Source organism: Bubalus kerabau, chromosome 17 (genome assembly GCF_029407905.1).
Source record: "Bubalus kerabau isolate K-KA32 ecotype Philippines breed swamp buffalo chromosome 17, PCC_UOA_SB_1v2, whole genome shotgun sequence".
Lineage (NCBI taxonomy): Eukaryota > Metazoa > Chordata > Mammalia > Artiodactyla > Bovidae > Bubalus > Bubalus kerabau.
In genome coordinates this window covers 52,787,449-52,903,120 of record NC_073640.1, presented here as the reverse complement: position 1 = coordinate 52,903,120, position 115,672 = coordinate 52,787,449, and the positions used below count along the sequence as shown (strand labels likewise).

The 115,672-nt window shown below is 53.3% G+C and overlaps 4 protein-coding genes and 1 non-coding gene across 13 annotated transcripts; 4 read left to right on the top strand and 1 right to left on the bottom strand.

The window, feature by feature from the left end:
* The first annotated feature begins 902 nt into the window (after nt 1–902).
* On the top strand, nt 903–8,503 carry HIPK4 (homeodomain interacting protein kinase 4). The gene is made up of 4 exons (XM_055554376.1): nt 903–1,367; nt 5,571–5,927; nt 6,800–7,645; nt 8,197–8,503. Exons 1-4 carry the CDS (start codon nt 903–905, stop codon nt 8,374–8,376), a joined length of 1,848 nt encoding a protein of 615 aa, XP_055410351.1. The 3' UTR covers nt 8,377–8,503.
* A 925-nt stretch (nt 8,504–9,428) lies between these two features.
* On the bottom strand, nt 9,429–28,840 carry PLD3 (phospholipase D family member 3). 4 transcript variants are annotated; one of them, XM_055554379.1, is made up of 13 exons: nt 28,589–28,840; nt 18,783–18,999; nt 18,143–18,274; nt 17,968–18,042; nt 17,732–17,874; nt 17,060–17,243; nt 15,330–15,450; nt 15,122–15,249; nt 13,485–13,685; nt 11,810–11,949; nt 11,060–11,225; nt 10,065–10,164; nt 9,429–9,952 (listed from the first exon to the last, which is right to left on the bottom strand). In XM_055554379.1, exons 3-13 carry the CDS (start codon nt 18,167–18,169, stop codon nt 9,765–9,767), a joined length of 1,473 nt encoding a protein of 490 aa, XP_055410354.1. In that variant the 5' UTR covers nt 18,170–18,274; nt 18,783–18,999; nt 28,589–28,840; the 3' UTR covers nt 9,429–9,764. The 4 variants fall into 4 exon arrangements, with proteins under 4 accessions (XP_055410354.1, XP_055410352.1, XP_055410355.1 ...); XM_055554377.1 differs by having other exon boundaries at nt 18,805–18,999; XM_055554380.1 differs by lacking the exon at nt 18,783–18,999.
* Nucleotides 28,841–28,884: 44 nt separating this feature from the next.
* C17H19orf47 (chromosome 17 C19orf47 homolog) lies at nt 28,885–49,695 on the top strand. 4 transcript variants are annotated; one of them, XM_055554385.1, is made up of 11 exons: nt 28,885–28,985; nt 31,235–31,415; nt 34,376–34,427; nt 38,280–38,367; nt 38,469–38,583; nt 40,463–40,544; nt 43,292–43,429; nt 44,971–45,120; nt 46,596–46,666; nt 48,394–48,745; nt 49,414–49,695. In XM_055554385.1, the coding sequence occupies exons 3-11, from the start codon at nt 34,409–34,411 to the stop codon at nt 49,509–49,511; spliced, it is 1,113 nt and encodes a 370-aa protein (XP_055410360.1). In that variant the 5' UTR covers nt 28,885–28,985; nt 31,235–31,415; nt 34,376–34,408; the 3' UTR covers nt 49,512–49,695. The 4 variants fall into 4 exon arrangements, with proteins under 4 accessions (XP_055410360.1, XP_055410357.1, XP_055410359.1 ...); XM_055554382.1 differs by lacking the exon at nt 49,414–49,695 and having other exon boundaries at nt 48,394–49,395; XM_055554384.1 differs by lacking the exons at nt 31,235–31,415; nt 49,414–49,695 and having other exon boundaries at nt 28,892–28,985; nt 48,394–49,396.
* A 14,505-nt stretch (nt 49,696–64,200) lies between these two features.
* On the top strand, nt 64,201–111,047 carry AKT2 (AKT serine/threonine kinase 2). Of its 3 annotated transcripts, none has more exons than XM_055551343.1 (14): nt 64,201–64,375; nt 83,869–83,998; nt 91,763–91,891; nt 93,313–93,424; nt 101,827–101,980; nt 102,436–102,567; nt 103,983–104,048; nt 105,279–105,347; nt 106,143–106,265; nt 107,303–107,431; nt 107,536–107,750; nt 108,252–108,339; nt 108,430–108,532; nt 109,511–111,047. In XM_055551343.1, exons 2-14 carry the CDS (start codon nt 83,953–83,955, stop codon nt 109,588–109,590), a joined length of 1,446 nt encoding a protein of 481 aa, XP_055407318.1. In that variant the 5' UTR covers nt 64,201–64,375; nt 83,869–83,952; the 3' UTR covers nt 109,591–111,047. The 3 variants fall into 3 exon arrangements, with proteins under 3 accessions (XP_055407318.1, XP_055407317.1, XP_055407319.1); XM_055551342.1 differs by having other exon boundaries at nt 93,313–93,428; nt 101,831–101,980; XM_055551344.1 differs by lacking the exon at nt 64,201–64,375 and adding an exon at nt 82,930–83,185.
* TRNAC-ACA (transfer RNA cysteine (anticodon ACA)) lies at nt 69,458–69,529 on the top strand. Its single transcript has one exon. It is a non-coding gene; the product is annotated as a tRNA-Cys (tRNA).
* Nucleotides 111,048–115,672: the final 4,625 nt, after the last annotated feature.

Sequence of the window (115,672 nt, the reverse complement as noted above, 5' to 3'; positions counted from 1 at the left end):
AACCTGCCTTTTTCACTCAAAGTCCTCCTGTGGCTCCCCAGGGCCCTCAGTTGTTGGTGTCTAGTCACCAAGTCGTGTCCGACTCTTTTGTGACCCCATGGACTGTAGCCCGCCAGGCTCCTCTGTCCATGGCATTTCCCAGGCAAGAATGCTAGAGTGGGTTGCCATTCCCTTGTCCAGGGGATTTTTCCAACCCAGGGATCGAACCCACTTCTCTTGCATTGGCAGGTGGATTATTTACCAGAGCCGCCAGGGAAGGCCAGTGCTCTCAGAACAAGGTCCAGACTCCTTAGCCTGGCACTCAAGATCCTTTGCAACCTGGCCTCGCTTTATTCACGCTGCCCCCTCTCCAGGGCAGCCACAGGCAGGGGCAGGGGTTTTCTGAACACAGACACACCCACAAATCCCCCAGCTTGGGAAGCCTGCAGCTCCTTACCTCTGTTTAGGAATGTCCCATTGCTCTCTGCCCAAGGCCCATGTTCAGGGTCCCTTCTCTTTCGACCTTTCACCTCTCCAGCCTCTCCAGGGTTCCGCCCCTGGGCGGGGGAGGGGGGGCCCTACCTGGCACCCCACCCCCCCATTCCAGCCAGGGGCTAAGGTCTCCAACAACAGAACCAGAGCCACTCAGCAACGCTGGAACCCATTCGGGGGGGCCTGGGGCCCCTCATCCCAAGCCAGGAGGGCTTTGGGGGAGGGGTGCGGCCCCTGGCAGACTCACTGTGTGGCCCAGGGGTCTGGGGGTTGCCAGGGAGGTGGGGGCGAACCTTGCAGGGCAAGGCACGAGTGCGGTCCTCTTTACCCCACTGTGGGGGCCTTGGGGCCAGTGTCGGGGCAGGAGGCCTCGGAGGCAGAGCCCGCGGAGCAGGGGTGGCGGCAGGCCGACGTTCAGAGGCAGGGACACCATGGCCACCATCCAGTCGGAGACTGACTGCTACGACATCATCGAGGTGCTGGGCAAGGGCACCTTCGGGGAGGTGGCCAAGGGCTGGCGGCGAAGCACAGGCGAGATGGTGGCCATCAAGATCCTGAAGAATGACGCCTACCGTAACCGGATCATCAAGAACGAGCTGAAGCTGCTGCGCTGCATGCGGGGCCTGGACCCCGAGGAGGCCCACATCATCCGCTTCCTCGAGTTCTTCCACGACGCCCTCAAGTTCTACCTGGTCTTCGAGCTGCTGGAGCAAAACCTTTTCGAATTCCAGAAGGAGAACAACTTCGCACCCCTCCCCGCCCGCCACATCCGCACGGTCACCCTGCAGGTGCTCCGGGCCCTGGCCAGGCTCAAGGAACTAGCCATCATCCATGCTGATCTCAAGCCCGAGAACATCATGCTGGTGGACCAGACCCGCTGTCCCTTCAGGGTCAAGGTGAGTGTGCCATCCCAGGGCAGCAGGTCCCCTGCTCCTGTTCCTCACCCAGCTTCCCCCAGCCCTGGGGTCTCTCCTTGACTCTGAGGTCTCCCTGGGTCCCACCTCCCCCCCGAGGTCTCTCCCTCCTTGTCCACAATGGTTCTGCCCACCTCCTGGCTCTGAAATTCCTCTCTTCCCCCATCCCAGTCCTGAGGTCTCCCCATCCTTGTTCCATTCTTATCTCAGCTCCTCTGTCCTGCTCCCATCCCTGCGACGTTCTAGTGGGGGAGACAGTGAAAGTGAAAGTGTTAGTCGCTCAGTCATGTCCAGCTTTTTGTGACCCCATGGACTGTAGCCTGCCAGGCTCCTCTGTCCATGGGATTTTCCAGGCAAGAATACTGGAGTGGGTTGCCATTTCCTTCTCCAGAGGATCTTCCCAACCCAGGGATCGAACCTGGGTCTCCTGCATTGCAGGCAGATTCTTTCCCATCTGAGTTCTAGTGGGGGAGATAGAGTCTCCAAGATAAATGAGAAAATAAGATATGTGAACAAGAAGGAGACAAGATGAAATCAGGAGGAGAAGGATGTGGGGTGGTGATGAGTGAAACTTTAGGTTCTGTGGTCAGGGAGGCCTCCCTGAGAAGGTGACATTTGAGGGAAGGTTTGAAAGAAGGAGGGAGCTGTGTTGACATCTGGGGGAAAGCATCTGGGTAGAAGGAGCAGCCAGTGCAAAGGCCCTGAGGCAGGAGTAAGTATATCAAAGTGTGAAACTGAAGGTGTTTATCGCTTCTCGGCCTTTAGGCTAAGAGCGAGTGTAAAAGTGTTAGTCGCTCAGTCCTGTCTGACTGTTTGTGACCCTATGGACTGTAGCCTGCCAGTCTCCCTTGTCCATGGGATATTTTCAGGCAAGAATACTGGAGTGGGTTGCCATATCCTTCTCCAGGAGATCTTCCCAACCTAGGGATTGAACCTGGGTCTCTTGCATTGCAGGCAGATTCTTTACCATCTTATATATAAATGCATATGTACAAGTATGTGTGTTTGAGGAGCAGTGAGGAGGCCAGCGTGGCTGGAGCAGAGTGACTGAGGAGAAGAGGGAGGAAACGAGACCAGGGAGGGGATGGAGCGGTGGCATACGGGGCCTTTAGGGTGGAAGCCCTGGAGGATCCTGGGCTGAGGAGGGGGTATAGTCTAACGCAGGTGCTCACGGGCTCCCTCTGGCTGCAGGAAGGGAACTGAGTGAGGGGCCTGAGCAGAGAGAGAGTGTGACTGCCCCCGGTCCAGGTGGGTGGGGTTGTGGGAGGAAGAGATGTGTGTTAGGGGGTGGGGGGTTCCGGGTAGATGTTGTTTCTTCTGGTCACCCCCATCGGCTGGCGGGAATCTTAGTTCCCTGGCCAGGGATTGAACCTGGGCCGCGGCACTGAAAGCTCGGAGTCCTAACCACTGGGCCACCAGGGGAGTCCCTCAGGGTAGATTTTAGAACAGGTTATTGTACGGCAGAAACCAACACCACGTTGTAAAGCAGTTTTTCACCAATTAAAAAAATTATTAAAAAAAAGATTTTAGAACAGGATTTGCTGGTAGATCTGATGTGATGTGTGAGAGAGGAAGTGAGGGAGGCCGAAAGCCTATTGGCCTGAGTGGCTGGAAGGACAACGGCAGGATCCTTCATCGTGAGTTTGTTCATCGGTATGTTCTGAGTGCCTGCTCTGGGCCTGGCCCTGCGCTGGGCACACAGGTGCCTCCTGTGAGCTGTCGCAGGTCCCTGGACTCCCCCATCCCCACTCTGACCCTTCTGTCTGCTTCCAGGTTTGTTACTCTCCGATGATGGGTCTGAACTAAGAGCCTTGTGAGGGCAGGGCCAGGGGCGTTTTGGTCACTTCTGTGTGTTTAGCATCTCCCAGCATAGCACCTTGGTGGAGTCAGTGCTAAATGAACGTCAGAGACACAGGGAGATACAGAGTCAGGAAAAGGCAGATCATTCTGCCCCAACAGATGGAGGGAGAGAGACCCCAGGAAGGAGAGATTTCCGCAAATAGAGCAGGAGACAAACGGGACAGAACCACAACACCTGGTCTGCGTTGGCAGCCCCGCCTCGTTTGTGGAATGAGTGAATGAATGAATGAATTCCGTGAAGGCTGACTGAATGATCGGGGTCATCCACACTTTCTGGGATTCAGGCCTCAGCAGTCTGTGTTCCAGGTCCAGATCAATAACCATTTGGGGTAACACTGCCTTCTGCAGATAGACGGTAAGGGATGGCTGAATGAAAAGCAGAATAACTCGGGGAGGGAAACTGAGGGAGAGGCTGAGATATGGTCACAGAGATTCAGAGTAAAAATGGCAGATGGCTCCCCCGGAGGCATGGCAAGACACAAGGGTTTTCCGTCATTCACAATGTGACTTCAACAGGTGTTCATCGAGCACCTGTATGAACCAAGGGCCGGGGTGGGTGTCAGCAATGCTTGATGGTGAAAGAAGAGGACCTGAGTTTCAGGGTGGTGTCCTTCTAGTGGGCCCGAGAGAGACAGAGACGAGAGATACCAACAAGCAACAAGGAGGCAAAGAAAAGAGAGAGACACCAACCTGACAAGAGACAGAAAGAAAGAGAATGACAGGGATAAAAAAGTCAGTTCATACATTCATTCACTCTCTCCTGGGCCCCCACCATGTGCCAGGCGCTGTTCCAGCCATCTAGGGATGCAGCAGCAAATAGATAAAATCCTTGCCCTCGTGGGACTGATGTCCTCGTTGGATAGAAAAGCAATGAACTCCATACAAAAGTAAAATATATGGTATGTGAAATGGTGTTAAGAGCTATGGAGAGGGACTTCCCTGTGATCCAGTGGCTAAGACTCAGGGCTCCCAGTGCAGGGGGCCCGGATCTAGCTCCTGGTCAGGGAACTAGATCTCACATGCCACAACTGAAAGACCTCCTGTGCTCTGCAACTAAGACCCGATTCAGCCAAAAAAAAAAAAAAAAAAAAAAAGAGCTATGGAGAAAAACAGGGCTAGGGAGGTAAGTGCGGCTTCCAAGGTGGGGCTAGTGGTAAAGAACTCTCCTGCCAATGCGGGAGACATGAGACTGGGGTTTGATTCTTAGGTTGGGAAGATCCCCTGGAGGAGGGCATGGCAGCCCACTCCAGTATTCTTGCCTGCAGAATCCCATGGACAGAGGAGCCTGGCGCGCTACAGACCATGGGAGTCGCAGAGTCAGATATGACTGAGCGACTTAACGCGCACACAGGGAGGTGGGTGAGAAGGGTGGGGTGTGCTGTTTTTGATAGGATGGTCAGCAGAGGGCTCCCTGAGAAGGTGACATTTAAATAAAGACTTGAGGTGAGGGAGGCAGCCACGTGGACATCCAGAGGAAGAGCAAGCTAGGCCCACAGAACAGCCAGGGTAAAGGCCCTGAGCTGTGAGTGTGGCTGGGTTGTTCAAGGATTGCAAGAGACTGGTGTAGCTGGTGCTGCGTGACCATGGGGAGGGGACGAGGCAGATTGTCGGAGTCTTGAGGGCCAAGGGATGAAGGCTCCAGCTCTTATCACAGGATGTGGTAAAGCCGCAGGAAAATTCTGAGTAGGAGAGTGACGTGGTCTGACTCAGATGGTCACAGGATACTTGGGGCTGCCTGTGAGAATCAGATTGGAGAGCTGGCGGGGTGGGGTGAGGGTGGGCAGGGGAGGAACAGGGAGACCAGCAAGGAGGCCCTGACGTTAGTCTGGTGTGTTAGTCGCTCAGTCGTGGCCGATTCTTTTGCGACCTCATGGGCTGTTGCCGCCAGGTTCCTCTGCCCATGGAATTCTCCAGGCAAGAATACTGGAGTTGGTTGCCACTTCCTTCTGCATTTTCTTCCCCAGTAGCCTAGGTGGGGGCTGAAGGAAGACAGGACCAGGGTGGGGGCTGAGAATGGGACACAGAGTGAGCAGAAGAGAAAGTGGATGGAGTCAGGAAGATTTGCTGATGGACAAGGCATGGGCGAGAGAGAATGAGACAGAGGTTAACCCCCAGGGGCATATGTTCTAGTGGAGACAAAGATCGAGAGACCAGCACACAAACCAGAAACAAGGGCTGGAGGAAAGAGGGACATAAAGAAGAGACCAAGATTTAGAGGTGCAGCACTAGACAGTCAAGTGGCAGATGCTGAAGGACCCCACCGAGAGACGCCAGGGGAGGCTCATATGGGCTACCCCTGCCCACCTGCCTCCCTCCTCCTGCCAGGTGATCGACTTTGGCTCGGCCAGCATATTCAGCGAGGTGCGTTACGTCAAGGAACCCTACATCCAGTCCCGCTTCTACCGGGCCCCTGAGATTCTACTGGGGCTGCCCTTCTGCGAGAAGGTGGACGTGTGGTCCCTGGGCTGCGTCATGGCCGAGCTGCACCTGGGCTGGCCCCTCTACCCGGGCAACAATGAGTATGACCAGGTGCGTTACATCTGTGAGACACAGGGCCTGCCCAAGCCCCACCTGCTGCATGCCGCCCGCAAGGCCCACCACTTCTTCAAGCGCAACCCGCACCCCGACGCCGCCAACCCCTGGCAGCTGAAGTCCTCGGCTGACTACCTGGCTGAGACCAAGGTAGGGGGGACAGGTGGGGGCGAGGGCAGTCAGTGTGAGCAGTCTGCTGCACCCAGAAGAAAAAAAATCTAGGTTAGATCTCAGAGAGGACCGGAAGCTTGGCAGGGGGGCGGGATGCAGGCTGTGGGAGTTGTTACAGCAAGATGGATCTGAGTGAGACCCTGGGTGGGACTGGAAGTCAGGGCAGCCACCTCTGCAGCCAAAATCATCAGAGTTGTGCGGCAAGAGTCTGGATGAGACAGCAGAGAGGACTGGAAGTCTGAGCCAGTCCTGTGGGAGCTGTCATAGGAAGAGAGGGGTCTGGGTGAGACCAAAGGTGGGACTGAAGTACCCGGCAGACCTTAATAACCCCTGGGAGAATGGTCTGGGCTTGACTCGTTGGAGGCCTGAGGGCTGGGATCAGACGTGGGGATCAGCTGTGGCAGCCAGAGGGGTCAGCATTTGATTCCAAAGGAGGCAGCCCTTCTGCTCGTTGCTGGCAGAGGCTGCACCCGTGGCTCAGGGAAGGACTGGAGGGCTGGGGCAAGAGCCAGCTCAGGTCAGTGAGAGCCCTGGGTTAAACAGGAGGACCACAGGTCACGGTCAGCCGTTCTTCCTGCAGCAGTAGGCGGGGTCTGGCTGAGATTAGAGGGGGCTTCTCTTGGTCGGGAGCAAGTGTGACCTTCCCAGCAGTAAGAGAGCACCAAGTCAGATCCCAGGCAGAACTGGAAGTCAGGGTTCCCGTGTGCAGACTTCATAGCCACGAGAGAGCTCTGGGCCAGACTGGAGGGCCGACTGGAAACTAGGGTGGGGGGTCAGATGTGGGCCCCTCAGCAGGAGACCCTGGGACCAGAACTCCGTGCCCACCCCTGCCGGACCCCATGTCCCACCAGGTGCGCCCACTGGAGCGCCGTAAGTACATGCTCAAGTCACTGGACCAGATCGAGACAGTGAATGGCATCGGGGTGGCCAGTCGGCTGACCTTCCCAGACCGCGAGGTGCTGGCGGAGCACGCCGATCTCAAGAGCATGGTGGAGCTGATCAAGCGCATGCTGACCTGGGAGTCGCACGAACGGATCAGCCCCAGCGCCGCCCTGCGCCACCCCTTCGTGTCCATGCAGCAGCTGCACAGCGCCCACGAAACCACCCGCTACTACCAGCTCTCGCTGCGCAGCTGCCGCCTGTCCCTGCAGGTGGAGGGCAAGCCACCCACGTCGGTCTTGGCCGCCGCGGAAGATGGGCCCCCCTACTACCGTCTGGCCGAGGAGGAGGCGGCCATGGGCCTGGGCAGCACGGGGGGCAGCGGGCCCTTCTTCCGAGAGAAGGCCCCCAGCATGCAGAGGGCCATCGATCAGCTGGACGACCTGAGCCTGCAGGAGGTGGGGCGTGGGCTCTGGGGCGAGACTCATGCCGATGTGGTCCCCGATGTGCTGGCCCCACTCAAGGCCGCCGCTGTGGGCCGCCGGCTGCCCGAGTCCAGCCCTGAGCCCATCCTGGCCTTCTACGGCACCCGCCTGGTGGGCCGCCACAAGGTCCGCAAGGCACCGGCAGGCTCCAAGTCTGACTCCAACTTCAGCAACCTGATCCGGCTGAGCCAGGCCTCACCTGAGGACGACGCCCCGTGCAGGGCCAGCGGCTGGGCAGAAGGAGAGCACCTTGGGGCCTCTGCCGAGCCGCCTGTCATCCCACAGCGTGACGGGGATGGGCCGGACATCAAGGACATGACCATGGATGCTGAGGTGAGCTGGGTGAGGGTGGGGGGGCAGCCAGGGTGCAGGTGATTCTGGGGTTGGGGCACAGGGAACCAGCCTGGCCTCCCACACATCTGAGTGGCCTGTAGTTGGTTCAAGGTCCAACACACACTACTAGCCCACCCTCGGGATGTGATGAGGCTCAGCAAACACTAAGACACTCATGTGACAAGGTTCAGCAAACATGAACCCATATTCAGGCTGTGTAAAAACTCAGAACATCGTAATCCACATGTGGGAACTGATAAAAGGCCCAGGACTCTGAACAAGACCATAGCACAGCTCACCCACCTCCAGGAAGATGGGACAGAGGCTCAGCAAACACTCCTTCAGGACACATTAAGGTCTCAGCACACACCATTTAAGCCTCCAAAATGTCGAGAGGGTTCAGGATGTACAAAATTGTCCTCAGGAAGTCACAAGGAAGCAGTTGGGACCGAAGGAGTCCACGAGCGGGCAGGCTGGCTGTTTCCAGGGTGGAGGTGGGACGTGGGGAGGGGGCTTCCTGGGTGATGCCCATCTCTGCTCCTGCCCAACAGAGTCCAGGCCCTGAGCTCTTCGACCCCAACAGCTGTCCTGGGGAATGGCTGAGTGAGCCAGACTGGACACTGGAGGGCCTCAGGGGGCCACGGGTTCAGGGGCTACCCCCACGCCACGCCCACCCACATGGTCCACCCCGGGCCACCAGCTTTCTGCAGCACGTCGGCGGGCACCACTGATAGGTGACCCCACCCCTGCCCATCGCTGGGGGCTGTGCTGACGGGGCTGGCAACCCCTTCCTCAGAGCTATCCCCTGAACCGACAAATTATTCTTACAGAAAGATAGTTATCCAGAAATTCCCCATCCCCCCCGCTGCCCACGGTGCATGTCTGCACACAAACCCCAAACACAGAAGGGTTTCGGGGTCTGACCTGTGGCCCCCTGGGCCAGAGGGATGCAAGAAGGGGGGGCTTCACCCCACTGGCCCTGAGCACGCCCTTGGCCCTGCCGCCTCTGTTTATTTTAATAAAGAACTGTTCAGCAGTATTGCCCCATGCCTGTTCTCCTTGCCTGAGGCCTGAATGGGCATGGGGGGCGGGGTTCAGAGGGGACCCAGGCGCTGCTCTCCAGTGCTGCACCCAGTCCACCACAGGCTCAGGCTGGAGCCTGCACTCAGCACACTGCCCCCTCCCTTGAACACGCCGGGTGCCTGGCATGCAAGAATTCACCATCAGAACATGCTCAGCATTCAGTAGGTGCCAACCTGAGCTGGCCAGATGCCCAGTTCTCATTGTTTGTTGACCTGTCCTTGCCACAGGTGACGGGCTTGGCATGCACATATCCATGCTCGGGACATGCGAAACGTTAAGTTCACTCTCAGTACCCACGCCAGTGTCCAGACGTGCGAGTCCACCCTCAGTCCACGCTATCAGCGGCAGTGGCTTGGCACGTGCTCATGTGGCTCGGGTCATGCTGAGTGTGCAGCACACGTGGCCCCATGCTGGCTCCAGGAGGCTCAGTTCATGTCCACCCACGAGGTCACACATCCATGCTCAGCACACACCAGCTAGCGTGCATCGTACACCGAGCATTCAGCATACCCTGGCCCATGCTGGTCACCCACTGAGGGCTCAGCACACATCAGACACGTGCTGAGAGTCCAATGCACACCAAACCACACTGGCCACATGCTGAGGGCCAAGTACCCACAAAGATGTCCCCCCCAGAGGCTCATGCCAGCTGTCCCCTACCCGACACCCCACCTTGCACCACTCAGTCAGGCACAGGCTGTACAGACAAGTTATTTACTTCTTATTATGACCTTGGGCCTTCTTTGCCCTGGGAAGTGGGGTGGGCCAGGGAGGCTAGGCCCAGCATGCACCCCCACTTCTCCTTTTGGGACTGAGCCCTCCCACAGCTCGGCTGGGTCCTCTGGGGCCACAGCATCAGGCCAGTGGGGGTGGAGGTAGAGATGGGAGGCTGGGGTGGGGGTGGTTGCGAAGGGGGAGCCTGTTGGCGTCACAACGGGTCAGACAGAAGCGGGGGGCACGGGGACAGGGGATGGAGACCTGGAACACCTGGGCCTGCAGGGGCCTTGCAGGCCTGGCCTGGCCATTGGACCGGGCCTCAGAGCAGGCGACAGGCGTTGCCCACGCTGTCGGCGGCAGCGTCAAGGTCATGGCTATAAGGGGAGTCCCAGTCCCTCAGGAACACGGCCTCCAGCTGGCTCCGCAGGCCACCCCGCCCGTTCTGTGTCACCAGTAGCGAGGTGCCCGCCGTCTCGGTGAAGTAGCTGCCGGACCAGTTGGAGGTTCCTATGGGGAGTTGGGGATCCGGAGAGTCAGGGCCCATGGCGCCACCTGGACCCCCTTCCATTGCCCACGCCACCCCCCTGCCCCCCAATCATGGTGCTCCTGGAACACTTACCGATGTAGGTGGCCCGTTCAGTCACCATGTACTTGTTATGGTTGACGCGGGCATAAGGGATTCGGGCCTGGGCATCGTCCGCAGGGACCACAAAGAGTTTCTGAGAAGGGTGGGGAGATGCAGGGTGAGGACAGAGAAGCCCCTGGGTTGGGGATGGGGAGTGGAACCAGGTCTTCGGGACTGGGGACTCAGCTGCTTCCCTTCGGGCCCTGGGGATCAGAACAGGGCCCAGAGAAGTGCATGTATGCGTGCAAAGTCGCTTCAGTCGTGTCCAACTCTTTGCAATCCTATGGACCATAGCCCGCCAGGCTCCTCTGTCCTTGGGGTTCTCTAGGCAAGAATACTAGAGTAGGTTGCCATGCCCTCCTCCAGGGCATCTTCCCAACCCAGAGATCGAACCTGTGTCTCTTATGTCTCCTGCATTGGCAGGCGGGTTCCTTACCACTAGCCCAGTGTGCGAAGCCCTTCAGAGGAGCGGGTCCTCCGTAAAGACTGGCTCACACGCCACCTGTTCCCTCTAGGGTTAAAAGTGTTAGTCACTCAGTCATGTGCAACTCTTTGCGACCCCATGAACTGTTGCCTACCAGGCTCCTCTGTCCATGGAATATTCCAGGCAAGAGTACTGGAGTGGGTTGCCATTTCCTCCTCCAGGGGAATCTTTCCGACCCAGGGATCGAATCTGGGTCTCCTGCACCGCAGGCAGATTCTTCACCATAGTCCCTGAGGTCTTACCTCAGACGTCTCCCTTTCCTGAAAGTCTTCTGTGACCCTTAAGGCTGCAGCAGGAGCTTCCTCGGGGCTCCCCCTTCCTGGCCGTGACTCCTCTGCCCACGCCCTTGATTCCAACCCTGACTTGTAGTCAACCCTCCTCCGCCCCAATCAGGGCACAGCCCGCTCTGCGTCATCTCTGTCAGATGCCAGGTGAGTGCCACAGGAGCTGTGTCCCCGCACTGCCCTGCACAGGGGTTGAGGGGCGGGTCTGGGCAGGTGCTTACCACCTGGATGTCGGAGTGGGTGTGGTTGTCACGCAGGGCAGCCAGGGAGAGCAGGAAGGCCCGCATCGAGGGGTCAGAGTGTCCCCAGCAGCTGATCAGCAGGCGTACCTTGACGCCCCGCTCATAGGCAGCCCGCCGCAGCCCGTCGTCAATGGCAGGCCAGAATCTGGGGGCAGGGTACGGAGGGAGGCCTCCCCTCAGCTTTAGGGCGCCGGGCCTGGGTCCCACTGCAGCTTCGGAGAACCCCCACTTCCCAAGACCACCCCATCTCTGGCTCCCGCCCACCCCTACCCAATCCACTCATCATCTTGTCTGCTGCCCCCAGACTACCTGCTCTGAACCCTCAGACCCAATCATCCCCCCTTCCTATCCCAGATCTCAAACCCCAACCGTGCCACCCCAAACCTGAATATGCTCAGTCCCACCTCTCAAGCCCCTCACCCCATATCCCGCCTACACTCCCTGCTTCCTACCCCCAGAAACCCCACATCCTCTGCCTCGAGCCCCCAGTCCCCCCGTCTCCATACCCCTTTCCCAGTATTCACAGCCTTTCCTCTTTCCCCTTTCCCTTGTCTCAAGCACCCAGAGCCACTCTCCCTGTCGCCTCTGTCTCGCCCTGTGGTGTCCCCTCCCTCTGTCCCCTGGCCTTGGCTCCCTGCCTGCTTTCTGGGCCCCATCACTCCCTCTCCTGTCTCCTCTTCCACTCATGTGGCTTCCAGCCCTGAGCCCTGTCCACGTGCCCAGCAGTACCGGCGTGGGTGGGAGAACTCCATGGTGGGCAGGTAGTTCATGACTGCGATGTAGATGAAACTCCGGGCATTGTCCACCACGTTGAGCAGGGCCTTCAAGTCTGGGGTGCGGCCACTCGGACACAGCGGTGGGGGTGCACTCTGGGGGGGACAAGGGGACAGTCAAGACACGTCCTTCACAGTGGACGCCAGCTGCAGACAGCCTGTCAGGACTTAGGTCCCTGTGTATCTCACTGAATGTTCAGCCTCAGTGAAGGGGAGAGATAATGACACATCCTAGCTCATAGGTGAGCAAACGGGGGCTCAGAGAGGATAAGTGATTTGCCTAAGGTCACAGAGCTGAGGAACGGAGCCAGGGTTTGAACCTATGCGGTCTGGTTCTAGAACTTAAGCTCTAACCCAGTGGTTCTTGACATGAGGTGCCTGGTCAGGCAGCAGCAGCATCACCTGGGAACTTGTTAGAAATGCAGATTCCCGGGCCTCATTGCACAGGGCACACAGCATCAAGGTGTTGGGATGGAGCCCAGGGATCTGGTTTTAACAAGCCCTTCTGGTAATTCTAGTGCATGCTTAGACTTGAGGACCTCTGCTTTAATCTCTTAAAAATTTTTTTTTATTAGTGTATAGTTGCTTTACTCTGTTGTGCCAGTTTCTTCTGCTGCTGCTGCTGTGGCTGTTTGGTTGCTAAGTCGTGTCTGACTCTTTTTTTGATCCCATGGACTGTAGCCCGCCAGGCTCTTCTGTCCATGAAGATTCTCCAGGCAAGAATACTGGAATGGGTTGCCATGCCCTCCTCCAGGGGATCTTCCCGACCCAGGGATGGAAACTGCACCTCCTGCACTGGCAGTGAATTCTTTACCCGCTGAGCCACGGGGGAAGCCCTCTAATCACTCTTGTCCCTGACTGGCTCACAGCCCACCGCCATGGCACTCCTCATGTGCCCCTGCACCCCAGGAGCTTCACCCAGCCCCCTCCACCCTCCCAACAGGTGAGCAAACTTATGCTCTGAATGGTGGTGAGGGAAACTTTACTCCCCAGTGGGAGATCACTGGAGTAAAGGACCCCAATGAATTATGTCGCCCCATCCATGCCTTAGGGTGGCCCTTCATGATGATGCTGGGTCTGGCCAGGTGACTTGCTTGGGGGGTCCCAGGTTGGCCACCCCAACTAGTGAAAACATCAACAGCTGAAAACAGCAGTGCCTTGTCCAGAGTGGGTGCAGTCCAACAGAGCATTCTACAGTGATGAAAATGTTCTGTATCTACACTGTTCAGTACGGCAACCACTTGCTAGGTGTGGCTGCTGAGCCCTTGAAAGGGGGCTAGGGTGACTGAAGAACTGAGTTTTCAACAGCATTTCATCTTAATTGATTAAAAATGTGACATTCAGCCATAGTGGACAGTTCAACCAGGGATTGGCCTGAATGAACCCAGCCATGCTGCCTCATTAGCCCTAAGAGATTGCAAATATTATGATGCAATCATAAGATTTCTAGATGAAACCAAAGCCTAGGGAGGTTGGGACATAAGTCCCAACCTCTAAGTCTTAGGCCCCTGAGTGAGCAGGAGTGACAGCTAGTGGTCAGGACTCCATCATCCCCATCAAATCACTGGGCAGGGCTAGATGGAGGAGGTCCAGTGAGGGCATGTGGCAGGCCCCTCTTCCCTTGGACTCACCGCCAGGTAGGCCAGAGCAGGGGTTCCATTGAGGCAGATTTCCATTGGAGTCTCTTGATTGTAGCGGGTGTCGTAAGGCCGGGGCCAGGTTGACGGGATGGAGCTGCCCGCCTGGCCTAGGAACCAGTAGGCCTCGAAGATCTTGGTCAGGTCTCGAGCTAGGCAGCTGCAGTTGTACATGACCACACCCAGCTCCTTGACCTGCGGGAGCACAGTGCTGAGCCCCAGGGTGGTGGCCTGGTGCGGGCAGGTGACATGGACGCCTGCAGCCCCTCCTCCTGCCTCCACCAAGTCCCCCTTCCTGCCCCTTGCCCTTCTGTCTCCCCCTCCTTCTGCCCCTACTTCCCTCTTTCTGCCCCTTAGCCCCCATCCTCCTTCCCCCAGCTAAAGCCCTGAGATGGACATGATCTTGACTCAAGACTAAAATCTGAAGTTTTGGTGAAAGTCAGTTATTCCAAAGCTCCTGGTTTCCTGAACCTTTGCGGCTTCTACCTTCTACTGAGCTCCTGCTCAGTCTTAGGTCTCCACTGAGGGTTTCCTTCTCCAGGAATCCTGCCTTGACTGCCCAGCCTGTGTCAGGCATTCCTTAGGCTCTTAAGGTCCCTTGGGCCTCCCTCATCACTTTCCCTGGTGACAAACCTGTCTCCCCATTGGACTGGGAGGACAGGCACCAGGGATGTCTCAGCCATGGCTGTATTTTCTGTGTTTTCCCACAGAGTCGGTGGGATTAGGGGCTTCTGCTTAGTCACTCAGTTGTGTCCGACTCTTTGCAACCCCACAGACTGTAGCCCGCCATGCTCGGCTCTTCTGTCCATGGGGACTCTCCAGGCAAGAATACTGCAGTGCGTTGCCATGCCCTCCTCCAGGGGATCTTCCCAATGCAGGAATCGAACCTAGGTCTCCTGAATTGCAGGCAGATTCTTTACTGACTAAGCCACCAGGGAAGCCCAAGAATACTGGAGTATGGAGCCTATCCCTTCTCCAAGGGATCTTTCCGACTCAGGAATTGAACCGGGGTCTCCTGCACTGCAGGCAGACTCTTTACCAGCTGAGCTACCAGTGAAACCCAGTTAGGGGCTTGCACAGTATCTATTTGTTGAAGACATGATCACTGCCTCAGCTATACCCCTTTCCCATCTCATGCTCATTCCTGCAGCTCCTCCAGGTAGCAGATTAACTGTCACCTCCTTTGGGAGATTTTCCTTGATACCCCAGGTTGGGTCCCCCATCCTGACCCTCTACTTGTGCTTCTCCCCATCTCCCATCTCAGCCTTGACCCTGTTGGGTTGACACCGCCTGGTGACAGGCCCGTCTCCACCCTGGACCACGAGCTCCAAGAGGCCTATCTGTTGCCATCACGTTCTCAGCGTCAGAACAGGGCTGGGCTTAGAGCAGGCTCTCCGGAAGTGAGTAGTGAAGGTCATGTGGGTGGACAGGGCCTTGGATGCCGTATAAAGGGGCTGGCAGGTGCCATCAGGGATCAGAGGGGCTTCCATGAGCAAGGGGAGGGTGGTGGAGGGCGGGATTGGGGTATGCTTCAGGAGGGCTGGTAAGAGGAGGTGGGGTACGGTTGGAGGCTGGGAGCCCCACGAGGCAGGGAGTGACCTAGAAGGGCAGTGGGCAGGGCTCAGGCAGACCTGGGTCAGGGAGCGCCAATCCATGTTGGCACTGCCGAGGTAGAAGTGGGTCTGGTCCACCACCCAGAACTTGGTGTGCAGGACGCCATGGGTCAGCTTCTGCATGTCCACCATGCGGACCTGGGCACCTGGACCGACAGGGGTGGAGGTCAGGAGCTGGCTTGGGGAGCCCCAGACCCAGCCCACCCCCAGTGGCCCTCTAGCTCACCGCTCTGTAGCAGCGCCTGCAGGTCTGCCTGAGGCTGGGGCCCATTGGGCTTGCTCACAGCAATGCGGACCTTCACACCTCGGGGTGCCAGAGTCTGCAGCTGCCGGAGGACCTCCTCGCCCTGGAGGGAGGAGACAGCTTCTGAGGGGATGGATCAGCTGGCTCTCGAGCCCCATGGAGCACCCCACGGAGTCATTTTGAGATTAGGCTTCTAGATCTGATCAGGCTTTACATTAATACAGTTAGGAAAAGCTTTACAGGTTAAGAAGTTAAAACCTTACTTTATCTGTTTTATTTATTGTTTTGGTTGTGCTGTGCAGCATGAGGGATCCTAGTTCTTCAACGAGGGATCGAACCCATGCCCCCTATATTCAGAACACGGAGTCTTAACCACTGGACCAACAGTCCGGAAGTGTCTATCTATTTTAATACCTGGCTGCTCTGAGCCCTGTTAGGGCCTCCCTGCCATTCCTGCCCTTCACAGGTCCTTCCCAAGACCCTGACCAGGTAGTTATCCACGCCTGACACAGCAGGGGTCTCTAGGCACCTTGCAGAATGTTAAAGGCACAGCGCAGACTTGGGAGTCTGGGAAGACCTAGGTAAGGCTTGATGATGCTCATAACAGTAACAGCCAATGATTCCCTTGTCTCTACTGTGAGCCAGGCCCCTTCTGAGCCCCTTTATACCCGAACTCTGAATTCTCACAGCTGTCATTGGTAAGGCAAGTCTGAGTTTATCCCAAAGTGCAGACGAAGAAACTGAGCGTTGGAGAAATCAACAAGAAAGCAGGATTTGAACTCAGACCGTCTGCCTTCTATGTCTGTGCTTTGTGCTTTGAATCACTCCAGTAGGAACCAGCAGGGCATGGAAGCTCATACCTTTTTTTTTAAGCTTGAAGGATCTTAGTTCCCTGATCAGGGATTGAACTCGCACCCTTGGCAGTGAACGCTCGGAGCCCTAACCACTGGACTACCGGGGAATTTCCAGCTCATATAATTTTTAACTGTTGTGCATTTTTTCCAGGCACTGTTTAATGATCCCCACAATTTTAATACATTTAAAGTCTACCTCTGACAAAGAGTGGCAGCAGGGAAAAGGAAGAAGAGCGACAAATTCACTACATCTTTCAAAGAAGGGCTTAGCCACCTAGGCTGTTCCTTTTCAAATCTTGGAGTTTTATGCTTTTTAAGTTTGCCTGCAGACCCTAACAAGGCTATCACAGTAAATGCTTATAAAGGGCTGACTCTTGTCAGGCACTGCTCTCATTGGCTGGGATCAGCCCGTTTCATCTTCACAAGAGGTGAACACTAGATAATGGCCCCATTCTACAGATGAAGAAAATGAAGACTGCAAGATGAGGTGACCTGCCTGAGGTCACAGAGCTGGCACGCAGAAGCCTGGCTTGAGGCTGGGCTGGTACTCAGTCCATGTTTCCATTTCTTTGTGTGACAGGCTCAGGGAAGGAAGCTTGTGGGTGAGCAATATCTGCTAGCCTAATCCCTCGTAACCGAACCCATGCCCTGACATTCAGAGGCCTCCAGATGACCGTGACAAAACACCCCCAGTCCCGCAGGCCATGTGAAGACAGTTGCTTCCAAACACTTTTGTCCAACCCACTACGTGAGACATGCCAGTCTGTCTCCTGGGCTGGAGGGAAACCCCTTTCATTTCCCTGCCTCTGATGCCTCCCACCACCCCTGCTGCCAGCCAGGGCCCAGGTTGCCAGGTACCTGCTGAGCAGAGGCTTCCTGAGTGTGGGTGTCATTGTTGGTGAGAGTCCAGTAGAAGGAGGCAATGTCCAGGCTGCTGTGGGCACCAGCGAGCAGGCCCAGCCAGGCCTGGCTGGTGGAGGGGTTGCTCGTGGAGGCATTGGGGAAGTCCAGGCCCTCGGGAATGCTCTCCACCAGCACTGCTCTGGGTGGGGAGGTGGGGAGGGAGGGAGGCAGAATCAGCCATGGTGGGCTAGACTGTGAGTGCTCACTTGTCTGCCCACGGAGGATGGAAGACTATATGTATTCGTGTGTGTCTGTACTTGTGATTCTCTGTGTGTCTGCATTTGTCTCTCCAGATTTGTGGAAGGTTGTGGATGTGTGTGTGTGTGTGTGTGTGTGTGTGTGTGTCTGTCCATGGATGTGGATAGAAGATGCCATGTGTGTCTATGTATGCCTGTCTGTTCACAGAGGCATAGAAGATGACGACGCTGTGGTTACCATGGCAACAGTGTGGGAGAAGCAGGTGGGCACATAGGGAAGAACTGTGACGGTCCACTTGGGAGTGTCTGCCCCCCCTTTTTCTGCCTTGAACACTGGGTGCAGGCCCTGCGTAGTGCATGTTGAAGTGTCCCTGGCCTGGCAGGGCCCCTCCCCCCACCATCCCAGGCACCCACGCCCCCCTCCACTTACTCGCAAGGGTCATAGCAGGGGGCTGGGCGCTGATTGGGCCCAAAGAGATGCAAGTCGCCGTATTCCCATAGAAACAGCTGAGTCATCAGGGCACCGAAGCCCACAACCGCCAGGATAAGGACCAGAAGGACCCAACGAGCTTTCTGCGGGGGAGGAGGAGGCGAGCAGTCAGCCCAAGGAGGGCAGCCCAGCCCACAGCCTCCAGAGACAGACTGAGGGTGGAGAGGGGCACCTACCTTTTCTGCAGCTTTCCATGCCTCGATCTCATTCATGGGCAGTTCGTTGGCAGGTTCCTCAGCAGGCACCTTCAGCTGGGGCACACGGATGGGGGTGGTGGTGACGGGTCAGCTCAGCAGGGCCCCCACCCTCTCCTGATCCGGGCCCTCGTCCCCTGTTCCCCCATCCACCTACCTCCTGGTACATCAGTTTAGGCTTCATCGTGCTGGCAGTCAGGGGTTATACAGCTCCCAGGTGCAAAAGTGGGTGTGTCAGGGTCTCCAAACTGCGGGGACCAGAAGCTGGCACCGTGTTGGGTGTTCTAGGCTTTTGGGGGACATCACAGAAAACGGATCAGCCTCGGGCTCACGGGACTCACTGGATCGCCTTGTCTGTGATCACGGGGGCTACTGGCACTGCGCCCGCCACCCCTAAAGGAGGAAGCTGACTGCTGGTCAGTAGGGATTTCGAAATCCCTCAAAGTCCAACCGCTCTGCCTTCCTCCTATCCCTCTGGGGTGCCCACCCTGCCCCCCTGAGCGCCCACCCTGCCTGTCATCAGCACCGGCACTGCTCCCCATTTAGCACCTTCCCTTCTCTGAGCCCTATCCTACACATTCCCAAAATGACAGCTCCGGATTGGGTCAGCGGAGCCCTAAATATTTTTGTGCCTGGCTTTTCCCAGCCCCGGGATTTACCCTGAAGTCATTTTCCAGGTAGCTCCTTTAACCTTACACTCAGGTAACCACTAGCCAGCTCAGGCCAGGAGCCCAAGACCATCGGGGCCTCCCTCTCAGCTCCCATCCCATCCCCCCAATCATCCTCCCCTACCGTACCCCAGAGGGGCCTCGGCCTTACTCGGCAGACAGCTGCTGCTACCTCCACGGGGCCCCAGCTTCTGCCCCAACAGGCTGAGCAGGGGCGGGAGGGAGGAGGGGGCGGGGCCCAACGGGGCTCCGCCCTCTGCAGCGGGGAGTCTGCGCAGTGAGCGCGCCGGTCCCGGCTCACCGCAGGGAGAGGGGGGGCCGGCCCCCCAGATACGGTCTAGCCAACCTGGCGGGGGTGGAGAAAAAGCACAGGTCTGAGCGATTGCTTTGCTACGCTCTATCCTAGAGCACCCCCCCAATATGGGCTAGGGAGGACTCAGGTAAAGAGAAAAAATAGACCCCCCCCCATCTTTTCTCGGCTCTAAACCCTGTGAATATATTTGTACCGTGGGCATGTATTACCTAGTCAAAAATAAATACATAAATAAGACTAATGATTTTTAAAATTATAAAATAAAATGGAATGACCAAGGCTGAACAACATGATTTAGGGATGTAGCCATAAAATCAAAAGACGTAGCCCATGCTATGGGAGGGGAAGAGCGCGGGGTGTGCGATAAGGGGATGGTTGGTTTTCTGTTGTAGTCTGTATTGCAGTCTCTATTTGATTTTTTAAAAAGGCCAACTGATATTTTGATAGGGATTTAAAAAATGTTTCTTAACCAGTGTGTGTGTGTGGGGGGGGGGGTGGCTGGGGGGGAATGGTTATATGTATATGTGTGACCGAGTCCCTTCCCTGCTCACCTGAAACTACCACAACATGGTTAATTGACTATATCCCAATACAAAATGTTTCTGGTGTTAAAAAAAAAAAAATCCAGGCTCCAGCTGAAGGGATAAGGAGGGTTTCCCATCTACTATCTCATATCTCCGAAGCAGAATTTAAGGCCACAGCTGGAGAAATAAGTTGGAGGGATTCCCCCTTTCCCGCCCACCTCTCTCAATGAAAGAGGGGCAGGACCCCCTTTCCCCTACCCAGGCAGGAAGTGCACAAAGGTAGAGAAGGGTTATTATTGAAAGAAGCAACAGCGTCAGAAGTGGTTGCCTTGACAACAAGATTTGGGGGTGCGTCAGGATCGCTTTTTATCCTACGCCTATTTTCTTTTTTAAAATCGTGAAATATGAGCGACTTACAGAAGAGAAAAATATCTCTGTGCGGGTTAAAAAAATAATTATAAAGCGAACACAGGTGTTGCCGCGTCCCAGGTTTTGTCACGTTTTTAAAAATTCATTCCACGCATTAATGTGATTTTAAAAAACAGAAGAAAATTCCAAAAGGGAGTTTGGTTCACCACTCACCGCAAGATCCAGACTAGATCTGAAAGGATAATTTGAAAACCCCTTCCCCCTCAACGTCTGATCCCAGTTTGGTTAAAGGCAGAAGAGCACAAGTAGGGATTCCCCCACCCCCACCCCCACCCCATCACAGGGAGCCAGCCAAAAAGGGGATGGAGCCAGCAAGGAATAGCAACAGATCAAGCTTATCTGATCTCCGTAGGTCACCAAGAGAAGCAGAAGGTAACAGTCTTCGATAAGGCTGACCGCAGGGTGCAAGGGTGGGGGAGGGTAGGCATGGCGCAGAAAACAAGTTTGCCTTTTATTTGCAAAGCCCTTGGTGAGAAATGCTTTATTTAAGACTGTGTGGTTGGAACAGAAGGTGAGGTGAAATTAGGGAAGCTAGTAGTAGTATTAGTTGCTCATTTGTGTCCGACTCTTTGCGACCCCACCGACTGTAGCCCTCCGAGGTTCCCTGTTCACGGGATTCTCCAGGCAAGAATACCGGAGTGGGTTGCCATTCCCTTCTCCAGGAGGGAAGCTAAGATCAACGGAAACAAAACTGGGGAAAGGTAGGGCTGGAAGATGTGAGGGATGGCGCACAGCACGGTGAGGCAGGGGAACTGGGGTGGCCGCTGATAAACCAAAATTAGGAAGAAAATAGACTCGATGGACATGAGTTTGAGCAAGCTCTGGGAGTTGGTGATGGACAGGGAAGTCTGGCATGCTGCAGTCGGTGGGGTTGTAGAGTCTGATGTGATTGAGCGACTGAACTGAAGACGCCTTTTATTCAGTTTGTTAGCAATCTTTTGGCTTTCAAATTGTGCCGTGATGACAAGTCTTTACTGATGGGTTGAATTTTGACTCGCTATATTTTTATCAAAGCAAACGCACCTAGCGTACTTAAAAAGAAAACCAGTACTGGAGAGGTGGTGTAGGTTGCATTAGACTGGTGAGGCAGTCAACACTTGTGGCATCCGGAGCCAGATAACCTGATCTTAATATGAACCTCAGTATGTATGCGATTATTTGATTTCAGAGAACTGACAACGCATCTGTGCCTTAGTGTCCCCATCTGCAAAATGGGCAAAGTAACAATACCGCCTACTTTTCACAAGGCTGTTCATTAATTTTGCACACCTTTATTGTGCACCAGGTATTGTTTTAAGCACTGGGGAGATCACTGTGAACAAAATAGACTTGAAGACAGACAAAAAAAAAAAAAAGTAAATTATGTTAGAAGGTAATATATGCTATAGAGACTCAGGGAAGAGGGATGGGGTTGGGGTGGGGGTGGGATTACTTGCATTTGAAAATAAGGAGGACAAGGAAGGCTGCACAGAGAAGGGGATACCTGAGAAAAAAACTTCAAGGAGGGGAGGAAGAGAGCTACAGAACAGTATTCTAAGCACAGAGAACAGCCAGTGCAAAGGCCCTGAGGCAGGAGTATGCCTGTGGGGATAGAGAAGAGCAAGCAGGCATGTATCTGTAGTGGAATGGCAGTGAGGGGAGGGAGAGGAGGTGAATCAGAGGTCACAGGACCAGATTATGCAGAGCTACCTGGACTGTGGCAAGAATGGGGCCAAGGGTAGGTTCTGGGCAGAGGAGGAAATATGATCTCCTCTGGGGGTGAGTGAGTTGAATGAGTTGAATGGTGGCCTCAAAACTGGTAAGTTGGATGTGGTCATCACTCCTGGAACTTGTGAATGTGACCTTATTCAGTGGACCTGGAGTCTCATTATATACATTAGCATATGACACACTCAGAGGCGCCATGACACTTCCAAAGCCGGCCCAGGCCCAAAAGTGGGTGGTGGCCCAATTCCTGGAAATCTCACCATCCTTTCTCCAAGATAGTTAGAACAATCCTTCTACTCATTAGCCTATGAAATTACCCAGCCCAGGGACTTCCCTGCTGGTCCAGTGATTATAATAAGACTCAGCACTTCCACTGCAGGGGGCATGGGTTTGATCCCTGATGGGGGAACTAAGATTCTTCATGCTGCCCAGTGCAGCCAAAAAAACAAAGAAATTACTCATCCCATAAAAATTAACCACTCCCTATTTCAGGGACTCTTGCCTTCTGAGATGGCCCACACTCTGTGGAGCGTGTTTCTCCCAGGGCCGTTCTTGCTTCTTGAGATGAACCACATCCTGTCTATGGAATGTGTCTCTCTCTAAATAAATCCACTTTTCACCTATCACTTTGTCCCTCACTGAATTCTTTCTGTGCTGAGACGTAAAGAACCTAAGCTTCATTAAATCCTGAGACCAGGTGTGTGATTTAGATGAAAAGAAAGTGGGTTTCAGTCCCAGTTTGGGTTTTGGCTGTGTTTTGAGTCCCAGCCTGTAGGACTGAAATGTGCAGTTTCACCAGCCCATTGAATATCTCCCTGTCCCCTTGGCGTGTGCCTTGCCTGACCCTGAGTGTGACACCATAGCCCAGGGACAAGGAGGAAGCAAAACCCACTGGGCCTGAGACCTGTGTTGGGTCACAGTTCCCTAAACACCCCCACCCCTGGTGAGGGTGGGAGACTTGATCCCCCTTCCATAGAAGTGCTCTGAACTGATGAATCCAGGGTTCAAATCCCACCTCTGTCATTTTTTTTCAGAAATTTTCTTATATATAAATAAATCAATATGCGGCTGCATCAGGGCTTAGTTGCAGCACGTGGGATCTTTAGTTGTGGCATGTGGGATCTAGTTCCCTGACTAGGGCTTGAATCCGGGTCCCTCCTGCTTTGGGAGCGTGGACTCTTAGCCACTGGACAGCCAGAAGCCCTCTGTCACTTTCATACTCAGTGACATTGGAAACAGGGCTTTATTTCTCTGAACCCTGCTGGCCTCATTCATAAAAAGAGGATTGGGACTTCCTTAGCCCACTCCATGTTCTTGCCTGGAGAATCCCAGGAATGGGAGCCTGGTGGGCTGCCGTCTATGGGGTCGCACAGAGTCGGACACGACTGAAGTGACTTAGCAGCAGCAGCGGTTCCGTAAAGACTCTGTGCTTCCACTGTATGGCGTGCAGGTTCGATCCCCAGTTGGGGAACTAAGGTCCCGTATACCACGTGACATGGTCAGGAAAATAAAAAAAGGATCACTTTATGCCTGTCTGGGGAGTGGTGGCTGCTTTAAGAGGGTGGGCCTTACAGTCCCCAAGCCCTTGATTCATATCTCAGCTCTGTGCTTTACCTGGAGAAGAGACTACCTTTTCTGAGCCTCACTTGCATTCTTCAGAACACTGGGGAGACTAATATACCAACATGACATTTGCTGGGCAGAGTCAATGAAACCCATCCACAACAGTCACTTCACACAGATACAAGCTGGCTGGTGAGTTGTGTCCCCTAATACCCTGAACACACTACTTATCACAGATAAACTTATATATGTGTCCCTTGAAAAGCTAAGTCTATGTCTGATTTATTCCTCTACCCACCAACTGCCCAGCACATTGTAAATGTTTATTTTTCTTCTGAAAACAGAAGAAAAGAGCAGTAGAAGGGAGAAAAGACTTTAGATGTTGCTTTACGATTCAGTGACACTGAATTCCTACACCATGATCAGTAGCTTGTGTTCTGAGCCTGGGGCAATAGGGTAGGTACAGATAGTAGCGCTTCAGCCTGAGGGTAAAATTCAGGGTGGGCCACTTAGCTGCTGAAGCACATCTGAAGCACTGGACAGGCCATACCTTAGGAAACATTTACAAACCTAGGGACCTTCTGCATGGTTCAAAACAGACCAGTTCTTGGGTTTAAAGGGGCCAATTTTCATTTGATTGTGCAGACCCCTTTGGACCGACCGCACAGTCGTCTGTGGTCAAGTCTACAGAAAACAGTACGGAGCACTGGTTTTGTAAACGTTTTTGTTTTTAGAGGTAGATCCTTTGTTTCAAAGGACCCCAGAAGGTGCCCCTTCCAGGGATAGAAGATGCTTGGTCTGAAAAACAAATCAGTAAAAAAAAAAAAAGGCATACACGAACCACCCCAACCCACCCCTGCCACCATGAATGGTGAATACTTGGGAACTGGAACTCAAAAGCTGTCCCATCCCTACTCAACCCCGCTCTGTGGCTGCCCACTGCCTTCAGGACAAAGTGCAACTGTCTTATGATGCCCTCCTGGGCTCTCCAGGGACAGTGCCTGTGGACCTTCCCCATCTGACAGTTTCAGTTCCTCTGACTCCAAAGCTGTCTCTGACTCGTATCTCCTCCCTTAACTTCAGCTCTGCAAGTCCCATGGCCTCCTAGATACCTCCACCCAGGTGTCCCTAAGCCCCTTGTACCCATGTCTCCAACTGTCCTTAGCATCTCTCCCTAACCTGCCCCTCCCCTGGGTCCCCATTCCCAGGAGAGCTGTCCTACCCAGCCTTCTGGTCTCGGCCTGTGTTCCACCTTCCCCAGAAAGCCCTGATGCCCCCAGAGTCCTGGGTCCCCCATAACTTATCCACTTGGCCTCCCAAGAGTGTCTCCCACCCACCCTTTTCACCTCCCCTCCAAGGCCATGAACTGGCCTCTCTCACCTGGGTCCCCATTCCAGCCGCTTCCTGTGGCTCCCAGCCTCCACTCAAACACTTCTAATTTCCCCTCCGATCTGAGTCTGACTCGCCCCTCACCTGCTCAAATACTCTGTGGCCCTCCAGTGTGCACAGGATAAAGTCTCAGCTTCTTACTGTGGCTCCCAGAGCCCTTTCCTTAATAACCTTTTGGGCTTATGCTTGTACCATTCTCCATGGCCCAGTCATATTTAATATCTTTCAGTTCCTCGAACTGAAACCACACATTTACCACCAAACCTGCCCACAGCTGCCCCTCCTGCCTAGCATACTTTTCTCTCTTCAGGTTGCTCACCTCTATCAGCTTATGTACCGCCTCCTCCAGGAAGCCCTCCCTGACCCCCTGGCTGGTCCAGTCATCCTCCATGGGACTGGCAGTCCCCTGGGCTTACCAATCCTAGCCTGGACCCCTCTGCCTGTGCTTCTCCCAACCTGGCCCTGACCACTGGACTGTCACTACCTGATGATGGGTCCAGAAATCCACGAGGGGAGGGCTGGGCTGGCTGTCACTGCTGTGTCACCCAGCACAGGGACAGTATATGGCAGATGCTCAGTGGCCAGTTCATCCATCTATTCATTCAACTAGTATTTATTCAACTATTGCTGACAAGCCCTGTCTAGAAATGGGAGATGCAGCACAGAAAAACCGAGGAAAAAAAAAAATCCTTAGGAAGGAAGAAATTCTTTTGAGGGAGTGAGACAATAGATCAATGAGTGAAACCTACACTATGTACCTGGGAGAATAAGAAAACACGGGAGGGGTGCTGTGGCATCGCCGTGAAAGTGGTCGACATCGCCATTCAAACAAACAACAGGGACTTCCCACGGTTGAGATGCCATACTTCCAACACAGAGGGCACAGGTTCGGTCCCTGGTCAGGGAACGAATATCCCACAGGCTGTGTAGCCCCCAAACCCTCCCCCTCAAATCAAACAAATGAAAAAAAAAAAAAAAAACATCTGGGGGAAAAAAGCATTATTATCCCTGTTTTTCAGATGAGACAGGGCTCAGGGAAATCACTGCCCAGGTCACACAGGGTTGGTTTGTCGGCTGGGAATCTGATCCCAGAGCTCAGTTCTGTTCCAGGGCACTATACTGTCAAACCAACTCACAAACACAAAATAAGGCGGAATGTCTTTTCCTTGCTACCCTCCAGGAGGTCTGTGGCTGTGGAAGGGTAGGATACAGGAGAGATAGTGGGGATCCTTATGTTTATTGAACCAGGCACTGCTCAAAACACTATATATACAATCCTCACAACAGCGTTTTTGTTTTGTTTTAGCCTAACTTCCCCCAGGTGACTCTGTGGTAAAGAATCCTCCTGCCAATGCAGGAGACACAGGAGACGCAGGTTCCATCCCTGGGTTGGGAAGATCCCCTGGAGTAGGAAATGGCAACCCACTCCAGTATTCTTGCCTGGAGGATCCCATGGACAGAGGAGCCTGGCGGGCTACAGTCCATGGGGTTGCAAAGAGTCAGACACGACTTAGGGGCTCAACAACAACAAACAGATAAGGGAACTAAAGACCTAGAGCGGTTTAGTCATTGGCATAAAGGGACAAAGCCAGGAAGCCAGGATTTGAGCCCAAGCTCCCTAGGGTGCTGGGTAGACAGCCCCCTCTCCTGCTGTCTAATATCTGTAGACCTGTGGTTTCCTCCCTCCCTCCCAAACAGCCTCTCAAAACCTCTACCGACACCCTCCTTCTCCCTCCCCTCAATCTTTGAGAAGGACACTGGAAACTTTCTCCAAGTATAAAGGATATGAGTGCAGCTTTAAAAAAGGACTTCAGTTGTTCTTCCAACCAGGCTGCTCTTGCCAGTCCATCCTTGGTAGAAGTTCTCCAGCTGCTGCTGTGGCTTCATGTCACATCTGACCACAACCGTCCTCTCTTCCAAACCCACCTCACTCAGAGTAAAGCCCAAGTCTTCTCCACGGCCCGTGAGACCCCCCGCTGACTCCCCCATCGCCCCGCTGACTTCATCCCTCATCCCTCTCCTCCCTCACTGGCCTCCCCGTTACCCTGACCGATGCCGTGTAGGCTCCTACCTCAGGGCCTTTGCATGTGCTGTTCCCTCTGCCTAGAATGGGGCTACCTTGGTGTCTTAGGCAGTAAAGAATCTGCCTTCAAGGTGGGAGACCTGGGTTCAATCCCTGGGTTGGGAAGAGCCCCTGGAGAAGGGCATGACTACCCACTCCAGTATTCTTCCTTGGAGAATTCCATGGACACAGGCGCCTGGCTGGCTACAGTCCATGGGGTCACAGAGTGGGACACGACTGAGCGACTAACACTTTTACTTTCTGCCTAGAATGCTGTTCTTCCCTCAGAGAGCCATGTCACTCTCTCCCCCTCTTCAAGTCTTTGTTCAAATGTCACCAGGTCACCCTACTTAAAACTACAGTCTCTGCATTCCCTATCCCCCCAATATATCATATCGTCTACTTACCCGTTTGTGTATTGTCTCTGGCCCTTGCTATTAACAGACTGTAAACTCCATGAGGCCAGGGAATCTGTTTTGTTCACTCATGTGTCCGCATGCCTAGGACAGTCTTGGGCATGTAGAACATGCTTAACAAATATCGATTGAATTAATAACTTGTATTTGCATTCCCATATTACAGATGTAGTAACTGAGGCACTGGGACCTTAAGCCACCTGCCCAAGCTCATGCAGCTATTTAAGTACTAAACAATAAAACCAAGATTGGCACCTGGGGGGGTCCAGTCCCTGGCACACACTGTAATGACTGTCCTTAGCCACGCTAAGGCAAGCTGAGTGACTAAGATATTCGCCTCTTCACTTGAGGATTTAGGGTTGCTGAGGTTTGATGGTGTGGTGAGACCTGCCTCCTCTCTCTGTACCCCTGATTTTATGAGTCAAGGGAGGGTTGGGTATTAGCTACCTAGAGTCTTCCTCCCACCAAGCCCTGCCGGACTCCTGCTATGGGCTAAGTGCTCTCAATTTGGGGGTGGGAAATCAGTCTGTCCACCAAGGTAAAGAGGGATGGATTAATATTGACATGAGCAAGGTTCTTAATGGCTGATGGGCCACCCTCCCAGGTGTGGTGACGTGGCGGAGGGGAGGACAGCTTGGAGACTGTGACGTGGGGCAGCAGGGGCTGGCTGCTGCAGCAGAACTTGTCAGGATAGAGAGAGTGTGACAACCTGGGAATGATGAGGGTAGCTGGGGGGAGGGGAAGAGTGGCAAGGAGGAGGGGATGAAGGTGACTGGATGAGGGTGAGGGTGAGATGAGTGATCGTATTAGCCACATCGAGCTGGGCATGTCACCAGAATAAACTCGCAGGACCCTCACTCTCATCCCTGACATAGGTGTCCCTGTGTGGGTTTTACAAATGAGGAAGCTAAATTTGCAAAGGTGTGATGAGATGGTCAAGGTTACCCAGAGGTTTAGAGATGGAGCCAGAATAACGGGCTCTAGTACCTGGTATGTGAGAGGTGACACGGGGAAAATGACAGAGACATGAAGAGAGAGAGAAAAAAAAAACTCCTAATGGGAAAACACTAGAAGCATTAGGCACGGACAGTGACTGTCAGAGAAGCAAAGGTGACAGGGGAGCGACGGAGGCATAAAGGATGAGAAAGAAGGGAAACCTGAGTGCGATTTACCAAGGGGACAGGAGGCGTGCGAAGGTGACATGGGGGTATGATGACGATTTATGAGAAGGACTTTGTAAAAGAGTAGCAGCAACAAAAGAGATGTGTAGGCGACAGGAGAAGGAGACACGACAGGCGAGACATTTGGTGGCCATGGAACTTAAAAAGAACGAAATCTTGTTAAGGGGCTTGATGGCGACATTAGGAGAGTGGTGGAAACACAAGGGAGTGATAACGATTCAAGCAGGATGCAACATAACGGGAGGAACGGAGACATAAAGGGACAGAGGACGATATGAGAGAAGAAATGCATTATAGAGGAAGGACAACATAAAGGCAGCCGAGGCGCCGCGCCCCCAGACCGCACATTACCTGCACTCCACGTTTCCCACTCCGGGACCCAGCCCCGCTGGTACCTTCTAGGCTGGAGCCCCGCGCGCCCCCGCCCCCAACCCGCCGCGCGCAGGCGCACTCCGGCTGGACTGCGGACCCGCGGGGGCCAAGCAATGCTTTTCTCATTGGCCGCGCTCCTCGCTAGCGCCGGGCGGGGGAAGCGCCTGGGAGACTGCGGATGGTCACGTGACGGTTGCCCAAGCGCTCTCGCTGGTGACTCTCCCGTGGGCTAGAGCGGCCGCGGGCGGGTAAGCCCGACTTCCGGCGGCGAGAACGGTGCTTCCGGGGCGGGCAGCCGGGCCGAGGGAGGTGGGTCTGACAGTTGGCGCCGCCGGGAGGGCGGGCGGCGCGAGTGGGCGCGGGCCCCGAGGGCCAGGTGAGGCGCGGGCCAGGGGTGGTGGATATGGGTTGGATGCGGTGGAGATGAATGGCGCCCCGGGATTCCGGAGTCAGTCCTGGCGCCGCCGTGCGGCTCTGGACAAGCGATTTCTTTCTCTGAATCTCAGTTTCCTGCTCTGTAGAATGGGGGTCAGAATGTGACTATAGCATCCTCTTTATGGGTTGAGAGTGAGAAGTCAGCTCGTGCTTGTCGGAGCCCTAGCTCAGCGCCTGGCACACTGCACACTTCTTTGCTATACTGTTATTGTTAGTATTGTTGATGATGTTTGTGTTTGATACGGAAGATCAGGGTGTGGGTGCGTGAAATTGGGAGCCAACAGATTTCAGCTCAAGTCCTAAGCTACACTTTGTGGTAGCGGACCTGTGCCTTCCCTTATCTGAACTTCGTTTTCCTCGTCTATAGGATGAAGGCTAATAATCCCTTCATTATATCATAGAGTTATTGTGAGGATGGTGATGAAAAGTGCGTGTAAAGTCCTCAGCATAGGGCCTGATGGTGTAGAGCAGGAGCTCAATAAATAGATCCGGACTATAATAATAATACTGGTCATAGCGGACACCCATTAGGTGTTTAGGTCCCTATAGTCAAAGCTATGGTTTTTTCAGTAGCCATATATATGGATGTGAGTGTTGGACCATAAAAGAGGCTGAGCGCTGAAGAATTGATACCTTCCAGTTGTGGTTCTGGAGACAACTCTTGAGAGTCCCTTGGACTGCAAAGATATCAACCTTGAATATTCATTGGAAGGTCTGATGCTAACACTGAAGCTCCAATACTTTGGCCACCTGATGTGAAGAGCCAACTCATTGAAAAAGACTCTGATGCTGGGAAAGATTGAAGGCAAAAGGAGAAGAGGGCGGCAGAAGATGAGGTAGTTTGATAGCATCACCAACTCAATGGACATAAATCTGAGCAAACTACAGGAGATAGTGAAGGACAGGGAAGCCTGGTGCGCTGATGTCTGTGGGGTCGCAGAGAGTCAGACATGAATTAGGGACTAAACAATAACGACATAATGATTCCAAGAGTCATTGGTGTAGATGAGACTAGCAAGGAAGTAGAGAAGAGGGAGAAGCTCAGAGACTTCAGCTTTCCTTCACTTTCCTTTGTGATAGGAAAGACTTCGAATCTGCAGCTAGGCAATCCACATCCTGCCACTTACTATTTTGTCATATTTTGCTGAATCCCATAGTATTAGGCTTTCCTTTTTCTTTGAAACCACTGATTCATTTTTCTCCAGTCAGTTCATTTGAGAAGGAAAATTTGTTTTGCTTTTCTAATGAAAAACTAGCATTGCTTGGCTGTGAAAAGGAGGACTTAGCCTGAACTCCAGTGGAAGCAGAATGGTTTATTACATTGTAGATAGAAAAGGAAAGAATTGAAAAAGGAATGACTTGTATTTTTGTGATTCCATGCTGTCGGGTCTCATGGATCCTGTCAAGTTATACTCTGTTTTCAGCTCACACTTGGCATATGATGGTCTTGGCTTAGTCACTGTCCTACCCTTTTCCTGACTCACTGAAGATGTACTTATTTTATTTAATGCACATGTACAAAACCTACTGAGCATCGTTCTAACAGCTTGGCATTTAGGAACGCTTAACCCCACTAAGCACTTTAAAAATAGATACGCCTATCCTTTTTTTTTTTTTGAGTATAGTTGATGTACAATAACTCCTATCATTCTTATTTTACAATTGAAGGAAGTGCAATCCAGAAAGGTTAAACCACTTGCCTCAGAGTCAGGGTTCAGTTCAGTTCAGTCGCTCAGTCGTGTCCGACTCTTTGCAACCCCATGAATCGCAGCACGCCAGGCCTCCCTGTCCATCACCAACTCCCGGAGTTCACTCAAACTCACGTCCATTGGGTCAATGATGCCATCCAGCCATCTCATCCTCTGTCGTCCCCTTCTCCTCTTGCCCCCAATCCCTCCCAGCATCAGAGTCTTTTCCAGTGTCAGGGTTAGGAAGTGGTAAGATTGAGCTTTGGAGGCAGGCCTTCTAAGGGCTGAGCATAGGGAGTCTGGTGCATGGTAATTACTTGAATTTTGGGGAGCTGTCATTTTTCTATTATATAATTTTCGCTGTTCAGAAAGTCAGCGTGGGAGATAGGTTTTTAATGGTGGAGAGAGAAAATTGAGTCTAGCGGGGAATTCTGCAGCTGTAGTGGGAAGATGTTGCTATTGTTCAGTTGCTCAGTCGTGTCTGACTCTTGTGACCCCACAGATTGTAGCCTGCCAAGCTCCTCTGTCCGTGGGATTTCCCAAGCAAGAATACTAGAGTGGGTTGCCATTTCCTCCTCCAGAGGATCTTCCCGACCCAGGGATCGAACCTGAGTCTCCTGCATTGCAGGCAGAGTCTTTACCACTGAGCCACCAGGGAGGATACCACTACCTAAAGGCTTCTAGTAAGTATTAACTGAAACTTTGCTAAGACAGGCCTCAATGACCAGCTCATAGTAGTAATCCCTTGACCAGTGGACTGACTTGGGTTCACATCCTGGCCCCTCAGTTGCTTGCTGTGCGACCTCAAGCCTGCCACTGTCCCCTGTAACTTGGAGATTGTTTTTACTTTCTACCGCAGGTGGTGGTGAGGAGGCACTGAGGTGTGTTCATCAGCAATGTTAGGCACGTGAACGCTCATCAAGAGCTGCTGCATGGGCACTGGAATCAGGGATAACTTGTTTTTGTTTTTGAATCCCAGTAAAGCTCTGGCTTGATGTGGCCTTTGGCAAATGACTGCACCACAATGAGTCCATTTTTTTTTTTTTCTCTCATTGATTAAAATGTGGCTAATGATAGTCCTCACTCGTGAGGAGGTTGTGAGGCGTCAGCGTGATGCCTGGCACCATTCCTGGTGTATAGTTAGTGCTTGCTATGTGTAGTGTTGTTCTGTCTGGCTTACTGAAGCCTCCTTCAGGCCTTGCTCTTTGAGAGATGCTGGTTGTGTTGTCCTTGTCCAGTGGTAACATCCCAAAGGGAAAGGGCATCTTAGGAGCCAAGTACGGGATCAAGTGATGCCTGTGGTCATGTTCCTCATCCTTGTTGAGGGTGGAGGAGGAGCGTCACCCTGGGGACTTTGGGAAGACGTCAAAAAGCAGGTGGCAGCCATGCAGAGTGATGGAGAGCATGCTAGGAGAACAGGAGAAACAAGCATGCAAGGCACAGGTGACATTCTGTGTGAAGAGTGGGTAGCCGGCAAAGCCCTTGGGTGTTGGAGGGAAGGCTGGAGTGGGAGGCCTGGGGGGCAAGAAGAGCCAGCACCTCTAGAGGACTTAGCATGCAGCAGGCACTCTCAGGTCCTTTGTGCATAGACACTCATCTAGCCCCACAGCAGTCCTCTGGGGGAAGTCATGTGTGTACTATCCTGGTGTACAGATGGGGACACCGAGGCCCGACTGGTGAAGTTGCTTGGCAAGGTCACACAGCTAGTAAGTGGTAGAGCCAGATTTGAACCCTGCAAGTCTGGTTCCAGAGTCCTTACTTTTTCAAATAATTTTATATATTTATGTACTTTTGGTTTTTGCCGTGCTGGGTCTTTGTTGCTGCATAAGGCTTTTTCTAGTTGCGATGCGCGGGGGCTACTCTTTAGTTGTGGTACACAGGCTTCTTATTGCAGTGCCTTTTTTTGTTGCGGAGCACAGGGTCTAGGGTGCGTGGGTTCTGTAGTTGTGATTTCTGGGCTCCAGAGCACAGGCTAAATAGTTGTGGTGCACAGGCTTAGTTGCTCCGAGGCATGTGGGATCTTCGTGGATCAGGGATCAAACCCGTGTCTCCTGCATTGGCAGGCGGATTCTTTACTACTGAGCTACCAGGGAAGCACCCTCCCCCTGACTTTTTTTTTTTTTTTTTGGCTGCGCAGGCTCTTCCTTATGGTGTGCAGGCCTTTCTAGTTGTGGCATTCCGTTTTAGTTACCCCTGGCACTCGGGTTTAGTTGCCCAGCAGCACGTGAGATCTTTGTTCCTTGACCAGGGATTGAGCCCACGTCCCCTGCTTTGGAAGGTGGAGTCTTAACTACTAGATCACCAGGGAAGTCCCCCAGAGTACCATCACTGCGATACCATCAAAATAGTGGGTAGGAGGGGGCAGATGGTTGGTGATGGTCCACAGAAAGGGGCTGGACAGTGGGCCTTCTGCACCCTATAGGTGGTGGAGGGCTGGGGGACATGAGTCAGAACTGGGGGCTGGCATGAGTGCAGGGGAGCAGCGTAGGGGGAGAGGACGGCCAGGGCAGGGCAGTGTGGGACACAGGGGGTCCTGGAGTCAGTAGAGGCGGATCAGGTGAGGAAATGATTTCTTTTAGTTCTGTTTTGTTACATGCAGGAGAAGGTCTCCATTGGTGCTCATATGTCATGTGTCTCTGGCACCCGCTGACCTTACCCAAGTAAAAACTGGTTTCGCGTTTCTGCCCTGGGGCCCCTCCTGAGTGGAGCCCCGCCTCTTTGTCCCTGGCTGCTCTCACTCACCTCCTCGCTCCCTCTATGGTATGGTCCCTGCGGGCTCCTGGCTGCCCCACGGACATGCCAGATGGGCTTGTGGCTCAGGGCCCTGAACTTGCTGTACCTTCTCCTGGAACACTCTTCCTCTCTAAAACTGCATGGCTCACTCCTCCACCTCCTTTGGTCTCTTAAATGTCACTTTGGAGAGCTCCTCCTGGGGACTTCCCTGGCGGTCCAGTGGATACGACTTTGCACTTCCACTGCAGGAAGCATGGGTTCGATCCCTGGTCTGGAAACTAAGATCTCGCGTGCTGCATGGTGGGGCCAAAAAGTTTTTTTAAGCAACTAAAAAAAAAAAAAGAGAGAGCGAGCCCTTCCCCGACCACCTATTCAGAAGCCCTCCCTTCCTGGGCCCTCCATGTTTTCTCCATGACACTGAAGGCTTTCTGACACGCGACACTGTCAGCTGGTTTGCTTGTTATTTTCTGTCTCTTAACCGTGTCACCACGTAGAGGCCAGGCTCCGGGTTTTTGTTCACCTCCGTATTCCCGACCCCTAGAACAGTACCTCACACCCAGTAGGTTTTCAGGAGAGAGTTTTCGAATGAATGAATGGGTATTTATGGTTAAGGTCTTGGGCCAGGGAGGGTCTTTTTTCTGTCCCTGTCTTTTCCAGCCAGAAACTTGGGAGGTGTGTAGGGATGGAGCTGTGGACATTTGCTGCCCCGGGCCTGTCCCAGGCAGGAGTGGTCTCTGCAGTGACAGCTCCGCACCAGGCTGGCTTCCTGCCAGCTGCCCAGGCTATTCCTGGGCTGTGAGCCCCAGCCCAGGAGCTCTCTGCTGGCAGGCAGACAGGCAGGCGGCAAGAGACAGGCAGACACTTAGCCGGCGGTGGCTCATGAGCGCTCTCCCCTCGTCCTCTCTTTCAGGCTCCAGGGAGCCGTGTGAAGGCCCGGGAGACAATGGTCTCGGTGACTATGGGTGAGTCTTCTCTCAAGGGCCCTCTCTCCCCTCTCCCCCTTTTTGAGGTGTGACCTTAATGGGGGGGCCGGGTGGGGGGGGGAGGGCCAGTCACTGGCAGGAACAGCTGTGCTCTGAGGAACCTGGAGGCAGGGCCAGGCCTGCTCAGGGCCGACCGCCTCCTCTCTGCTATCCTGGCCTTCTGACAATGTACTATGGCCATAAAGAACTCGGGTTCTGAAGTCCAGCAGGTCACCCACATGACCTCTCAGAGCCTTGATCTTCTCACCTGTAAAATGGAGATCGTAACATCCTGGGACGTTGTTTAAGTATTAAGGAGGTGATTGCGTGTAAAGCCTTGGGCCTAGTTCTCAGCAAATGTTAGCTGTTACTATTCTCATGAGCTTTATCAACATTCTCTTTAAACTTTGTCCTTGGGGATTGCCAAAGCACAGAGATTATTAGCTAGTCACTTTTAAATTTTTGGACATTTGAACATATAGAGAAGTACGTAAAACATATTTGTGTGATCATGAGAGCAATTAGAAAGCAAACGTCTAAGTACATCCTTTTTGATTCCATTGACAAAAAGCACAGGAAGGGGCTTCCCTGGTGGTCCAGTGGTTAAGACTGCACTTTTAATACAGAGAGCGTGGATTTGATCCCTGGTCAGGAAACTAAGATTCCCACATGCTGCACAACATGGTCAAAATAATAAAACGCAGAAGTAGGCACAATCACTCTGTGCTGCTAGAAGGTGTTTATTGCCCTTGGGAGGCAGGGAGAAGTGACTCCCTAGGGAATGGGAGGCCGGGGGAATGCTTCTAGAATGTTGGAAATGTTTTACTTCTTGATCTGGGTGCTGGTTACATGGGTGTATTGGTTTATGAAAATCTATCGACTTGTGTGCACTTTTGTGAGTATACCTTATAGTTCAATAAGAAAGGTTTTAAAAAAGCCTCCACCCATCTAACCATCCAGGTGGAGAACTAGAATATTGCCTGCCCGCCTCGAGGCTCCACCCCAGTCACACCACCTCCCTCCTTCAGATGGAATCTACTGCTATCTTCTCTCCTTACCTTTCTTTATTGTTATACCACTAATGAAAATGTTCCTACAGACTTGGTTTTGAATTTACAAGAAGGAAGTCCTGCCCTGCCTTGTGTTCTTTTGCATCTGGCTACTGTTGCCCAGCACGATGCCGGAGAGTCATCTCTGGTGCTGTGGGTAGCTGTAGTTCTTTCCTTTTTTTAAAAAATTTGTTACAGTATTGCTTCTGTTTTAATGTTTTCTTTTTTTGGCCAGGAGGCATGTGGGAACCCAGCTCCCTGACCAGGGGTCTGCTGGCATCCCCTGCAGTGGAAGGGGCAGTCTTAACCCCTGGACTGCCAGGGAATTCCCCGTAGTTCTTGCTTCATGCTGCTCCATAGTCCTGACTGTGTGAGTGCTCGGTCATCGTTTCTTTGCCGGTGCTGTTGTCAGTGGGTACTGTTTCTGGACTGTGAGACTAGCTGCTAGGAGTATTCTAGTGCCTGTCTTCTGGTGTGAACAGCAAGCCACCCGTTTGAGTCCCAGATACGCATTGTGGCCTGTATTAATATTTCTGAAACGGGGGTTCTTAGAGCTGGTGCTTATGCCCATTTAACTGGCAGCAGGTCTTCCTCCTTCATAGGACACAAAATGATGATGAGGGCCGGACACGGGTCTCTTGCAGCTCCTGGACTTTGCTTCAGGCAACTGGCTGCCTCCAACCTGTGTGGTGTTTCCTTTTCCCCTGATAACAGCTTAGTTGAGATACAGTTCACATTTCGTACAGCTCATTGGGTTTGTTTTTTTTTTCCTTTTTTGGCCGTGGTGGGTCTTGTGGGTTTTCTCCAGTTGCTGTGAGTGGGGGCTACTCTCTTGTTGCGGAGAACGGGCTCCAGGGCACATGCTTTCAGTAGGTGCAGTTTGCAGGCTCTGGAGCACAGGCTCAGTAGTTGTGGTCCACGGGCTTAGGTGCTCCGTGGCATGTGGAATCTTCCCAGACCAGGGATCGAATAGGTGTCCCCTGCGTTGACAGCAGATTCGTAACTACTGGACCACCAGGGAAGTCCAGTGGTTTTTAAAATCTGTGTTTGTAGACTTGTGCGTCCATCACCACAGTCAATTTCAAAATATTTTCCTCACTCCCCCCAGTTCCCAAATACCCATTAGCAGTCACTCCCCCCGCCCCCCCCCCACCCCCCCCCCCCCCCCCCGCTCTCCCACCCTGGTCCCTGGCAGCTGCTATTCTATTTTCTGTCCCTATAGATCACGATAGATTTACTACTTGTGGACATTTCACATAAATGGAACTATTACGTGGTAGTTTTTGATGTTTAGACAAAGCTGCCTGCTTTTGGCTAAAGGAACCCAAGGCCCCCCCACCCCGCATGTCTTGACAGATGGAAAGTGCTTGTTCAAAGAAGAAAAAAGTCCATCCTTTTCTCGGGGCTGGTAGAAGTCCTGAGGCTGTGAGCGCCTCACTTGCCACAGGCCTGGGGAGACTGGTCTGTGCTGGGTGGGCAGGGGCCTTCTCGGGAGAGGATGCACCTGAGATCCCCACTGCCCTCCACGCAGCATCTCATCTAGACTGTGTCACTTGCCCTGCTCTGAGCCTCAGTTGTCTTATCAGCAAAATGGGCATAGTAACTCCAAATTTCTCCTTTTTAAAAAATAGCGTGGAGTTTTGGATGTACCATTATATACCATGAGAAAGACTTTAAAAAAAAAAAATGTTGCTAATTAAATTGTGGCACACCATCAATCGTGAGGTAAAGCCTAGTTTCCGAGATACTAAAATGTGAGAAAAAAAATTCTACTTGGAACCAATGATCTTCTCTGACACCTGGCCTGAGTGGTCAGGGTCATTTTGAAGGTCACACCCAAGAGGCCAAGAAAGAACTTTGGAAACAGTGAAGTAGCGTGGATGGAGTCTGCCTGGTCTAGGCTCCCCGTCACCATCATGGCTGCCGTGGGGGAGGACATCCTCTGGGCCTTGTGCCATTTCAAGCCCTTTCTGTGCCCTCTGCAGTCTGCACGATGACCCAGGACGTCAGCGCTCTTACTAACAGAGTGTCTGCTCCCTGAGGGAAGGGACTCTGAGCCCTGCAGTATCCCCAGTGCCTAGAGCGGGACCCGGTGTGTGCCAACTGCTCAGTACACGCTTGTGGAATGTATGACCCCAGAGGAGACCGAGCACCAAGTGCTACCTTCCCCAGAGTCCTTTTTCTGGGAGATGGCAAAGCCAGGATTCCAACCCACACTTCAAAGCCTGTGCTCATGACCACCTTTCTGAGGCTGGGCTGCTCCTGTGTGTGTGTGTGCGTGTGTGTGTGTGTTGTAGCGGAGATGCTTGCTGAAACCCAGAGGCGAGCTGTGCAAACCTTCTTTCCACCCACCTGTGGAGCCTGTCACCCTCTGGGCCTGCACCTGCTGATGGAGACCTGGGTGGAGAACCCAGAGTCCTGACTCCCCCCACCCCCAGTCATTGGCCAAGCCTGGGGGACAATGGTTGCTGGGGGTTGTCATGCTCCAGGCAGGGCAAAGTTGTGAGGAGAAGGGCAGTCCAGGAGCACAGGGGCTTGGGGAGTCTGCCCCTTGTTAGCAGTGTGGCCTGGGGCCGGGCGTCCAGCCTCTCCCTGCCTCAGTTTCCTCCTCGGCCAAGTGGAGGTGTCAATGCTGCTGAATTCACAGAGCTGGCAGGCCGGCTTAGTTCCGTCGTCTATGTGGAGTGCTCAGGGCCTGGCGTTTGATAAGCATTTAATTTGTGGGAGCTGCTGCTGTTGTGGTTTTGCTGCTGCTGTTCTCTAAGGAGAATAATAAGCCCTGTCTACACCTCCACGCCCTCAGCCACTTCCGAGTGGATCCAGTTCTTTAAGGAAGCTGGCATTCCTCCAGGACCTGCTGTCAATTACGCCGTGATGTTTGTGGATAATAGGTAAGGCTGCTGAGGGGACAGGGCTGACCTTGGGAAAAGGAGGGGAGTTAGGGAACAGGCCGGCCCACCCACCCCAACTCACTTGTGACCCTTCCCTGCAGAATCCAGAAGAGCATGCTGCTGGACCTCAACAAGGAGATCATGAACGAGCTGGGCGTGACCGTGGTGGGCGACATCATTGCCATCCTCAAGCATGCCAAGGTGGTACACCGCCAGGTGGGCGCTCTGCTCCACGCCTCTGTTTCTGGGTTTAGGGTGGGATGGAGGGCTGGTGGTAGAACCAGTCGGAGGCTTGGAAGCAAAGGTAGGCATACTTGGACTCCAAGGTTGGTTCCACTGCTTGCTGTGTGACATGGGGCACATTGCCTAACCTCTCTGAACCTTACTTTCTCCACTTGTAGAATACACATAGGCAAACCTGTTTTGCAGGGGGATTGTAAGTATTAAGCTACATAAAGCCCTAGCACAGTGTACACAGCAGGGCCTCGTTAAGGGCGCTCTGTAAGTATTATTATTATTACTGTTAGTTTTTCCTTCCCTCATCATAGTTATTCTTACGTGACTCTTCTCTGTCACCAAAATAGGAGCTTCCGAGGTGGGACACAGTTGGTGACTTGGCCAACAGCATGGTGGTTCGGTTCTTGGGCTTTCTGTTGACAGTGACCTTGGACTAGTGATTTCACCTCCCCCGTCACTGAAACAGGCCTTGCACTCACCCTTTCTGAATGGTGCCTCTGTGGCCGTCCACCAGATAGTGTGTATGGCACCAAGAGCCAGGCCTGGAGTGAAGAGTTGCTTTAGCTGTGATCATTAGCACTTACAGGCTCTTGCCATGGCCTGCCAGTCCCTGTCTTCATCCTTTATACACATTACCAGCTTACTGACTCCTTCCTCCAGTAAGGGAGGCTTACTGCAGAGGCTGCGCTCTCAAGCACTCCACTTACACATGGTGGTCACTGGGATTTTTCTCATTAATTTTAGAGGCTTTCTGCATTCCAGGGCCAGGCTTTCATCTGCCTATCATCCTGGACAGGACCCTGCTGCGAGGGCTTTCTCAAGCCAGGGATGCTGTCTGAGTTATCCCAGAGGTCACAGAGCAAAATGTGTTCTTTTCTTTAAGCTTTTAAATTTGAGACTGATTTTGGATTTGTAGAAAAGTTGCAACAGTAGTACGCAAAGTTTCTGTATTTCCTTCACCCAGCTTCCCCTAAGGTTAACAAGTTACATAGCCATGACACATTTGTCAAAACTAAGAAAGAAACATTACTATGCTATCACTGGGCTTCCCAGGTGGTACAGTTGGTAAAGAACCCACCTGCCAGTGCAGGAGACGTGAGTTCGATCTCTGGGTCAGGAAGATCCCCTGGAGAAGGAAATAGCAACCCACTCCAGTGTTCTTGCCTGGAAGATTCCAAGGACAGAGGAGCCTGGCGAGCTACAGTCCATGGGGTCACAGAGAGTCAGACACGACTGAGCGACCGCATGTGCACATGCTGTTATTAGCTAAGCTACGGACTCTCTGGGTTTCTCCCGTTTTTCCACTAATGTTTTTTCTCCTCTGGGATACCACATGGCATTTACTCCATGTGTCTCCGTAGTCTCTTTTGATTTGGGACAGTTTCCTGCTCTTCCCGAGTTTTAGACGACCTCCACAGTTTTGTAGAGTACTGCTCAGCTGTTCTGTAGCGTGTCCCTCAGTTTGGCTTTGTCTGGTGCGTTGTTATAAGTTGGGCTTCCCAAGTGGTGCTAGTGGTAGAGAACCTGCCTGCCAATGCAGGAGACGAAAGAGACATGGATTCAATCCCTGGGTCAGGAGGATTCCCTGGAGAAGGGCATGGCAACTCACTCCAGTATTCTTGCCTAGAGAATTCCAATGAAATGAGGAGCCTGGTGGGCTACAGTCCATAGGGTCACAAAGAGTTGGACATGACTGAAACGACTTAAAACTTGCAAGTAGGAGTGAAATGTTTTGAAATCTCTTCTCTAACAGCTCAGGCTCTGATCCCCCCCAGTTTTGCTCAGATATCTGGGTCCCCTTGTCCTCCACCTCACATCCCATCCCCATGGTAACCCCAGGCACCTGTTCTCTTTACAGGATATGTGCAAAGCTGCCACTGAGTCGGTGCCCTGCAGCCCCAGCCCCCTCCCAAGCGAGATTCGTCGAGGTGCCTCTAGCGGTGAGTCCTGTCTGTTGAGGCCTCTTTCCTTCATTCCTACACTCTATAGTGAAGGGGACACACCTGGACTTTGCAGAGGTGGAAGCAAAGCCATCCGAGGCTCTCCTCTCTTAGGGATAAATGAGGTGGTGAGTGACTGTGCATACGATCAATTTTCATTTGTGGTCGTTCCATTCTGCACAGCCACTGGGAGCATTGAGTCAGTGACTACTGAGTCACTGCTCCCAGGGAAATGTGGGGTCAGGTTCCTGCAAGCTTCTGGTCACAACATCTTCATCATCTGACCAATATACAACCTTATTTTATGTGTGTTTCTGTTTTAAAAGACCTTATTTAATATATATTGTTGATTCATTGACAGTGAACTCACAGCCCACAGCACTAAAACTCATGCCTGAATGAAGCTTATCTAACACACATATTTTTTCCATAAAGCACATCCCCGCCTTCTTGAACTTAGGACACTACACAGCATCTTATCACCAAGCTTGGGGACCACTTTAAACAGCAGAATCACTAACAAAAACACAAAGATGTGAAAATAACGCTGAGGAGACCGTGAATAGATGGGAGCACTGAGTAGACCTGTTTACTGTGTGAGCAGGAGGGCAGCGCGTCGCCTTGTTTGACCTCGGTTGGGAACGCGCATTAGGCAGCTCAGGTTTTTGCCTCTCTGTGCCTGTCTGTAAATAACCACAGAAACCCACAAGTATTGGTTTTGAGGTTATGAATAAATTTGTAAATATGCCAATTTATAAATACAGAATCTGAATGATAAGAATCAACTGTATTTATACTTCTAATTTTTTAGCAGTGTGACACTTGAAAAATTTGACATACATACATACGTACATATTGATTAGCCTTTACTGCTTAACAGGCTTCCCCCAAACTGATATAAACACACATTTTTTTAAAAAAATTTATTTCAAAGTAGTTGATTTCTTTTCAGAGTAAGAGGTCACCTTTTGCAAAATTTAGTACTTCAAATCATACTTGTGCACTTACTGATAATGAAGAACTGATCTTCTGACCCAAGGTTTTTGAAAAATTTTTGTTGAAATGTACTTGATTTACAATGTTGTGTTAGTTTCAGGTGTGCAGCAAATTAATTCATTTAAGTTACACACACAAGCACCCACCCTTAGTTCCCTGAGAAGGGATCAAACCCATGACCCCTACAGTGGAAGCCACTCTTAACCACTGGACCGCTGGGAAAGTCCTGGTTTATGGGAATTGATGTTAAATGGACTGTGTAGCTTTGATGTATTTTTCTGTATACTGTAGTTATAGTTAAAAACAACCAAGCAATAGGAATTATAATCTTGTGCTGAGGGTCACATGAAGGATTTCAGGACGCTTTGAGAGGTAGCACACTGCAGGAAGAGAGAACTTTTTGGGGGGAGGATAGGACAAAGTAGCAAAGTCTGAAAGCCATTGTGGGGGGTATTCCTAGGCCTACTGAGCAAGGAGTGGTAGCATGAAGACCCCCCTGCCCCCTCCCCTGTGGGCTCCCCCAGAAGCTCAGGAAACCCACCCCTGAAGCTAGCAGCAGCTGCTCCTGGAGCAGGCTAGAGCTGGCCTCCCCTTCCCAGGCTAGAGCTGGCCCTCCAGTCTGCTCTCTGTAGCCCATCTTGCAATCTGAGACACCCCTTCTCCTGTGGAGCAGGAGAAGGGGTGTCCGAGACTGCTCCCCACCTCCAAGAGAGGTCACCTCTTTTCTTGTCCCAGCCCAGCTGAAGGCATACCTACATTGCCCAGGGCTCCCCTCTGGGTGACCCTTCTCCCTGAGTCCCCCCAGTTTCCTCATCTTTAAAGTTGGTTTGCAGCAGAGCCTGTCTGCTAGGGGTGTTGGGAGGTTCGGTGACCCTGTTCATCTTTTCAGTAGATGTTTATTATTGAAGACCTGTGAAGCGCTGAGGACACAGCAACAAACTATCTCCTCTTGAGGTTTGCAGTCTCATGGGCGAGTCTGCCAGTAGACAGATAAATGTACTTGAATGTCCAGCAGTAATGGGCTTCCCTGGTGGCTCAGCGGGTAAAGAACCCGCCTGCAATACAGGAGTCACAGGAGACGTGGGTTCAATCCCTGGGTTGGGAAGATCCCCTGGAGGAGGACATGGCCTCCCACTCCAGTATTCTTGCCTGGAGAATCCCATGGACTGAGGAGCCTGGCAGGCTACAATCCATCGTATAGAGTCGGACACAACTGAAGTGACTGAGCATGCACGCGCATCCAGCAGTAATATGGACTATGAAGAAGAATAGTGTAGGGTAGAAGTGGTAGTGGTTGAGAGGGCAGTCAGAGAAGTGTTCTCTGAGGAGCCTGAGTCTGAGAGGAGACCTGAATGAAGAGACAGAGCAGGCCCATTGGTACTGGGGGAGCTGTGAGCCAGCCAGACAGCAGATAGACAGATAGCAGGCACCCCGAGAAGGTGTGTGCTTTCTGGAGGAGGAAGGTCCTGGAGGAAAGCAAGGCTGTGGGGGAGGGGGAGGGAAGAACTCAGCACAGGGCTGGATGATCGTGCACAGGACCGATGGATGAAGGGTGCTCAGAACATCTGGTCTGGGCCTCAGGAAAGGCCCCCCTGGGCCCGGAGCCTGGACTAGTCCCTGGAACACAGGCCCTCCCCAGGCCTCCCAGTCTTGACAGTACAGCCCATTCAGTCCCAAGGTGGCCTTCCCTAGCCTGCCCCCCTTCCCGGGGCCCCGTCTCACTGGACTCTCCTCTTTACTCTTCCTGCCAGCCGCCTCCCGAATGATCACCAACAGCCTGAACCGAGACTCCCCACCCGGCACCCCCCCGAGGCGGCCAGACACCAGCACCTCCAAGATCTCTGTCACCGTGTCCAACAAGATGGCAGCAAAGAGTGCCAAGGCTGCCGGTGAGGAGACGTGGGCAGGGGTGGGAGGAGCTGGGGGCCATGCGGGTTGGCAGACGGCATCTGGGGCACGTGTTCTTGATGCTGCAAAGTGCTGTGCAGGCCATGGGGTATGCACAGCGTTCAGACTCGGTCCGGTCACGGCCTCTCTGGGGGCCTCGCCTTCCACGTCTGTCGAAGGGGGCTGGCGCTACCCACCTCCGCGGACAGTTGGAAGCCCTTGAGATGGTGTCTGTGAGCATCGTGGGCCCATTGCAGTTCTCAGGCAGGGGCCAGTTCAGTCTGTGTAATTTTTATTTTGTTGTGGCAAGAACACTTATCGTGAGATCAACTACTTCATGAAACTTCACGAAACTTTAAGTGTACAGTACAGTGTTGTTGACTATGGGTGGTTCAGTCTTTTTTAACAGATGGTCACTGAGCCCCGCACTGGTGCCCGGCCCTGTGCTTGATGCCTGGGGTCAAAGGTAAAGAAGCTACCTTTCCTCTTAGCCACCAGAGGGATCCTTTAAAACTTTCCATCTGATCCTTTCCCACCCTTGTCTAGAACTCTCCAGGGCTTCCTATTGTCCCATTAGTAAAGTCATCTTCCCACGTGGCCTTACTGGGCCCTGTGGGTTCATGTCTTGCCTGCTGCCTCCATTCCCCTCCAGGGTCCTTCCCATCGTGGGGCCTTTGCCCCAACATTCCCTTCTCCCAGGGCCCTCTTCCTCCGTAGACTCTTCTACGCTTGGCCGCTGCTCTTCCAGGTCTCAGCTTGTGAGCTGGGAGTGGGGCACGGCCTTTGGGCTTCCAAGCCCACCTTCTGTCTGTCACGTGCTTCTGCCTTTGTTGAGTCCACCCTCACAGCCCAGTGATCTTGGCCCATGTGGAAAGCAAGGCCCAGGGAGGCGGTGTGGCTATTCTGGCGCCCAGCCCCAGCACGCCCCGTCCACCCCCATCACAGGTGCTCCCTTTTGGCCACGTGTCTGGAAGCGCCTCCTCCTTCTTCTGATTGTTCGGTTTATGGGCCATGAGCGAGAAAGTTAAGATTCATTCCTAAAGTAGTGAAAAGATGCAGGGCCTGGGATGGATGGTTCTCTTCCCTTCAGCACAGTAGAGGAGATTCTGTTTATTTTTGTAAGTTGAGGTGTAATTTACTTTTGCACAATGCACACATTGTAAGTACATAGCTTGAATGATTTTTAACAAATGATCATGCCTGTGAAGCCATTACCTTGATGGCCTGTCCACCACCCAGCAGTTTCCTATCTGAGAGTATTCTGGCTGGCCTGGGAGGTGAGCCTGCTAGGGGGAGGGTCAGGGCCACAGAGAGCCTGGGAGGCCAGCCATAGCCTTCTGCAACCCCACTGGGCCCAGACCCCTGACTTTCTTGGTGGTTCAGTCAATGACCATAGGGGAGGTTGGGAAGAGAAGGGATTCTGGTCATGAGAACGCATGGAGATAAAGGGCACATGTGTGCCCTTTGCAGGGTGTCCAGCCCCCCACCCTGAGTGGACATTCCCTCCCAGAAGATGCTCACCATCCCCCCCATCCCCCAACAGCCCTGGCCCGCCGAGAGGAGGAGAGCCTGAGTGTTCCCACCAAGCGGCGCCGGGTCACCGCCGAGATGGAGGGGAAGTACATTATCAACATGCCCAAAGGCACCACCCCCCGGACCCGGAAGATCCTGGAGCAGCAGCAGGCAGCAAAAGGTACTGGCCTGGGGAGGGGCGGAGGCTGTGTTTCCCTTTTGCTGTGTCTTGCAGGGTTGGTCACGTGCTACAGGTGTTGGCCCAGAAGCAGGCTCTGAGGGGGATCCAGGGGGCCTTGGACCCTGGGGACAGCAATGGCGGCCATAGTAGAGAGGGGCGCATCACTACCTCTGACTTCTTGTCCTGCAGTTAGCATAGCAGGGATCCTTGGCGCCTCAGCGGGCGTCTCTTCCCCGGGGATGGTGGCACGGATCCAGTGCTGGTCTGCCTGCTAAGTCAGTGACTGTGCCTGGCTGAGGACAGTGCCCCAAACAGTAGGAACCATCGTGATGAGCCAGAGGGGTCAGGTTGAGGTTCAGTCGAGAGCTGGAGTTTATCTGGTGGTATGAAGATGCTCTTCTTTACAGCATTCCTTTTGTGCTCAGTTGTGTCTGACTCCTTGTGACCCCATGGACTGTGGCCCACCAGGCTCCTCTGTCCATGAAATTTTCCAGGCAAGAGTACTGGAGCTGATTGCCATTTCCTTCTCCAGGGGATCTTCCTGACCCAGGAATCGAACCCTCATGTCTTCTGTCTCCTGTGTTGGCAGGTGGATTTTTTACTCCTGCCGAAGCCCTGCATTCTGTTAGAACATTGTGTATATTCTCATGGAAAAATATTCGGTGGATACAGAGGCAGTAAAAGCAAACTTGTATCCCGCATGTATTGTGAACCTTTCCAGAGCAGTGTCTATGAACTCAAATGCATCTGTTTGTGTGTTTACATACATCTCGGCTTTTTTTTTTCTTTTTAAGCACACATAGTCTCATCCTGTATGTATTGTTGTATAAGGTTATTGAGCTCTTTTCACATTAGTGCACATGGATCTGCTTCATTCTTTTTAATGGCTGTTCAGTGTTTCCATAGTACTTCTGTATCATAATGTAGTAAACATTCTTCTGTTGATGGCTCTTCAAACTGTTATTTAGGGAGGGGAGAAGGAAATGGCATCCCACTCCAGTACTTTTGCCTTGAAAATCCCATGGACGGAGGAGCTTGGTGCAGGCTACTGTCCATGGGGTAGCAAAGAGTCAGGCACGACTAAGTGACTTCACTTTCACTTTCACTTACCATTTATCAGATTCTCTTAGAGGCCCAAGGCCCCCAAAAGAGGGGAAGGAAGCAGTAGGGATTGAGAACTCTTCCCGCACAGACACTTCTTGAATTGGTACCAAGAGCTGAGGACTGGAAGTGTCCATTTTAATTGATCCTTCTCACATTTGACATTGACCAGAAGTGTGGGGGTTAAGGTCAGTGTTAGCGGACAACATAGACATAAAACCTGACTTGGTCCAGCATGCGCCTGCTTGGACCAGAGCTTCCTGGGGTCTGGGCTGGCCATGATGACCCCTCCCTGTCTGCTCAGTGCTCAGCCAGGCTTAGGCCTGCAGGGGCCACCCCCCAGGCGTTGGCTAATGACCTCCCTTCCCTCCCAGGTCTCCACAGGACATCTGTGTTTGACCGCCTCGGCGCTGAGACCAAGGCAGACACCACAACGGGGAATAAAGTGAGTGGGGGAGCCCCTGGGGACTCTCAAAGCTTGGTCTTCCCTGAGTGTCATTCCTGGCGCTTCCTGCATACACCTCACCCTGTCTCATGTACCTTTCCAGTCCAGCGGCCTTGTCTGTACTCCCTGTCTGTCTGCTACCCTGATCTCTCTACCGATTTCTATCCCCAGGGCTCTGGCAGACCCCTGGACAGTGCCCTGGGACCCCTCCCACCAGCATATCCCCTAACTGGCCTCGAATCTTCCTCCAAAGTACAGCCTCCTCCTGTCTCAGGGGCTCCATGCCCCCGTTCCAGGCAGTCCTGAGTCTGAGGGCACCATCTGTCTCCTGTCTGCTGCCTCATCCCATTGGGATGGGCAGTGGCCCCCTAGCTGGTGTCTAAGCAGCTCCAGGGGAAGCCCTCCAGCCCCTTCCCCACAGCAGCAGCGCCTACGACCCATAGGACAGGCCCCTTCTGCCCTCCTCGCCCACTGTAAACCCTTCAGAGGCTTTTCGCCAGCCCAGGATGCAGCCTGATCTTCTTGCCTCCACTTGCAGTCCCGCAGGCTCCAGGCACGGCATGTGGTTAGGAGATGCAGCCTGGGCCCGTCGCCTGGCATGAATCCTGCTCTGCCATTGCCTGGCTTCGTGGCCTTGACCATTTCACCTCAGTTTCCTCCTCTGTATAGTCCCTGCCTCACAGAGTAGTTGTGAGGACTCATGAGGTATACCTGTGTGGCGGGGTCTGTCTGGTGCCTGGTTGGCATCTTTTTTTTTTTGGCCACACTGAGTGGCACACGGAACTTTCCCTACCAGGGCTCGAACCAACAGCCTCGGTGGTGGAAGCACAGTCCTAACTCTGGGCCGCCAGGGGAGTCCCTGGTGAGCGTCTTGACATGGCGCCTCAGATTCACGCTGGCCAAGTTTGCCAGCTGCCTCTCCTTGCTTGCTCACCAGGGCTCACCCACTCTGGCTTTTCTCTCATTTCCTAAATCTTACCATGAGCGTGATTGTAATGCTCAGGATAACCTGGCTTAAAGATGCCACCATGGAAAGACCTGGGCAAGCACCCCATAAATATGACTCTTACTTGTGCCTGGGGGACTTTGAGGGCACACTTTACTCTGCTTAAACAGCGAAGCCTCAGAGAAAGTGTCCCTGAACTCAGTGAGGAGACGAGGCTTTGCTGTCCACAGCGCTCCACTGCCCCCGCCCCACCCCTGCCCTCCCAAGCACGCAGTCCTGTCGTCACTGGAGAATTACTTGTGTGAGGTCCGATGCCGGCTCTGTCTTCCCCATTAGACTGTAAGCCCCCTGTGAGTGGGGCAGGGCCCGTCTTGGTCAGCACTGAGTCCCCAGCACTGCCCAATACAGGCCAGATGCTGAGCTGGGACTCAGAGATTATTTGTGGAGTGATTGACCAAATTTGCCTTTTCTCAGTCGGTCCTCTATAGACCTTTGCAGACAGTTTTCTTTCGCCTCCGCTCTCCCTCCTGCTCTTCACTCAGCTCTCAGATCTCATCCTAGATGTCCCTTCTCCAGGGTGCCTTCCCCTAACTTCGGCAGGGAGTGGTCTCCTCTGGGCTCCCCCAGTTCCCTGGACTTGCCCTCTCCTGGCTCTCACTACTATTGAGTGTGTCAGCGAGGCATGCACTTCCCAAGTGCGAGCCCCACGAGGCCAGGCACGGATGAGGCAGCTCCGTGCTCACAGGTTGAGTGGCTCACCTGTCCTGTCTGTGACCCCCAGCCCACCGGAGTCTTCAGCCGCCTGGGGGCCACGCCCGAGACAGACGAGGATCTGGCTTGGGACAGCGACAACGACAGCAGCAGCAGCTCTGTCCTGCAGTACGCCGGGGTCCTGAAGAAGCTGGGCCGCGCCCCGGCTAAGGCCAGCCCGCAGCCTGCACTGACTGTCAAGGCCAAGGCGACGAGCTCGGCGCCGACCGCTCCCGCCCCCACGCTGCGGCGCCTGGCCCTCTCTTCGCGCCCAGCGTCCGAGAAGAAGCCAGAGGCCCTGTCCAAAGTCAGCATCATCCAGAGACTGGGCAAGCCTGCCCTCGTGCCCGAGGCCCAGGACAGCCAGGTCACCAGCACCAAGAGTAAGTCCTCAGCTGAGGTCAAGGTCACCATTAAGAGGACTCTGGTGGGGCCCCGGGGGAGCAGCTCCAGCGAGGGCCTGGGTGCCCAGATGGACCACGCGGGCACCGTGAGCGTATTCAAAAGACTGGGCCGGAGGACCTTCTAGCCCGCGGGCGGGGCGCAGGCCCCTTTCCTGACTCCCGGCTCCGTCAGTCTTCAGCGAGGGCGCGTCGCCCCTCCCTGCCGGCTTCCGGACGACTTGTCGCCCCCTTAGGTGTTCCACTGGCCTGAGCTTTCCAGGGAGCCACCTGGGTGTTCTGAGTCCGAAAGGTCGCCGTGGCCCGGCCTTGCCACTCTGGGGCTTCCTTTCCCTCCCGTCCTCTGCTCTCGCCTCTTGACTGTGGCCTTGGCAGGACCACCCCCACTTTACCTCTCCCGATGCCAAGGACGCTTCTTCTCCCCTCCATGCCCTTCCTCTCTCCCAGCAGCATCTGCTGCCTCAAACCCGCATTCTGGGGCCTCCCTGTTCCCCAGAGTGGGTGCACCTGGAGGGGCTTCTGTGTCCCCTACCCTGTGACTTCCTTGCCCGCCTGCCTCTGCCCCCCGACCCCCACTGCTTTGCCCTCCCCCACTCTCTCCCGATCTTCACTCTGTTCATTTCTTTTCTGTTTTCTGTCCCCGTGGCAAGGCCCGACTGTCCGCTGCGTCCTGCCTGACCCTCCTGCACCTCCGGCCTCCCAGCGGCGCCCTCGTCGGCGGTGGCGTCGAGCCAGTAGAGACTGTTAGCCGCCCTCACTCCCAGGCTGGAGGGACCTCCCCAGATCCCGGGCTGTAGCCAGGGCACCCGCCCGGGCCTCTTTTCTCCTTGAAAGTCTGTGGTGGGCGGCGGGTAAGGGGCACGGAGATCGGAAGCCAACACCGAGAGAAGAAAACAGCTATTTTAATATATTTTTGTGACTTTCAGACTGTTTCCCTACCCTTGTTCAGGGTGAGTTGCAGGATTGTTTTTTACACGCAGCACAGGGTGGGTGGGGTGCCCGTGGAGAGTTGGGCAGCTCCCTGCACACCTGTAGGCTGTGGTTTTGCTGCCAGCTCTGAGGTGAAAGGAGTAAGTCACGGTCATCATCCACTTGGGCCACCTCCTCCTGCTCTGGGCACCCCCATGGGTTCTGTCTGTCTGCCCTCCTCGTCATAGGCTTCCCCTGTTTCTGCCAGTCTGCCTGTGACGGGTTTTCCAGATTACAGCTCCGTTGTGAGTCTGTGGGTTCCTATGGACTGGGCTGTTCACCCTCTCATTGCTGTGCGGTACCTGCTGTCTGCCAGGCCTGTTCTAGGGGCTGGGGTTCCATCCGTGAGCCAAGCAGACCCAGCCAAGCATGGCTGACCTCGCCAGCCAGAGAGACAAGTGGTAAAGTGATCACGCTGCTCAGAGTAGGAAGGATGAGTGCCCATGATCAGGGTCTCTTTAGACATTTGGGGCAAGAAGGCCTTTCAGAGGAGGTGACCTGTAGGGTGGTTTACGTGAAGTTCAGGAGGAGAGTGCTCAAGCAGGGTAAACAGGCAAGGGCAAGGCCCCAAGGTGGGACGGGGGGACACGGAGGAGACCAGCGTGGCTGGTGACCGAGTGAGTGAGTGATGTGCCTAAGGAATTTGAATCCTTTCCCGAGAGCATTGAGGAGTTTGGGAGAATTTGAGACTAACAAGTGGTGATCTGAGTTGCCTTGTATGAAGGTTGCTGGGGCCACCATGAGGAGTTGTCAGGAGGGTGGGATGGAGGCAGGGAGGCAGCCTGGGGGGAAGTGGTGGGCTGGGGAGGAGATGCAGGGGTGGACTTTGGGGGTGCCTTGAGAGGGGCAGCAGGATTCTCCCTGCAGATGTGTTGGAATTTGGGAAAAGACAAGGGGCTGGATCACACCTGGATGGGGGACTTGAGCATCCAGAGGAACGTGCTGTTCTGTAGCGCTGGGTGGGGTGGGAGGGCACTCAGGTTTCACCAGGTTGACTGAGAGGTGAGCAGCCTGTGGGGAACGCTCAGGGCACAGGCTTGTTCACAGCCGCAGGCCTGGTGATACCAGCTGGAGAAGAACCTAGAGAGAGGAGGGGACCCAGAAGGGAGTGGGGGTGCTTTTCCCACCTAAAGAATAGTCTCTGATAAGGAGATTACCAAGGAGTGGTCAGGGAGTTAGGAGGAAAACTGAGAGCAGGTAAAGGTGAGGTTAGACTGCATCCTTTTTTTTTTTGCATTGTTTTTTTTTCCATTTTCCATTTCAACACAACACTGACCATTTGAACCGTTCTTACGTGCCCTCTTCAGCGGCTCCAAGTGCATTCATACTGTTGTATAACCGTCACCCATCTTCAGACCTGTTTTTGTTTTCATAAACGATCATCCGTTTATTTTTATTTTGTCGGTGCCGTCATGCCGGGAGGCTGCTACATGTCAGGCAGGGTCCCAAGCACTGGGCCTGCGGTGTGTGGGGCCAGGCTTCAGTATGAGGGGCAGTGATAGAGGAGCCATAGACCCCCTCTCGTGGTGAGGGCCCAGGCCAGACCTCAGAAGGACGGCAAATGATGGTGATGTCAAGATTCCAGAGGCCGCCCATTTGTGTCAGGGCCACAAGGAGGCGCTCACACACAGAGACACTTTCCTTGCGGTTCTTCACCTCTTATTTTTGTCTTTAAAAACCCTCCTAGTGATTTCCTTGAGTTCCACTTCATGGATAACTTGAGCAACTGCCAGGGTTGCCTGGCAGGGTTTCAGTTACTAAATTTAAGAGCACAGGGTAATTTCTTAATGCATAATAGGAACTAAAATGACATAAAAACGTGTCCCTTGTCATGATAAGCTTACCTGCTGTGAGGTAAGTCGAGTCACGGTTGCTCCTGACAGAGGCGCAGAGGGGGACAGACAGCTGGTGGGTGGCAGCGCTGGGTGTGACGCTGGGAGGTGAGCAGGCGCCTTGCCCCTCAGCCTCTGCCCTGCGCTGCCTCAGCTACAGATTGGAAACAGGGCCCCTTTTTGTAAAGGGGAGGGCAGGGTCCTGGGAGAGTGGTTTTGGGTGTCCTCGAGTTGTTTGTGTGTACACACTGCCCCGCTGCTTACCCCAGGGAGCACTTGCAGCTCTAGAAGGCCGTGGGCCTTGAGGGCGGTGCCCACCCTGCCCCCGCCTGCCTCACAGGGTGGAGCGGGACCCTTCAGCCTCCCAGCCTCCCACCCATTGGATTCGGTGATTCTCCCAAGCCAGCCCCCACAGCTGTGGCCCACAGGGGTGTATTATTTTGTCCTCTGGTTCTCTGAAACATTTTCAAGCATAAGTATTGGGTTGGCCAAAAAGTTCATTTGGCTTTTCCATAAACATCTCACGGAAAATCCTGAATGAAATTTTTGGCCAAATCAAAAGACTACATATACCTAGTGTAAAATGCCAAGATACAAAGGCTTCACAGTGAAAAGTCTCTTCCCAAGCCCCCTCCTCAGAGGCCACCAGTGTTAGCAGTGTCTTGGATCACCCTTCCAGAGATGTGTCTGTACACACACACGCACACACACATGTGCATGCATACAGATAGCCAGAGGAACACAATACACACGGATGTGCACATACATGCTAATGGCCTAGCTTACTCAACCAGTCCTTTAGGGAAGGGAATTCGGGTTGTTTCCGGTTCCTTGTTATTACAAGCAGTGCTGCTGTGGGGAAGGTGGGTTTGGTTCAGGGGTGAATTGGAAGAACTCCAATGACACCACTTCAGCGCAAACACTGATGTTGGGTCAACAGCACATCCCAGTGAGGTTCTCCCCCAAAGTCTTGGCATTCTTCAGATGATTTACTTATACATGTATCACCCCATTCCAGAAAGGAATTAAGAGCAGTTAGGCTCGTCCAATTGGAGGCCACTGGAGGAAGGGGATCAGGGGATGTGAAGAGGTAATGCGGACCACCACCCAGGTGCCAGGAAGTACAAAGTATGTGCTTTGCTAAGTTAATTAGGCTTAAGAGGTCTTTGCACATGTGGAGCCTGCCTGTTTATGCTGCTTTTGGGAACCTGCAGCCACCCCTGTGGAGATGAGCCTGGGCTAGGCAGCTGCATAATGAGAGACACGTGGCGTGGCCAAAAAACAAAAAGTAATCTTAGTATGGAACCCCAATATATAAAACATGTTTAAAACAGAAAAGCAGTCATTTATTAGCACACATTTATCAGATTATTTTGCATTAATTCATGCAAACAACACGAAATTCAAAGGTACAAAAGGATGTATACAATAAGACTCTTTCGTGCCCAGTGGGCTGGCGAAAAGATGAAAGTCTCAAGTGTTGGGGAAGATGTGGGATAGAAGTAGTGCGTAGACTGCTGTTGGAATGTAAGTTGGCATCAGCATTTTGGAAAACAGTTTGATATGTTGTAGCATAATTGAAGATGACGTGTTCACCAATCCACCAGTTACCATTCTGGAGAAATTTACACATGCATCCAGGGCAAGTATTAGAATGTTCGTAAGATCACTGTTGTAGTAGCGTAAGCTTAGAAACAACCCAGATATCCGTCAGCTGGGGAATGGGCAGATTGTAGCATATATATTCTAGTTACCTAATGCATAGTGGAGCACCTCAAAACTCAGTGGCTTAAGTCAGTAATCATTTCCTGTGGTTATGGGGGGTTGACTATGCTCAATTAGACTGTTGTAACTTGGGGCTCTCGTGTGCTTGGTGTAAGATCTTGGCCGGGCCAGTGTCCTCTTGAAAGCCTCCTCAGTTGTCTGGTGGTTAGCCAATACTGGTACTGAGGTAATATCTCAGCGTGGGCTGTCAGCCAGGATGCCTGCCTGTGGCTCCTCCATGTGACCTGGGCTTTATTACAACATGGCAGCTGGATTCAAAGCACACTCTTCTCAAGAGTCAGGGAAAAGTGTGTTGCCTTTTCTAACCTAGCACTGGAAATCACCTTGCTTCACTTCTGCCACAGTCACTAGCCTGCCCAGATTCAAGAGGGACCACAGGCCGTGGCTCTCAAGACAGGAAAGGCAGTATCTCATTGTAAGAAGAGGGATGAGAGATCATCTTGAAAAATTACACGTCAATCCTGGATGTACTGTGTATTGAGTGTGGATATTATACTTCGATGAAAACTAAAGTTGTGCATATCAATATGAATAAAGCAAAACATTAAGTGGTAAAAGCAAACTACTGAAGAATATGTGTAGTTTAAAGATATGCGAAATAGGGAGTTCACTGGTGGCCTAGTGGTTAGGATTCTGGGCTTTCACTGCTGTGGCCTGGGTTCAGTCCCTGGTCAAGGAACTGAGATCCCACAAGCTGCACAGCCAACAACAACCAAAACAGCAAAATAATGTGTATTGGTTACAGATACTTAAGAGTGTAGTAAATGTAGCCAGTGCATGGGGATGATCAATTCCAAGTGAAGGATAGTAGACCCCTTCTGGGGTGGGATGGACTGTGATTGGAGGGGTGCGCATAGGGTCCAGCAGTGTGGGAGTGGTTTTAAAGCTGTGGGCACCCAGGTGTCCATTGTGTTAATACTCTCTGGGTACCTGAGAGCAATTAAAAAATAGCAATTCTCTCTCCTACTCTAGGTCCCTCAGCCATCCAGTTTTCCTCTCCAGAAGCCATCAGTATTACTGGGGTCTTATGTGTCCTTCCAGAAACATTTCATTTACAAACATAACTATATTTTTTTCCCACTCAGATGGTAGCATATGTGATCGTTTTATACTTTGCTTTTTTTAATTATTAATACTTTATATCCTGGAGATCATTGCATATCAGTACATAAACAACTTAAACATTTTATTGAGATATAATTTACATGCAAGACAATTCACCCATTTAAAGCTCATGTTTCAATGACTCTTGTTCACAGAACTGTGTGTCCATCACCATAATTTTGAGTTTCCCAGGTGACTCAGTGGTAAAGAGTTCGCCTGCCAGTGCAGGAGATGTAGGAGGTGTGGGTTCCATCCCTGGGTTGGGAAGATCCCCTGGAGAAGGGAACAGCAAACCACTCCAGTATTCTTGCCTGGATAATCCCATGGACAGAGAAGCCTGGGGGGGCTACAGTCATAGGGTCCCAAAGAATCAGACGCGACTGAGCATGCACGCACACACCATAATTTTAGAGTATTTTCATTATCCTGAAAAGAAACACCCACACTCCTTAAGCATCAATCCCCAAGTCCTACCATGCTTTGCCCCACATGCCATTGCTTCAAGCCCTTGGAAACTACTAATTTGCTGTCTACAGAGACTTGCCTCTTGGGGGCATTTTATAGAAATGGGTTCATACAATATGTGGCTTTTTGTGTCTGATTTCTCTCACTTAGCATGTTTTCAGGGTTCATCCACATTGCAGTACTTCGTTTCTTTCTATTGATTAATATTATTGCATTGTATGGATGTAACACATTTTGTTTGTCCAGTTGACGGTTGATTCTACCTTTTGGCTATTACAAATAATGCTTCTGTGAGCATTTATGTACACATTTTGTGTAGACGTATGTTTTCAATTCTTTTGGGTATATACCTAGGAGTAGAATTGTTGGATCATAAGTTAATTCTATTTTTACCCATTTTAGGAACTGCCGGACTGTTTAAAGTGGCTGTACCATTTTACTTTCCCACTAGTAGTGTATGAGAGGAGAAGGCAGTGGCACCCCACTCCAGTACTCTTGCCTGGAAAATCCCATGGATGGAGGAGCCTAGTAGGCTGCAGTCCATGGGATCGCGAAGAGTCAGACACGACTGAGCGACTTCACTTTCACTTTTCACTTTCATGCACTGGAGAAGGAAATGGCAACCCACTCCAGTGTTCTTGCCTGGAGAATCCCAGGGATGGGGGAGCCTGGTGGGCTGCCGTCTATGGGGTTGCACAGAGTCGGACACGTCTGAAGCGACGCAGCAGCAGCAGCAGCAGCAGCAGTGTATGAGAATTCCAGTTTCTCTGTATTCTTGCCAACACTTGATTATCTGTCTTCTCGATTATTGCCCTCCTGTGTGTGTGCGTGCTAAGTCGCTTCAGTCATGTCTGATTCTTTGCGACCCCATGGACTATAGCCCGCCAGGCTCTTCTGTCCATGGGATTCTCCAGGCAAGAATACTGGAGTGAGTTGCCATGCCCTTCTCCAGGGGATCTTCTGACTCAGGGATTGAACTCATGTCTCCTGTGGCTCCTGCATTGCCATCCTAATGGGTATCAAATGATATCTTATTACCGTGGTTTTTGATTTGCACTTCCCTGAAGGCTAATGATTTAAACATGTTTTAATGTCCTTATGGAGAAGGCAATGGCACCCCACTCCAGTACTCTTGCCTGGAAAATCCCATGGATGGAGGAGCCTGGTAGGCTGCAGTCCATGGTCGCTAAGAGTCGGACACGACTGAGCGACTTCACTTTCACTTTTCACTTTCATGCATTGGAGAAAGAAATGGCAACCCACTCCAGTGTTCTTGCCTGGAGAATCCCAGGGACGGGGGAGCCTGGTGGGCTGCCATCTATGGGGTCGCACAGAGTCGGACACGACTGAAGCGACTTAGCAGCAGCAGTAGCAGTAATGTCCTTATTGGAAAGAGGCTTCCTTTTAAACTAACTGCATAGCATTCTCTTGTGTGGATGAACCTTTGAAACTAATCCCTTATCGTGAACATTTAGGTGGTTTCCGAGTCTTTTTCTATCACAAACAGCCCCTCTTATGCACACCACTGTTTGCTCATATGTGAACATATCCAGAACGTGAATATCTAGGTGCTAAATTGCAAGGGCAAAGGGAATGCACCTATGTCTTATAAGTTTGAATTTATGCTATTTGTGTACTTAAAAGTAAATATTAAATATAATCAGATTTGTTTGAGGAATGCTCTTAATTTCTCCTCCAGTGTTACTCGCTAACAGACTTAGGCACATCAGAACAAGCAGCCATTTTATTTCCCTATTTTACTTCGGCTAAACCTTGCGTAATTCAAGGCTGACTTTTACATATATTTGAATGTCAGGTTGAGGCAGAGGTCCATGAACACATAAACCTACATTCATTGTCCCAAGGTTTTCCCCTAGAGCTGCCTTTTCTGCCTCTGCTAAGTCGCTTCAGTTGTGTCCGACTCTGTGCGACCCCATAGACGGCAGCCCACCAGGCTCCCCCGTCCCGGGATTCTCCAGGCAAGAACACTGGAGTGGGTTGCCATTGCCCTCTCCTCAGTCACTGCTGCTGCTGCTAAGTCACCTTTTCTGCTCCCTCATTAATTCAGTGCTTGTTCCTAAATCACCAGCATAGCATATCCTGGCAGTCGTTGGGTGGCCTTCTTTTTTGTTTTCTTTTTACTTTTCAGCTACACCAAGGGGCATGTGGGATTTTAGTTCATCGAACAGTGGTAGAACCAGCACCCCCTGCATTGGAGGCCCAAAGTCTTAATCACTGGGCCACCAGGGAAGTCCCCTTGTTTGGCCTTCTTTATGGTCTGTTATGATTAAGAGCTTGAGCTTTGATTAAGAGCAACTGTGTGATCTTGGGCCAGTTACTCAACCTCTCTGAACTCTGGTTTCCCCTTCACTAGGGTGAGAGTAACAGTAGCATCTAATTGTGAGGACTAAACGAGTCAGTTCTTGTGAAGGGCTCCAACAGTGCCTGGCGCAGTGCGGTTGCCTCATCTGTCTCCGAAACGGATGATTTTCGGCATCAGCATTAGCACCACCACCTAAAGAACCCTTTAATGACATTCTCATTGACTACAAAAAAGAGCTTTAGGGGTTACTCTTTATTTTAATTATAAATTTATAAGAAAGTAGCAGAAGTAGAACAAGTGCTTCCTATATACTCTTCAGCCAGATTTGCCAACTGTTTGCTCCATTCTCTCTTCTCCCCTCCCCATCTCCATAAGCGCATCACACACACACACACACACACACACACACACACAGAGTGTGGTTTTGAACAATTTGAGAGTTCACTTGAACATCATGTCCCTTTACCTCACAATACTTCAGTGTGTATTTCCTAAGAACAAGAACATTTTCTTTCATAAGCACAGTACAACTATCGAAACCAAGAAATTTAACAAGGATACAATGCTCTTCTTATCCAAACCCTAGTTCATATTCTAGTTTCATCCACCATCCCTGTAATGTTCGTCATTGCCATGTTTTTTCCCTGGCTCAGAATCCAGTTCCAATCACGTGTTGCGTTTAGGTGTCTTGTCAGAGTTTCCTTTCAAACAGTGAATGTTTCCATAACAGCCTCAAGGTCCAACTTTCTCCAGGAAGGCTTGCAGCATGCCAGACAGCTGGGTTCCGGCGGGGATGGCCGGCTCATGTGGTGCCATCTTGTGGCAGCAGCGTGAATGGCATTTTATAAATCATCCTGTTGGGCTGCTGTGAAATGAGTCCCTTCCTGATGACCTAAAAAGAAATCCAGTGATATTCACATCATCTTAATTTTTCTTAATAATATGGGAAACTATGTTTTATTAAATACTTATGTAATTCAAACCCACATACTTTAATTAGCATTGAAAATGAGATTTCGCCATCTCTCAAATCTGGATCCATGCATGTGAAGTCCAGTGCTATGGGTAAAAGTGTGGTCTTGTCTTGGCCTGAGACATCTTTGGGAATGGATCTGGGCGCCACAACATTCTGGCTACGTGGTATTTTTCCTGAGGCTTTCCCTCTCTGGGCCTATGTTTACTTCTGCAAAATAGGCCTTACAGAGACTTCTACCCACAGGAACATACTCAGAAGGTCATGGATATAGTTTCCAGCATGTGCCTGATATATGAGAATTCTTCCATAAAGGTTAATGGATTATTATTATTATTTGTTCAAATTTTTTTTTTGTGAGCAGGCAAGCTCAGACCTGAAGTAAAATTCACCCCAGTACAGAGCTTTAACCTTCTTAATCAAAACCACATTCAGTCAACAAATATTTATTGATTCCCCGGGTCTCAACTGGTTTGTAGGCAATGTTATAGACACTGGGAATACAGCCCAAGACAAAGCCTTTGCCCTCATGGGCAAGTTTATGTTCCAGTGTTGGGGGAAGACAGTTACAAAATAAAAAAAATTTTTTTTCTTTAGTGTTAAGCACTAGGTAGAGAATTCAAATATGCTGAAAAGGAGGGACAGCATAGCTCTTTTGGATTCAAAGTGACCAGGGAAAGCCTCTCTAAAGAGGTGAGATTTGAACTGAGTTCTGAAAGACAGAAGTCAGTCCTGCAAAGATCAGGATCAGGGAGGTTGACCAGTCCGGGTAAAAGGAACAGCAAGTGCAAAGGCCCTGAGCTGGGAACATGCTTGTCTTTTTGATGGGGCAGAGAAAAGGTTAGTGTGTCTAGGATGTGGTGGTCAAGGGGTGAGAAGCTTGAGATCAAGTTAGGCAGCCAGCCAGGGGAGCTCACACAGGTCTCTGAAGACAATGGTGAGGTCTTCAGCTTTTATTTCACAATATGAAAAGCCATTTGTGTGTCAGAGCAGACCAATAAGGCCTTCACCCTTACTGAGAGTAGAGAAAGTTTCATCCCAAGGTCTGCAGAAAAGCACATTTAGCCTCACCTCATACGTTTGGGAAATCTCTGATGTGTTAAAAAGTTGAATGTCGGGACTTCCCTGGAGGTCCAGTGGTTAAGACTCTGCACTTCCACTGCCAGGGACTCGGGTTTGATCCCTGGTCGGGGAACTAAGATCCCACATGCTGTGTGGTGCGGTCAAAACAAAACAAAAGTTGAATGTGCATGGTTCATGGTATCTTTCATTAGAATTTTTGAAGATAAAACATTTTATAAAAAAAAAGAAATTGGAACCAACATTTACAGAAGCCCTGAGGCTTATCTGTACTACTGCCAAACACTTAAAATGACTCTAAAAGGATCCTTCCAACACAGTAGCGCCTAGGGTGGGGCTTGGTAACTTCTGGCTGGGGAGTCAAAGATATTATTTCAACATTTCTGTATAACATGGGAAAGTCTTTTAAATAAAAAACCTTTTTTTTTTTAACAGTGGAGACTTCTTTGAGAATCTGATCAATACTATGGACTTTCTCCTCTGAAAATGCTCTGCTTAGGATGAAGAAAGGGGGAGGTCTTAAGTCTTGCTGCTTGTATCCCCTGATTTCTCATGTAGCAAGGAGGGTACACTTGCCAGTGGCCATCTCCACCACTGCCAAGCATAGACCCCCCCCCCCAGCTCTTATGGGGTGGAGTGGAGCCCCACCCCATTTGGGGCTACCAGGAGGTTCTTTTTTAAAAAGTATTTATTTGTTGGGCCATGCACTGTATCAGGCAGGATCTTTTGTTTCAGTGCATGGACTCTCTAGTTGTGGTGTGCAGGCTCAGCTGTTGCAGCGTAGTGGGCTTCGTTACCCCACGGCATGTGGGATCTTAGTTCCTGGACCAGGGATCGAACCCACGTCCCCTACAATGGAAGGCAGATTCCTAACCATTGGCCACCAGGGAAGTCCCTACCAGGAGGTTCTTTATGGCTGGCCCAGGCAGCCTGCCCCGTCACCATCAGAAGCCCAGTCTCTGAAAAGGGTTGAAATGGACTCAAGGGACTGAGTTCTACGCTCTGGGGACAGGAGGGGATTTTGAGGAGATGCCTTCTTCATCCCTCAGGGCAAGATTCTTCATCATTTTTTCTGAATCAGTAGGCCTTTGAGCAGGCTTCAGATGAGACGCTCCAGGCCTTCTCCCCAGAAAACTTGCCTGTGCAGCCCACATTTATAGTCATAGGCGGGAAGTTTACAGAATAGATTAGAGGGTAGAGAACAATTTGGGGTTTTAGGGAATTTTCTCCTTAATCACCCTTGATGTGGAAATTGAGAGACTGAAGCCCTCAAACAGTAATTAAGTGGTTTGTTAAAGCTACATAAGGGACAGAAGTAGGCCATTACTTTCCATTTTTCATGAGTTCAAGGCACAGGCTCTTGTATCAGACCGCCTGGGTTCAAATCCCACCTTCACCCCTAACTTGTCCTGGGACCCTGAGCAAGCCCATGGTACTTCACCTCCAAGACTGTTGACAGCAGCAGGATAGCACTGGGGGGAACTGTGTCAAGAACAAAACCCAGGGGACGTCCCTGGTGGTCCAGTGGCTAAGACTCTGTGCTCCCACTGCAGGGAGCCCGGGTTCCATCCCTGGTCGGGGAACTAGATCCCACATGCCGCAACTAAGAGTTTGCATGCCCCAAGGAAGATGGAAGATCTGAGTGCCACAACAGAACCAGCGCAGCTGAATAAATAAATTAAAAAAGATGGCCCCCAGGACCTAGCCTGTAACGACTCCTAAATAAGTTCTATTGCTGCTGTTTTGCAATGAGGAAAGGCAGGCTCAGAGAAGTGAAGGGATTCTGGCAAGGACACAGGAGAGGCATGATTGGAACTAGGGCCTGTCTATATTTCCAAAGCCAATGCGTATTATTCACCCCGAGACTAGTTTGTTTCAAACTGCAAGGCACAAGCCAATAGTGGGTCAGAAAATCAGTTCAGCAGGGTCTCAAATGGCACTGAAAACAAAAATTAAATACCAGAGTGCATCGTAAGTGCATGCTTGCTCACTCATGTCCCACTCTTTGTGACCTCATGGACTGTGGCCCGCCAGGCTCCTCGGTCCATGGGATTTTCCAGGCAAGAATACTGAAGTGGGTTGCCATTTCCTCCTCCAGGGGATCTTCCCCACCCAGGGATCGAACCCGTGTTCCCTGTGTCTCCTGCATTGCAGGCAGATTGTTTACTGCTTGAGCCACTCTAGGGGAGGCCCTAGAGTAGATCATACATAAGGGTAAATAGTATTTGGTGATACTTTTGTTTCATGAGATTATAAGTATACACCTTTTTGTACTAGGGTGTCTTTGGCTGTACCATGACTTGCAGGATCTTAGTTCCCCAAAAAGGGACTGAACTTGCACTTCAGTAGTCAAAGCACTGAATCCTAACCACTGGACCCCCAGGGAATTCCTACCAGGTATTAAAATAGTTTGAAAGGCATTACCTTTGACTACTGGGCATCCCAAGGGGCACTAGTGGTAAAGAACCAGCCTACCAATGCAAAAGACGCAAGAGACTTGGGTTTGATCCCTGGGTTGGGAAGATCCCCTGGAGGAGGGCATGACCACCCACTCCAGTATTCTTGCCTGAAGAATCTCAAGGAGAGAGGAGCCTGGCAGGGTATAGCCCATGGGGTCCCAAACAGTTGGAGGCAGCTGACCAGACACACACACACACACACCCTTGACTAGTAGTGTCCCAAAGAGCTGAATGCAGCTGACCAGACAGTCAGACACACACACACACACACACCCTGGAGAATCCCAAGAACAGAGGAGGCTGACGGGCTACAGCCCATGGGGTCCCAAAGAGTTGGACACAGCTAACCAGACACACACACGCACCCTTGACTACTAGTGCCCCAACAAGTTCAGACACAAGCAAATGGGAGCTTCCAGGGAGGTCTCTGTGCATTGTGATCCACCCTGTGTCCCGGGAGGGACGGGATTCAGGTTAATCCAGGAAGACTTAGAGGTAGAGGAATGGGCTATGTGCTGTTCATCATGGAGAGGAGTAAAGAGGGTAGGCCACAGCAGCCTTGAGCCTAGAGCAGAGCAGAAGAGCTACTTAAAAAAAATTTTTTTTTAATGTATTAACTTTTTCTTTCTTTTAAAAAATATTTATGTATTTATTTAGCCCTGTTGGGTCTTCCCTGTGGCATGTGGGATCTTGGACCTTCCCTTCCGACACTCAGGCTCTTCATTTTGGCCTGCGGGCTTCTCTCTAGTTGAGGCACGCAAGCTTAGTTGTTTCACGGCAGGTGGAATCTTAGTTCCCAGACCAGAGACTGAACCTGAGTCCCCTGCATTGGAAAGCGGATTCTTAACCACTTCCTGTCCAGGGAAATCCCAGGACTACTTCTTGAAACAAATACTCCTCAAGAGCCCATTCTGTGCCAGGCCCTTTGCTGGGCAGTGTTAGGTACACAGTGATGACTAAGTTAGTCCTAGACTTCTCCCTCCTGGGGCCTTCTGGGCAGTGGAGGAGACAGATCTGTTACCACACAGTGAGAGACTAAAATGGTCAGGGCTGTGGTGGGGGACGCATTGGTCAGGGTGTGACAGGGAAGGCCAGGAATGAGGAGGAACACAGAGCAGTGAGTTCCAAGCTGGAAACCCATTAGCAAGGGTTGGTTCCAGCGTTAGGTTTACCTCTGGGAAAGCTGGGGCTTCCCAGAAGGCGTGGAGATAAAGAATCCACCTGCCAATGCAGGAGGCCCAGAAGACACAGGTAGGGAGTAGGGAACGGCAATCCTGGAGTAGGGAATGGCAATCCACTCCAGTATTCTTGCCTAGGAAATCCCATGGACAGAGGAGCCTGGTGAGCTACAGTCCATGGGGTCACAAAGAGTCAGACACAACTGAACACACACACAGGGTCACAAAGAGACACGACTGAATACACACACACACACACACACACTTGAGCACGACTTTGCCTGAAACACTCTTGCAGACTTAGGTAGACCCAGGATTTTTCAACTCCCAGCCAGACTTTCTAGAAGTATGCACTAACTAATGCATACTTGTGAAGCTATGTGGCATTACTGGAACCCAAATTCAGAAGGTAGGAAGCCCCACCCAACCTATAAGAGAGCAGGGACCGGGGTGCCAGATGGGTCATGGCTGTCTACTACTCTAGTTAATAAAAGGGCTAGGATCTGTGCAGTTTTATTTTTACAGGGCGATTTCCTTTGGAGGCCCAAGTTACCCCGTAAAAAAGTTACATTCCCATATTTCATTGGATGTATATGATGGGCAGACAGGAATAATATTTTGGAGTCATAGCATGTGTTAATTGATATAAACCGTTCTGTTTACGTAAAACAGTCCAGTAGCCCAGTGACGCAACTATGATTGTTTCCATTTTGCATCTGTGGCTACTGAGGCACAGAAAACGGTCAAGCCTTCTGCCCACAGCCACCAGCAAGGAAATGCAAAGTTGGGTTTGTGCGGCTTCAGAGCCTGTGCTCAACCACGAGGAGATGTACTGAAAAGGAAACCCTGCCTAACGCCCGCTCCCGGGCTCTTTAAGAGCTTAGGAACCTGGACTAAAGACGAGGAAGGAGTAAAGCGAGATCAAAGCGTATGTAAATAAGGACCAGGGGATGCCGGGCAATATCACAGGGACCAGACAGCCTCTAGGGACAGCAGGCGTCAGAGTCCTACTGAGCCTGCGCAATTCTTTTTTCTTTTTCCTTCTGGCGCCTGCGCGAGGCACATCCCAGGCCCACGCCGGCTCGAGCTTGCCGGCAGTACGCAGGCGCCCTTCTCTTGAGCCGCCACCTCCGCCACCTTGCGCTTGCGCCCTAGCGCTCTTTGGGGTCCCTCGCTCCCTGCCTTACGTCAGTTCCTGTTTGTGGCGGGAGAAGGCGGTATTTCCGTCCAGAGGGTGGGAGGGGGCGGTAAGCGGGGGCTGGGGGGAGGGGGCGGGGGGGGCCGCGCCGCGCGAGCCGTTGGGCCTGGCTCCGCGAAGGCGTTGCCACCGCTGCTGCCGCCGCCGCCGCCGCCTCCAGGAAACGTAAGGAGCGGGATCAAGCGCAGCGTGGCGATGGGCAGGAGGAGAACCCCGCCTGCGAGGCTGGGAGGCGGGCGGTGACAGGTGAGTGCGCCAGCGCGTGTCCCCGAGCGCGCCCCCCCCCCCGCGATGGTCGCGTCCGGACCCCCCTACCGCCCCCCGCAAAGCCGCCCTGGGCCGTACCACCGGCGTCCGCCGGGCGGGGACCGTGGTCCTTGAGCCCCCCCTTTCCGGGACGGAGTCGGGGTGGCCGCGCGGGGGCGGTGGGACTGGCCCTGAGGGGGCGGGGGCGGGGGCGGCGGGTTGTACCACTGAGGCGGCAGGGGGCGCACATCAAAGAGCGGGGACCGACCCTTTGGAGGGCTGGGGGCCGCAGACCCCCGGCGTGTGCGGGCTGGGCGTTGAGCTACTGGGCCGGGCGGGACGGCGCGCTGGGCGAGCCTGGTGCGGCGCCTTGGAGGGGGCGCGCCTCACCCGGTGGAGGGGGCTGTACCTATTCGGGGCTGTGGGGACGGTTCCTAGAGCGTGTTTGGAGAGGTGGGCGCTTCTGGGGCGAGGGGCTGTACCAAGTGTGGCCGGGGTAGCGCCCTCTGGGTTGTACCACTGAGGTCCTGGAGCAGGGGGGGTGGGGAGCCATCCTTAGAAGTAGAGCCGCGCCGTATCAGAGGAGAGCTGGGATGTTTGTGATCTTGAGGGACTGCGCGGGGCGGGGAGCCGGGCCCAAGGGGTGTTTTAGGGGAGCACTGTGGGAGCCCTGTAATGCCGAGCGATGAGGAAGGGGTTCTGCCTTCTGTGTTTGGTGGGTGGAGCTTGGAGTTTACACTGAGTTGGAGGGGGAATCACTTATTGAACTTCTTGTTGACTTTCGGGGGAACTGGAATGTCAGTGGGGCTGCTCTCTACCCTAGAACCTTTGCATATTATTAAACTATATTTTAAGGTGTGTGGGACACCTGTGGCAGATTCTTGCCATGGTTTTAGCTGGAGTGTGGGGTGGTGGGGGGGAGACGTCTTAGACGGCACTTGTTTTCTGAGCTTTTCGGCTCCATATTAGGGAGGGGAGGGGTTATGAAGTTTGGATTTGAGGACCTGTGCCCCTGGACCTGCTTAAGACTTGGGAAGAAGGAGTGTTTTGAGGGCCACCTCTCCCTGAAGGCAGGGTGGCTGGGGACGTCTTTATCCTTGGGATTCTGAGCACCCTTTTCCTTGCATTTGGAAGCCACTTGGGCTCAGCAAGAGTCCTAGGCGTCATGAGGCCCTCCCTGTCTGCCTTTGAACCTTGTTTACTCTTCTCAGAGAAAACATCCATCAGGACCTCTGGGCTGATAGTGGTTGGTGGTGGGTGCTGGTGTCCGGGCCCCTCCATCCTGGCCAAAAGGCCAGACACATGGTCGTGTCTCCTTGGTTAGCAGTCCTGCCGCCCATCATGTTTACACTCCCCACCAGGCGATTAACAGTTGGCTTCACCATTAGGCGGCAGCGAGGCTGAGCGCTGTTTTCCCAGCTGTTCCTCTCTCCATAGGCCAAGGGGACTTGGGCGGGGGTGCCCCAGCCCACACTGACCAAGGGAGGAAGGCTGCTCTAAAGGACTGGGGGCAGCTACCCCACGAATCTGGTTTCTCACTGTGATTTCTGGGTGGGAGCTTGCAGCTCGCCCCAGTCGTGAGGCCGCTGCCCCTGCTCCTCAGGCCAGCCTGTGACCTTGGCTTGCTCCATAACCTTTGCCCTGGGTCTGGAGTTCCCGGAGGGCTGGCCGTAATCCCTCATTGACCCAGCTAATGTGGGCTGGTGATGTGGTGGAAGCGGGCAGACAGTCGCTCTTGTCCACACTGTCAGCTTCCAAGCTGACTGGCTTCCATGGGTTGTGGTTGCTCGAGAGAATGGTCCCTGAGCCTCTGTGAGGCCATGGTGACTGCTATGTAGAATTTCTCTGCACTGGGGGTTTCTTCCTTTGGTCTGCTAACGTTTAGAGGGTTTGCCTGATGGGATTAACAGCAGTAGTCAAAACAATAATCGTGAGGTCGGTGCCTATTGAGCGCATTCTGTGTGCAGTACGCTGTTTAGAATGCTTCACAAGGGTTAACTTGCAGGATACTCACATCCTAGAACTTTCTGTTCTGTTGTCATGATCTCCATTTTAGAAGGGGAAACTGAGGCACAGAGTAGCAAATCAGCGCCAGAGTTCAGGAATTTTATTGAACACTCAACCTGTCAGGCGCAAGACAGGCTGTTTACACACATGACCTCATTCAAACCTCCAAACACACCCATGGGGTAGATACAGTTCTTCCCATGTTATACACTCCCATGAGCTAGGCAGCAGTGTGATATCCATTTTACAGGTGAGGAAACTGAGACCCTTGCTACGAAGTAAAATGATTTGCTCGACATCTCAAAGGTGGAAGTGGTAGAGCTGGGAAGTGCACCCCTGGCCTGGTTTGGCCTCAGAGTGAACCTCTTGCCGGCGTGTAACTGGAACAGTGGTTTTGTTGAACCCAGGGCTGGATGTGGTGTTTCTGTCCATTTTTCAGAGTCAGAAAATTGGGGCTCGGAGGAGGAATTGCTTTCTCCCAGGTCTGTCAGACACTTGGGGGCCAGACTGGGGTTTGAACAAATTCTTCAGTCACTAGGTCCCCAAGCTTGTGGCGGGGTGGGGGGTGGGGTGGGGTGGGGTGGGGCGCAGTCACCTCAGGCCTCCAGCCAGCTGCACCCTTGGGTGTTTTCTTCCCCTCAGCCTTGGGGCCTAGGGCTGCCTCAAGCACCTCTGCCAGCAGCCAGCCCAGCAATTTCAGGGCTTGCAGGTAAAACTTGGTTCCTCCTCAGAGTTGAGCCAGGGCGTCTTTTAACTGGGGGCAGACTCTCTGCTGGACGCCAGGAGGGAACAAGCAGGAGAGACATGACACAATTACCAGGGCACCCGTGTGTGAGGTCCCTGCACAAGGATGGCGTGGAGGGCTCGTGTGCACCTTCTAGTGCTTTCGTGTTCTGGTTGTGTGACCTTGGGCCACAGTGTTCACCTGCATGCAGTGGGCTTAGAGCAGCATCCACCTCAGGCTTTTGTGAGGACCACATCAATTAATCCAAGAGAAGCTTCTTGAACCATGCCTGGCACTGCATAAATGCTCTGGTGGCAGTCTGAGGGCATCTGTCCTTCCCCACCTCGGCACCCTCAACCCTCTCAGGCATTGTCCTGGAATTCAGTCCCCCGGCCTGGCCTAGCCAGAATCCAGGAGTCTGGTGTCCTGGTTTGTAATCTCTGGGAAGAGCTGTATTGAAGTGCTTCAGAGCATCAGGTTCAAGTCCAGCCTGCCCCTTGGTGCCTTTGTGACTGAGAGCAGGTCCTCAGTCTTCCTGAGCTCATTTCATCATTTGTGTCATGGGCTGAGTCCCTCCTCATAGGTTGCTGTGAAGGTTAAACAGGTTAATTTGCGGAAGGCACTTGTAACTGTGCAGGTATAGCAGTGAGCCTGCAGCAAACGTTTCCTGTTATCGGTATTTAAGAATAGTGCTGGACACACAGCGAACCCTCAGGAGATCCTAACAATTGTAATTCTTTTTTTTTTTTTTGCTAGGATTTTGCAGGTCCTTCCCAGGTTAAAGAGCCCTGTCAGGTAACCCCAGGAGGAGGGCAGGGCTGAAATTAGCATCTCCATTTTTCCAGATGAGGAGACTGAGGTTCTGGAGGATTAAGGGGTAGGGACATACTGTGAGAGACTGGTACGTGCATCCCCCAGGTCCCTGCCGTCTTCCACCGTTGCTGCCCAGAGCCCCCCCGAGGCCGAAATTCAAGCTCCTCTCCAGATGTCAGGTTCTGCGGAACCCCTTTTGCTCTGTGTGCTTTCATTGACTCTCCACCACCACAGCTCCCAGGAGTGCTGGTGACCACCTCGACCCAGGGGAGAGCAGTCCCTTTGAAGGCCGAGAGGCACAAGGGCAGTCTCTAGCCCAGAGGGCAGCAGAAGTGCCTGTGGGAGTCAGGGGCCAGGCTGCCTCGTGGGCCGGGGCGGGAGGCGTGGCAGTGATCCTGAAGGCATTGCTGAGTGAAACGAGAGGTTTGCATTGATCCACCAGCATTTATTGAACACCTGATCTGTGCCCGGCATTTCTTCAGGTGCCAGGGATACAGAGGGGCACTTGATGAAGGCTCTGCCTCTGTAGAGTCAAGGGAGGTAAACCCTGAACTTGATGCATAAACAGGGGCAGATTCGGGGTAGGGGGCTCGGCAATTAAAGTCAGGTGTGACGGGCTGCCAGGAAGGCCTCTGAGCGGATCCCAATTGGCAAGGTGACCTGAAGAGAAGGAACAGCCTGGGGGTGTGGGGAACCACAGCGCAGAAGTGGCAGGAAAGACAGGGCTTGGTGAGGCGCAGGTAGGTTGCACAGAGGCCTGGGCGGCCGTGCAGGGGGGTGGCCAGGCCAGGGGCTGAGGGCAAGCAGGGTCACTCGGAGCTTCGCAGACCATCTTGAAGAGTGGCTTGGGCAGACTTAGGGTGTTAGAAGATGCCTTTTGCCATCTGAGAGGTTCTCAGGCTTCTCCCTGGGGTGGGGATAGACTTTGGAGCCCGTCAGAGAGTTTCACAGGCCTCCCACTTCCCCCTTGAGTAGAATCTCTGCTAGAGAAAGAGCAAAGACCTTGATGGTCACCGCCTCCTCTGTGGTTTTCACACCGTGTTCCCCAGGGCCCATGGCTGTTCCCTTTAAGGGACACATGGGGGAGGCTCAATGGGCTGATCTTCTGCTCACCCCTCCCCAGCCCAGCAGCTGGGCTAATCTCAAACAACAGCACAGAACAACAGTAATGCCTGATAAAAATTATACCTGCGGGTTCTGCCTTCCACTCCGCTTATGTCCCTGAGGGCCTGCAGCATTCCTGGCACTGCTCTAGAACTTGGATGGCGGGGCCTGCCTTCTAGTGGAGGCAGGTTCGCAGCAAGCAAGCCAGTGATAGGAATCAGGTTGTGATTAATGTTTCAAATTGATCAACTTCCCAAGAGCTCTCAGTGGAATGAATGGGGAAAGAGGGAGTGGGGACCTAATGTTTTAGCTGGAATGATCTGAGAAGGCCTCCCAGCGGAGGTGACGCAGTGAAGAGCCGTGGGAGGACGTGCATGAGTGAAGATCCCTCAGACCGAGGAGGAGTTGGCTCTGGTTCCCACCTCCCTTGGACTTCCTTGGTGGCTCAGACGGTAAAGCGTCTGCCTACAATGCAGGAGACCCAGGTTCAATCCCTGGGTCGGGAAGATCTCCTGGAGAAGGAAATGGCAACCCACTCCAGTATTCTTGCCTGGAAAATCCCATGGACAGAGGAGCCTGGTAGGCTGTACAGCCCATGGGGTCGCAAAGAGTCAGACATGACTGGGGGACTTTACTTTCCCACCTCCCAGGAGTGAGAACTGAGGCCTGGAGAGCCCAGGTAACCTGTGCTGGTTCCCCCAACACTGACAGGCTTTGTATTTGGGCAGAGTGGCTCCCAAGGCCCTCCTCCCCCCCAACCCAGAAAGGTGCTTGATAACCAGGGGTGACGGGGACGTCTAACCCCACACCTGAGCCTGGAATTTAAGGGTTAGTGTGGTAAGCAGGAGCCTGGCTCTTGATTTTCCCAAGCTCTGTCTGGAGTGTCTTCCTGAAAGGAGCAGAGCCCCTCAGAGCAGACATCCTTGGGCCTCCAGTTCCTTGGGAAGGGGGATTGGAAGGGAGCGTCTTTGGCAGTTGATCTCCAAGCCTCCAGGGATTCCAGGGACACCCACCCCTCCCTAGGCCTCTCTTCAACTTCCCAAGAGCTCTCAGTGGAAGACTGTCAGCCACCAGGCCTCTGGGCTGCACATTGGGGTGGTTCCGTGGCAGGCTCCTCTGGACAACCAGCCAAGCAGCAAGAGGCCCAGCTTGGGGAGACTGCCCTGGGAGCAGGACCAGGAAGGAGGGAGCGAGGGAGCTGGGATGGGAGCTCAGCCTGGCCCCTAGCTCGGCACCCCCGGGCGCCCGCCCACGTCGAGGCCTGGCTGCCCTGGGTGTGGGAACGGGGGACAGTGAGCTGGGCTGGCCAAGGGGAGCCTGCATGTCACAGGTTCCCGCAGGAAGTTCCTCAGGCCCAGCTGTCCTGCCCAGGAAGCGCCTCCGCAGATGTTGTTTCTAAGGGTGAGGCCAGAAATCCAAGGCTGCCTTGCTTTGCCACCTTGTGGGCCCTTTTCCGAACAGGCTGGGGTGCCTGCTACTCCCTTGCCTCCCCTCCACCCCCGCCTCCGGCCTTTCCAGCCCAGTCTCAGGGTGTTCATCATCTGTGGGTCATTGTGTAGGAGTTCGGACTGGGGGCGGCCAACCTGGGTGTGAACCCTGCTCCTGGCTCCTCTCTCGGTTGCCTTATAGCCCTGGGGCCTCATTTCATCTCTCTGAAAGGGGGCTGTCCCTGCCGAGAGGCCCTGGAGGGAGGGTTCATGGAGCTAGCATGTCCAGAGAAGGTGCTTGGCAGATCTGAGCTGCTATTGCTGGAGATTGTCAGGCTGGGTACCTGAAAGTGGAGAAGGGGCTCTGGATGCGGCCAGCCTGGGCCTGGGGGTTGACAGGGAAGGGGTGGCAGGCCAGTCAGCTGAGGCTCCCACCAGGGAGGGCACCGGACAGGAATATTCATCACGCCCGTCACCCAGCAGATGCTTTGAGCACTGTGTGTGTGCTCCCTCAGACACACAGCAGCCTGTGAGGCAGGCAGCAGTCCCCCCATTTTGTGGATGGAAAATCGAGGTGCATGGTGCTACATAGAATGCTGTGTGGTTGTTGAGAACTGGCAGAGCGGGCTCTCTCTGCCAGGCACTGCTCCCCAGCACAGCCTGGGAGCTTGGGGCAGCTCTTCTCCCCAGACGAAGGCTTGGAAGGTTATCTATCGGCTTTACCCAAAGTTAAAGTTTTAGTAGGTGACAGATGTGAAATTTGAACCCAGCTCTATCTGCGGTCAAGTCCGCCTTTTTAAGACTGGCTCTTCTGCTTCTGACCAACGCCATGGCCACTGTTTCTGGGATTGCTACTGGTCTAAAGGTCTTTTTTTTTGCTTTCTCTCCTTCTAGACAGAGCTGACACAAAGCAAGCCTCAGTTGTCCTGGAAATGACTGAGTTAGATCCATACGATGTCTGCTTGGGAGATGGCATGTGGCTGCCTGTCTCTATCTGCTAAGGCCCATGGAGCCTTGACCTTGGCCAGCCCCATCCTCCCCCTGACAGAGGCCAGGGGGAAGGGGTGAGGGGGTCCCCTACCCCCTGCCGTGGAGTCTTGATTCCTGAGTGGCTTTGGAGCCAGCCCGTGGCTGTGTCCGGTTGTTTGTGTGCCCCTTCTCTCACCGGTGTCTTGCTTTGTGGCCTGTACAGCTCTGGCCGCCAGGGAGCAGCGCCTGGTCTAGAGGTGGGTGCAGAGAGGGAGTATGCCCTGCGAGCACCCTGGGAAGGGCAGAGACCCAGCTGGCCCTGGTGGGAAGGGCCTTGGGGCGACCTCCTGAGGCAAGGCATCCAGGCCGCGAGATGAACTGCCGGAAGAAATGGCCAGGCAGGGTAGAGTGTGGGAAAGGCCCTGAGGTGGGAGAGCCTTGATGTGGTGGGGACCCCGAGAGTAGGCCACTGTGCTGGAGCTGGGGGAGGAGAGGAGGGTGGCAGACGCCAGGTCGTTTGGGCAGGCCTGGGGTTCCCTAGGGTCGTGCTTCTCAAACTGGCATCCAGAGACCTAGCTGGGGGGTGGTGTGTGTGCCACTGCGGGGTGCTGAGCTTGAGTTTTGGGGTAGTGTCTGCAAGTTGTCTGCTTTTTTTAGCTGTGTATTTTCATTTAGATGGTAGTTTTGAAAAGTTAATATGGGCATGTCATGAATCATCTGGATGAGTCCTTTTAACCTGCTAGTAACAGTGTTAACATAGCTGCCACTTCCACCATAGCTCTGGCTAACTGAGGCTCAGGCTGGCCTGGACTTGGAAGAGTTCGCCGTGGTGTAATTGCTGCCTGTCTTCCAGAGCACTGGCCTCATTGTCAACCGTGCTTGCAGCATGTCTCGTGGGGTCCCCACGACAACCCTGGGTTGTCAAAAAAGGCATCTTTTGAAATAACAAAATAAATGCTTGGTCAGGTTGGTGTTAGGATCCAGTTTTGTAGACAAGAATGCTGACGTTCGGAGAAGCGTCCCTTGCAGCCTGGAAGTGGTGGTTGGGATTTGAATCGAACAGGAGCAGGTGTGGGTGTGGGTCTCCCTCTGGGGTGAGTGGGGCCGGGTCAGGGCCGGGGAGGGACGGTGTCGTGTGGGCGAGGCTCCTCGGCAGCCCGGGATGATCGGGCCCCGGGCCGCTGAGCACCCGTGGCGCTTGCCCCCACCCGCACCCCTGCCTTCAGGCTCCTGGTGCTGCACCTCCACTGTGCTGGCCACTGGCCACGAGGGGCTATTTAAATTTTAAGTAGTTAAAATTAAAGTGAGAATTTAGTTCTTCAGTTGGACTAGCCCTGGTAGCCACACTTGCATCATTACAGAAAATTCTCTTGTCTGCATCTGCCCGCCGTTACAGTCTTTAGGCACACGGTTTATTCTCGCTGGGTCTGTTTCTTCTTCAGAAGAATGGGTAGACATAGCATCTACCTCACAGGGTCGTGGGCAGGATTGTCATACACATCCAGGCCTGGCCTGCTGTGAGCACTCAGTAAATGTGCTCACAGGCCCTGGTCAGGACCCTGTGTCTTTGCTCCAAGGTGCCCTAGGGATAAGGTGGGGACTCACACCACCAGCACCCGCCTCGTGGCTGGGGCGGCAGGCAGATGATGGTAATGTGGAGCAATGTCTGTGAGGGAGGAGCTCCTCAGCCAGAATGTAGGGGCTGTGTGTGTGTGTGTGTGTGTGTGCATGCGCAGACATGCTTGTGTGTGTCAGGGGCGGCCCAGTTCTGCAGGGCATCCAGGGTGGTAAGGGAGGGCTGGCTGGGGTCGGTGGGGCTCTGTTTCTTGGGAGCGAGGGAAGAGGCTCGGTCTGGGGTGCTGTGAGCCCGTCTGTTGGCCGTGCCGTCCTGTGCAGCCTCCTGTCCTCAGTTCCCCATCTGTGCGGTATGGGTCCTTTGGTCCCCGAGGGAAGCAGGTGGCGGGAGAGTCAGGCCAGCGCGCAGTGCTTCTCCTGAGGACAGCTCCGGCCTCGCTGGGGCCGGGGCTCCATACACTGCTCCCTCTTCACGCTGGCAGTTCCCATCCCTCCCCCCGGAAATAGCCACAGCCCACTGTGGGGGTTTTTTTGTTGTTTTTTGTTTTGGCCGTGCCACGTGGTACCTGAGATCTTAGTTCTCCGACCAGGGGTTGAACCCGGGCCCCTGCAGTGAGAGCACCGAGTCCTAACCATGGTCCTGCTGGAGAATTCCTAGCCACAGCCTGTGTAGTGGCCTCCCAGGCCCTGCCCAGCCAGGTCCCCGGCTTTCTCTGTGGCCACGTGGCGCCTTGCTTCCCCCCGACCACCTCCTGGCTGTGTCTCACACAGTCCACACCTCCGTGCTGCTCTTCCTCGGCCTGGACCGCGCTCCCCCGGGTCTCCATGAAGCTGCCGCATCTCTTTCAGATTTCTGTTCAGATTGCACCGTGTCAGTGAGCCCTGCTCCGACCACCATTTACAAAATCGGAAACCCTTGCCCCGTTCCCACACACCTAGCCCTTTGTATGCCTTCTCCACGATATTTGTCAAATCCTGCTGTACTGTATAGCTCACCTGTTTGTTTAACTTGTTTGTGTTTTAATGCCTGTCCACTCTCCCCTGCCCTCCCCCCTGTAAATTCCCCCGGGGCAGGGAGTGCTGTTTTGGTCTCTGCCGCCTCCCCGGGGACCAGAGCAGTGCTGACCCAGCACGGGCGCCATACTTGTGGAATGAGTGGAGGCAGGATTTTTTGTTTCACCTTCACTTGGCAGAACTCAGAGCTCCAAAGCTGTGGTTCTGTTTGCCACCCCCATCCTGAATTAATGAAAGCTCTGGGCCTGGCCCTGGCTGGGTGGGGTTGGAGATACAGTGTGGATCAGGACCGACCCTGTCCCTGCCTTGCGGGGCTGCTAGTCTTGGGGGAGACACTGTTACCAGAGACTTACACAAGTGACTGAGCACAGTAGAGGTGAGTGCTGTGAGGAGGCAGGAAAGCCGAGCTCAGAAGGCCTGTGACTCGTGGGCAGGAGAATTGTTGCTTTTGAACTGTGTTAGAGAAGACTCTTGAGAGTCCCTTGGACTGCAAGGAGATCCAACCAGTCTATCCTAAAGGAAATCAGTCCTGAATATTCATTGGAAGGACTGATGCTGAAGCTGAAACTCCAATATTTTGGCCACCTGATGGTAAGAACTGACTCATTTGAAAAGACCCTGACGCTGGGCAAGATTGAAGGTGGGAGGAGAAGGGGACGGCAGAGGATGAGATGGTTGGATGGCATCACCAACTCACTGGACATGAGTTTGAGTAGGCTCCGGGAGTCCGTGGGGTCACAAAGAGTCGGACATGACTGAGTGAACTGAACTGGCTGCAGCATGGTGCTGTCAGCGTGCTTCGGGTCTGTGGCCAGGCAGACTCAAACATTTGACATGGTTTCTGCAGGTGCTCTAAGGCCCGGGTTGGCAGGGAGCAGAAGGAAGCCTGCTCTGGTGCCTATTCTTGTCCCAGTGTTGTTTGCAGCCCACCCACATCTCCAGCCTGTCTTCAGTCCTACCTGCTCCAAGTAGACAGATGGGGCGGCTGTGGGGAGCGTGTGGTGATCAAGAGAGGAAAAGGTGTCTTCAGTGCCACCTGCGTACCGCGGAGGCAGTGGAGGTGGAAGTTCACGGTCCCCGCGCCTCCACTTCAGGGGAAGGGATGACAGGAGATAGGTGCTGTGCAGTCGCTGTCTCGGGCACTGTTTGAAGGACCTCACGTGGATGAACTCATTTAATCCTCACAGCAACCTTGGAGCTTTGTTATCTAACCTGCGAATGAGGAAACTGGTGGAGAACGGAGAGCACAAACTAGTGGAGCTAGGGGAGCACCTGCCCAAGGTCACGTGGCAGGTGGAGGAGCTGAGGCTGAGATGCATTTGGTTCCCAAGGCCACCATCACTCCTGCTCCCGTTGTTCTGCCCCCGTTGGCTCTTCGGCACAGTTCCTTCTCTGAACGAGACGTTTACCATGGACCTCTGACCCTCCTGTGAAAGACTCTATTCCGCATAAGATCTGTTGTTGATCGTATAACTGCTTTTCTGCGAAGGATGCTGCGAATGAAGTTATATGTGGATTGTGTGATGCCCGTAGATCTCAGTAATGTCAGCTCGTGAAAAAAGAAGGTCCGAATTGAGGCTATGTGGTAGGGACACGTTTATGCTGCAGAAAGGGATCAGGTGCGGGAGCACGCTGAACGCTGACGGGCAGCGTCCGTACCTCACATCGAGGTGGGGTCTCACACGTGGGATGCCTGGTTGTGTTCTGTCGGAGCCAGGCCCTCGTGGAGGGTGGGGTGCTGCGCTGGGCGCCCCCCCACAGGAGCTTGTGATGGAGGCACTGCCGTCATCCTCGCTGCACAGAGAATGGAGCCGAGACTCACGGAGGCTAGAAGTTGAGGTGCAGGGACCTGAATCCAGGTCTCCCAACGCCACCAGCCAGAACATTCACTGAAAGGGCTGAAGCTTAAGCTCTAGTACTTTGACTACCTGATGTGAAGAGCCGACTCTTTGGAAAAGACTGATGCTGGAAAAGCTTGAGGGCAAGCGAAGAAGAGGGCGACAGGTTGAGATGGTTGGGTGGCATCACTGACTCAGTGGACCTGAGTTTGAGCAAGCTCCGGGAAATGGTGAAGGACAGGGAGGCCTGGCGTGCTGTAGTGCGTGGGGTCGCAGAGTCAGATGCAGCTGAGCGACTGAACAACAACTCCACCAGCCACGTGGTGCTGTGTGGTCCCAGCCCAGCTCCATACTTCCTGATCAGGTGATGGGGCAAGTCATTTCACTCTGGTGGCTTATTTTCTTCATGAAAGCGGAGAGGATACGAGGGCTGTGGGAATTCCCTGGAGGTCTAGTGGTTAGTACGTTGCTCTTTGACTGCAGGGCCGGGGTTCAGTCCCTGGTTGGGAAACTAAGATCCTGTAAGCCATGCGGGGTGGCCAAAAAACAAAACAATCTCAATATAATTATACAAGAAGATTAAAAAAAATCCTTAGCTAAAGAGTGCCTGCCGCATAGGGTTTCTGTGAGAGTTGAACTGGAAGGTACAAAACACTTAGGTGTGCCTGACATGCGCCAAGTGTGCATAGGCGTTGGCGCTTCTTAGTACTGGCGTAATGTCAGCTGTTGGGGTGATACCAGACCCTTGTTGTGGGCATTTGGACTGCTCCCTGGGTTTCACTATTCCAGCAAAGATACCCTCAGAACGGCATTCTCACCTGTTGGCTTGGCCCCCAAGGGACACTGGGTCATGTCTGAAGACATATTTGATGGTCAGAACTCCTGGGGAGGTCATGCTGCTGGTTTTAGCAAGCAGAGACCAGGTGCTGCAAACCCCCTCCAGTTCTCAGGACAGCACCAAGACAAGAATTATCTAAATGTCACTGGTGCTGAGGTTGAGAAACTCCACCTGACCACCTCTGTGCACCTGCATAAGCGATCTGTGCGAGAGAAATTGCTCTGAGGACATGTGCGTTTTCTACTGTATCAGTTTTGCTGACGGGCCCTCACAGAACACGGGGCCGGTTCCCGGAGCTGCAGGTGGGGAGTGAGGGAGTCGTTTTGCCTGCCCAGATTCCCACTGGCAGACGCTGCCTGTCGAACAATGGGTGCCTATTGAATTTCCCTCCCGAGCAACTCCTCCTGGGAGTAGGTAAGGCACAGATTACAGGGTGGGTGACGGGCTCCTGGGGGATCAGGATGTCAGGAAGGCGCCCCCCCCTCCTGTCTGCAGCTCCAGGAGATGCAGCGCCTCTGCCTCCCCCTTGTCCCATCTGTGCTGTCTGGTGTAGAAAGCAGGTCAGGGAGAGGAGATGAGAGAAAAAGACTTGACGAGTGGCAGGGAAAGGAATTTAACGGATTTTGAGCATGCTCTGGGCATAGGGCTTCCCTCTTCCACACATTCATTCCACAGATAGTTACTGAGTGCCCACTGTGGACCCAGCACCGTAGGAGATGCTGAGAACCCAGCAGTGCCCAAGCAGGCTGGGGCCCTGCCCTCACTGTGCTGACGTCACAGTGGAGAGAGGTCGACAGTCACCTTGTGAACAGGTAAATGTGTACAGTAGTGTCAGTGGCGATAAGCGCTTCACTTTTGTGAAGGTAGCAGGTACACTCTTGACTGTGGAGGACAGGGTGACTTTCCATAGGAGGAGACATGTGAGCAAAGGCTGAAGAAGCCAGGCGGGGCCTGCAGGGACTTGAAGAAGACAGTGCTCACTGAAGGGGTAGCATGTGCAAGGGTCCTGAGGTCGGGGGCAGGAGCGCGGAGCCTCTGGCGTGTCGGAGGCACCAGTGCCATGGAGCGTTTGGAGGAGTGAAGAGGAGATGATGCAGAGTAGGATTCTGGGGCTCCTGGAAGGCCTTTGGCTTCTTTTACTCTAGGTGAGGTGGGGGCATGGCAGGGTTTGGGGGAGAGCAGTTTCCTCTGACCCAGGTGGTCAAGCATCCTGGAGTTTAAGAGGGGGAGGACAGAAGCAGTGAGCTCACCTAGGCCACACAGTCCCCCTAGTGGCAGGAACCACAGCGACCCTGATTTTACACTTGAGGAAGGAGGTCTGAAAGGAACCTTTCCAGGGCCCAACCCTTTCCGACGGCTGCCAGGTAGGACACAACAGCCTCTCTCCCCTGCCTTGTCATCCGCCGCCCTGCGTCATCCTATAAATCTCCTCTAACGGACATGACACCAGCAGGGTGAGATGAAACTCAGAGGCAGTTTGGAAACCATTGAGAAGTAAGACCTACGAGGCAGACAGGCAGAAATAAGGCCTGAAATTACAAAAAGAAAAACTGGAGGAGAGCATTTGAGACATACTGTGGAATGCGTCAGTGATATTTACCATGTACTTAGCAGATATTTAAAAATCAAACCCTGCTAATACAGAGTCCCTTCAGGGTCCTGTCTCCAGTCACCTCTCTCTTCCCTGCTGAGAGCTGACCGCAGCAGGTGGTGATTTTCATTCCCATTCAGCTTTCTTCTGTGTTAAAAAGACTCACCCAAACTCAAGGCCTTCCCTTCAGGGCGAGGGTCCTTCCTCTGGCTGGATATTGTGCAGATGGAGCACTAAGGCTCAGAAGGGCCAAGGAGCAGCAGAGCCTGGGATTGAAATCCAGGCCCTAGAGTCCTCTTCCTTACTCATCGGCGACTGGCCTTGTGTTGAAACTCCAGGCGAGCTAGCCTGGGGTCAGAGGGGGCCCCAGAGACCAGGAGGCCTGAGTTTAACTTCCTGTTATTGTCCAGGCTCCCAAAGCCAGGTTCTTTTTTTGTTGTTGTCATTTGGTCATAAAATACAGAAAGGTATTTTCAACATGTTTTAAACCATACAGTATGACAAATAACTGTAAAAGTGATGCTCTGTAATCACAACAGAACATTGTCAGCTCCCAGAAGCCACCCCCTCCTCGGTCACTCCCGAATGTAACAGCTCTCCTGACCTGTGGATATTTGCTTCCTGGATCTTCTGCACAGTTTCACTGGTGAGAAACAAATCGTGTTGCATTGCCTGTTTTAAGCTTGCAGTCCGTGGACTCACACTCAGTGGGTCGTTTCGCATCTGGCTTCCTTCACTCCAGGTGAAGTTCTCACGCTTCACCCTGTTGTAGGCTTCAGGAGTCGGATCCTCTTTCTTGCTGAGTGGCCTTGATCTCTATGAATTTACCTTAGTTTATCCATTCTGTGGGTGGACACCTGGTCTGTTTCCAGTTTTGAGGTTACTGAGAATGTTGCTGCTGTGGATGATCTAGTACACATGGTTTAGTAAACAAATACGCCCATTTCTGTTGGAGGGCCATGGAATTGCTGGGTCATGGGGTAGGGACACGGTGAGCTTTAATTCTTATTGCCAAACAGTTTTCCATAGTGGTGGAACTGTTTTATACTCCCACCAGTAGCAATTCCTTTACATTCTTTTAACAGTTTTTACTTATTGATTTTTTGAAGAATCGGTTTATTTGGCTGTGTCAGGTCTTAGTTGCATCATGCGTGATCTTTTGTCTTGGTGCACATGCTCAGTTGCCCCTTTGGCACGTGGGATCTTAGTTCCTTGACCAGGGATTGAACTCACATCCCCCACATTGGAAGGCTGATCCTTAAGCACTGGACCATCAAAGAAGTGCCCCTTTAAAACATTCTTTTTTTTTTTATTTTTTTTAATTGTATTTACTTATTCCTTTATTTATTTTTGGCAGTGCTGCGTCTTCGTTGCTGTACAGGCTGTTCCCTGGTGGCGGCGCGCAGGGGCTCGTCGTCATTGCGGCGCCCGGGCTTCCTGTTCCAGTGGCTGCTCTCGTCGCGGAGCACGGGCTTAGTTGCTCCGTGGCATGTGGGGTCTTTCAGTACCAGGAATTGAACCCATGTCTCCTGCGTTGGCAGGTGGATTCTTTACTTCTGAGCCACCAGGGAACCCCCTAGCCCCCAAGCCCTCTTACATTCTTGACAATACTTGGCGTTTTCAGTTTTTGAATTTTTAGCCATCCCGGTGGCTGGTTTCGATGTGCGTTTCCCTGTAACTAAGGATATTGCACACAGTCCTTCATTGTGTATGTGTGTTCCCTCCTGTGAGGTGCCCTTGCTCTTGTCACCTTGCCTCCCAGGTGGCTCGCCTCTAAGCCACAGCTCCAGCTCCTACCCAGACCCTCAGCCGAGTGAAGCCCAGACACCCCAGGCAGCAGTGAGTGGGCTTGGGGCCCCCGCCGTGAGGCATGCAGGCCGCGGCGCAGCAGGCCCCTGCGTGCTGGGTGTCCTCCACCCGCAGCTCCCCAGGGGGCAGGCCATCTTCTTGGCTGCGGTGCTGGTGTTTCATCACCACAGGACTGCGTCAGATACCTCGGCGGAGGCGCCACCCTCCGTGGGAGGACAGGCAGGATCCAGGCAGGATGCAGGGGCTCTCCAGGTCCTCCCCCTGCCCTGGCTGCTGCTGGCTGCTTAGTTGCTGAAGTGAGAACGTAACAAGTGGCTCTGGCGTGCCGAGCAGCAGCCAGCTGGGAGACCCAAGGTAAAAGCCTCCCCTGTGTCAGCGTCTGCTGTCCCTGGGCACGGGCATGGCCCTCTGGGGGCGTGGGGGGCGAGAGTGATCAGGGGAGACTGGAGGCGCACCCTCAGGCTCAAGGCCACCCAGCTGGCACCAGTTCTTGGATTCTGCAACCTCGGCCACACCTGGCCGCCTTCACGTCTGTCTCTCTGATCGAGGCAGCCACGTGTTTGCGTGTTCACTGGGGGCCAGGCAGTGGGCCGAGCCTCTGTGCACAGGGGTGCTGCTCACAGCGGCTCTGAGAGGGGAGGTTGCTGGGCCGAGGAGGGGAGAGGAGGGGAGGGCCGCGAGTGGACGTAGGGGGTCCCTGTCTTTGCTTATACATCCGCTCTTCCTCTGGGCCCTGGGTTCTCCATCGCAGCCTAGTTTGGGAACCCAGCCCTATTCTGAACAGAGCTCACACCTGGCGAAAGTGTGGTGTTGGCCCCTGTGTTGGAGAGGAATTCCAAACTCCCCAGCACACGCGCCTCCAGGCCCTGAGCGTTCTCCTTGTCTCAGCCCCTCACCCTGGACCAGCCTCTGGGCGCTTCTCCACACTCCCGGAGCTCCTTCCCAAGCTTCCTCAGGGCTTTGCACTTGCTGATCCCCTGCCTGAAATCTGTTCCTTAATGTGTCACCCCCGCTCCGCCCCGGTTAATTCGGGTGTTGGCTCATGTGTCCCCCATACCATGTGGCTAACGCAGCACCCCTCCCTGTCCTCCTTTCTCCTGTTCATGTTTCTTTGCCACCATCAGACCTTGTGTCCTGTCTGTCATCTGCCTCCTGCACTGGAATGTGACCTTCCTGAAGGCAGGAGCTGCGGCTTAGTGATGCACGTCTATGGGACCCAGGATAGAGTCTGAAGCTTAGAACATACTCAGAGAAAGATTGGTGGTGTGAATAGACTCTGGAGTTGTTTCTGTGGCTGTGTTTGGTCTTGGGCTGGGGATCTTTTGGGGAGATTGTTTCTCTTTTTTTGCTTAAAGAGCAGACCTTTACTTTCTCCCAGGTCTCAGGGCTGAGAAGCCCATGCTCAGGGCATCCACAGGGCTGGTTCCTGGTGGGTGCTGACTTCCTGGTCACTGATGGATGCCATCTTGCTGTGTCCTCACGTGGCAGAGGAAAAGAGCGAACTCTGTGGTGTGTCTTACTTATTTATTTTGAGTTGGAGGATGATTGCTTTACAATGTTGTGTTGATTTCTTCTGTAATCAGCATGAATCCGCCATAGGTATACACATGTCCCCTCCCAAGACTTGTGTTTATTCATTGTGCCTTCAGTGGACAGCCAGGTGCTGGGCTGGTGTGCTGAATTAGCGCCTATAGGTGTGGGGAGAGTTGATCACGGGGCACACAGCACCCAGTGCAGCCTCTCAGGTCAGGAAGGCTTCCTGGAGGAGGCGTTGGTTCAGCTGAGACCTAAGAGAAGAGGGAGAACCCCAGTACATAAAAGATGTGGCAATGGAGGCCTGAGCGACAGAAGTCTGGTAGAGGGTGGGAGTTGGGGAGAAGGACCTGGGGAGGTGGGTGGTGGCTGGTGTGTGATCATCTTTGTTGTGGTTATTAGCATTTCTTGAGGGCTTTCTAGGTGCCTCTCGACTTACATGGGGCCTTCTCTGGTGGAAAAGACTTTGTTCTTTTTTGTGTGTTCTGTGCACTCTGGGGAGCCATGGAAGGGTTGTGAGTAGAGAGGGACACGGTCAGATTCAGGTGGAATATAAGGATGGGTAGCAGAGGCTGGGAACCCAGGAAGAAAGCCTGGGTGGGAGGGGAGGTGGGGCGGGAGACGTGATCTGGAAGCTGGTGGATGGGTGGTGGAGACCGTGGGGCTGAGCCGGGGTGGTGGGCAGCAGAGGCCAGGGCCTGAAGGCCCCGGAATCCCAATCTGGGGGGCCTGGGTCTTTCCCAAGGCCCGTGGGAAAGCACAGGTCAGATTTGAGGGTCTTCGGGCTGCTGAATGGGAAACAGATTGGAGGATGGGAGGCCCAGAAGGAGGTGGGGTGGGTCCTCGTGGGAGGGGACGGCGCTGGACTTGAGCCACCTGGTCAGGAGGCTGGGGTGGAGACCCTGGTTGCATTAGGATCGAAGCACAGACTGGGGGACATTTCAGAGTGAGGGTCTGGTGGCCCTGGGTGTGTTCAGTCTGTGGGCATGAGCCCCTGGGGTGCCGCCGTACTTGCCAGGGGAGGGAGCCCCTTCTGGGCCCTGTCTTTGCAGCCCCGAGTCCAGGACATGGCTTCTCACCCGCTGTTTACTTCCCTGTCACTGTCCATCTTGTCTTCCTCCGGCTTCCTCCCGCTCACCTCCCTTCCCTCTGCCCGGGGCCTGGGCAGCCTGCCACCGTCACATGCCAGGCAGTAGTGTGTCCGGCCCACCAGCTCCCCTGGGGCACGAGAGAAAGCTGATGCCCACGGTGTCCCCAGGGCCAGCTGCCGCTTCTCTGGGGGCCACCGTAGCTCCTGACCTGCTGTCCGCAAATAACCCCACGCCAGGAAAGGCGAAAGGCGCCTTGGGCTCCATGGCCCGGGGCCAGGCCTGTGGCTCCAGGTAGGGGCCCAGCTGGTGGCTGCCTCCCCCGCTTCTCCCCTCCGCCCCGGGAACCTGAGACGAAGCAGCGGCCTCGGCGTCCATCAGTCTGTCGGCTGCCGGTCCATGAGGACAGAAGCAGAGGTCTCGGGGAAGGACCAGGGCCTTGTTTCAAGCCCCCAGGACTGGCTCCCGGGCCCCAGATAAGTGCGTATGCAGTAGGTTCCTTTCTTGTTGAAGATCTGGAGCACCGAGACCTTCCTTTCTTTTGTCAGCTGGTGGGGACCAGGAGGCTGAGGGAGTGACATGAGGTGGCCTGGTGCCGGGTAGGGGGGTGGTACTCAATTTGCTAAAGGTGGCAGGTTGGTGGCACCTGGTTTGGAAAGGAGAGAGTGTGAGCGTGTGTGCGTGTGTGTATACGTGTGTGTGTGTGTTTGGGGGTGGCAGGCAGATCCTGGTGGCTTTGAGCATGCCCTCAGGTGCCCGGGGCTGTCTGATTCATCCCAGGTGACCTCAGCACCGGGCCTGGAGTGACGCAGGGGGCGGAGCCTCCCACCCAGTCAGGAGTGGCGGTGGTGGGGCTGCCCTGCTGGGCAAGGGGTCCTGAGTACGGGGCGAGGGCATAGCCAGGGCCCTCTGCTCCTTCCAGAGGAGGGCTCTGAGGACAAGGTCGTGTCCTTTCCTCCCCAAGACTGGGTCCCTGGGGACCCAACTGCCTCTCACTGCCCCCCTCCACCAGCCTGGGCCCTGAGGGCTGGTCTCTCCCCATCCTCTCTGGCTCCACCCTCGCAGAGCTGCCAGAGGGGCTTCAGGCGGGGTGCCCCAAGGGAAGGGGTCATGGCCAAATCCCCCTGCCGCTCTGACTGACGGGCTCCTTTATTTTCTTGCAGACTGTGCTCTGTCCAGCGCACCTCCTGCATGTCCTTCTGCCCTGAGCTGTCCCGAGCGAGGTGACAGCGTGTCACGCTGCCACCATGAACGAGGTGTCTGTCATCAAAGAAGGCTGGCTCCATAAGCGCGGTAAGGGGCTACGTTTACTCACAGGATTGCACGTCTCCCCCTTTTGCCCCAGCTCTCCTGGCAGCTATGCCCTGAGAGGCAGAAGTACAGGGTCTTTACCACCTGAGGAGCCAGCATTCCGAGCCCTGCCTGCCAGCCCCTGCCAGTGGCTTCTTTCCAGCCCATGTCTTGGACTTTTGAAAGTTGTCTGGACGGAGGAGCTGTGGCTGCGTCTGGGCCTGAGTCTCCAGGCCTTGCTGACCCCCTGCATGAACCCCCATGCCAGGCCTCAAACTCTGCCTCTGCATAAGTGTTCCTGTTCATGGTCCCATTTTATAGATGAAGAAACTGAGGCCTAGAGTGGGTAAGTCACTTAGCTGAAGTTACACAGTGAGGCACTATCCCGCATTTATTCATGCAGCAAATACTCAGAAGGTGCATGGTGTGCCAGTCTGGCAATCCCAGGCTCTGGGGGCACTGTGGTGTCCTCATGGAGGACACCCACTGAGGGGCAGGGGCCAACAGTAAAGTGATAGATGTCAGGTGATGAGAAGTGCCATTGTGAAGAGCAGGAGCTCTGAGGGGAACGCTGGAGAAAGAAGGGGTTCCTGGAAGTGGCTCTGAGGAGGGACCAGTATGTGGAGGCCAGGAGCAGGTGAGGGAGCAAGCTACGCAGATAGCCAGACAGGGGGGTCCCAGGGAATGGGGCAGTGAGGACAAAGCGGGAGGCATGTGCCTGGAAATAGAGAGTGGGCCAGGGTGGCCAGAGCAGAGTGAGCGAGTGAGCACAAGCCGGAGGAGGCAGACAGAGCCGTGACGTAGCACCGGACCGACAGCGCCTGATGCCGTGGAGGGGCTGGAACTCGCCTGGCATTTGGAAGCCCAGGATATTGTGAGCGAGCTCGGGACCAGGTCTGGTTGTGCTGGTGGGCGGCTAAGAGATGAAGTCACTTACAGGGGAGACACTCAGAGACTCGACCCTGGGGCCCCATGCCTCTGCCCCAGCACTACCGTACTGAACACACTCACTGCTGTTCGAGGCAGCTGGGAAGAAGCACGTGCCGAGAGCCAGCTTGCCCAGGCACCCAGGAGCGAAGGAACCCGGCTGTCCTAGCTTCTGCGGACCTTCCCCTGCAGAGTGGGGTGCCCGGCTTGAGGGGGCCGCCACTTTGCACGCTCTCATTCACTCGGCAGACGTGCATCAAGTAGCTGCCGTGTTTTAGGCACATTCTAGGCACTGGGGATACAGCAGTGAACCAGACGGGCCCGCGGTTCCCATCCTGTGTTGATGTCATACATTAAGTGGGAGAGACAAGGGCACCTGAGTAGAGGAGCGTGTCCAGTGGGGCTAGTGCCTCGGAGAGAAACCTGACAGTGTGAGGAGGGGGTGAGGGAGCTATCAGAGAGGGGCTGGCCAGGGAGGGTCTCACTAAGAAGGGGGTGTTTGAATAAAGATCTGAAGGAGGCAAGGGAGGTGAGCCCCACAGTTAATGGGGGACATGGGTGAAGGGGACCGAATTCGTGAAGGGGAGTGGGCTGGGCATGCTTGAGGCAGGCGGGGAAGCTGGTGGGCTAGCCCTACTGAAACTGGGAGAAGTAAACACGCACCCTGCACTGCACCCAGCCCACCCACCCGGAGCGGTGCCGAGGGTCCCCCACCCCCCGGCATGAGCAGGAGAGGAGCCTTCCCAGGCAGGGTGGTATTCAGGGCCCCTTGGCCTAGCTGCCTGGATTGGGCCCTGAGTTTGGGGCTGTTGATGGAGTCCTCTGCACTTTAGCAGGTGTCAAAGTTGTAACCCTGGCCCTGCCACTTCCTCTCAGTGTGACTGTCATCTCTCTGAACCTTGGTTTCCCCCTCTGTAAAATGGGTCAACAGCCCAGGGCTCTGGGAGTGTCAGCTTCATGAGAGCAGGGGTTTTATCTGGCTTGTTCACTGGGATAGTGCCAGTGCCCTAGAAAAGTGCTTGGCCTGCAGTAGGCACTTAATAACTGTTGGATGGATGCTTGGGAAAGGTATGAGTGTAATAGGATGTGCCAGGTCTCAGGCTCCTGAGTTTTCTGAGGCCGTGGCTCTCTAGGCTGGGGTGGGACCTTCTCTGGAGGTGGCTGGAGAACTATGGCTGGGCAGTGGCTCCTGAGGCTGCTGGTGGCATTGAGTGAATCTCAGCCCCTCCCAGGCCTTCAGAGTCTCTGTCCGTCTACGGGGGCCCAGACAAGCTGCTGGGATGACCTTTTGTCTTGGCTCTGTACCATACCCACACACACTCATGCAGTCTCTCCTGGGTCTCCCAGTGCCTGTCGTTGCAGCCAGCAGTGGTGGGCGGGGTGAGGTGGGCCCTGCCGCCCTTGAGACACGTGTGCCACCCTGCCCTACTCCTGGTGGTTGAAATAACAGCAGCCCAGCTTACTGTGTGCCTACTCGGTGCCGGGCCTGGGGCTGTGTTCGCAGGAGGCCCAGTTTTGTTGAGTTTCTGTTACTGCCCCGTGAGGTGGGCACCATCTTGCAGACCGGAGGCTGCAGCTCAGCAGGAAGACTGAGTTGCCTGGGACTTTAGCAGGGAGGTGGCAGCGCCAGGGTTCAGGCTCCAAGTCCTGAGCCAGCTCCTGGCTCACATGCTGCCTCTGGCTCAGCAAGGTCCACTCAAGGATCAGATCCTTCATGCCATGTGCGGGTCCCCTTTCTGACACAGCCTCAGCACACTCTTTGCCAGGCCCCTCTGGGCCAGGCCATGTCTGCCAGTTTACAGGCAGACAGTGTCGATGACTATGGGCAGAGCGAACCCAGGTTCCAGTCCTAGCTCTCCCAGTTATCAACCATGAGCCTCAGGCAAGTGGAACCTCTTTGTGCCTCAGTTTCCCTATCTGTAAAATGGGGTTGTTGTGAGGATGTTTTCCCTTCTAGTTTTTTTGTAGCTTGTTACCAACATATAAAACCCCACAGGTAAGTGCCTGGATCATAAACTCAATCCAAAACCTGTGTCCAGGTCAGGAAATAGAGTAAGTCAGTCCCCAGAAGGCTGTCTGCCTTTTGCAAGCAGTAACCATTCTCCTAACCTCCAATAGCATCGGTGAATTTGTCTAGTTTTGTTTTTGTTTCTCAAATTGAGGTAAAATTTACACAACACAGAATTAAGTGTCTTAAAGTGCACAATTCAGTGGCCTTTAGTACTTTCACAGTGCTGCGTAACCACTAGCTCTGTCTAGCTCCAGAACATCTTCATCTGCCTGAAAGGCTGCCCTCCACGCCTTGAGTAGTCAGCTCTCAGTCTCCCTCCTCCCAGCCCCCGGCAGCCGCCAGCTCGTTTCTTGTCTTTATGGATGTACTTACTTTGGACATTTCATGTACATGAAGCATACAATATGCGGCTACTGAAGTCTGGTTTCTTTGACTGAGCATAACGTTTTTAAGGTTCATCTACGCTGTAGCATGTATCAGACAGTACTTCATTCCTTTTTATAGACAAACAATGTTCCATTGTATCAATATATCACATTTTCTTTATCCATATGTCCATTGATGGACATCTGAGTTATTCCTACCTTTTGGCTGTTGTGAATAGTGCTGCCATGAATATTTGTATACAAGTGTTTGAGTACTTGTTTTCAGTTTTGGGGGGTATCCACCCAGGAGTGGAATTGCTGGGACATACATATCTTTGTTGTTTAGTCACTCATTCATGTCTGACTCTTTGCGACCCCATGGACTGTAGCCCACCAGTCTCCACTGTCCATGGGAATCACCAGGCAAGAATACTGGAGTGTTGCCATTTCCTTCTTCAGGGGATCTTCCCAGCTCAGGGATTGAACCCACATCTTCTTCAGTGGCAGGTGGGTTCTTTACCCCTGAACTGCCAGGGAAGCCCCAGTAGGTATCTATTAGATTATATTGCTTATAATCAAATGTATTCTATGTAGTTAGATAACAGAAAAACTATAAAATGTCTGGGTCGCACGTTCTGCGCCGTGACCCGCAGTGTACCTGCGTCTGGCTCTTTGCGGGAGCGCCAGGTCGCACAGGGCTGCGCCGTTTCACGTCCCACCGGCAGTGCGTACAGTGTCAGTTTCTCCAGATCCTCGCCCACACTTGTTATTTTTCTTTGAGTTTTTGTTGTTTGTTTTTAATAAAAGTCATCCTGGTGGGTGTTAAGTGGTGTTTCATCGTGGTTTTGATTTACATTTCCCTAACGATTGATGGTGTTAAGCATATTTTTATATGTTTGTTGGTCATTGTTTATTTTTGGAGAAATACCTTTACAGTCCTTCGTGCATAGCGTTAAGACACTGCGTGCATGTGTGCTCAGTTGTGTCTGACTCCCTGCGACCCCTTGGACTGTAGCCCACCAGCCTTCTCTGTCCCTGGGATTGTCCAGGGAAGAATACTGGAGTGGGTTGCCATTTCCTCCTCCAAGGGATCTTCCCACCCCAGGATTGAACCCGTATCTCCTGTATCTTCTACACTGGCAGGCGGATTCTTAACCACTGAGCCACCTGGGAAGTCCTTCACCCACTTTTTTAAATTGGTTTTTTTTTTTTTTTTTTTTTGGTTGTTGCTGAGTTGTAAAGTTCATTATGTGTTCTGGATACTAGACTCTTATGAGACATATGATATGCAAATGTTTTCATCCATGCTATTGGCTGGTTGTCTTTTTATTTTTGTGATAACATCTTTTGCACAAAATTTTTTATTTCAATGAATCCACTTTATTTTTTTTTCCCTTTGTCGTCATATCTAAGAATCTGTTGCCAAGTTCAAGGTCACAGAGGTTGACCTGTGTATTCTTCTAACAGTTTTATAGTTTTAGCTCTTATTTTTAGGTAGATGCACTCTGAGTCAATTTTTTAAACCTGGTGTAGAGTTCCATGTCTGTTCTTTTGCATGTGGGTGTCCAGTTTTTCCAGCACTGTTTGTTGCAGAGACTGGTCTTCCCCAGTGGAATGGTCTCGGTACTGTTGTTGAAAATTAGTTGCCCCAAGTTGTGTAGATTTATTTTTTGACTCTCAGTTCAACATTGCTTTGGCTGTTTGGAACTGCTTGCCACATGAATTTGAATTCCATGTAAATTTGAGGGTTGATTCTTCCTCAGCAGCAAAAAAGGGCTATTGGAATTTTGATAGGGAATGTGTTAAATCTGTATGTAAATGGCTTTGGGTAGTATTGCAGTCTTAATGCCAAGTCTCAATCCACGACACAGGATCCTTGAATTTATTTAAGTCTTTAGTTTCTTTCAGCAGTTTTTTGTTTTTGTTTTTAATAATTTTTATTTATTTATTTCTGGCTGTGCTGGGTCTACGTTGCTGCACGGGCTTTTTTCTAGTTGCAACGAGCAGGGGCTACTCTCGCTGTGGTACACAGGCTTTTTATTGCAGTGGTTTCTCTTGTTGCAGAGCACAGGCTCTAGGGCACACGGGCTTCAGTGGTTGCAGAACATGGGCTCAATAGTTGCGGCTCCCGGGCTCTGGAGCGCAGGCTCAATAGTTGTGGAGCACCGGCTTAGTTGCTCTGAGGCATTTGGGTCTTGCTGGACCAGGGATTGAACTTGGGTCTCCTGCATTGGCAGGCAGATTCTTTACCAGTGAGCCAGCAGGGAAGCCCCTGTTTTGTAGTTTTTAGCGTATAAATCTTTGCCTAGTTGTGCTGTTGTAAATGGATTTGTTTTCTTTAATTTCTTTTTTGGATTATTCATTGCTAGTACGTAGAAACTCAGTTTGTTTTTGTGTGTTGATCTTGCTGAATTTGTTAGCTCTAGTAATTGTTTTGTGGATTTTTGCGATTTTCTGTATATAGGATCGTGTTACCTGCAAATAAAGGTAGTTTTACTTACTCCTTTTCAAATTGGATACTTTTTGTCTTTTTCTCTGGCTAGAACTTACATTACAGTGTTTCAGAGCAGTGGTGAAAGTGGAAATCTTTGTCTGGTTCCTGATCTTAGCTAAGGGAGAGCGTTCATTCTTTCATCCTTGAGTGTGATGTTGACTTGTGGGTTTTTCATAGATGCCCTCTTGTGAAGGAGTCCCCCTCTCTTCCTAAGCTTACTGAGTATTTTTATCATGAAAGAGTGCTGGATTTTGTCAAACGCTTTTTCTGTGTCAATCTAGATGACCTTGTGTTTTTTTTCCCCCACTTTATTCTGTTGAGGTATACGACACTGATTGCTTTTCATATTTTTGAACTACCCCTGCAGTCCTGGGATAAAACCCACTTGGTCATGGTATATGACCCTTTTATGGTGCTGTCAGATTTGTGGTTTTGCTAGTTTTTGAACTTTACATACATCGAATCATTTAGTATTGACATTCGAAAGAATTCAACAAGATAAAGCCTCTAAGAAACTTAGGATGGTGCCTGGCAGGCACATAGTCGCCTGCAGTATTATCTAAGTGTTGTCGTTGCTCGCTGGATGTCCTTCTCACGAGAGGAGACAAAGACTTAGAGAAGCCCAGCCTGGCTTCTGGTGGTGACCATGGGCGCCCACCCTGCCGCCCCAGTTGTGACGCGCACGCTCTTCGCTTGCCGGGTAGGCTGATGATAAAGAGTGTTCATTGATTTATTGGTGTGCTGGTCCCTAGCTAGGCTGGGTGCTTTGTGTTTGCTTTGTATTTGCCATCTCTCTCTCTTTTTTTTTAAAGCAGCTTGAGACACAGTTCACATACCATTGCAGTTCGGCCACTTGGGGCCTTGAGTGTATTTAGAGCTGTGCCTCCATTACCACAGTCAACTTCGGAACATCCTCACTACCCTAAAAAAGGACCCTCCAGTCCCCACCCAGACTCGCCCCCTCCTCAGCCCTAGGCCCACTAATCAAGTTTTCATCTTTAGAAGTTTCCGTGTTCTGGACATTTTATATAGATGAAATCACATATTTGTGGTCCTTTGTGACAAGCTTTTTTCAGTTGGCGTTGTTATGGTTCATCTACCTTGTAGCGTATAGGTTATGGTTCATCCACCTTGTAGCGTGTATTAATACTTTGTGTATCAATACTTTTTTTGGCCGCATTGCATTGCATATTGGATTTTAGTTCCCCGACAAGGGGTCAAACCCTCACCCTCTGCATTGGAAGTGCAGAGCCCTAACCACTGGACCAGCAGGGAATTCCCAATACTTCATTTCTTTTAATGACCAAGTAATACTAATATTTCCATCACATGGATCTACCACATTTCGTTTATCCATTTGTTAGTGGAGGCACTTTGGAGCTTCTGCTCTTTACTGTTAAGAATAATGTTGCTATGGGCATTTATATGTATATAAGTTTTTGTGTGGATATGCGTTTCACCATTTCATTTTAGTCCTTCGCCACCCCTCTGAGGAGCGTGTGTGTGTGTACGTACATGTGTACGTACACGGGGGGCTTGGATATCCGTGGTTAGAACAAATGGAGGGGTCGAGGAGCACGTGGAGGGCACAGCAACAGCGACACCGGCCTGGCACAGCATTTGGACATTCGATCCCCCGCACAGCTGGAGAGTGAAAACCCGCCCATGGGATTTGGGCCTCCCCTGGGACTGGGCCATGCGCTGGCAAGGATGGCTCACTGCTAGCCACACTGTGAGGCAGCCGGTGCCCCAGGGCGGTGCGGCGCCTTCCTGCCAGGCATGACCTCTGGATCACTGGGCCCAGCCCAGCGCCCAGCCTGCGTCAGCTGGGGCCGCCTGGAGGGTTTCTCCGGGAGAAGCACACTCCTCACCCTCTTGTCCATCTTCCTCCCAGTGTGGGGCCCCTTGCCAGGCACTGCCCCCTGGGGCTGGCTGCCCTGACCTCTCTCCCTCCCGCCCTGCCTGTTCAGGTGAATATATCAAGACCTGGCGGCCCCGGTACTTCCTGCTGAAGAGCGACGGCTCCTTCATTGGCTATAAGGAGCGGCCTGAGGCCCCCGACCAGACCTTGCCCCCCTTAAACAACTTCTCTGTCGCAGGTGCGTCTTGGGGGCACATGGGGCGTGTTCCTTCTAGGCTGTAGGCCTGTCTGGGGTTTGTTTTCTACCCTCTCCTGCTCCAGCTCTCTTTCCTGGGCCTGGGGGCTGTGTTGATCGCCAGTGGAGAGCTGGAGGAAGAAAGGAGCCGGAGCACTTTGCAGCCTTCTGGCCCCTCTGTGGCACCTGAGGCAGAGCCTTCTAGCCGGAAGCTGACCAGTGAAAGCCTGGCCCGTGCAGAACCCCTGCCTGGGCCTCATAGAACCTGCCCTCCCCCCGCCACCACCTTCCTTCCCCGCTGACCCGATGAGTTACCACGTTCTTGTCACACCCCCTAAGAATGTTTCAAAGTCACTCATCTCTACTGCCACTAGGTAGCCCAGACACGGTCCTTGCCCCACCAACCCTCTGCCCTAGCCTCAGCCCCAGCCTCGCCTCTCGAGCAGCCCACTTGCTCTTTCTGGAATCCAGCCCCACTCCCCTCTCCATCCTGCTTAAAGCCCTGCCTTGATGGCTTTCCCATGTGCTGGTGACCCCAACATGGCTGTCCCTGGCCCCGGCTGCCCTCCCGAACTCCCCACCTGGCCTGAGCTGCTTTTCTGCTCATCTCTTCTTGAGTATTCTTGAGTGTCCTGCAGTGAGATCCCCTCCGTCAGCCACACCATCCTTTGAGTCCCCTCTCCCTCCCTGAACTTCCCCCACCCACCTGCCCCCGTCTCCTCCGGGAGGGCCTTATTGCCTCTCATCCTCAGGCCAGGGCAGTGACCCAGATGCTTCTACGCACCCCACTGTGGCCCTGTGGTCTGTCTGCCTTCCCTCCCCTCCCCTGCTCTGGATGGCCCCATGCCCTCCCTGGGCTTCCAGCCTCCCTTCTCTCTCCTCTACACAACAACCAGAGGGGGCTGTTTGAGTCTGTTCTTGGCTCTTCCTGCTGCCTCAGGACACAGTCCGGGTTTGTCGCCATGCCCCCAAGCCCTGCAGGCTGGCCCCTGCTCACCTCTCCAGCCTGTCTCTCCCTTTTCTCCTTCTCACATGGAATTTGCTCTTCCCTAAGTACACCGCACCCTCTTTCACGTCTAGGCTTCTGTGCCCAATGCCCTCTTCTGCCTTCAGAGCTCAGTACAGGGATGCCCTTCCTCTGGGAAAGCCTTCCAAGCCCCTGGACAGGGTTGGCTGCCTCTTTGAATGCCCCTCCATCCCCCATCACAGCCCTGACCACTGAGCCATCGCTGTTTGGTGGGCTGTCCCCCTTACACACACACACACACACACACACACACACACACACACACACACACACACACACACTGGACCTGTAGGGACAGGCTGTCTTGGTCAGTAGTGTCACGGGGCTGGCACATGGGGGGTGACTTGGGGAACGCGGGCTGCCCCTCACACTCTCTGCTCTCACCCATCTTCTGCAGAATGCCAGCTGATGAAGACCGAGAGACCTCGGCCCAATACCTTCGTCATTCGCTGTCTGCAGTGGACCACAGTCATCGAGAGGACCTTCCATGTTGACTCCCCAGACGAGAGGCAAGTAGGGGCCTCAATGTGGCCACCCTGTGGGAGGGGCCCGGCTCAGTTTGAGAAGAGGGGTGCAGAGGGACAGATTCCCCTGCGCCCCTACCTAGGAGTTTCCCATCTCAGCCCTTGTGCGAACTAGGAGGAGCAGGGGTTCTCCCCGTTCTGTGTCCTCAGGTGGGAGGGTATGCTGGAATCACGATAGTTTGTTAGCAGTGAGGCACTCTGGGCCTCTTCAGGGCCTCTGTTTATCCAGAGACCTGCAAAGGGTCAGGGAGCTGCCTTTTTGATGAGCGTCTCCATTGATACAGAGGAAGGTGGTCCAGAGATTCCGTTTTTTAAAAGATCAACTTATTAATCAGAAGAGATAGCAGCTTCACCTAGTTCACAAATGCAGAACAGCACGAGGAGGTGTGTAGTGAAAGCGTCACTCTCACTTCAGCCCTGCACGCCGTGTCCCCACCACCAGGCTGACTGCTGTTCTTGCGTGTCCTGCAGGAGCTGCTTCTCACTGAGTGTGGATAAGCTCGTTCAGACATCACTTCTGTGCCCTGCTCCTCTTGTTTTTTCTTTTTATACAAAAGGTGGCACCGTGCCCAAACTGTTGTTTTATTTAATGCATCTTGGGGACTCTCTCTGCTTCTGTGTATATACAGAGATGCTGCTGCTGCATTTTTCTTTTCAACAGGTGCACATCTGTGTCCCTGAGTTTAGCAGTTCTTTATTAATGGTGATTGGGGTTATTTCGACCTTTTGGGCTTATTAGAAGCAGTGCCACAGTCTACGGGCCATGCCACCCTGAACACGCCCGATCTCATCTAATCTCAGAAGCTAAGCAGGATTGGGCCTGGTTAGTACTTGGATGGGAGAAGCAATGTCACAGTGAAACCACTTGTGGTTACCTTGTTTGACATACTTGCAGGTAAATCTGTAAGGTGGATTCTTAGATGTAGAATTGCTGGGTCACAGGGAATATGCATTGGTAATTTTTATTACCAATTCTGTTGGTACTTGGCATAATAGAATTCTAATTCTAAGAGGGTTATGCCTATGTCTAAGGGTTCTCACAGCCTGTGTTTTCAAACATTCAACTTTTTACCAAACGTTTGGTGAGTGTGTGTCCTTATGTGTCATGTGTTCAAGGGCCATGTGAGTTTCTGTTTCTGAATTGTCTGTCTATGTCCTTTGTCTGTTTTTCTTTGGGGTACTTGGTCTTTTGCTTATTTCTTTTTTTTTTTTTTTCTTGCTTATTTATTTCTGAAAGCTCTTTATATATTAGAGAGCTTAGCCCTTTGTAATGAGTGGCAAATATTTTTCCCTCATGTTGTCCCTTTGGCCTTCACTTTGATAGTTTTTTTTTTTTTTTTTTTCGGGCTGTGCCGTGTGGCATGTGGGCTCTTCATTCCCTGACCAGGGTTCGAACCTATGTGGTCTTCATTTCGAGAAACATTTTTTTTAACTTGTCTTTGGGGTGAGGATTCAGCTGATCCTCTGGAGCACCCTAAATCAGTGCTGTCCAAGAGAAGCTTCTGCCGTGGTAGAAATGCAGTGTCCAGCAGGGTAGCCACTAGTCACGTGTGCCTGCTGAGCACATGAAATGTGGCTCGTGAAGCTGTGAAACGGAATTTTGTATTTTATTTAATTAATTTAAATTTAAATAGCTGCCTAAGGCTAGTGGCTGCCCCTGTGGGCAGTGCATTTCTAGAGCGAAAAGACATGCTGCTGTAATCTAAACTGTGTCATTGCAAAGCTTCCCAAGGTCGAAAATATACTTGCCCCACTGTGGGGAACAGAATGGTCATCTCAGGCCCCCTGAGATATTACTCAGATGAAAACTGGGTACAGGAAACACGGCGTGCCGGTAAAAGCCAGTTGGGATCAGAAGGTGCATAGGGTCTACGCGTTGGGCTGAGTTTTGAGGAATGGGGGAGGAGTCAGCTGCGGAGATAGGAAGAAGAAGGTGGCTTCGGGAAAAGGGACCAGCCTATGAAAAAGCCTGGATGCGAGGCAGCCTGTCATCCCAGGGATCGCAGGGGGTTCTGCATGACTAAAGAATCAAGAGCTAAGGGTCTTGGAAGAGGGGAAGTGGAGGCCTTGGAGCTGGCGAGCTCAGCCGGCGCCTGGGCTCCAGACGGAGGTCCCCACAAGGCTTGGCAAGCAGTGAATCAATTGGGGTTTGTCACAGGGTTGCCGGAAGATTCAGGGGGATGATAAACAGGAAGCCCTGGACTCAGCAGTACCTGGCACACGCTTTGCAAGCCTGGAGCAGGAGCCGTGGGGAGCCAACAGAGTTTTAGTAGCAACAGACCTGCTCTAGTTTCCATTTTCATAATGCCATGCTCTTTGGCGTGGGGAAGAGTCTCCCTTTACTGAGACCGAAGGGACTGGAGAGCCCCCACTTTCCTCCTTTGCTTAGTACCTGCTGCTGCCACTGGAGAGAAATCTGATGGGATTGCTCTGAGACCATACCCCAGATTCCTGACCTTAACCCTAGGGAAGGCACGAGTCTGAAACCCAGGAGACGGAGGCTGCTCTGCTCGTGACTGTCCTCGTTGCCCTGCCAGGCCTGAGCCTGGGGAGCGGGGGTGGGGTGGGGGCCGATGGGGCCACTCCAGTGCCCGGTCACCGCTGCAGCAGCCTGCTCGCTTCCTCCCCCAGCGGGCTTTCCCCAGGGCAACTGGAGCAATTCCCCTACTCCCTGCCATGACTTGTTGTTTCAGGCGGACGGGACAGTTGAAAGACCACTGTTGTAAATGAACAGCTAGATACCCTGCACTTAGGTTCAGCAGTTGAGCATGTGCCGTGTTGGTCTCATCTGGCTGTATTTTATGCTGAATCTTGAACTTCTATTCATACTTTGTGACACTTTCCTCCTTAATACATCAGCAGGCATCTCCTAAGAATAAGTAGCTTCTTCTACAGAATCTTGGTGCCCCTATCACACCAGAGATGATTATTTGTAATATTAATACTTACTAACATCCTCCCCAGATCTGAGCCATAGTTAAATTTCCCCAGTTGTCCTCAAAATGTTGTTTTTCAGACCAGGATTTGATAAACCAAGGTACATGCTGTGTCCTGTTTTAATCTAGTTTAACCTTTGTGTCTCTTCCCCTGCCACGACACTGATTTTTTTTTTTTTTTTCTTTTTTGACAAGCCAGACTGGTTGTCTTGTAGGATGCCCTGTACTCTGGATGTGTCATATTATTGTCTTTTGGCACTGTTTGCTTTGTTCTGTGCCTGTATTTCCTGTAAACCGGAAATTAGGTCTGAATTAAGGTTGGCAAACTGTGGCCCGGCCTCCTATTTTTATAAATAAAGTTTTATTGGAATACCACACCTGTTCACTTACCAATTATCTGTGACTGCTTTTTGCTGTCCTGTGGCAGAATTGAGCAGTGACCGAGTTGGTACAGAGACTGTGTGACCTGCAAGGCCTAAAATATTTACTCTTCGGCTCTTTCCAGGAGAAGTTGGCAGACCCCTGGTCTTGGCAGGAATATTTAACAGGTCATCACATTAGTGTGATCTTTTTTTAATGGAAATCTTACCGTGCAGCTTCTGTTTGGAATTCTGAGGCTCTTAGTCTCACTTGGAGTCAACTCCAAAGTCAATGCCCTATTCTAAAAAGACCTGCTTGATCTGGCCTCAGAATACTTTCCCGCCACCAGTTCCCTCACTTTAGCCACCGTGGCCTCCATGCTGTTCCTTAAACATGCCAGGCACACTTCCTACCTCAGGACCTTTGCACTTGCTATTTCCTTTGCTTGGACTCCTCTTCCCCCAGATGTCATTATATTCCTGCTTTTAACTTTGTGGGGTCTCTGCTCAGATGTCACCTTCTTGGAGGGTCCTGCCTGCCTTCCACAACTGTTTTATTTGTCCTCATAGCATCTGTCCTGCATGGTGTGACATTTTCTGTTTGTTTATTTGTGCCAGGAACATAACTAGGTGTTCAGTAAATATTTGTCAAATAAATAAAAGAACAGTTAGGACTAATGCTGTGTTGAGCCAGACCCTGTTCTAAGGTCTTCACATGTATTAATTCACTTATCCTCACTACACCTCCAGGCAGGAGTTCCTCACCTGCTAAACAGACAATGATGGTGAGACCGAAGCCCAGAGAGGTACAGAATAAAAAAAGAAGATCTGAAGGGCCTATGTTTTCCCTGCCAAGCAGGGCTGGGCCTGAATCAGCCAGGGCAGCCCATTTGAGAGTGTCTGAGCAGAGGGGGACCCCAGATGCCTCCAGCTGTGAACGCCCCTCTGATTCTGAGGGGGACCCTGGTTAGGGGAGAGGGCCCCATCTGGCGTCAGACCAGCAGTCAGCTGTTCTTCCCGAGGCTGTGACAAGGACAGCCCTGTTACTTCCAGGCCACTGGCCTTCCCTCCAGGGTGCAGTTCATTCTGTTCAGCTGGATGGCCCAGGATCTAGAGTCAGACCAGCCACTGTGCCGCTGTCCCAGTGGGGCTCAGTGGATGTGAGGAACTAGGAGGATGTGGAAGCGTCTTGGCTCGGGGGGCCCGTAGAGTCACGCCACCTTTTCTCGCCTCCGAATCATCTGCCACCATCTCCTCTTGCCGTGGGACTAGCCTTGTGCTTCCTCTTGAGACTCTCAGCCTATACTCCACACAGCAGCTGCTGACTTAGAGCAGAAAAGTCAGGTCCTGTCAGCCCCGATAGACCCTTCCAGGACTCCTGTGATGTGAAGGTTCACGCCATGGCCTCCCTCCTGTTCTCATCCCTTCCATTCCTCTTTCTCTGTTGGCTCCAGCCAGGCTGGCACCTGCTGGGCCTTCCACAGACACCCCAGGCTCCCTCCTCAGGGCCTTCACCATGCTGGTTACTCTGCCTGGATTCTTTTCCCTCCTGGCACTTCACAGGGCTGCCTCCTCCCCTCTGTTTCACTTATTTCACAGCCAAGTGCCTGTTCTTGGCCCTGGGGAGGCCCCATGTTCCAGGGAGGTCCTCCAGGTCCTGACTTATGTGCCACCTCCCTGGAGAGGCCTTCCCAGGCTACCCTCTGAGCCGGGGCTTCCTCTCTGGCCCCTGCCTTGGAGCCTTGACACAGGTGTCTTGCATGTTAGGCCTGGAGCTACAATGGGGCTGGTTCCCTGCTGCACCCCCAGCGCCCAGAAGAAGGCCTGGCATGCAGAAGCCACTCAGGAGGGACTGGCTGGGTGACTCCTCACAACCCTTTGAGGTGTTTGCTCTGTCCTGAGCACTTGATGTTGGTGTCTCATTCCTTCCTTGGACAGCCCTTGGAAAGTCAGGTGGCCCGTCTGTGGTTGCCTCAGGAAGGGGCAGAGCCCGGAGTCCCTCCAGGCCTTCCAGCTCGAGTCTGTGCTCTCAGCCGTGGTGTTGGGCCCCGGGAACGTGGTGGGCAGACGGAGGTCCTAGAAGTGAGGCCGCCCAGCATCCCACGGCCATTTGGCAGTGGGGTGAGGTCAGGCCCAGCTCCCCCTGCCTGACGCCGCCCTGTGGAGCCTGGCTGGGTTTGTGTCCCTGGGCCTCTGCTTGCTAACTGCCACTGGGTAACTGTCAGCCCCTCTGTGCCTCGGTCTCCTTGTTTGTAAGAAGAGGTGAATAATAGTACCTTCTTCAGAGGTATGCAGGGAGGACTCAAGGAGTTACTTCACATGAAGCACTTCAGCAGCTCTGGGAGAAAGCAAGCGGAGGGCCCTTGTGTTGTTTAGGTAAGGGAGGTTCTCTCGGAAAGTGGGCTAGAAACACGGCAGGGTCAGGGCTCCTGAGAGGCAGCTTGCCTTTGCCGTGCCCTTGGGCTCTGTGCATGCAGCGTGGTGTCCCTGAGCCCATTCGTGAGCACCCCCAGTGCCATTCCCCTGGGCTGGAGGGCCTGGAGGAGCGCCAAGTGTGGGTCTCAGTGCCACGGCCCCTGACCGTGGAACGCCCACAGGAGACCCCACCTCCGTGTGCCTCAGTTTCCCATCGGGAGCACGGCTGCTCCCTCTGCAGCCCTCTTAAGGAGCATGGAATGAGGTGGTATGTCTGGAACCATTATTTTCCTCAGCGTTTCCCTGGGAGCTTTCCTTTGAGGGGTGGAAGGCCCATCAGCCCCAGCCTGGGGAGGAAGCTCCCCTCTGCCCCAGACACCATGTTGCAAACTCTTGAGGAGTATCCTGGACAGAGGCCCTTGCCTTTTCTCTGAAATTCTGAGTGCTGCAACCTTGCCACCTCGGTCCAGTTGGAACCAGATCCGGGGCGTGTCAGGCGGCAGAGAGTCACCCCCTACCAGCCTCCGTGTGCACCCCCGTGGGTTCTGGCTCCAGGTGGGATGGTCCAGGCCCCTCCAGTGGAATCTTTAGCCCTTCCTTGAGGCGAGAACTTTCTCTGGGTGCTGGTTTTGTACATGGCAGCTCCCCAGCGTCTCAGTGCTGCCTGGGTGCTGAGGAGGGGGTGAGCTGGGGGGAGGGGCTCGCCCGGTGTCAGGGCTGCTGTCTGAGCCCCAGCTCTGCAGTGCGGAGGCTCCATCTCTTGTCCATTCAGGCTCCTGAGGATGGACCATCTCTTCCTTACAGACAGACGATAGTACATGCACATCTTGGCCTGCAAATTGCTTTTTCCATGTGGTAGTCCCCCACATTCTCTACATGTGAGGTATATGCCTTTTTTTTTTTAGTATATTCAAACCATTTTAGGAGATGTGTGATTTTTTTTTTTTCTTCAATCCATAGTTATATACCCAAAGTCAGCATTTTCAAATTTCTAAGAGGACAGTTCTGGTCTGATAGAGCATGTCGCTGGGTATGCTCCCCTCCCCCACAGTTTTTGGAAACAGGAATATTAATGTAGGGCCAGGGATTTGTCCCATTACTTGTTCCAAGGAGGGCTTGGTTGAAACCTGTTGAGAAATGCCCGCCTGAGGTACTGGGTCGGGAAGGGGAGAGGCTCGCGCCGCTTGGCCTGGCTGTGCAGCAGGCTTTGGGCCAGCCAGGGCTTTGGCTGCCTTGCTCAGCCGTTCCCCACATGTCTCCCGAGTACCCGCTGGGGGCCAGGTCACAACCAGCCCCAAATCCCTGCCCTCGTGGGGCGGACACGTATGGCGTCTGGGGCCCCCAGACTCTGCTCAGGCTTGGGGAGGGCCTCTGTGCCAGCCAGCCCCTGATAATCGTGCTCCCAGAACTCTCGAGACTGTCTTAGGAAGCAAGGTCTTCTTGAGTGAGTGAGGTCAGGAGAGAGGCAGAGCTTCTAGGTGTGAACTGGGATCCTGGGACTTGGGTGCTGCTTTTGCTCAGCAAACCGTGGAACTTAGCCAGAGCTGGTCACATGGCTTTTACAGACATGATCAAAATCCATAGGGGGCTCAACAAATGTTGGGCTAAACCCCTAAAATTGTGTGGTGGGTCCAAACTAGAGGGAGCAAACTAGTGGGTCCAAACAATTTAATATCATTCAGCTTCATCCTTTTTTCTTTTTGGTGTGTGGTCTTCTTCACTTGGGCTTTCCCAGGTGGCTCAGTGGTAACGAATCTGCCTGCCAAAGCAGGAGACGCAGGAGATGTGGGTTCATTCCCTGGATTGGGAAGATTCCCTGGAGAAGGAAACGGCAACCCACTCCAGTATTCTTGGCTGGAAAATCCCGTGGACAGAGTAGTCTTGGTGGGCTACAGTCCATGGGATCACAAACGGTCAGACATGACTGAGCACAACAGACAGTTTTTTACTTATTTCTCCTAGGTGTATTTTTCCCCTCTGTACAGACCAGTCTGTTGCAAGTATCAAAAAGAAAATTCTTTCCCAGCAAGTTTAAATCAAGAGTGACAGAACTAGTTTATTGTTCTTAAACCTGTCTCCCTTCTGCTGGGACCTGCTTCACTGTTTGCCAGCGTCTCCCCCCACCACGCCCCTGGTCCCACCCCCAGCAGGATGGCCCCTGAGCCACCCACCCCCAGACAGGTGCCTCCAGGGGGTCCTGTTGGTCAGCTCTTGCCTTGTAAGATCTCCACCTTCTTTGGCGAATGAACGCTTCCCTCTGTTCTTGGTTTTCTTTTACAAAACACTGGTTACTTGTATGCATGAGCTCGTCATTCGTTCCCAGGGCCTCAGAGGAGCACTGTCTCCCTGGTTCAAGGTTCAGGAAGGCAGCTTATTTCCCAGAGCCTGTGATGAAAGGTGGTCTCCCCTCTAGTCATGTAATTGCTCCTCGATTTCAAGTGGTCCTCGGGTCAGGCTCTTGCTGGATCCACAGGTAGTCTCTGTTCTTACTCTAGTCTCACCCTCCCCAATGTGCCACAGCCAGAGGGGCCTGTGATGGTTCAGCTCCCCTCGGTCAGGCAGATCTCCCCAGAATGCTGAAAGGTGTTTTAGTCATTTGCTTGTGGGGCTCAGCCCCTCCTGCCCTGAGGCCCAGGCGCCCCAGGACTCATGGCTCCCCGGACACATCCTCACACAGGGAGGAGTGGATGCGGGCCATCCAGATGGTTGCCAACAGCCTCAAGCAGAGGGGCCCAGGGGAGGACCCCATGGACTACAAGTGTGGCTCCCCCAGCGACTCTTCTGCGGCCGAGGAGATGGAGGTGGCAGTTAGCAAGGCGCGGGCCAAAGTGGTAAGTGCCGGAGCGGGAGGACAGGGCCTGCCAGTCTGTGAGCACTCTCAGCCCTGCGCCCCTGGAATTCCATACTGAGAGCACAGGGCCCCGGCCAGGACAGCTCCTGACTGCCCTGTGGGCGTGGTGATTTCAGGCGGTAGATGGTGCAGTACTGCCCTGGGCCCACGGGATGCGGGGCAGCCTCATCCTGAGTGGTGGTGAAGACCCCTGTGCCCCCACCTCAGAGCCCTAGCCCAGCCCCCCAGGGCCCCGTGCCTGGGAAAGCTGATGGTGGGAGAGCCTCAGTCTGAAGGCCACCTCAGAACAAACAGTTGCTGCCTGGGGCCTCCCTGTTCCCGCCTGGGCATTTTGGCAACAGTGTCCTTTGAATTTTCTCTTCTCTTTGTTAAAATTTCTTCCCACGGGCCACATGCCAAGCTCTGACTGCCCGACTCTCTCCCCATCCCGGGCAGACCATGAATGACTTCGACTATCTCAAACTCCTGGGCAAGGGCACCTTTGGCAAGGTCATCCTGGTGCGGGAGAAGGCCACCGGCCGCTACTATGCCATGAAGATCCTGCGGAAGGAGGTGATCATCGCCAAGGTAGGCCCTCCCTGGGCTGCTGTGGGCCAGCCACCGTGGGGCCCAGCCCAGAGCGTGCCTGTGGTCAGGAGCACACGCCAGGTGGGACACCTCCTGCGTCTGCTGCTGTGTCCCCTCACCCCCAGAGCCACTGCTCAGTCCTGTAGGGCCCTGCCTGCTGAGTCCCCCACCCTCTGGACACCAGGGAAGAAGGAGAAAGTCTGACAGGGGCTTCACCCAGCAGGGCCTGGGGGGCCCACTAGGGCGGGGCCTTGGCTCAGGGTGTCTCAGAAGGAGGCTGGGCTGGAAATGGAATTCTGTTCCTTTTCTCTTAAAGTTTTTAAAATACATAAAATTCTTAAAATGCTTAAAAACTTGTAAAGAAAAATACAGTGGATTGCCCAGTCTAGTCACCGAGCTTCAGCATTGCTGTTTGTCCAGTCTTGTTTCATTAGCTCTGCTCTCGTCTCTTTTTGTACTGAAGCACCTTAAAGCATGTTCTAGGCATCAGAGATTCCCAGACATACATGCTTAGCTTTGTATCTTTAATAGGTGATGATCTTAAAGACTGTGATCGTGGTACTGTGGTCATGTCCAACAAAAATTATCAAGCCCTAGATATCATTGGTGTGGGGCAGGGCTTCTCAGCCTCAGATGTGACATTTGAGACCAGACCATTCTCTGCCATGGGGGCTGTGACGTGCCCCCACATCCCTGGCCCCTACCAGGGCAGCCCTCCACCCCTGAGTCAGAAACATTCTTAGACATTGTTACCGATGTTATCACAGTATCCCTGGAGACAGACTTGCCCCGTGGAGGGATAGCAGGTGTCTGGGCACCACAGCTCTCTGGGTACACTCAGTACCAAATTTGAGCCCTGTTAGAGCCCTGGGGGGAGCCTGTCACACTGCCGCTGGGCCCGCACCCTGAGCTTCTGATTCATGGGTCCCAGGAGGGGCCTGGTAATTTTTTCCCAAATTCCCAGGCCAGCATAGGGACCACACACCGGGAATCATTGCTCACAGCCTAGAGTCCTGACTTGGTCTGGGTCCTCTAAGGATGTGTATAGGGTCGCCGCCATTTATAGGAACACCACGGCCTGTGGCGTCACCTCAGGCCCCTCAGTGTCTATGCCCCCCCCACCCCCCGCAGACACCAGACTTGGCCCGTGGGGCCAGGTGGTGACCGCGGGGCCCTCCCTGTCAGAAGTCTCCATCAGCTTTTCACCCGGTGGTTTTGACAGCGAGTCAGTGCGTGGCCTTGTCTGGTCTGGTATTTCATTAGGGCTTGTGAGTGATCATTCACGTTCTCTGCATTAGTTAGGAACGGAGTTGGAGTTCACCAACCCGTTCCTCCCCCGTCTTCTCAGGCTGGAGGCGGGGTGTGAGGCCAACATGGTGCTGCCCTCCAGCCCCTCACCCAGCCTCCGTTTGCAGGATGAAGTCGCCCACACGGTCACCGAGAGCCGGGTCCTGCAGAACACCAGGCACCCGTTCCTCACCGTGAGTAACACTCCTCTCAAGCAGGGCGCACATGGGGCCTCCAGGCTGCCCTTAGGACGGAGCTCGGAGAAAGTCAGCCCCCGGCTCTGTGGGGCAGGGATTGGTGTTGGCTTGGTGGTGGGGGTGCAGCTGTACGGGATCCCCGGGTGGCCAGAACTGAGACACCAGGGTGGCAGCTTCTTTATAGACAGTGGCTTTGTGTCAACCCCCTCAGCCGTCTGATGATACCAGATTATGAAACGGCCCCAGGAGAGCATGGCTTCTCTCCGTATTGGTTAGAGGTGCTTAGTCCAGCGGGTTGAGTTTTAGGAAGTAATCCTAGAAGGAGATGTACCATCACTGTGCTGCCTGTCCACTTAGGTTGAGCAGACAGACACCTCTTGGGCAGCAGTCTCCATCGAGGCCAGCAGATGTCAGTTGGATGGACTAGGTGGAAAATGGTTTAAGGGTCGTTTCTGTAGCTCACTTGCTGTTCGGGTGTCCTGCTGAACCAAAGCACTTGTTTAAATGAGATCTTATGAGGTTCTTCAGTGTGGAAGACAGGGAGCAGTAGAGTTTCTTGAGCAGGGGGTCACCTAAGGGTCCTCTGAGGAACTCTGTCTGGCTCCTTAGAGCACAGTTTGAGAACTACTTGTTTGTTGGAGAATCACTTGTCCAGGCTATCTGGGGAGTTGGCTCCCAAGCCACTGCCAACCCCCAGCCAGCAAACCTCACATGTGTGTGTAAGTTCAACAGTCCTCTGTCCATGGGATTCTCCAGGCAAGAATACTGGAGTAGGTTGCCATTCTCTTCTCTGGGGGATCTTCCCCACCCAGGGATTGAACCTGGGTCTTCTGCATTGCAGGCAGATTCTTTACCGCTGACCCACCAGGGAAGCCCCTAAGTTTAACACACTGGACTGTAAAATGGGAGGAAGAGAGATGTGAAACAGCCGTGGTTGCTCAGAACATAGTTTGTGCCCTGGCTGTGTCTCTTGGAGGCTTAATTAGAGGCAGAGGACAGGATCGTTGAGTCCTGTAACCCCTTCCCTGCTGTCAGAGCCAGGAGCTCCCTCACTCCCCACAAAAGGTGAAGATGCGATTTGAACCCTAGTCAAGTTATTCCCATGACCTTGGCCAGGGCTGTGGGGGAGAGGGCGGGGAGGGGGATCAGCAGCGCCCGTGTCTCCTGGGACCCAGCAGAGAGCCCGCCATCGTCCCACCTCCCATGCCGCCACCTTCTTTCCCGCAGGCGCTGAAGTACGCCTTCCAGACACACGACCGCCTGTGCTTCGTGATGGAGTACGCCAACGGCGGCGAGGTCTGCCCCCAAGCCCCGGCCTGCCCTTCTGGATGTCTCGTTCCTGGGTGTGGGGGGCAGAGGGAGACTTACTGGAGTGTATTTTTCCTTTCGCTCTCTCCCCCTGAGGCAGGTGGGGAGAAAGGCTCAGAGACGTTAAGTGGCTCGTCTGATTTCACAGGTTTAGTGAGTTGGGGGCAGGATACAGACTGAGGTCCAGAGGGCTGGGGGTTGTGGCCGACGGTGCTGCAAGGACGTTCTTAAAGGCTGCAGAGAAAGGGTCTGTGGGTCAGGATCCCTGTCCTCTACTTTCAGCAAGTTCTCCTGATGAGAGACGTCAGCCACTCACTGTGCCCACCTGGCACCCACTCCTCGCCCCCACACCCTCTCTCTCCGCCACTCACCATGCCCACCTGGCACCCTCTCCTCGCCCCCACACCCTCTCTCCCCCTGGTGTGACTCACTGGCTTCATTCCCCATGTGGTCTCATCTCACAGCTTGTTGCCGCTTGCTCATGAGTCGTGTTCCTCTGCCTCCTTGCTGTCGCTCCCTCGTTCGCCTGCCCCTTCCTGCAACCGCCCCCCCACCCCCCAACTCTCCGCTTGGCGCCTGTTGTCTAGCCTTCCCTCTTTATCCCGTGCTCACTTTTTCTTTCTTTGTCGCTCACATGAGTTTTTCTGTACTCACCGTCCCTCGCTTGGTCCTCACCATCGCTCGCAGTTCGTGGGGCAGGTGTCACCATGTCACCGGGCTGGGTGCCATTCTCCCTTCCTCTGGGCCAGGGGTCTCACCCTCCCTGCCTCCCTCCGCTGGCAGCTGTTCTTCCACTTGTCCCGGGAGCGTGTCTTCACAGAGGAGCGGGCCCGCTTTTATGGCGCAGAGATCGTCTCAGCCCTGGAGTACCTGCACTCGCGGGACGTGGTGTACCGCGACATCAAGGTGAGCAGGCCACGCCCGGGCCGCGCACCCATCTGCTGAGCTTCCCTTCCATGGAGGGTCTGTCTTGTTCTTCTTGGAGCTGAGCCTCCCACCCAGGCCCAAGGTGGTGGTCTTGGGCAGGTGGCCTGCGTGGGGCCCTTCCAGGCCTCCTGGGAGCAGCGGCGAGAGGGTGTGAGGTGGTCCAGGCTCTTCAGAGGATGGCCCAGCAGAGTCCACCAGCGCCCGGCACACACGTCCGCTGTGAGCCGCCGCTCTGCCCTGGGAGCATGCGCCAGAACAGGCGCCTGTGTGCGTCTCTGTGTGGACACACACGCTCCAGCAGCTCTGTGCACACGAACCCCAGATGGAAGCCGCCCAGTGCCCACTGTTGGAGAGGGCATAGAAGACGTGGTGGTGGACCCACACCTCCGTACAGCAGTTCAGGAGGACAGGCTGTGGCCTCACGGGCTAAGGCTGAGGGGCCGCCAGAACAGCTGAGATGAGTCTGTGTCACTCACAGTGTATTCGTAGGTGGGAAACACGGAAGAAAAGCGCAGAAATGAAGTCCCTTTTCTGTTGGAGGAGGTGGTGGCTAATAATGCAGCGGGGCACTTAGAGCTGGTGGTGTTCTTGACTTGGTGGAGGTTACACAGAGGCCCACTGAAGTGCCCATTCATGTTACGTTCAGGAAAAAATAGAAAGATAGCGTTCAGTGTTCCACACGCCTGAAGTGTGACCACCACCGCCCACAGTTGGGGAAGCCACTCAGGCAGGACCTGGCTCCCATCTCCCCCTGCCCTGTCTTCCCAGCTCCCTGGGGGCTGCAGGGGCTGCGGAGGTGCTGGGTCTGCCTCCTCCCCCCAAGCCTCAGAGGGCCTGACCCCTGGTGGGGGGGCGGGTTGCTCTCTGACCCCTCCCCCCAGCACCCTGGCCCTGCCATCCCTGCCCCCGGCCACGACCCCCCACCCCAGGGAAGGGCAGGGGCGTGTGGGGTTTCGGGGGCGGCAGGAAACCCTGAGATATACGCTGTGTCTCTGACACGCTGACTTATCCTGCAGCTGGAAAACCTCATGCTGGACAAGGACGGCCACATCAAGATCACCGACTTCGGCCTGTGCAAGGAGGGCATCAGTGACGGGGCCACCATGAAAACCTTCTGTGGGACCCCTGAGTACCTGGCGCCCGAGGTGTCTGGGGCTGGAAGGCCAGGGGAGGTGGGGCCCCTCAGCCCAGGCCCCTGAGGGCCGGCTGCGGTTCCTTCGGTGGCCCCTCATTGCCCCTTCCTGCTCAGGTGCTGGAGGACAACGACTATGGCCGGGCGGTGGACTGGTGGGGGCTGGGCGTAGTCATGTACGAGATGATGTGCGGCCGCCTGCCCTTCTACAACCAGGATCACGAGCGCCTCTTCGAGCTCATCCTCATGGAGGAGATCCGCTTCCCGCGCACGCTCAGCCCTGAGGCCAAGTCCCTGCTTGCTGGGCTGCTTAAGAAGGACCCTAAGCAAAGGTGAGGGCTGGCCTCCACCCCGCGCAGCCCAGCCCAGCACCGCCACTTCCCTCGGCCTGCAGGGAGCAGTGTCCACAGGTGCACAAGCCGGCGGAATGCTTGATGTGTGCTGATTGACCGGCCCCACAGCTGGCACTTGGGGCACTCCCTTGGCCAAGCCTGTTCTTAGGCTCCGCCTGCCCTGCCTAGTTTCCCGGGGACGCTGAGGAACAGAGTGGCCGTGCCTGGCCTAGGGTGACAGAGCCAGGATGTGAGCAGCTGTCTGTGGAGCCCACCCTCTCGGCTTGCATCCCCATCCCTGGGGCCAGGTTGGAATCTCCAGGTTCTGACTCTGGGCACAGGGACTCCCTCCCCGAGCTCCAGAGCCCTCCTCTGTGAGGAGGTGGAGTATCCCGGGATGTTAAAGGTGGAGTTGTTAGAGGTTTCAGGGCCTGCGCCAAAAGCCTGTCTCCCAGGACCCAGCTGCCCGGGAGGCGGGTGCTCATGGCCGTCTCTGCCCAGGCTCGGCGGAGGGCCCAGCGATGCCAAGGAGGTCATGGAGCACAGGTTCTTCCTTAGTATCAACTGGCAGGACGTGGTCCAAAAGAAGGTGAGCTCACTGCCTGCCTGCTCCCCACAGGAGCCCAGCCTCTCCTGGGTGCTCCTTTGGGACCTGAGGCTGGACTCCTCTTCTCCACAGCTCCTGCCACCCTTCAAGCCTCAGGTCACGTCTGAGGTCGACACAAGGTACTTTGACGACGAGTTCACCGCCCAGTCCATCACAGTCACGCCCCCGGACCGCTGTGAGTGTCTGAGGCCCCCACTCCCGTGGGCGTGGCTTGCAAGCGGGGCTCGGGGGGTCTGCTCTTGACCCAGTTCTCTGGGAGGAAGTTCACAGGGCCCTCTCTGTGTCTGGGCAGTTTACCCTGCAGTGAGCTCGCCAGGGCTCTCACTGTCGGAGGAGGGGTCTGGGCAGGAGACCCAGAGGAGTGGCCAGTGTCCATTGTCGGCTCCCTCACCGCTCAGGGCTTTGGGGCTGCATGGATGGTTCCAATGATTCTGTAGCTGTTTTGAGTTCTTGCTGCGCCCCCCCACCCCGCCCCACCCCACCCTCCCCAGTGCTGGGCTGTGCTGGAGACACAGCAGTGATGAGATGGCTCTGGGCCCTGCCCTCAGGGAACTCAAAAGTCCAGCTGGGGTGACACCCGAGAGAGATAAGGCCGATGGTATTAGCAATACAGGTCTGGAGGAGCTCAGGGGAAACGCCTGCCTCCTGGAGGAGACAGGACAGCTGAGTTCCTGGCAAAAGGAATGGTACCCAGGACTCCCAGAAATGGGAGCATTGCACAGGTCGAATAGAGCAGGGAAAGGCGAGCAGGAGAATCTTGGGGGCCACCTGGAGGAGTAAGGATGAGCCGGGGAAGGATTTGAGCAGAGGAGGAGAGGGCTTGGGAAGGTACCCCCACTTGGCTTCGTGTGGGAGAAGGGTGGTTGAGGATGGGAGTGGTGCCCAGGGCAGGAGATGGGACCACAAAGGTCTGGGCGAGACCCTGGTGTGACCGAGTCAGAGAAGCTGGGGGATGCTCAGGAGGCTGGGTGAGCAGGCCGGGGTCCTGGCCCGGCGGTGGGGCTGTGCCTGAGAAGAAGGGAGGCCACTAAGCCTCGGTCCGCGGCCCCATTCGGTCTCTGGGGGTTGCGCTGTGGCCTGGCTGCAGCCCTGCTGGGGGCCTGGGCCCTCTTCCGGCCAGCTCTCACCCATCTATGTCCACCGCCCCCCGCAGATGACAGCCTGGGCTCACTGGAGCTGGACCAGCGGACGCACTTCCCCCAGTTCTCCTATTCGGCCAGCATTCGAGAGTGAGCAGCCGCCCGCCGCCGCCACGGGACGCACGCAGGCTGCTGCCATCACCGCCGGGGGCTTTTTCTTTTTTTTTTTTTTCAACTTTTTATTTTGCCTTTTTGGTTTGTGTCCACATCCTTCACCTCCTCCCCCCATTTCCAGTTTTTCCCTCAGCCCTCTGCCAAACTCACCTCAGCGGTCCTTGCAGCCCTGCCTCCAGGGTCCCGTCCTGCCCTCACCTTTGTTACAGACCAGGACTCGGGAGCCTCTCCTCTGCCTGCCGAGGACTAGGCCTTTGGGCAGTGGGAGAGATTCCGGTTTTTAATCGACGTAAAGCCCCCGTGAGGGGCGAAGCGTGGAGCCGCGGGCAGCCCGCCTCCGTGCAGCTGCTCCTTTCAGAGGCTGCCTTCCTGGCCCTGTCGTCAGGCTCCGAGTGGCCTGGCGGGGGGCAGTCCAGCCCCCTCCTCCCGTGGGGGCGAAAAAGCAATAATGTCCAGGGACCGGGGGTGGGGGAGCAGCACGGGCCTGTGGAAGCTGCGTGCAGGATGGGGGTCCAGGTGCCCTCACGTGGACGGGGCCCGCTCTCCCCTCGGGGAACCCAGAGCGGGTGCGGCCACCTGGCCCTGTCTGCCCCACCCCCTCAGCTGCTCTCCTGACCCTGTGGATGAGGCAGGAGGAACACGAGGGGGGCTAGCCTCCCCACCCACCAGCCCCGTGCCTTACCAGGGCTTCCTTCCGGCCGGCCTTACCTCCCGCTGGAGCCCGGGCCTGGCCCCAGCCCCTTCTGAGGACAGGGGCCGGGGTCTCCCCCTTCTCTCTGCTTGAGGCGGAGGGGCGCCAGCCTCGGCTGTTACACATCTCGCACCGAGACAGTATTGGGCCCGCCCGCGGACTTGGGTTGAGAGGGGGTGGGGGTCTGGTACGTGCCGAGGGAGGGGCGCCCTCACTCTCTCCCCATCTCCGGGCCCCATGTTCTGCAGCCTTAAGGTGAACGTGTCAGTGCTGTGGGCACTCCTGTGTGTGCCTCAGACTGTGTGTGTCTGTGGGCATCCCTGTGCATCTGGGGTGTGGATGCACGTGGGTGTGTGTGTGTGCGTGTGCGTGTGTGTATGTGCGTGTGGCTTGAGTAGGCTCGGGCCCCACCCCTGGCTCAAGCACTTCATCCCGAGGGGGAGGGGAGCTGGCCTAGCAGGGGAGCCACGCCTGGGGTCCACTTGTTGCCCTGCCCCCCTGCCCCCCAGCATCTCTGGGTGTTTGGACTTTAGTTTTTGTGGTTTTGCTCTTCCCCACCCCACCTCCTGTAGGTAGTTCACAGAGACCTTCTGGGGTGGGGCGGGGGTGGATTTGGGTGGGTGGGGTTCTTTTTTCCTGTGTGTGTATGTTGTTAATCCGACAATTCTTCCTTCTCCCCACTGGCCTGTCCCCATCTCCTCGTATTTGTACGGTACAAGCAATAAAGACACTGATTTCAGACTGGGGCCTACCACCCCGGCCTTTCCTTGCTTCCTGAGTCCAGCCCCTGGCACCGGCTGCCTCCTGCTCCCATTGCTCTGGTCACGGGGACCAGAGGTGCCACGAGGTGGGGAAGCGGGTGGAGGAGGTACCTGGGGTGCTCAAGCGCAGGTTGGGAGGTGGAGGTTACTTCAGGGGGGAGCTGGTGAAGAGTCTGTGGAAGATGCCTGGACTGGGGGTACAGTGGACTGAGACCATTCCGGTCCCCCAGGAACTGCTTAGGCAAAAAGAGGAGGGATGGAGAGATGGGTGGAAGGGCTGGGCCCTGGGAGCCAGTGTGGGAGGGAACGGACTCATTTCCTAGAGGGGGGCACAGCCTGCACACACCTTCTCATTTATGGCCCCCAATTCCAATAAAAGGGAAGTTGCTCGGTCGTGTCCGACTCCTTGCGGCCCCATGGACTGTAGCCCACCAGGTTCTCCATCCGTGGGATTGTCAAGGCAGCAGTGCTGGAGTGGGTTGCCATTTTTTTCTCTAGGGGATCTTACCCAGGAATCGAACCCACGTCTCCCGTTTTGTATGCAGACCTTTACCATCTGAGCCACCAGGGAAGTCACTTTTCCAATACAAACTGTTAGAGGATCAGTGGGATGTGTGGTGGCTGTCAGCCGGGGGCACCTCAGATGGGTTCATAACCCCCAGGGCTCTGCGCCCCTCTGATGCCTGGCCTTTTAATCCTGGAGCTCCCGTGCTTGAATCATTCCTCGCAGCCCCCGGGCCAGGGCTGCCCCTGCTGAGCCCTGGCACAGGTGAATTTAATGTCAGATTTTGCCAGACGGTGTTGGCCTTCACACACCTGGAGTCTTTTAGGTCATAAATGAGGGTAGAGAAAAAAATCAGATCCTATAACAAAAACTCAGATTCTGTTTTCTAATTTTATATGAATGTTATTATTGAGCTATAAAAGTGTGTCCATATGAGAAACGGCAGAGAGGCTTATAGAGAGAAGCCTTTTAATAGCAACTACACTCTGATAAAAAGAATTTTTTTTTTTAATATGGCCTTCTGGTGCAGCCGCTGGAGATGACCAGTGCCGTGTCTTGTCACACCACACTGTCACTCAGACTTTTATCTACCTCAGCCGGTTAGCACTTGTCTCGTGTCCGCAGACGGGCTCCCAGAGGCCGCTCAGCTGTTGCCCTCCGTTGATCGAATCCCCTTAGACGTAATGGAGGTGCTTATTTCACTGGCAGAACTTTCCCCAAAGCATTTTAGAGAGAAGAGTTTTAATAAAATTTCATCAGTTATGAAAATTAACTTTTGAATAGGTTGATCTTTTGTCATGTGTGTATAGACCGTTTCACAAGTCTTGTGAAAGGAGGAGGAAAGTCAGAACCACGCCTGGCCTTGAGCACTTGAGCAGTCATTCTGGCCCTCACATCACCCCTGTGCCTAGGATGTCAAGCCGCTGGGTTCCATCCTGCCGCGTCTCTGCCGCCGCCTGCCAGCGTACCGGCACCAGCAGGCATGCTGGGTCACTGGTAGAAACGAGATCCTTCTCAGCTCTTGTTTTGCATCTGAGGGACTCCTTATGGACACTGCTGTCACGCCTCCAGCCGCTTCACAAGCTTTTCTCCAGGTGCAGGTGCCTCGGCTGGCTCAGCTGCCCCCGATGACAAACACTTACCTGGTCTCCAGTTTGCTGCCATCGGCAGTAATGTAATAAACCTCAGTGTAATAACCCATCTTACTGCGCTTGTGCTTTTTAAATTTTTGAGGCCTACATTCTGGAGTTGCTGTATTTTAATACATGTCAGATAGCTTTTCCCCAAAGCGTAGCGATTCAAGTATTTTAAGCTTTAATTTTGAAGTAACTGTGGGTCCTTTGAAAACTTCTGAAACTTTCAAAATTAGTACCACAGTGATTCTAGGACTGGAGCAGGAGATGTTCAAGATGAATTCAGAGCATCTTGTGCTGGAACGTAAGGACCTGCTGAAACCAAAACCTCACTGATGGGGCATGTGAAGGGGCACGGGAGCCAAGGGGGAAGAGCCCCCAGTGGCCACAGCTGAAAGCAATTTGAGCAACAATAAATAGCATAATACTGGGTTACACCCAAGGGGTAAAATAAATGAGTCTGTGCAGATGGAAATGGTGGGAAGAGACATACCTGCACAGACTTACAGATAATTTCTGTAAACACTCTGCCTTCAAGGAGGGGAAACATGACCCCCACCCCCATTCCTCTGATGTGGGCTGCAAAGACACTCCAAAGTACAGTGTGAAAAGTGAGGGAAGGCAACTTTTCAGTGGAGAAAGTGAAGCTATGTCAGCCAGGTGATCAAGGTCAACACAGTGGTGGATCATGTGGGCTGTGTGTGCCTTTGATAGGCGATTAGAATGTTACTTTACCCCTGGGCTCTTCCTCCCTAAAATGCATACTCTCGATCTAATAGAAAATAGCCACCAGAAGAATTCCAATTGAGGGATGTTCTGCAAAAGACCTGACTATGGGTTATTAGAACTTTTCGTCAAGGTTCCAAAAAAGAAAGCCTAAGAAGCTGTCAACCAAAAGAAGCCAGTGGGGTCCTAGGACAGTGAAGACACTAGGTAAAAATTCAGGAAGTCTGAAGAGTGCATGGGTTTGATAATACTGTATCCATATTGGCTTATTAAATTGTGATAAACACACCACACTATTCATAGGGGAAAGTGGGTATGGGGTATATGGGAACTCTGTCCTCTTTACAACTTTCCATGAATCTCCAAAGTTTTATTTTTAAAAAATTTATTTGTCTGTCCCCATACCAGAACATTCTCTTAACCACAGTCCAAAGTTCAGAAGTTAACATTGAGATGCTTTTCTCTTGGACCTTAATCAGATTTTCATTAATGATCACATTAGGGTCCCTGAATAAAAAAAAAAGGTAAGTCCCAGCCAGTGACTCAATCCAGACTTAACACGTTGCATTTCCATTGTCTGGTCTGACACTTAGAGGATGGTTATTTTGCAGCGTGCCTGTGCTCAGTCGCTCAGTCGTGGCTGACTCTGCTGCCCCGTGGACTGTGGCCCGCCAGACTCCTCTGTCCGTGGGATTCCCCAGGCAAGAATACTGGAGTGGGTTGCCATGCCCCTCCTCCAGGGGTCTTCCCCACCCACAGATGGAACCTGTCTCCTGCATTACAGGCAAATCCTTTACCCACTGAGCCACCTGGGAAGCCTGGTTATTTTGCAGAATGCTTCTTGATCAGGGTTTTTTTGCCTGATGTTTCTTTGTGGTTATATGTAAGCTATTTTTGAAAGAACTTCCTTGAAATGAGGTGCCCTTCTTGGTATATCCTATCAAGAGGTACATGGGCAATCTGTTCTGTTTCTGGTGATGACTGATTCTTCAGTTAAGGTGTCTGTCAGATTTCGCCTCTGTAAAGTTACTACTTTCCCCTTGTAATAATTTTGTTACAGCATATGTCGTTTTATTGTGCTTCACTTCATTGTGCTTTGCAGAGACTGCATTTTTTTTTAAACAAATTGAAGGTTTGTGGCAACCCTGTTTTCAGATGATGGTTAGCATTTTTTTTTCAATAAAATATTTTAAAGTTAAGGTACGCACATTTTTTCTTTAGACATAATATTGTTGCACACAACAGACTACAATAGTGTACACAACTTTTACATACACTGGGAAGCCAAAATTTGTGTGACTCACTTTATTGCAATAATTTGTTTTCCTGAGGCGGTCTAGAACCAAACCTGCACTACCCCTGAGGTCTGCCTCCCACTGTGTAGAGGTCCTCTGAGCATATACATATCCAGGTTCTTACCCAGTTCAGGCAAAGGAATGGCAAGTGCGAAGGTCCTGAGGCAGGCAGGTGTCTGATGTGTTTGGGGAACATAAAGACAGAGTGTCTCAAGGAGTGAAGGCATAGGAAGAGTAGAAGAAAATGAGGTTAAACAGGTAACAATGGGCCAAAAGGATCTTGGGCCCAAGGTAAGGTGTTTGAGTTTTAAGTATGACAGGAAGCCACTGGTCCAGCATCTCACACTCTGTTCACTTTTCCCACCTCACTTACCTCTCAGTGCCTGAAAATAGCAAGCTCTCCTGCCTCAGGGTCTTTGCTCATGCTTCTGCCCAACTCCCCTCCCCCTGCCACACACACACCTGGAACACTCTCTCCATCTGCATTTCTGGCTCCTCTTACAGGTTTCAGTTTCAACATAACCTCAGAGAGGCCCTTCCTGTCTGTTCACTCATTCATTCAACAAATATTTACGTACTGACACTGGCAAGCCTCCTCGAGGCACTGAGAATACAGCAATGAAAACAAAAACTAGATAAACCCTGCCCTCATGGGGTTCACAGTCTAGTCAGGAGGGAGACAATAAATAAGGCAGGAAGTGCTAAGGCAAGAGTATGTGCATAGAATGGGAACAGGAAATGCTCAGGATGTCATTTTTTCATGGAGAAGGAAGTATCTGAGGAAACACTGCAGGAAGTGAAGGATCTCTGAGGGAGGAGGTTCCAGACAGAACAGCCAGTGCAAAGGCCCTGAGGTAGAATTGTGCCTGGTGTGGGTGAGGCTGAGCCAGGAAGCCAGTGTGATGGGAGAGGAGTGAGTGAGGGGGATAGGAGATGGGCTCAAAGGTATGT

Coding starts and splice junctions, on each gene's coding strand:
- HIPK4 (XM_055554376.1), top strand. CDS start 903: ATGGCCACCATCCAGTCGGAGACTGACTGCTACGACATCATCGAGGTG. Junction 1,368..5,570: donor GCTGTCCCTTCAGGGTCAAG/GTGAGTGTGCCA, acceptor TCCTCCTGCCAG/GTGATCGACTTTGGCTCGGC. Junction 5,928..6,799: donor ACTACCTGGCTGAGACCAAG/GTAGGGGGGACA, acceptor ATGTCCCACCAG/GTGCGCCCACTGGAGCGCCG.
- PLD3 (XM_055554379.1), bottom strand. CDS start 18,169: ATGAAGCCTAAACTGATGTACCAGGAG. Junction 18,043..18,142: donor CTAAACTGATGTACCAGGAG/GTAGGTGGATGG, acceptor CGTGTGCCCCAG/CTGAAGGTGCCTGCTGAGGA. Junction 11,226..11,809: donor GAGTTCTCCCACCCACGCCG/GTACTGCTGGGC, acceptor CCCTGCCCCCAG/ATTCTGGCCTGCCATTGACG.
- C17H19orf47 (XM_055554384.1), top strand. Junction 38,584..40,462: donor CCAAGGTGGTACACCGCCAG/GTGGGCGCTCTG, acceptor TTCTCTTTACAG/GATATGTGCAAAGCTGCCAC. Junction 46,667..48,393: donor ACACCACAACGGGGAATAAA/GTGAGTGGGGGA, acceptor TGTGACCCCCAG/CCCACCGGAGTCTTCAGCCG.
- AKT2 (XM_055551343.1), top strand. CDS start 83,953: ATGAACGAGGTGTCTGTCATCAAAGAAGGCTGGCTCCATAAGCGCG. Junction 83,999..91,762: donor AGGCTGGCTCCATAAGCGCG/GTAAGGGGCTAC, acceptor CTGCCTGTTCAG/GTGAATATATCAAGACCTGG. Junction 102,568..103,982: donor AGGAGGTGATCATCGCCAAG/GTAGGCCCTCCC, acceptor CTCCGTTTGCAG/GATGAAGTCGCCCACACGGT.